Source organism: Ruditapes philippinarum, unplaced genomic scaffold, assembly GCF_026571515.1.
Source record: "Ruditapes philippinarum isolate M1 unplaced genomic scaffold, ASM2657151v2 ctg2676_1_1_1_1, whole genome shotgun sequence".
Taxonomy (NCBI): domain Eukaryota; kingdom Metazoa; phylum Mollusca; class Bivalvia; order Venerida; family Veneridae; genus Ruditapes; species Ruditapes philippinarum.
In genome coordinates, this window is record NW_026852214.1 from 2,276 (window position 1) to 146,454 (window position 144,179).

The 144,179-nt window shown below is 33.1% G+C and overlaps 4 protein-coding genes across 11 annotated transcripts; 2 read left to right on the plus strand and 2 right to left on the minus strand.

Moving 5' to 3' along the window:
• Window positions 1–3,244: 3,244 nt before the first annotated feature.
• Window positions 3,245–50,681, minus strand: LOC132752699 (neprilysin-like). 5 transcript variants are annotated; one of them, XM_060743078.1, is made up of 23 exons: window positions 50,521–50,681; window positions 34,329–34,468; window positions 29,978–30,010; window positions 27,851–27,883; window positions 26,858–27,019; window positions 26,033–26,116; window positions 25,169–25,386; window positions 24,375–24,554; window positions 23,868–23,954; window positions 23,384–23,517; window positions 22,424–22,517; window positions 22,007–22,135; window positions 20,730–20,828; window positions 19,302–19,379; window positions 18,663–18,766; window positions 18,274–18,332; window positions 16,812–16,863; window positions 16,349–16,416; window positions 14,873–15,006; window positions 14,325–14,390; window positions 13,466–13,570; window positions 12,735–12,811; window positions 3,245–3,517 (listed from the first exon to the last, which is right to left on the minus strand). In XM_060743078.1, exons 1-23 carry the CDS (start codon window positions 50,550–50,552, stop codon window positions 3,418–3,420), a joined length of 2,268 nt encoding a protein of 755 aa, XP_060599061.1. In that variant the 5' UTR covers window positions 50,553–50,681; the 3' UTR covers window positions 3,245–3,417. The 5 variants fall into 5 exon arrangements, with proteins under 5 accessions (XP_060599061.1, XP_060599054.1, XP_060599049.1 ...); XM_060743071.1 differs by lacking the exons at window positions 12,735–12,811; window positions 50,521–50,681 and adding exons at window positions 6,791–6,867; window positions 38,849–39,348; XM_060743066.1 differs by lacking the exon at window positions 50,521–50,681 and adding an exon at window positions 38,849–39,340.
• Window positions 50,682–63,250: 12,569 nt separating this feature from the next.
• LOC132752734 (uncharacterized) lies at window positions 63,251–68,832 on the plus strand. Its single transcript, XM_060743104.1, has 2 exons — window positions 63,251–63,833; window positions 66,099–68,832. The coding sequence occupies exons 1-2, from the start codon at window positions 63,370–63,372 to the stop codon at window positions 66,346–66,348; spliced, it is 714 nt and encodes a 237-aa protein (XP_060599087.1). The 5' UTR covers window positions 63,251–63,369; the 3' UTR covers window positions 66,349–68,832.
• Window positions 68,833–78,996: 10,164 nt separating this feature from the next.
• LOC132752744 (uncharacterized) lies at window positions 78,997–83,351 on the plus strand. Its single transcript, XM_060743116.1, has 2 exons — window positions 78,997–79,623; window positions 82,828–83,351. The coding sequence occupies exons 1-2, from the start codon at window positions 79,046–79,048 to the stop codon at window positions 83,060–83,062; spliced, it is 813 nt and encodes a 270-aa protein (XP_060599099.1). The 5' UTR covers window positions 78,997–79,045; the 3' UTR covers window positions 83,063–83,351.
• Window positions 83,352–92,532: 9,181 nt separating this feature from the next.
• LOC132752751 (uncharacterized) lies at window positions 92,533–138,952 on the minus strand. Of its 4 annotated transcripts, XM_060743137.1 has the most exons (4): window positions 138,847–138,952; window positions 137,517–137,634; window positions 124,624–124,904; window positions 92,533–101,994 (listed from the first exon to the last, which is right to left on the minus strand). In XM_060743137.1, the coding sequence occupies exon 4, from the start codon at window positions 101,729–101,731 to the stop codon at window positions 98,810–98,812; it is 2,922 nt and encodes a 973-aa protein (XP_060599120.1). In that variant the 5' UTR covers window positions 101,732–101,994; window positions 124,624–124,904; window positions 137,517–137,634; window positions 138,847–138,952; the 3' UTR covers window positions 92,533–98,809. The 4 variants fall into 4 exon arrangements, with proteins under 4 accessions (XP_060599120.1, XP_060599110.1, XP_060599135.1 ...); XM_060743127.1 differs by lacking the exons at window positions 124,624–124,904; window positions 137,517–137,634; window positions 138,847–138,952 and adding an exon at window positions 122,579–123,229; XM_060743152.1 differs by lacking the exons at window positions 124,624–124,904; window positions 137,517–137,634; window positions 138,847–138,952 and adding an exon at window positions 111,177–111,472.
• Window positions 138,953–144,179: the final 5,227 nt, after the last annotated feature.

A 144,179-nucleotide genomic window follows, 5' to 3' on the forward strand; every position in this document is an offset into this window, starting at 1 on the left:
CAAGTTGTGTGTGTGGTGACGGGACACCGTAAAACAGCGTTTCCGGTAGCTTTGTATTCACTTGTGACTTAAAAAAAGGAGGTTGCTACAAAACTAATACCAAACTTCGGCAAAATTTTGCATAAATCTAAACGTATGACTGACACTTTGTTTAGCAAATAATCGTACTACAGAAAAATTATAACATAAATACAGTGGCACAAAGGTGACATGTGTGTGTGTGTTTTTATTTATCTCGTGCGCACGAGATACTATATCGTGGCTACGAGTTACTAAAATAGAGAGTAAAGAATCCCTAAAGAAAGCCCAACACGGCAAAATTGAAAATGTTGCAGGCTCGGTTTGATTGAGCCTGTTCATGGACGGTACTGTCAAGTGCAAACTACCGTCCACGACCCCTAGCACCGGCTTAAGCAGCATTCAACATTTAAAATGAACTGCCAACTGGTAAAATTTAGAATTTTAAAACATCCGCAGATGTGTCGATAGTTAATAGATACGACTTTATTATCTCGTGCCCACAACTTAGTAACTCGTAGCCACGACATAGTATCTCGTGCCCACGACTTAACTATCTCGTGACAACGGCATAGTAACTCGTGGCCACGACATAGTGTCTCGTTCGCACGACTTAACTACCTCGTTTCCACAACTTAGTAACTCGTGGCAACGACTTAGTAACTCATGGCCACGACATAGTATCTCTTGCAAACGAGATAAATAAAACACACACATGTCACTTTTGTGCCACGGTACATAAAAGACATAAGGCGGTTTCTGAAGAGTTGTGCATCTTGCATATTCATTTATTTTCAGCTAGAATTTGAGTGGTTGTTGCTCTCAGATTGTACTAAATTGTATTTTGAGCAAGAAATGCACAGTTACTTTTTCAATTGCTGTCATATATCCTTGGTAACTGCATAGCAGTAAGTTTTTCGCATGTGCATAAAATCATTAGTTGTATGGATATGTGTTTTACGGCCTCTCGAATGTAAAAGTTGCTCATATACCGGCCTTTAGAGGCTTATAACAAACAATACATGAGCCGCGTCATGACAAAACCAAAATAATGAGTTTGCGACCAGCATGGATCCAGACTAGCCTGCGCATCAGCGCAGTCTGATCAGGATCCATGCTGTTCGCTATCAGTTTCTCTACTTGTTATAGGGTCTGTAAGCGAACACCATGGATCCTGATCAGACTGCGCGGATGCGCAGGCTGGTTTGGATCCATGCTGGTCGCAAACCCACTATGTTGGTTTTGTCGTGACGCGGCTCACATCATTTACGGATGCTATTTTTACCAATGTAACAGCTGTTTTACTATGACATATACTGGGAATTGGCCTTTCGTGTCAGTTTTTAGCATCGCATACACTAGTCCAGCATTATTAAATGTATTATAAGCTTAATATATTCACCCAATTTTAATAAAAGAAATATTGTTTACTTTTTTTGTTAAATAATATCGTGTACAATACTCATAATTTAACTTATACAATTCTTGCTATACTGTAAGTATGTCATTAACATCATCATCCTGATATATTTATTGTTGTTTTTGTTTTTTTGTTTTTTTTTGCAAATGTATTTATTATCAAAAATATATACCATTGTTATGTTTCGGGAATCCTAGGCCAAGTGATTAAGATGTTGAATTCTAACCACTTGCCACTCACCGCTGTTGGTTCGTCTTTGCATTATTTCGTGTGCGGAAGCTATCAAGCTAGCTTACAGAATGTCGTTGGTTCTTCTCAGGTGCCCGTTCTCGCCTAAATTAATTCACTGAAGGGCAACTAAGGTCTTCATCCACCTGCTGGAAAGTTGCCATATGACCACTACTGTGTTTTTGCAATCCAGCTCACTCTAAGCCGCCAATATTGATACTTGCTGAGCCGATAAACATGTAGAATAATTAGACTTTAAAACTGACAATAAATAGTCTCCTTCGAATGAATTAAATTGATAGGTATTATAAAAAAGAAGATATCGAAGGGGATTCTAACGATAAATCTAATATGGAATCTATATGAATTCAATATTCTGTATTTCACGTGTCTTGAAAAAAAGAGGATATTAACACATATCAGGTTAGTTTATATTAATTTATTTTAGTCTGATTGTGTTGAAAGCTATAAGCTTATTGAAACACTTTTGAATCCGTTCATGAAACCAACCAGAGTAAAGTTTCGTGCTCATGGAAACAAAGGCTTGTCCCGGACGTGGTTTGAAGCCTCGCGGTCAGCTATCCTTTGATTACTTGACCGACGCGTTAACCATTTGGCCACGCCGCCAATCTATATAACATATCCGCAACTTTTAATAACATATCGGATCGGCTTTGCTTCTGGGTGTCCTGCTTGGGTGTTTCCGGGGGCGGCGTCCTGTGAACGTTGCCTTTGCCTTGTTGATCTTTATTCTTGTTATTTTTTGCTTTTTTACTCTGGCCATTTTACGCAAATTTCATTAAATTTGTTGATATATCTTGGGTGGTCGGTCTACCTTCCCGACTCTCCTTGATAACTACTACAGTAGTAATTATCCATCATGTCTTCGTTAGTAACCAAGGACTAATCCCATATGATTTCTGAGTCAGAGTTGAGCCAACGCAATGTATGATATTAATTGTCACGGGGTAATTACGACTCGCCCAATGTTCAAATCAGAGCGACCCTTTGCATTACACATCCGTTGATCACGTATTTAGTTAAGCGGTAAGCATCAGAACTGATAAAACACAACTTCATTTAAGCAGCTGACATACCTTTACATACAAAGGCGATAAGTAAAGTCTTCTTAGGACTATGTACAATGACAAGCTTGAAAGGGACACTGTCGCTTGACTATGGTGGCTGTTTTATGCCATGTCGTGAACACATTGTTATATTTTCATGATTTTGTGATTTTCTCACGTAGGGTGAAAGCAAGAAATAACGACAAAGTGATCATTTTGTCGTATTCTAGTGTTTTTTTTTTTTGTTTTTTTGTTTTTTTTTTGTTTTTCTAATGGCGCAACACGAAGCGAAAATAGGGCGTGACACAAATCAGCCACCATAACAGACAATAAATCTCATGAATGGGCGATACACACATTACAGCATGATATACAGGAAGACACGCCATGACGCACCTTGGTATATATAGACAAACAGATAATTTCAGAAGCATAAGACATTCTGCTTTGTCGTGTATACTCAAATCGTTTTGAGAAATAGACGATAGGGGTAAAGAAAGTGAAAAAACAATTCTTTATCAAAAATTTATCTTACAAGTTATTTACAGCGCAAAAAATATATCAATATAAAGGTTTTTTATTTATAATTCTATCATCAGGGTCCATAGCCCACGGAATAGTTCAAAGCTATCGCAGGCGATTAAAGCAAAAACAAACGTTGCCACTCCTCAACGTATCACGTGACTACCAAACGGCGCACTTCTTTGCCGGGTTCATGTACGACCCAACAGGACAGTTCCATGCCTTTGAGAATTCGTCAAAGTTTTGCATCGGTCCGTATACTCTATAAAAAAGAAACAATGAAATTAAAAAAATTTAAAGTTTACACATTCAAAACAATTTTGCACGAATTAGTAAAAAATGTACATAACTAATAACGTATAACTATCATTTGTTTAAGTTTACTTTGAATACAGTGTAATGCAAGTATGCCTTACAAAACATATTATGTAACAAAAAGTTTCGATAATGATGTTTAGATGATGATTTCGATTCCTACAGATATTTTACTTAAAATAAAAGCAACAGCAACAATAATAATAAAGGAAGAATAATTTTACTTTAAGTTCATCGGATAGTAGGTATTCTTAATTTTTGCATAACATACATGTATAATGTTATCAAACGAATCAAAAGTGTTTGATTATCATGGTCAGTTTGTTTGGAATATTATATAACAGAGAGAATAAGTTCTGAAAGAAAGATACCGTATAATAGATCATGCTGCTAAAAAACCACAACCTTAAATTATCATAAGAATATAAATTATAGTACATGTATGAGTTAATTGCACATTTTTCCAACCTATATTTTATTATATATTTTAAATATTTTGTTATAATATTTCTTCTATATGTACACATTAAAGGCTTATACAGTTACATACTTAAGACTTTGATATTTTCTATAAAATATTGTTGCCACAAAACCAGAATAAACACATGGACCCGACTTGTCAATCGAATGACGGTGATTATAGTGATTGTTCAAAACACATCAACAACATAACATAGAATGAAAAAAATATGTATAATAAATGTAATGAACAAAAAACTCCATAAAAGGTCCAAAACGAATAATGCAGGCTTTGGCTCGGTTTGAAAGGCCATGCTACCGTCAACCCACCCACCCCCCTAACACACACACACACACACCAGAACTGGCAAAGAAAACACTAAAATAAACATTGAAACACTTACATGAAATATTGGTAGTAAAATGATCTTTTGGTTTAATTTCATATCTGTTTATAAAGGGCGTAGCCGGGAAATGTAACAACACTATCAATTATTAACAATTTTATAATAAGTTAGATAATTTCACATTTCGCTTTGTAAGACATACTGACCCTCGGTGGCAATGTGACCTTCACGAGACAATAATCAAAGCACAGAAGGCGCTGAATTTGTTTGGGTCTCAGAATGTTAGAAAGGTGCAGGTTGTGAGATTACATGTTTAGTGCCACCAATGCTTTCCAGCGTTTTAATTGTAGTAAATTGGCTATTAGACTAATTGCAACACTGATATTCAATCCAATGTTTATTTGACTTTAACAATTTAAAAAAATGAGTAACCTTTACTGGGATTTGAACTCCAGACCTCTCGCTTCCTAAGCGAGCCCGAAAACCCTTCAGCCACGGTGAATTTATATGTGAACGGCCTGAAGAAAACCATATTATTCTAAATTAGGGCTTGTAACGACTTTAACTGTTGTTTAACACAGATGTAAATAATCCTGGAGCTTACTATAAGCATGTATATTTATAAAGAATCAAACGGCTGCAAGTTCTGTGGTATTTTCTGATCTTTGCAATCGTACTGTATATCTGTATGCATTTTCCTGTATAAGTTTATTTTTATGTATTATAATTCCTTTTGTAAGGCACCAGAGTTTGATACATCCGTAATTCTGCATAACTAGAGTTGCATCAAAAAATCATTTATGTCCTTTTTTTACGACAGCCACACTTTATCTTTGTATATCATGGCTACTTCCTTAACAAAAACACTTAAAAAAAGAATTTAACAAAAAAAAAAGTTTTCTCGACTTGGATACGAACTCGAGACCTCTCACTCACGAGGCGAGCGCGTTACCCTTGTACCACGGAAAAATTATACACAGAGTGTCTGAATAATATCAAATCATTCTAAATTTGGAACTTCCATTGCAGTTCGGGTTTGTAATCCTTATTAATTTCGAGGTATTTTGTTTAGGCTAAACCTGTTGTTTATAATTGAAGTAGATATTTTAGCAAAAATCCTCTTGCCCAAACGGTCCGGCATGTAGAATCTATATATTCCACTACTCGGTTTGTGTAGTATTCGGTAATCAACATGGCTAAAAATAGTATTTTCATTGATAAAATCATATTCATCCGCGTAATTTGTGATTGTGCATTTATTGACAATTCTATAAGCCAACGCTATTGTTTAACTTTAAATGCGTTGTAATTTGTTGGATACTTGTAACAAAATAAAATATTTCTTTCTTTTAAATCGCTAGTTTTTAGCTGTTTTGAGAACTACTTGTTGTTAGGTTTGTAGTAAACTTCTGTGTCAGAGATTGAATGTCCGCTTTGTATTTAGTTATTTTCGATCAGAAAATACAATAAAACAATATTAGAAATCTTTGACCATTCGGGAATTACTTTGCTTGAAAATTGATGCGCCTGTCTTTGACCATCTTTACGCAGTGATCTCCCCTGAATTTTTCGGCTTTAGTGTACATACAAAAGGGAAGTAACCGCTCCAAAAAATTGGACTACTTTCGGCATTTGCAATTAGCAACATTAGACTCTGAACTTTCGCTACCATTATTTGTTTGGTCTGACGACCCAAACAAATAAAAACAACACAAAAGCAAAAAAGAACAAAAAAGCCAATATTAGTTAATGTATTGATAAGGTTATAATAAGGCTAGGAAATCGCTATGGTATGCTCTAAGCATAACGCTGACACTTATTTTAAATGATTTAACCCATTTTCGCTTTTAGTTTATATTTCAAGCAGCATATATTTGCATTAGGTGATTGTAATAAAAGCTTAGTTACATAATTATACAAATAAAGTGTTCTTACCAATTTCTTGTTACGTGTATACATGTATTCTCTTATGGCCGAAAACAAGACTTATTGGACATATAATAGGTTACCTAGGTTACCCGTACCCTATACAAAATTGACCAAACATGTACATTATGATACTTACATATCACTTTCAATGATGCACGCGCATGCTATAAATCAAGCACACTCATGCACTATATTTAAGCCGCGTCACGACAAAACCAATATAGTGCGTTTGCGACCAGCATGGATCCAGACCAGCCTGCGTATCCGCGCAGTCTGATCAGGATCCATGCTGTTCGCTATCAGTTTCTCTACTTGCTATAGTGTTTGTAAGCGAACAGCATGGATCCTGATCAGACTGCGCGGATGCGCAGGCTGGTCTGGACCCATGTTGGTCGCAAACCTATTATGTTGGTTTTGTCGTGACGCGGCTCAAATATCCTTAAATACTTCTTGTTTAAGCACATGCTACCCCCGTCAACTTGTACCTGTATTTTGTTATACTATGTCTTGATGTATAAATAGACAATATTTTATCTTCATTTCTAGATTCATCACACCAAATCTGTAAATTCAATATTTTTTTCAAAAAGAATTATCTTATTTTGTTTTGTAGGTCATTTGCTCATTAAATACGAATGACTTTAAAGTGAATTGGTCTATAATGGAAGATCTGTAGAACCGTAAATGATTATGTTGATAGCATTTAGTAAATCCCACAGACCCTTGGGTGTGGAGCTCAAAACACCTTTAAAATCCAAATAAATATATATTTGACAATCCCAGCACATGCACTTATCAAAAATAATAATAATAATAATTAATGTTTTGAAAACGAAAAAAGAATCATATTTCAACGTTTATAATACACATGTACTACACAAGATAAAAATGTTCGCCGGAAAAATCTGCACACCTACTGTCAAAATCACCATATATTTTATTCCATTTTCAATATTTTCATTGACATAGAAGATATTTTTCTCACAATAAACAACACAACAGGCGAAATAACCATCAAAATTATCGCCGTTTTACTCCATTTACAAAATCTTTCGACCTATTCAAACGTGGCCTTTTCAAATGCGCCGCGCTTTGAATATGGGAACCAACATACATATGTATTACCATACAAAGCTCGGCGCATTAGGATACAGCAAAGCTGGGAGCCATATTTGAATTTGTCGTAAGATTTTGTATGGATTTTAAGGTGTTTTGAATCCACACCCCAAGTATCTGTGAATAAACCAGAGCTACATATGTAGCTTTAGGTGGCGCGATAGCTCAGTTGGTTAGACCACCGACTGTCACTCCTGAGGTTCCGGGTTCGATCCTGGGTAACTTTCAGTGTTTTCCACCTACCTAGAGGTTAACTGGTAAGAAACCCAGGTAATCCCCGCATGTATCAGTGCTATACACTGGGCATGTAAAAGAACTAAGGGATCTTTTCAATAAGAGCTAGGGACTTGTTCCCGGACTACCTTGTATCTCATAGCTGTCTCTAGAGTCTGCTTAGGTAAGGACCCTACTGGAAATAAGTGCTTGCACTTTCGTAGGTTATCCTTGACCGCCCGGTCTAAAGAAAATCAATCAATCATTAAATAAAATATGTAATCATATTCTTTCCGTCTGCTTGAAACCCAAGAATTATATAGTTAACAATTTTAACAGTATTGTAAATCTCATAAAAAATGTTCATAAGTTTTGATATTAAAATGAAAACCCCGCAGTAATACTAAAGTTTATATACGAGTTTTAACATGAAAATGAAAACTAGTATAATTAGCTCCTGTATGCACAATGGTAAAATCAATTGTAACCATGTGGATCACAGCAAATATGAGATATTCTTGTGCAAACAAACTTTTACCGTTTTAGTTTCACGGTGTATTTGCCCTGCCGTTTACAAAAAAGTAATCATCTCATAAAAAATATTGAATTTGTATGAAAAGATCTGTAATACAATGCGGAGTTATGCCCGTTTAATTCGGACTGCTACTTGAAAATGTTTGTTGATTTTGTATTGACACGATATATAACGTTTACATTAACCTGTCGTACCATTATGATAATTTTAATAGGTTGTTCAAGTTCTTCAATTATACACTTTATTACATTTTGCATTTTCATTGAAAATAAAGAAGAATAAAAGAGGACAAAGAAACGTGAATGCGGGTAGCTTAGTGGTTAGAGAGTTCAGGTTATGAACGTGGCTTTTTTTTAGTTCAATCTGCAATTGTGCACATTTCCATGATACATTTTTATATTGTGTCATGTAACTTTTCATTTTTTTTTCTTTTATGGCGTTTGCACAATTTAAAGTTAAACTTATGACGGTTAAGCAAAATTGAATGTATTTGATTTTTAATTGTCATTGAACAGATTAAATAGTATTATCAATTTTATACTGTTGGAAACCCTGAATTCTATTCAACACATTTTTAACAATTTTAGTCATTTGTATAATATATTTTTCTTCCATTGGTCATTTATCGCCCTAATCTGCAGGACTGTATTGTCTTATACTAAACATGTTAAATGCGAATGTGAGTACAACTACATGTTTTCAAATAACATTGTGTGAATGAAATTCACAGGCAACTAAATCCAGTACTTTGTAAAAAAAAAATAAAAAAGAACTTAAAACAAAAAATAAAAAAATAAAATAAAAAATACCTTTACCAGGATTCGAACCAGGGTCTCCACACTATTAGAGCGGACACTCTACCCCTACACTAGTATGCTAAACTCATTACAAATGAGTGATTGATTAGGTGGTTAAAGATTTAGGCGATAAGTAGTATGACTTTATACGGATGGCCCAAAGGCGGAGTTTCTCATGCAAATAGAAATCGTACACCGACATCGCCACAATGAGGTTGTAAAATTTTGGGGTTATAAAACTCATTTTGCTTGCTTAGACACCAAAATAAGAACGGGAGTCGATATGAAACATACAGTCGAGACTGCCTTAGCGACCCCCTGGTTTAAACGACTCCCTGTCTTATCCGACCTTGTTTCAGTACTCCCAACGTATTTTCCTATATAAATGGTCTGAATTAAACGACTCCCTGTCATATGTGACAAGCGACCTTAATTGTCTGGTCCCAATGCAATGTTTTGTCTGATTTAAACGACTTTCACACCTTTTTATTATCCGTTAATCAGAAAAAGAATACATATTTTAACACCCAGAGGGCCAAAATAATTAAGTCCAATTATAATCCAGCACTGTAGCAAACAAAGTCTACACACATCTATCTCAATTACACAATTAGCGTGTATATACCGGTAGATACATGCAGGTACCAAGTGACGTAGCGTCTGTTCATGGAAAGCATGATGTAATCGATGTGTGTGTGTAATGTACAAAATGGCCTGAGTACTTGTGTTAGATTTTTTTTTAATTATAGAGTGCCCACGGAAGATTTTTTAGGCAGCATTTTTTTAATTTACCTTTCTATGGCTGCATAATTAATACGGAAAAAATATTGATACCGAACCAGAAAAAGCTTTGGATATGGACAATTGTTTAAAGATCCTGTAACACAATTTTTTCATGGTTTTATTTCATAAATATGATGCTCAAATTAAGATTTGTCAATATTGTAATTTCAAATAAGCATTATTTATAAAGATATCACCCAATTTAACATTTCATGTAAATAAAGGCCATTAAAGGGAGGTAATTAGAACTTTATTTTCTATTAATTCTAAGTCAAATTTTCCAATAAGAAATCAATGCATGTAATTTATTCATTAAATATAATGTGAACAAATATTTGCAGTACACATTTTACATATTCTTTGATGTTTGAAAATTGTTTTATTTGCATAATTATATCCATATATATTTTTTGGCAAGATCCGTAAACACAGTAACAATATCAATCACAAAACATACAGGATCTGTAAGTCACATTGGTATATAGACAGATAGATGATATTTAAATTTAATTTTCTTTGAGACTGTATTTAGAGACTCCCTGTCATATGCGACCTTTTTCTGAAGATCCCTTGGAAAGTCACATATGACAGTCTCGACTGTATTTGATTAACGAAATGTAGCTATTTCCTTTTTCATGAAATTTATTTATGCAGCTTTAAGGTTTAATATGACATATCATTATAGAACAAATAATAAAGTGTTCTAGAGCAAAATAGCATCCTTCATCATAAAAAAAATATTCATACTAAATCGCTTTAAAACTTCATCATAAAATTTCATCAGAATATTCAAATGATCACTTCTATTGTTTTAAATAATTGAAATACTTATGAAAAATGTCCTCATTGTAGACCAATCCACTTTAAAAATAATTTACATGTGTCCGTATATACCACATTTTGTGTACTTATAATGATCTATACGTCTAGTATAGGCAGTGAAGGCAAAATATCCTTCTTATAAAGATCATAGCTTTAAGAGCATATCTGTGTCACAACGTCGCTTAAAGTCGCGACGTTGCGACTTGTAACGGCGTCACACATATCCTGCCGGTTACATTCAATGTAACCCCATCAGAACAGTTGTTTGAAGAGGAGTCACATCTTTACAAAAATATAAATGTATAAGTTCTTCCCAAAGAAATATTTCAAGATAAATTTCACATGTCTTAAGCAACATTCTTTACCAAAACTAAAAGCTTTGTCTTTCAAAACATTTTGAAAGTTTTGTTTGTACTGTACACCATACACTTTGACCGTACATGTACACATAGCCTTTAAGATAGATATGTTAACTAAGAAAAGGATAGCGAGTGGGTCAAAGTGTTTGGAATACTATTATGAACTAACTAAAATGCACCCTTTTTGTGTTTTCATCTTTCGTTTTGAAAGAAATCTTTCATCTTAATTTTTATGTAAAATATCAACCAAATTGATATCTCAATAAAGAGATGTCTGCAAATGTACATGATTCTAAATATAATATTATACATCACGTAACGACGAATATGTGATTTTAAACAATAATTATTGGCAAGATGGTTTGATATATTAATCAATGACAAACACACAAAGGTGACGTCACACGTTATCAGATAAAACAGTCGTCTAATGTGAGTGATGATTATTTAAAAAATCTTTGATTTTCTTTTTGTCATGTCAGTCTTTTGCCTTCATAACCAATAAAATCAATGACTTAAAAATAACAAAATACGAAACTAAAGAATACAAGAATAACATGCAATAGTAAAATATTTAAATCACTGACTATACAAATGTGCGAATATATCACGTGAAAGAGATCGTCATAGAACAAGAAAGAATTCATTACATATCACGAGTAAAGAAATCCTAGTCAACTACGAAATTATTATATCACGTGAAGGTGTACATTATGTCACCAGATTAAGAGATAATTAGCATCTTTATCATATAAATAATAAAGCAATGATATCATGAGAAAAATATCTTTAATTCTTGTGAAAAAACTTTAGTAAACTAAGGTAAGCCTTAGGGGAAAGGAATAAAATAATTGTGCAATATTTGTGCTTTGTGTCTGAAAAAAAGAAGAAAAAGAAGAAAAATGTCAAAATGCACTAGCAATTTAGCGCGATGTATTTTAAATATACAGTAAAACCCTCAATGAAGACCACCATCAGGACAGGATCAAAGCAGTCTTAATTGCGGGATGGTCTCAATTGTGGATATTATTATCATTGCTTACAAACAATTTGAATTTGAATATAAGGTTGTGCCCGTATACAAAGAATGCGACTTGGATATGGCGAACTAATACGTGCGAAGGTATTGACATATAAGTTGTTGAATTGTTGGTAACTCCTCGTGTTATTACAATATAGACAGATAAAAGTTGTATTAAATAAAGCTACACCAACTAAGGGAAACAGATACACAAAAGGAAGTAAAAGAAAATAGGTAAAAGAAAATGGAAATTTTGTTCCTCCTTTACTTCATAAGCATTAAGTTCGACCATGTATACGAGAGTGTATGCTATTTCAGCAAAAACAAAATGTAACTAGTATATCATTTTGTTTGCGTGTCAGAAAATAATCAATAATTTACATCCATATACTTTAAAAATAAATATATATTTAAAAAGTTTTTGAAATTTCCTAAATCTTTCCCAAAATATGTACTATGGGATTTAGGTTTTCAAAGTAATGCGCGCAGTACGTACGATTTGTTAACCCTTGCACGGTTGAAACCGGAAGTGTTGAAACAAGCTCTGCTAGGCCAGCCTGAACGTTTGTGTAATCTGCGTAGGTCACGACTACAATGTTAACAAACTTAATATTTTCATATTGATACCTCCAAATTGATAATGGATATTTCCAAATGTGAGAAGCTGGAAAAGTCCATTTATGAAATTCAAAGGCGGTTGATTCAACAAAGTAAAGGAGGAAGTTGTGAACAAGAGTATTAAAGGGAGGTAACACAAACTGGTTTTCTACAACACATGATTACCTGAACATATCTATACTATGGGGATCGGTCAATATTCGCTCAATTTTCGCTTGGTCTCTCATATTTTCACACCATACCTAATACAACATACATATTTAAGAGAAATATCGATGAAGAGGATTTTTTCTTACAACTTTTAAATAAAAATCGTAAATTACCGTGCAATCGTGCATGAGAATGATTTTTATACAATTTGCGCTTTGTCCGTTACAAACGGTTTTCATTAAACTCTAAAGTAAACAAAAATCCCTTGTCGACATAACGTCTATTAATTAACGTAATTATTTCTAAATCGAAAATGATTCAACTATTGGAATAAATTCTCTATTAAAAATCAAGATGATATTTTATGACTTCTATACGCAGAGCAAAAAAAATAAAATGCAAGTTTACATGTAATGTTGGCCTAAACGGACTGTTTATTTATTTCTCAGCCAAATTCGAGTTAAAAGCTTTATTTAAAACGTTTTTTTTTTTCTTCTTCTTCAAGTGAGCATTTTATCTAAAAAAATGTGTAAAAGCGTTATTAGGTCAAACATAAATCAAATGAAACACAATTCAAGAAAGAAATTCTGTCCCTTGATTTAAAATCAAACAAACTAGTGGAATACCTTTAATACAATTATTTGGATCATAGAAATCCTTTCAATTGACGAAAACCAGATTTTAATTATTATAAAAACTGTAAAACTTACTAAAAAGTAGATTCAACAACAAATTAAAATTTTTACCTGTGCTGCATTTAAGAAGTAAAGTTGACTAGATGTATAGTTCATTCCAGGTAACATATCCTCTTCTTTTCCATTACGACTTGCTTTAATCCACTCACGATATGCCTGTAGGCAAACAAAACATATATGTACTATGTTAAGTTAGTATTGTGACGTCAAACTATCTTAGTGTAACGTAACGTCATACTATTTTAGTGGTATCACGTTTTACTATATTAGTGACATGACGTCATATTGTCTTAGTGTTATGAAATTGATATATCTTAGTGTTATGACGTCATGAATTCTATCTTAGTGTTATGACCTCACACTATTTTTAGCTATATATAACGCAGAAACGAATGAGTTTCTACTTCATTAGAAAGGGAATCATGGATTTTATAATATTTTAAAAAATTTAGAGCATGTAAGATGATTGTTACCAGCAGAAAGCAGCGCTAAAACATGTGAAATAATTTGTAGAAAAATATAAACAGAATAGAATTTTGACTTACTTACGAAATACATATAATAAGTCACTATTATTGTCATACAGCAGAAGAAAAAGATGATTCAGGTAATTGGCAAAATTTTGAAAACTAAAGTTCACCAAAAATAAATTTAAGAGTTTTGGAAATAAAATAAAGCTTTTTCTGTGGCATAATGGGCCTTTAAACGTATGGTTAAAAATATATACTTAAAGACATCCTTAGTCCCTAGTGGCAACTGAACCTATCCTTTCAGGGTCTTGGTCTGCGCTAGCTAGAAGCTTTACAGTCCGTAGCTATTTTTAAATCTACCCAATAATTATGAATGGTTTAGTCCGAATTGAGAGATGGACTTGCCCATTTAAGGCGTGGTTAAGGATTTTTATATTTACATAGTAGCTTTCTTTGATTCCTCCATTATCAGCGATATTTTCACCTTGTGTGTTGACGCCGTTCAACTATAAACAAAATTATCAAAATTAGTAAAAATATTATTCCGGTAAATTCTGTATACAGATCAAAGTACATGTAGTTGGTTTTATTTTACATAGTAAACGAAATTAAACATCTTAAGTATTTTAGTATTTCTTAAAGTGTCAGTATTCATTTTTGTCAGCATTAATTCATTAACGACATTTTAAAAACCTGATATCCATTTTTGAAAAGTAAATCATTAAAAAGATAAATTGAGCCGCGCCATGACAAACACAACAAAGTGCGTTTGCGACGCGCATGAATTCAAACCAGTCTGCGCATCCCCGTAGTCTGATCAGGATCCATGCTGTTCGCTATCAGTTTCTCTACTTGCAATAGGTATTGTAAGCGTACAGCATGGATCCTGATCTGGATCCATGCTGGTCGCAAACACACTATGTTAGTTTTGTCATGGCGCGGCGCAGTTATCTTTTTTATCTAAGTAAATTTAGCATAATATATTTACAGTCATTCCTCCGGTTCCTGGAACTGTAAAGTTACTATACTGGTCAATGATGCACTGAGCACGTTCTTTAAATTTTGCAGCATCCGTGTCTGACCACCAACTATGCAAATTACCAGTTTTGTCATAGAGTCGACCTACAATGGCATTAATATAAATAATAACTATAGAACCACAATCATCATCATCATCAATATCATCATCAATGTCATCATTATCACCATCATCATAGACATTATCATTATTTTTGTCAATATTATCATCATCATAATCGTTATCATCATCATTACAACATTTTCGTCATTATTATCATCATAAATATAATCATTATCATCATCATTATCACATTATTATCATCATTTTAATCATTATCAACATAATCATCATCATAAATATCATCATCATCATAAACAATATCATTATCTATGTCAAAAGTATCGGCATCATCATTATTAACATAATCATCATTGTATACATAATCATCATCATAAACATAATCATCATCATTGTCATCCTTAATGATCTATATGTGTTCATACAATGCCACTAAATGTTCTAAATGTGCTCCTACAATGCTTCGAAATGTTCTAAATGTGCTCCTACAATGCTTCGAAATGTTCTAAATGTGCTCCTACAATGCTTCGAAATGTTCTAAATGTGCTCCTACAATGCTTCGAAATGTTCTAAATGTGCACAGACAATTCTTCTAAATGTTCTGAAAGTGTTCTTCAAAACGTTATGCGCTCCTACAATGCTTTTAAATGTTATAAATGTGCTCCTACAATACTTATAAATATTCTCAAGGTTCTCCTTCCTTGCTTCTTAATGTTCTTAAAGTGTTCCTACAATGCTTCGTAATGCTCTAAAAGTGTTCTTACAATGCTTCTAAATGTTAAAAATGTGCTCCTACAATGCTTCGACATATTCTTAATGTGCATCAACAATGCTTCGACATATTCTAAATGTGGTCCTACAATGCTTCGACATATTCAAAATGTGGTCCTACAATGCTTTGACATATTCTTAATGAGCTCCAACAATGCTTCGACATATTCTAAATGTGGTCCTACAATGCTTTGACATATTCTAAATGTGGTCCTACAATGCTTCGACATATTCTAAATGTGCTCCAACAATGCTTCGACATATTCTAAATGTTGTCCTACAATGCTTCGACACATTCTAAATGTGGTCCTACAATGCTTCGACATATTCTAAATGTGGTCCTACAATGCTTCGACATATTCTTAATGAGCTCCAACAATACTTCGACATATTCTAAATGTGGTCTTACAATGCTTCGACATATTCTAAATGTGGTCCTACAATGCTTCGACATATTCTAAATATGCTCCACAAATGCTTCGACATATTCTAAATGTGGTCCTACAATGCTTCGACATATTCTAAATGTGGTCCTACAATGCATGGAAATGTTCTTAATGTGCTCCTACAATGCTTTATCTCTAATAAACATACCTTGATCATCAAAACCATGTGTTATTTCATGACCTATGACATATCCGATGCCGCCATAATTGAGATACCTGTATAAAATGTTGAACGATAATAATCATGACGTAATATTATTGCATCGTATCAATCGTAACAACTCGGCTTTCTCCGGCAGCTTCGTAGGAAAAACTTATTGAAGTCGGCCGAGGTGCTCCGATTAACAATGTATTTCTATCTTAATTATTATAAATATAAATAACAACTGAAAGTTATAAAATATTTTGACAAATGTAAGACAGAAGACAAAAGCATTTTTAAAGATTCAATTGCAAGTATTTTAAGGAGCAAAACTAAAGTTGAAAAAAAAATTAAATAGACAAGGCGGCTGTTATTATTATTATTATTATCATTATTATTATTATAATTGTTATTATTATAATAATTATTATTATTTCTTTTATTATTACTATTATTATGAAAGACTTACGCTGGCTGGTCGTGGGAATAAAACGGTGGCTGAAGAATTGCGGCGGGGAACGCTGAAAAGAATCAGTTCTAATTGTAGATAAAAATGACATTGTATAGGAGTACATCTTCTTTATTAAAAGTATTCATTAAAATAAGTATTATATACTCAACGTAAAGTCAAATTTAGCAAAAAAAATGGGGTTTAAGGTTAAGGGTCTTTGGTTTATACAGAATTTATTTTAGTTCGATTGTGCTTGAAGCTATAAGCTTATAGACACAGTTTCGAATCCGTTCCTGAGCCAACCAGTACTTAGCAATGAGTGTAAAGTTTCTTGCTTAAGGAAACAACGACTTGCCCCTGACGGGGTTTGTAGCAATCATTTGATTACGCAATCATTTAATTACTAGTCCGACGCGTTAACCATTCGGCCATGCCGCCACTTCTATATGGGGTCTTTTAAGTAGAACCGAGCCAAGGTAGACTTTAAGTAGAACCGAGCCATGTTAAATTGTAGCGAGAAGGATTTACATAGCGAGTTTCCAGACCATTCTATTTGAAAAAAAAACAGGTTTATTATACTCAAGAGTCAAGAACAAATTATACGAACATGTTTGTATAGTTTTATCTTGATAAACATTGGTACGTTTTAATGGCGATTAGCTGATGAATGTAACCGCTGCAATACTATTCATTCATTCGTGTTTGTGTGAGAATTAATAGTACAAATGTATCCACAACATTTTCAACGTCCTGTTGCGGTTTTCAAGGGAAACCGACGCTACTCCGAATGACCGGTTTTAAAGAAAAACCGATGCTACCTCAACGTGCATATTTTTCATTCGTACATCATAAAAGTATTTATTTATATCAATTTATGTAAAGGTATATCAGACCACAAAAAGACACAAAGAGTACAGACCACGGACATGTCCCCATCATGCTCAAGAAAAGTTAATTTTGAAGCAAAATTAGGTGATAAATTACCTCTGTGCTATAACCATACAGTATTTGCCAAATTTGAATAATGTTTAGTCAAATCAAGTATATATACTGCGACTAAAGAGAATTAGAACATATTAACCCCTGAGTAATCTGATACAGTAATGGAATGGTAGGAAGCCATTATAAGGGCCAGCAGAGGGCGCTGTCGTTCAGACCGTCTGTTCGAACACATCTAACCTTTCTCTTCGTCGCCACCACTTCTAAGGGCAATTATTTTCGGCATCACTCAGAACATCGGCAGCTGATCTTAGCAAGTATACATAGACTCTTTGTATTTATTCCGCTCTAAGTCTTGTTTATGTTCTGCTCCACTGCGACGTACATGTTACGAGGGTGTGACAGTATACAATTGGAGGTTTTTATAATGATAATGATATATCTAAATCAATCTTCTACGCAGTGATCTCCCCTTATCAGTACAAACTGCCAAGGTAGGTTGGGGAGTTTGTATCTAATTAAGTAAAAACACAATACGTACTGATCTGGTTGGTTTCCGGGTTGTAATAGGCGTTCACAGTTGCGGGAGACATGTCCCAACTGAAAAACAAGTAAACATATTTAGGGTAAATATGTCAAGAACAGAAAAGACAAAAAAGATACCATTTGACACGCAAACCAGATAAAGGTTGAATAAACATTTTGTAATTTAATTTAGCTGAATGCAAATGAAATTTGAAAAGCAATCCATTAACAGAAATTCTGTCCTATATATTGAGAAAAGAGATCTTTATGTTTATACAGTAGAGACGATTTTTAGATTAGTAAACATGACATTCTAAATGATGTATGTAAAGAAAGAAACTCTGAGAATAGATAATGGAATATATCTTTTGATGTGATTGATATTTTTAAGCTTTTTTCTCTTACTCATTTTTGTCTACGTCTTTTCTGAGATCATAAAGACGTTTAATGACGGCAGCTTCGGAGGCGCTGATAAGAGTCCGTAACGGATCGTCCGTGTATACGGTCACCTGTTCAAGATATTAAATCTTCAGTAAACACTCGTGTTAAAAAAATTCGTATTAATGTACACGTTACATGTATACATGTATAATACCATCAGGAATGTTTCGTGAATAATACTGAAAGAATGATCAGTATAATTTATCATATTGTCAACGTCTCCAGATTCCTGCTAATTTTGATGAACATTTTTGAAACGAACTAAAAAGTAAAATATTGTAAGTGAACAAACACATTGCGTTAGTAACGTAGTAGAAACGTAGTATTACAGTAGTAGAAAAATGGTGAAAATACTGAAAAATCGGAAAATAATCGCACATAACATGGAAATTATTACTTTTATCTTGTATCTGTTAACTTTACTTAAAAGCTCAGTTTATTTTTTCTAACTTTGATTTTCTTGAAAAATAGAATGGCTCATCTGGAGGAATGCAGCTTTAACACAATAAAAATACACTACAAATCTCTCGCAAGTAAAACTAATTCCAGTTGCACATGCTTTCGTCTACAAAATTATATAAGATCAAGAAGAAATACACTTACATTTTCATACATAGCATTCAAGGCGCTATCGTTATACACTACATCTGAATAGCCTATTCTAGGCTCGATAAAATCTGCCTGAAATTACAGAAAAAGTGAATCAAAATGTTAACCTGAAAGCAACACACCAATGCAATTATTATTATTGTCGTCCGGTTAGCTCAATAGGAAGAGCCTTGGACTGTAAACTGGGCAATCCGGGTTCGATTCCCGGACGGTACGGGTCACTTTCGTTGTGATTGATCATGAAATTCTTTCTACGGTTATTTACACTTTACCTACAGAAGTAGTGAAGGCAACTAGTACTGGTAAACTGCTTAACAGCCTGTCCAGGAACGATGCTGTGGCTGAACTGTGCTCTGGTGAACTATATGTGGCTTACTGCCGTGATCCAGAGTGAGCCCTACCAACAATCATTTTAGCTTTACAATAGAGGGTAAAATGGACATTTTCGCGTATTGAATTATAATACAGAAGCGTCATGAAGAAACCCATTTCAGGTTTATGCAAACAATCTAAATCAGATCTTATATTGAGATTCTTCAATGTTTCGATAATTGTCTTGTATATAATTGTGTAAGTGTTCATAATCTACGTAAATACCGCATCAGATATAATTGTATAAAGCCAAATATGTTTGTTTTCAGAAACCTAGTAAATTGGTTTCAATTCTTCTAGGAATATTATAAATATAACAAATGTCACTTACGGGTAATATTGCAAACCGAGCATACATTTCAATCACAGGCGCTAGTGACATAATCAAATATTTTACATAATCGGCCTATATATGTATATTAAGATATTTTTTGTGAAACTTTTACTTACTTCTTTGCTATTTTAGAGATTTTAATGAAATAAAAAGCGTAATATTTTCAAATTGCGACCAAAAAGAGAAAACCGTGATCTGGTCGCTTCTTGCAACAGTGTTCTTGTTTGTTCAGCATGGCGTTTTTTCTGTTGTTTTATTTTCTGTTATATCTTATTATAGTATATAGCCCATATAGAACATAAAAATTTTGTTTCAAGCATCTCTAATTTCAATAATAGTAAAACATTTTAATATAGTAATAAAAAGTTTACGCGAGCAGAGCTGCCAGGGGAGAGAACTAGAACATATTACGTTTTCTTAAGTCTATATAGATCACTCGCTCCTGGGGAATATTACAAAAAATATTCACCGCGTCACGACAAAACCAACATAGTGCGTTTGCGACCAGCATGGATCCAGACCAGCCTGCGCATCCGCGCAGTCTGATCAGGATCCATGCTATTCGTTATCAGTTTCTCTACTTGTTATAGGGTTTGTAAGCGAACAGCATGGATTTTTATCAGACTGCGCGGATACGCAGGCTGGTCTGGATCCATGCTGGTCACAAACACATTACGGTTTTTTTGTCGTGACGCAGCTCATATCTGACTACATACCTTTTCCTTTGCAACTTGCTTAGTGGCACTCTCCATCCATGGTAGGTCGTCAATCATTCCTTTAAATGATACCCTCAATTTACCAACCAAGTCTAAAACCTGTCAAAGATAAAAAGTTAAATAATATCATTGTTTTTATTTTTTTTTCTATTTTTTTTTAAAGATAGATGATAATTTCAGCAGTATAACGCTAAATTCTTAATGTTCAAATCGCCAAGTTCAAAACTTGAATTCATGAAGTTGAATATATGAATATAATTCGTGAATTCGTGAAGTCGAAATCGCAAATTCGTGAAGTCGAAATCGTAAATTCGTGAAATTGAAATCATGATTCAAGAACCTGAAATCAGAACTTCATGTAGATGAAATATTGAATATATGAAGTTAAGAGCGTAAAGTTCAAAACATTAATTCATGAAGTTGAATATATGAGCTTGAAATCGTGAATTCGTGAAGTCGAAATCGTGAATTTACAAAGATGAAATCGGAAATTTCTGAAGTTGAAATGTCCCAACCGGTTTTTCGTAGTCGTGACAAGTAATTCGTGAAGTTGAAATCGTGAATATGTGAAGCTGAAATCGTGAATTCACGAAGTTAAATATTTCAAATTCGTGAAGATGATATCTTGAATTCACGAATTTGAAATTGTGAATTTGTCAAGTTGAAATCGTGAATTCGTGAAGTTTTAATCGTGTATTCACGAAGTTAAAATTATGAATGAAATTTTGAATTTATGAAGTTGAAATCGTAAAGTTCAAAACTTAAATTCATGAAGTTGTATTCAAGAATTTAAAATCATGAATTCGTGAATTTGAAATCGTGAATTCACAAAGATGAAATCGGAAATACTTGCAGTTGAAATGTCCCCATCGGTCTTCTGTAGTCGTGACAAGGGTTTCATTTTTACCAATATTTTATCTTATTATTTGCATCTAATCATTGAATTGCGGGACAAGGCATTCGAAACATAGAACCATTCAGAAAGGAAATAACAAAAAAATAGAATATTAACATGAAACAAGAAGTAACATGGCTGTGTGTATTGTAAAGTTATTTATATTTCAATCACGATGTATAATTGAACAAATCAAAAATAAGGTATCTGTTCTGTTCTGTTATAGTATTAATTATATAATGTGAGAAAGAGAGAAAAAGACCCGTCCCTGAAAATCGAGACAAATCCACGATAAGTTCAATTGTGTAAACTGAAGCGCATGGTTAAAAAAATAAATATATTAATTTTTATTTTTTTTTAATTTCAAGCCAGTTTATCTTACGTCTTTCTTTGCTTCTTTCCTGAATGCATCTTCCACAAACAATCGCCCAACAACTTCCGGCATCGTATTTTTAACATTGTCACCACAAGACTGCCATCTCGGAGATTCAGTTGCAGATCCAGACAAAACCTGGAGAAAACAAGTTTATTGCATAGATGCTATACAATGCATAAGGTAGTTTAATCATTTGTATAAATGCAATGTTAGAATATATAGTATACATTTCAATGGCATAGGGCTAAAATGAATTTGTTTAAACAAATGACAATACGTGTTATAGATATTTGAATGTGTTAAGTTAAAACCGTACAATATCGTTCAACTATTTATATTATCTGGTCATTTAGGATTAGTATTGAAATATCTTAACAGGTCACGTGACTTTCTTATATATTATCTGTATACATGTACGCTTACCTTTCTGTATTTTAATTTGATATCAGTAAAAACCTTCGGAAGATAGAATGTTTTTCCTAAAACTCGCCTCGACAAAACATAGTTGACAATAACTCTGGAAAGAAAATAAGACACAAAAATACTTGTATTAATATGAAAAGATGATACATTATACATATTTTATGCACGTTAATTCATGCTTGATGACAATAGAAAGAAAAGTTAGAACGCGATATTTCAATTTGATATATTAAAGTTAAACATATTGTGTATCAAAATAATTGATAATTGTTGAAGAGTTATGCATATGCAATGTACCAATTCACCAATGTAATGCATTATTTTACAATAACATGTAATGTAAATCATCTATCTATGCATTACACATTACATGAAATTACTAAAGGAAATGTAATGTATTACATTACAATTACATTTTTGCAATACATGTTGTCTGTAAACAAAGGAGATATACAATGTACTAGAAACATTTTGCAACCTTTTTTGTGCAAGATAATAAAAATTATGTTGATACTACGATTCCTAATTTAGTGTAGGTTGAAAAAGGAGTACATACATACATGTACTTTAACCATATTATGAAGTTCCTATTCGAATATGTTTAAGGCCCATCCGCTACGCTCATTAGAGAGAGTATTGAATTAATAATCAAGGGTTCCTGGTTCGATCCCCAGACGAGGCATTATTTTCCCGTGACAACTGACCTTTATTTTGAGTCCTATGGTCATTTGTCTCTCAGAAATTATGCGGGTTTTGCAGTCGGTTAATTTGCGGAGAATTTGGTTATTACTGGCTAATTATCCACGAAAACTGGTTAGGTGGAGCGACCGCCGAAGTTTGAAAACTAATATATACAATCGTAATCATGATATCATAACGGTTTATTTTGTAAACTATAAGTGTCTTAAATCATATCGTACCAATTTAATTTGTTAAATATAAATGTCTTTAACGTTTTACCGGGATGAATATTTAGTTAGAAGATCTCCTATCTTCTCTAAGAACGGCGGGGCAATGGCAAGAACAGGTTCAGAGTCGTCAATAGATAAGCCAATAATCTGCATGGTTCCCTTGACAAGTTTCTTCCAGTCTACCTGTGATCATATAAACATTTTATAAATCTTATAACAGTCATTCCTAGCTAATTTTTGAGCTAATAATCGTAGCTTTAGTGAGAAATACGTCAAAAAGTAGCATAGTGATCCAGGCTTTCTTTTATAGATTTGTTTCAATTGTGATTCTCTTTAATCTATAGCGTTTAAGAAAATTCTCCGCATTTTCCTACTTTGTCTATGTGAAAATGGCGTTACTGTTTGAAAGACCAAACCTAAATATTCAATGTTTCTACTCAATAACTTAATGTAAAAGATAGAGCAATATTTGCAACAATCTAATCGTAACAGTTAAAAAAAATATTTGTAATCAATTGCGTTGTAACACTTACTCCAGTGAAATTATTACTCAATTCTCCGAGGGTCATTTTGTTGTAAAGTTTCTCGGGATCTCTCCTCTCTTCTTTAGGCACAGTTATCTGAATTTGGAAATCAACCATTATATTCCAGATCTTATATCAATTAATATATTCTAGGATTTCATAGAATATACAGTAAACTACTCTTATAATGATATGCAGGGGACCGCCGAATTTATTTCTATATACTAGTATCCGGATATCGTCATATCCGAATGGCAACTAGTGTGAAAACCGAGGCAACAGCATTGTAATAAGCGGTATATCGCAATAAGCGGTATATCGTTATAAGCGATATATCGTTATAAGCGGTTTACTCTACAATATGTTTACATTTATCCATGTAAAATATTTACATTATTTTTTTGAAACATTTATCTATTTACATGTAAATCATAAAGATATTTACATGTAAATCATAAAGATACTATATATTAACTCTAAAAAAATTTTTCGAGGTTATTAACTATTTGTTCTTACGTTTGCAAGTTCAATTTCCATGTCGACAATGTCCTTGGCGTCATTTGCCGCGGTGGTCTCGTCAGCTCCAAAGGCAACAGCGCTTTCTTGTATCATTGTCTGATAAGCCATCAATGTTTTGTCATCTCTCCCCTTTAAATAATAGTCTCGACTTGGCATGCCGAGATCTGGCTGATCAATCTAAATATGAATAATTAGTCTCACTTGAAAGATTAGTTAATATACATTGTTCCTCAAAATGCTATCTTTTATTTCTCAAAAACAGTTTTTGTACCATTGTATTGGGACCTTTCCGTTAAAAATGCGTCAGAGTTGAATCGTAAACATATAGATGCACAGTTCGAAAACTGGAGTACAGTTATAAGTTACCCGCACTCCAGAACATGCTCATTGATTGGCTCATTTGTTCTGAGGTTTACTCATTGTGACGACAGAGACAGGGACAGCGATAGAAAATCACATTCAGGTGCTCGTTTATTGATTACTTATTTCTGGGGTTTCTATTGTGACAACAGGGAAGTGTTTTTACTTTTGCCTATGATACAAAAGAAGATGAATATCAACACATCGGCAATCTGATTTATACTCGGGAGCTACGCCCTCTCGTACAAAGATAACCTCGTGTTTTGATGCTTTTTCTATTACTTTATAAGGCACAGACTTTCTTTGTATTGATACCATTCTTTACTGTTTTGTTAATTAAGAATAAGTTATAAATAAGAATCTTTGTAAATTAGGAATAAGTTATTAACAATTATTCTCTAAATTACATTTTATATATAAAACATACTCACATAAAGTATATGCTTCGTGGGGTGTTTGTCGTCCTGTGTTACACCTACATCAATCAGAGGTAAGTAATTAGTTCCCTTCCTAGAGTAAATGAGTAGATCTTCTATGTTATAGTCGCTAGAATTCCAGTTTCCTCCAGGGTTTGATCCGAGAACTGGCCAACCACCGAACCCATCCATGTACTTTTGAATGTATGTCAAGCCAAGCTCTTCAATTTTATCTTGAAAACAAAATAATTACGACCTGAAAACAGCTAAAGTACTGAGCTGTGCATTAGTAGGCTAGCAAGAACACTGTAAGATACAGTAAACTCTGCTTATAACGATATCGCTTATAACAAAATACCGCTTATAACGAAATACCGCTTATAACGATAAACCGCTTATAACATTGCTGTTGCCGCGGTTTCAAATTGGTTGCCTGTCGGATATTGCGATATAAATTCGGCGGTCCTCCGAATATCGTTTTAAACGGAGTTTACTGTAATTCAAAGTAAAAAGTCAGTATTATTCTTAACTCGCAACCATATATCATGTATTTGTGAGATTAATTTCTATATTTAGTAGTTGGTACAGACGAAAGTACACTGAACGTAATCAGAACAACTGGAACGTCTTCGGTGTTTTTTTTTACCCATACGTACATTGAAAATGGAATAAAATTCTTTGGTTTTTTAGTAAAATTTTAAATATCATCAATTAATTTTTTGAAAAATATATATTTTGTCCTCTACATTTAAATCTCAATGTATGCAACTAGCTCAAATTCAACAACACATCATTTCAAAACTTGCAAACATGCCGGAAAACCTAATGCCATAAAGTGGATTTGTTTCAAGGAAAATGTTTGTTCGGGATATTAATTACCTTCATTTATACAGGCTTTGTAGTAATTTCTTGACTTCTTTATAGCTTCTGCATCATCTGCCTTATTTGAAGCCTCTAAAACAGCTGCAAGAACAATAAAGCATGACTTAAATTATTAACAGATACAAGTATGCTGTGTTGCCAACACAGATAGTCGACAACTTGTAAATAACAAACTTTAATTATTACATATATATGAACTAGAATCAATGGCTTGCTTTCTTAATTTAATTTCCTTTTCGTTTTTATTTCATTTTTATCTTTATCATCATAAATTTTATTGTAAATTTAATATTGTTGGTGATGATAATGATGATGATGATTGCGATGATGAAAAGGAGGAAGCGGATGATAGAAAGGAGAAAACGAAAAATATAGAATGAGAAAATGTGGAAATTGATTGCGGGGGGAAAATAAGCCGGTATAATAAGAGAAGGTAAACAGACGGTGACGAATGAACGGGAGGAATATAGATAATCAACATGGCTTAAAAAAAGATAATCGGCAAAATATAACAATAAACAATGAAGTAAACTAACCCCGTCATCAATGATACTTTTAAAAAAGAACGGAGAAAAATTGAACATGTTCTAGAAAGAATTATATCTTGATTTAGAACTATCTGAAAACATATGTTTTATAAGGTGTGGTGTGACAGAGGTGATTATGCTCTAGTCATTTGAAATGGATTTGGCAGTGTGGGGACAGTTTGAATGTAACCCTCGGCTTAATATCTCTGCTATTCCCAAGTTCCCTTCAGGGGTTTGGTAGAGAAGTCTTATAAATGAAATTACAAACATATGCAAAAGTACAGGAAATACGTACATTTTGATATCACAGATACGTCATCCCTGAGTTTTGTAAATGTCCCGAATGAACTTTTGTCTTCTGGAATCACGTGCTGTCGTACCCACGTGCCACAGGCGAAATTGTAAAAGTCGTCACATGGGTTTACATTCATGTCCATTGCGCTCATGACACGTGCAGCTGAAACATGCAATTATTTAAAACTATTGTGTTTATGTATAGGTTAGAGTGCATAGTGGGTGTTCTTCGTGAATAAGAAAGCTAAAAAGGAGCGGAGCTTGCGAAGCGACTGTAGCTTTCTTATTTACGAAGAACATCCAATATGCACTCTAACCGGCTTAGTGCTCCGCCCACTTGCGTTTTATAATATAAAACGTCCAGTTTATATAAAATCTGTTCTATTAAGATTTGTAACCTGAAAATTTGAAAAATCCTCGTCGGTGATTGGCTTAAAAAAATTGGCGAGCACTAAATATTTTTTTTTATTTTTTATATAAAAAGAACCGATTTATAATAACGTTACCACTTAAAACATAAAAATACCAATCCATAAGAAAATGAAACTTGTAAATTTGAACGTTATTAGAGTGTGTGCTTTCATCTATATATTTTCAACGTTGTAAACTATATATCATTTACTAGCAGCATGCCTCCAGAATCATGCAATTTTTTTTATGAAAATTTTGAAATTGAAATATTATGAAGTGAGCCAAAAGTAATTTACACATTGCAAATGGCTCTTACTATCCACCTAAATTACCAAAAAGAGGTTATAATTGCCAAAAATAGCCCTTGCTGCGTAAGTCACGCAGTAGAAATTATGCTGTCAATACTGCATAAGCAGTCATAAATCGTATATACTATGTAAATCATAACATGATCCGAGAATCTTTTTATATTTCTCAAACTCTTGGTACATTTTTTCTCAAGTTTGATTTTCTTGAAATATTTTGGCTAACCTGGGGCCATGCAGCTTTAATCGTCTGTCTTAAAAATGAAAATGTCAATTACCTGCAATGACACATCCCGGAGTGAGGCACACACCTGAAAGAAGAGTATGACCTATAGTCGAAATACATATATTACCAATTTATTCCGTGAATATTTTTTTTACTCGGTAAGTGTTGCTTTTTTGGAGATAAAGGGTACTTTCTCGTGTATTTTAAAGGCTCCGACTTTACTGATACAGACGTTGGAATTATATTGTACATGTATGTGATGTCGCATTATTGTGTTTTCGGGGCGTATTTTTAAGTTTTCAACAATGTTGCCCATCCATCACGAAAATCGAAAAGAAAACATTTTAAATGCCGTGGTTCGCCCTTTATTTGCTGTTAATTATCGTTATTGTCATAATTATATTGTTAATGCCGTTTTGTCACTTATAATGATGTTCTGTATGATAAATCATTATATTTATCATTTACATATAAATGTATCATCGTTTTTTACGGATAACTATTACCGATATTATATCATCATCCATTATCGACAGAGCTACTATATTGTATCGTCGCCGTTAACATTAAAATGACGTCGCTTGATATCGCTTATATATCGCTGTCGATAAAAGAATAAATGGTTAAAAAATAATTAAGCTCATTTAGTCTAAGCTATGGTTTATCATATCGTTTCCTTGACGACAAAGATTATCAATAAAAACTCATGCACAAAAAGGTAGGTCATTGCGTCCATATATAAATTGTTTGCAAAATTATGTCTATCTAAGTGTCTCAATTAAATTTGCTGATATCTTAATTTCGTAATGCCTACTGATAGGGAATACGGGTCACTATACAGGAAGTAACTATATCTGTGCTAACATTCAGCCGTTCCTACAAACTTTATGGCTAAGGCTAACATATAGATAATGATAGCAACCATTAAGATGTTTACATAGCACTTATCCCAACTACTTCTGTGCATTTGAGGGATCAATTTTGAGTCAGAAATTGTCGTAAAGATATCATGCATGTTTTTCTTATATTTTTTTCAGTTCTGCTGATCTAAATATTTCTGATAATAAATTTTGTCAACGTTTCATTCTTTTTTGAGGGAGTGATTTTTAGTTAACGTTTCAACTGCATATATGACTGTCCTTTCGATCCTTTTGGTAAAGCAAAAATACTTTATGTCCCCTATTTACGACTTCATAATAACGCTTTAGTAGTTAATGTTTTCATTTGCTTTGTAGCATAAGTTAAGTTCTAGGACCTAGGGATGCCATATCGTGTAATGTATGTCAACCATAATATCGTGTTTGCCAACCATCATACCGTGTATGTCTAGAATGTCTAGTATAGAATGCATGTTTACCATCATAATATTATCGTGTACGTCATTCATAATATCGTGTACGTCAATCATCATATCGCGTACGTCAACCAGCATAACCTTCATATCGTGTACGTCATTCATTATAATACTGCACGTTTGTAACGTCAGTTTTCATTGAATAATCGTGTCGTTTATATAGTTTTATATACACGGCTGCTGTCGATTCATGAAGAAATCTTACTCTTTTCTCTAAAAGTGATGCTTGCTGTATTATAAATTCGTTATAAAGAGTGTTGACAGGTTATATGGCCGTATATAAACGGCTATTTGTAAATATAACCCGAGCCTTCATATCGTGTACGTCATTCATTATATCGTGTTTGCCAACCATCATATCGTGTATGTCAATCATCATAGAGTGCATGTTTACCATCATATCGTGTAAGTCATTCATTATATCGTGTATGTCAACCATCATATCGTGTATGTCTTCCATCATAGAGTTTATGTTTACCATCATGTCGTGTACGTCATTTATTATATCGTGTAAGTCATTCATTATACCGTGCTATTTGTCTGTTTCATCTTCAACTTGCTTGAGTATATTAAAAATGGAAATAGAAACAAAATTAAAATGAATTTGATTTTTGAGTGTGGTGAACAAAATCTTAGAAATATGCCTGTAACACAAGTGATGGATTTCCAACTTTTACAGGGGATAAATACAGCGATCCTTTCTTAACTTCTATTACACAATGGTTCTTACCAAATTTTGCTGACATAAGCAGGATTTTTTTTAAAGATATATCATTTTTTATCAAAAAATGAAAGAAAGAAAAGATTAAAATTGGGCTGACTTACCATCTGCACTTTGTGTGTTTGGACCTTTCGGATCTGAAAAAGTTAATTAATACCATTAAGTGAAATAATAGATTGTAGCATGTGTGTACACGGCGATATGTGTGTGTCACTTAACCATTACCCTGGTGATCCAGTATAAATCCAGACCAGCGTTTATATCCATGCAGTCTGACACGCCTCTGTACCGTTCACTTCGATTAAGAATCTCGTATGGTGGCTGATTTGTGCCATTCGTGTTTTCACTCCGCACCCCTGGTGGGGTCGCGGGGCGAAAACACAAATGGCACAAATCAGCCACCATAATCTCGTTCAGTGTCATAAAATAAAAGATCTACCAACGAAAAAAACCAAGTTATGCTGCAACTTTGAGTGACAACTTAGTACATAATTAAACTCATTCAAATGATGAAAATAGTCAAGAAATTACTTGACCTAAGCACTTACTGTCAAACAAAAGAAATCCATGGCATAATGCAAATGACAAGATCAAAATTATATAATTGATCATGTTTAAAATGGGCACCTTCTGGTCAGCTAGAGTACCAGATTCGAAAGTGAGCTTTAAGTCAAGGGCGATATAATGTCATAGTGCTTTATCATTGTATATTTCAGAACGTTAGAATACCTAAATACTCTAGCAACAGAGATATGTACATAATCAAATCATACACGTATGCACAAAATCCTTCTATTAGCGCTTAGTGCTAATAAGTAACTTTTCTTATTTATCATCCTTACTTTAGTTCTAATCAATGACATGTATGTTTATTTTCTGATTTTGTACATCATTCTTTCACAGGATGTGTTATTTGGCAGGCGTCTTCTAGCAATAGTCTGAACAAGGCAGTCTGGAGGACAGTTAAATCTCCTTCCGCACTGAACATGAATGTGTACTTCTTCACCTTTTACCAACAATGACCTTGATGTTGTGCCATGCATATCATAAGCACATAGTCTAACGATGGTGATTATTTGTGCCAAGTTATTTAAAATCTTCCATAAAGTCAAAAAGTTATGGAGAACATTTAACCTTGACCTTGGGTGTTGTGATCTGCAGATTGTGTCAAGGCGGGGATCATTTGTGCAAAGTAATTTTAAAACCTTTAAATTGTCAATAAGTTATAGAGCTGACATGAATAGGTGTTTTACATTGGACCTTTAAGTTTGACCCTGACCTTCAGGGTTGTGACTTGATAATTGTGCTCTGCCAATGGTGTCATAATGGTAATCATTTCTTACAAGTCATCATAAAAACATTGCAGCGGTTTAAATGTTTCGGACGGACACGAAATGTAGACTTTCTAACATTTGACATGTAAGTGTGACCTTGGAGGTAGTAATTCAATTATTGCCCTTTGCACATGTTTTTATAATTGTGATCAGTTGTGCCAAGTTATTTTTTAAAAAAAATCAGCGGTTTAAAAGTGATAGAGCGGACACAAAATGTACACTTTTTATTATGAAATGAAGACTTTTTAACATTTGACCTTTAAGTGTGACCTTGACCTTGGGGGTAGCAACCCAATTTTTGCGCTCTGCACATCATGTCATTATGGTGATCACTCGTGCCAAGTAATTTAAAAAAAAATCAGCGGTAAAAAAGTTATGGAGCGGACAGAATATGTAGACTTTTTATTATGAAATGAAGATTTTTTAACATTTGACATTAAAGTGTGACCTTGACCTTGGGGTAGTAACCAAATGTTTGCGCTCTGCACATCTTCTCATTATGGTGATCACTTGTACCAAGTTATTTCAAATTTGTTTTTAGTTTTAAGTGATACCTTGACCTTGGGGATAGCAACCCAATTTTTGCGCTCTGCACATTGTCTCATTATGGTGATGACTTGTGCCAAGTTATATTTTAAAAAATCATCGGAAAAAATATGGAGCAGAAACGAAATGTAGACTTTTTATTATGAAATGAAGACTTTTTAACATTTGACCTTTAAGTGTGACCTTGACCTTGAGGGTAGCAAACCAATTTTTGCGCTGTGCACATTGTCTCATTATGGTGATCACTTGTGCCAAGTTATATTTAAAATTTCAGCGGTTAAAAAGTTATTGAGCGGCCACGAAATGAAAACTTTTTATTATGATATGAAGATTTTTTAACATTTCACTTTTAAGTGTGACCTTGACCTTGGGGATATCAACCCAATTTTTGCGCTCTGAACATCGTATCATTATGATGATCACTTGTGCCAAGTTATATTTAAAAATTTCAGCGGTTAAAAAGTTATAGTGCGGCCACGAAATGTAGACTTTTTATTATGAAATGAAGATTTTTTAACATTTGACCTGCAAGTGTGACCTTGACCTTGGGGATATCAACCCAATTTGTGCGCTCTGCACATCGTATCATTATGATGATCACTTGTGCCAAGTTATATTTAAAAATTTCAGCGGTTAAAAAGTTATAGTGCGGCCACGAAATGTAGACTTTTTATTATGAATTGAAGATTTTTTAACATTTGACCTGTAAGTGTGACATTGACCTTGGGGATATCAACCAGATTTTTGCGCTCTGCACATCGTATCATTATGGTGATCACTTGTGTCAAGTTATTTCAAAAAAAATTCAGCGGTTTAAAAGTTATGGAGCGGACACGAAAGTGTTACGGACGGACGGGCGTACGGACTGACAGACGGAGGTCATTCCTAAAATCCGCTTTCCGCGTATGAAGATGTTACGATTTCTAATAAAGTGAATAAAAGCAGTGTAAAATATGAAAAATAATGTACTTTAAATTTGTAATAATTCCAGCTTTCCAACATCAAAAGATAAAAACAACACAACTCACTTCCGTCTAAGATGAAGCCATTGCATACTGCTAACAGTGTTACAAGCAGTACTAATCGTAACATCTTTCAGGTGTAAGAATGGAATGACAAGACATGTGCGCGACAGTGACATATAAAGGTTGATAATCAGATCAACGACTGATAAAGACTCGCCAATTTTTTGTCTGATTTCTTAGAGGTCTAGCAACACTAAATTATACAAGTATAAATGCAATGTGCATTTCAACAGAATAAGAAAACGTGAATATTATTGGGTTGTGAGTTACAACCTTGTCGGCATCTGACGATAACTATTTATTATTATACTTTTTTTCTTTTTTTAAGGAGCGAAAATAAGTGATTACTGTCCCTTTCCAATGTCATTAATTATTATCTACCTGTGTTTATCAACGCAAACCTATTTGAGCCGCGTCACGACAAAACCAACATAATGGGTTTGCGACCAGCATGGATCCAGACCAGCCTGCGCATCCGCGCAGTCTGATCAGGATCCATGCTGTTCGCTTACAAACTCTATAACAAGTGGAGAAACTGATAGCGAACAACATGGATCCTGATCAGACTGCGCGGATGCGCAGGCTGGTCTGGATCCATGCTGGTCGCAAACCCATTATGTTGGTTTTGTCGTGACGCGGCTCATTTGTGTTTAAAGCATAACGGATCAAACTGTGTTCAACTCATAACAGGTTTTACTGGTTTTAAACTAATGCTCATCAAATCATGTTTGAATCAATGTAGATTTGACACTGTTTCTGTCATTTCTTAGTTTAAAGGCTCAGCCTATCTCTGAAATGCTTTTATTTATATTACTCAAAAGCTTTTTTTAATTTTGATGTACTTTCATAGTATCCAAAATGCAACTTTTTAGCCAATTACCGGAACCATCTTTTTCATCTTTTGCTTTTTGGCAATAACTGCATTTATTGGGAATTAATATTTTGTATAGAAGTCAAAATACTATTTTGTTTACATTTTGCTACTTTTATGAGAAATCATTTCACATTAATCGCTACGTTTTTAGGTAAAAAAGCATCCAACATTTCTCTAAAACCATTATTTAAACATAATTAAATTCATATTTGCCTTTTCTGAAGAAGTAAAAAGTTATTTATTTATGAGGCATACTGACTATAAAACTCACCAGGACAATCAGATGCAATAATGATGTAAACATTTTGTATTCTCGACAGGTTTTAAGGTATGTATACATCGTCACTGTATCAGTGATATTGCGACTTTCCAGCTTAATGGATGGAGAAAGATCTTCATGCATTATTTCAGTCACGGAAAGGAACCTGATTAGAACCATCCACTGGACGTTTTCTTCAAATAAAGTAGGCAATTTCCCTTGTGGGATTCGAACCCGATGCGGGGAAGGACAATCGTCATAACAACCGTTTACATAAAGTCAAAGAACGTCATAAACTAACAGAGTAATAAACAGAAGAATATCTATTTATAGGTTGGTGGAGGTAAGCAAGGGCGAGCAAGAATGGTATCGCACGTGTTTGCACGTGATTCAAAAAATGTCTAAAAACCCACTTACTTGTGTCGCTATGTTTGATTAAAATGACGATGACTGCGAGAGCTAGGGCGATCGTTGATGCAATAAAGAAGGCAAGCAAGATGGTTTTAACTCTTCCTTTACATAACTTGTATTTCCTACTGGTGGCCAACTGCTCGGTGCTGCAAATAAATAAAAGTTAACTCTTCCTGAATAGTAAGGCAGTAAAATTATGGTGAAAAAACTTCAAAATCGGTCAGCAATCGCACATAACATGAAATTATTAATATCTATTAATAATTATTAATATATATTTACTACATGTACATGTATTTTTTCCTAGCTAGAATAGGTATTCGTGCACATATGGATAGACAACAATATCTTCTAATGAACCGTCAAAGCTGGTGTTTGCTTTTATAGATTATCAGTATTCTGGTCATAGTTCTGAAATGAAGTACATTTTAGGATTTTTGTTGTTGTTGTTATAGCTGCTGGTGCTGTCGATAAATTTGTTTTTGCTTCAGTTGTTGTTGTTGCTGTTGTTGTTATTATGACTGACTAATAAGTGATAACTGTTTAAAATTTACATTGCTGTTCTTGGGCCGACGAAGGGAGTTGAAACGGTCATAATATAAGAACTACTAAAGAAAAATGTAGTATGCAAAGAATTATGGTTAACTTTCGTCCTAATCCTCAATAATTACGCAAAACAAACACACAAAATAAATCATCGCAAAATAAGAATGTTGATCGAATATTTAATCTAAAAAACATCGATTAACTCAATATTCACGGTGTCATGCACATCATACTATAAGCTATGGTGGGGATAGGCCTGTATTGGTAACTATATGGAAGATCTGTAGTTCGGATTCAATTTACATCAGTGGTAGGTTAAGAAGTTAAGAACATATACAGTTAAAAATGCGCATTATCTTTTACATATTTTTCTGCACAAAAATACTTAACATGTACATGTATGATATGTTTGAATCATAACTCTTTAAACCATGTAAGTGTTACTTGTGATGGTAATAATAACGCGCCTTTAAAACTTATATCGGTGTTGTACGGTGTACCGTTTGTGCCATTGTTTCTTATTCGTATCGGCGACCTATATCGAACCCAGACCGCCGAAAGCGACGGAGCGACGAAATACCAAAGCGACGGTACGATATGAAAACGGAAAATTAATACCGTGTCCTCTTACCATCTCGTCGCTCTATTTCATCGTTTTACCGCATCGTCACTTCGGCGCATCGTGCATCATTCCGTTGTGTCAACGCGTTATCGTCTTGTTGCTTTGGAGCCTCGTCATATCGATTCGTTGCCTCATTTCGCGCCGGCATATGGACTTATCGGGTCTTCGAATTATCGAGTCGACACTTCGGTGGATCGCCTCTTCGCTTCGGCACATCGGATGGTCGTGTCAACGCTTTACCGTTTCAACGCTTTAACGCATCGTCGTGTCGCTTTCGCGCTTCGATCGTCTCGTCGCTTTCGTGGTGTCGTCTTGTAGCTGCAGCGTATAGTTTCGTCGAGACTTCCCGTTAGACTTGTGTATAGTCCCAAATATCATAATCAAAGCACAGATGGCGCTAAATTTGTTTGGGTCTCAGAATGTCAGAAAGGTGAAGGTTGTGAAATTATAAACCAATTTGTTTTTGTAAAGTGCCACCAATGCTTTCCAGTGTTTGAACTGTAGTAAATTGGCTATAAGACTAATTGCAACACTGATAGTCAATTTAATGTTTATTTGACTTAAATTGTTTTTAAAAAAATGAGTTGCCTCAACTGAGATTTGAACTCCAGATCTCTCGATTCATTAGCGAGCGTGCAAACCCCTCGGCCAAGGTGGATATGTATATTATAGGCCGGAAGAAAACCATATTATTCTAAATTAGGATTTGTAACTCTTATTATTTCGACGCTAACACAGATGTAAATAATCATGGAGCTTACTATAAGCATGTATATCTATTGTTTGGTTTTATTAACCTGTCAATTCCATACTAATTACACGGTCAATGCACACAATATATTAATCTTCGAAAGATTTTCGGTAATTTCCGTGAGATGTACTCGGTGAGATTTGATTAAATATAATTTGTGCCTATGGAGCAATTGTACTGTGCGGTATAGCGAAATAGGGTAAGCTACAGGTTTATGATTTCTAAGTGTCCTACGTGTTGTGAGATCGAGACCGCGTACCTCCAATGTTTTTAGGGTTTTTTTTTATCTTCTCCTTATAACTATATTCAATATTATCGGAACTATAATTGCTTGCTATGTTGTTTGTTTTGATTTAATATATTAAGCAATTAAACTCCTTTTAAATAACATCTTTTCATAATTAAAATTTATAATGAATTCGGATTAAAATTAGAAAATGTCGTTTCAATGGCGTTAAACACAAAACAAATTGAGACAATATTTCTTAGTTGATTCATATATGTGTAGACAATATTGGAAGCACTCGGCCATTCTCATGAAAGTATACTGCAAAAATAAAAAAAGAGTTGGCCTTAAAACAACGGCAAACAAAAGTAGGGATCGAACTTCAGGCCCCCAGTTTATTAGACAATTACTCTACCGTCTGTGCTATCGCAGATTTGACAGGCATATGCATTAAGCTGGTGTGACTTTTCAAAATATTTATTTTTTACTCCATATTAATTCTCGTAAACTACACGGACAGAACCGAAGTGAAATCGAATATTTAAATGAGTGCTATAATGTATTCAAAATTGACAGGTCAATAAAATCAGACTATATAAAGAATGAAACAATATTAGAAAGCTTCGGCCATTCGGAAACTACTTTGCTTGAAAATACACGCGCCTGCCATTTGACAATCTTTACGCATTGATCTCCCCTGAATTTTCGGCGTTAGTGTACATATAAAGGGAAGTAACCGCTTCAAAAAAAGTGGACTACTTTAGGCATTTGCAATTAACAGCATTCGACTCTGAAATTTTGTTACCATTATTTGTTTGGTCTGACGACCCAAACAAATAAAAATAGATGTTGATCTGATTATCACGCTGTTTAGTTGCGTTAATTTTTCTTCATATCGACGACTTTTGGTACACTCAAAACGCTGGAGCGAGGCGACTAAACGATACGCCGATGCATCATGGGTGTAAGGATTACATTAAGTCTGAATGCATTTTCAATCAAACTATTATAGTAAAGAAATAAAGAGGAGTAAAACATATTCATATCTTAAATGAAGTGTACATTTACGGGTTTGCGCGTATCTTAAGATAATATCCGATTTCAGTACAAAAAACAATAGTACGTTAAAGCTGCAGGCCTGTAGATTAGCTAAAATATTTTTTCAAGAAAATCAAACTTGAGAAAAAGTATTGAGATTTTAAGAAAAGTAAAAAGATTCAAGATAAAAGATATAATGTCCATGTTATGTACGTTAATGACCGATTTTGCAGTATTTTTACCATATTTTTACTGCGTTAGTAAGGGCAATTTTTTGCCTATTTTGACTCCTTTTTGGTAATTTACATTGGTTGTAAGTGCTGTTTGCAATGTGAACATTAATTTCTGTGTTAACTTATCAGAATTTTACTTTTTAATACAGTTTCAAAATTTTCATGAATGTAGGGGCGTCCTGCTTTAATCAATTGTGTCAGAAAATCTATATTAGTACTGTATACTAGGTGTCTCTAAGTAGGGCATGTATATATATCATATTTATTCATTGTGTATACGTATGTATATACACATTAATAGTAACCTTAAGTTTGTTATTGTCACAAATACGTACATTTTGACCGTGGATTCCTGAAACAACCCGTCACTGACAAAAAAATATGACACTATAATATACGATTTCTTTTTCAGTGTTACCGGATATATTGTTAAAGGCGGTTTTATAGGTTTTTTTCTAAATTTAATGTCGCTTGTAATGTATGCTTGAAATTCGTTTGAAAAAAAATCACGTGTACACATCCTCGATCCGACCAGTACTGCTGACGTTAAGGAAAGGCGTGACCGTGACTACTGTGGTGCTCGAATCGACACGACAGGCAGACACCTTATCCACCTAGCTATTCGAGCCCTAGTACAGTTTAGTTCAGTTTTTCGGTTCTTAAAGCCGATGGTCAACAGTTTCACGTTCACGTAACAGTAATAGGGATAGTATCTATAAGCAACTTCTCATAAGAAATTTACAAACAAAAACAGATCTAGAGGTGCATATATTGATGTCTCGGTTCCCTGGTTTCTAAACTTTGTTTGACCTTTAAATTTTTACATTCATGACATTCCTATATTTAATTGTCGTAAATTTTGTAGCAATAAAAATACATAATTTTTTACGACGCATCAACCGGCTTGTCTTATAACACCTTTTAAATCATTCACTTTTTACTCTCTTTTTAAACTAAAATAAATACTATGTGAACTAAACAATATGTACTTGCAGCAAAAATGAATTTATTAGGTTGATAAATACCTATTAATAGTAGCGTATCGATCGAACTTTGAACTGTTAAATAGTCGATGTTAAGGTTAATTTATAAATAGAAATTCCTACTTACACAACAAAGCATTCCAAATCGTCCATTTCACTACAATGTCCTTGTTTATTTTTACGTAACCTCGTATTGGAAGCGTCATTCCGTCTCAATCTCATTTACGTATTTTATCATGTCTTTTTTTTAAAACTATATAAACTAACACAATTCACAATTGAACTGTTTGAAGTAGAACGCTTTAAACTTGTTCTAAATTTAAAACACGGATAAGCCTCGGGGGTTATTCATGAAAATCAATGTTCGTTGCAATACACTGTACAAAATATTGTTCGTAAATTATCGATTTTAACAGAGTTCTAGAACCGATATTTCAAAATATATACATGTATAATATATCCTTCAGGATCAGATAGCGAAAATATCTTAACCGAAATTTGCAGGAGAACTAAACGAAAGACCGCGTGCTGTGATCCTGCGAATTTATGCACCTTAATGATTTTTCTGTTTTATATTAATTTCTAGACATACTATGTTTCATGTTCAAGCGTTTAATCTTTCAGTTCATCACTCATTTCTAACTCCGATCCTATTGGGAAAGTAATGAACGATTTCCAATAACATAGGCCAGGAGAAATGAAACAATGAACAAGCGCCGAGAATTATTGATTATGCAAGGGAAAAAAGCTGTTAATTGAAACAAATTGCTGATGTAAATGATGTTAATATGATGCTATGTAAATATTGGAATTCTGAGCACTGCATATTTATCCTTCAAATCAACACGGATGTTTATTTTTTACATGGAATATATAGATCTATTTATGTAAATCGTAAAATATGTAGATGCCTTAATCTCGGTTACGTTTTACGGCTCTATTATAAGAACGTTACCGTAACGTCACTTTAACTATATATATTATAATAGAGATTATAGCATAAATCGGCTAATTTTCCCTCTTTTGCCCATGTTATAACGGGACCAAGCCCATGTATTAACATAGCCACGCGCTCCTGTTATATCCCGGTTTTACCTATGCGAAATACATACAGGCCCAGTAAACACACAAAAAATGACGATTTGGCCTGTATGCCAAAAAGTCATGCGCTTGATATATTGAAATTATTGATTCGAAGGCCTTTTGCAATCGCATAACGGGGAGCAGCATTCAAGTAACTATGCCGGAAATACGGCGTATAGACATCGCCGCTAATCTTGGTTGTCGCCCTTTCTAAAAAACGGACATTTGTCAATGTAAACAAATATATGTCATTCACTAAATGACAAATATTTGTTTACAATGACAACTGTTAGATTATAAAAATAAAATCAAGCACTAAACATTATTCTCTGAAAGAAATATAAAGAGCATTTATTAATATAAGCACCAATAAAACAACATTTTCTCATATTCATTTTGTGTAACTGTATCTTGTTCTGTAAGTTAATCGGAGGGTTATGATGAATCATTAGGATTCAGTTTAACCTCCCTCCGATTAACTTACAAATGAATATGAGAAAATGTTGTTAAATATTGATGCATATATTAATAAATGGCGACATAATGCTATTTGTATTTCTTTGATAGAATAATGTTCAGTGCCTGGTTTTATTTTAATAAACTTGTCATGGTTGTGTGCTTGAAAAAAAAGAGAAAAAAAGCAAGAAGTATCTTTAAAAAAAGATACTCGGCCGAACTAAAACATGTTTATTTGCATATCGTATCTTAGAAAACATGGAAAAAGAATCATAAAAATTACGATGTTGAGCCTAGCACTGAATTTTACGTTAAATTTTTGAAATATTAAAATTATGTGCTTATTTTGGCAAATGCAACTTTAGTATTCTAATAGAAACATAATCTTAAGTCTGAAGTTAATCCTTTAAAAGTAAGGCAAAGAACAAAACAACAATCGGAACAACTCGTCACCGAACTTGACGGAGATTGCCGAGTTGTTACGATTGACAAAACAATTTATTTCGTACTCATTTTTTTCGTCTCAGTTCATTTTTACCGTCATGTAGTTCTTTTTTTCCCCTATTATTGTGAATGTCTTTTAGGCTCAAAGAAAAGCATTTAAGTTATTGAAGTTGGTTCCAATCGAAATTTTATAAAGTTTTATAAATGATAACGTTTTGTTGATACGAAATACCCGAATCAACAGATTTGCAACACCTTTGGAAATAACGAAAGAAACCATAAATCCGAAAAAAGAACCAAAAGAGAGCCTTCTTATCTAAAATACTTTGGCAAACATTTATTATAAACAAGCCATTTAATCGTAAGCGGTTAAATAGATACTTCATAAATATGTAAAATACATGAACATTATAAACTTTGTATATATAACTGATAATACCAGATAAGTTCGTTATTTTTATTCGCATGAGTAAACGGTAAAGTGGACAAAGTTGAAAACTAATGTTTGACAAAATCTATAACTCGATCGTTAAAACAGCGTAAAATCATCTGTATGATACATGACAATATAGACCTTATAATGTGTAAGAGAAGGCATGGTTAAACAGAACTTAAGTATCTGAAATTTAAAGATGTACTTAGGTCATCCTTGAGTAAAATATTTTAATCCCAGAAATTTATTGAAACCAAAGAAATATTTATTGAATATGTCTTATTTGAATAAAATAATTAATAAACTATGTATGAGAAGCTGCGTTCCCTATTACGGGTAAGGGTTTGAAGGGAGGTAACTGTTGCGCTCAGAAAAGAAGTTGATTTGAGTGACCTCTCCTGAAAACATTGCAAATGACGTAAGGGTTCAAAAGGGAGGTACCTGTTGCGCTCAAAAATAATTGATTAGAGTGACCTTCCCTGATTACATTGCAAATGGCGTAAGCGTTCAAATGGAGGTAACTGTTGCGCTTAAAAAAAGAGTCGATTAGAGTGACCTCCCCTTATGACATTGCAAATGGCGTAAGGGTTCAAAGGGAGGTGACAGTTGCGCTAAAAAAATTCGATTAGAGTGATCGCCCCTGTAACATTGCTAATGGCGTAAGCGTTCAAAGAGAGATAACTGCTGCGCTTAAAAAAGAGTCAATTAGAATGACCTCCCCTGAAGACATTGCAAATGGCGTAAGGGTTTAAAGGGAGGTAACTGTTGCACCAAAAAAAGAGTCGATTAGAGTGACCTCCCCTGATGAAATTGCAAATGGTGAACGGGTTCAAAGGGAGGTAACTGTTGCACTCTAAAATAGTTTATTTGAGTGACCTCCCCTGATAACAGCACAAATGGCATAAGGGTTCAAAGGTAGGTAACTGTTGCACTGAAAAAAAGAGTTGATTCGAGTGACCTCCCCTGATAACATTGCAAATAGCGTTTATGTTCAAAATAGAGGTTACTAAGAGTCGGTAAGATTGGCCTCCCTGTAAATGACGTAAGGGTTCAAAAGAGAGGTTACTGTTGCGTTTTAAAAAAGAGTCAGTTAAAATGACCACCCTGATAACATTGTAAATGGCGTTAGTGTTCAAAAGGGAGGTTACTGTTGCTCTAAAATAGTTGGTTAGAGTGACATTATTAATATTTCGTAATCATAGTGTGTTTAAATTGTTCGATTTTTAAAATGTTAAATTAAATTTAAAAAAAATCACTAGAAATGTAGTAAGTGTCTTTATAAAGAGTGAAACAAAAATGAAATAAAAAAAAGAAACATAAAATAGAAGTAGAAATTTATAAGATCCAAATACATGTATATTTAAATGATCATACAAAAGACAGACAAGGTGTAAAAAGGGAGAAAAACAACAACAACATCATCATAGTACAGTCATTCCAGAAAAATATGTTGTTTTCCGAATTGAAAAATGAGTGAAAATCGATGATCACGAAAACAGGAGAAAACACTATTTTCATGACATAAAATGTGTTTACAGAGATGTTTGGAAATTTTACTCACCAAATACAACATACTTTAAAGTTGTGTTGATTTGAAAAAATATGCTACTTTTTCAAAGTAACGGAAGTTAAACTGCACAACCAGAAGATTTATGACGCATTTTCATGTTCAAGACTTTACTTATAAGATATAACGACTAAAAGCAAGTTTAAGAGCTCTTAGGTATTCAACTCACCTATTGTAGCTAGAAAACATGAAATGAAAATGAATTTAATAGAGGAATATTTCAAGCAAACAACTTCAATTTGATGTTTATTTTTTTCAATGGAAAACATTTGGTAAATTAACAATAAAATAAACTTCAATAACATTTATATTGTAGTCATCTTTGTTACCATATACAAACGCAACCATAAATGCAATGTTTGCTATTCTCATGCATATGGAAACTTAGTAAAGAAAAACATAATTTGCAGTAACGGAAGTTAACATTGTTTTGAACTTTGAACTATTAATTATAAAACATACATGTATGGTATATCAACTTTGTTTCCTACATTTTACAAATATAGATAAACATTATTTTCACCAAATTAAACCCTAAAACAACAACAAGCAACACAATTAAACAAATTCATCAAATTTCTACATTTCTACATACACCATATTTATATTCTCGTAGCATATATGCCTCACGTTTTTCTATTCCACAGGTATTCAAATTAAAGTATTTGCAACTAGTGTTTCACTTTCAGAAATTGAAATATACTGTTTTATGGGTTTTTTTTTTCAAATCATTTCTTACATTATTTCGCTTTAAATGCATTATTCAAATTATACTGTTAATGCACAATGCACTACTTAAGAATATTTTTTTTACTATTTAGGTGTGCGTACATGTACGTTTCTTAAACAAATCATCAATGAGCTCAACAACTGAGTTGTTTACTTCATACAACCTTTTAGTTTTCCCAGACGGCTGTGGATCTGGAACAACTGACAAAATATTTCGAACAGGTAGCCAGATCTCATCTTTTATGCTTGGCCATTTAAACCGATTTGTAACTTTACCAGCCTGTTGCATAAAGTTTATCTCTACCTCATCATCTTCAATGGCAGTAACTAATCCAACATACCATTTAGTATCATAAATCGCAGATACAAATGTTCCAACTTTAGGAACAACAATATGTTGCTCTCTAACGATACTAGATTCATCTTCTAGTTCCTGTTCTTTATTTGGTGCTTTCAAATCAAAATATCTCCAGCCCTCACATTTATTGTTTACGGTACTATTGATGCAGTTTTGACAATTACACGAAGTATCACGAACAGCAATGCGTGTGCGATTTATCGGAGCTACGGCATGAACTCTCATGGTACCAGGTACTACTTTCAAACCAGTTGTTTTACTCTGAATTTGCTGATGTGCTGTTTCATAATTGTCTTGTGTGACATAATAATAAATAACCTCACTAGTGATCTCAGTGGATTTTGCCCAAGCGAAAAAGTCATCTGCGCCTTGAATGACGGCCTTGCCTTGACGCACAGACATGTCAGCGGCTCTTTTTACGCTTCCGCCTAGGCCATCGCACGGGCCTTTGCCATGTCCTGCTTCTAGATAATCCCAAGTAGCTGACACGCCAAATTCGTCAGCATGGTCGCACACAAGCTGAAAAATTGCCTTGTTTCGGTATTGTGATGTAGGGGAATCAGTAAGATAATGGATTTGTGTCAGGCCAGAATAATGTTCTTTAATCATCGGAACCAGTTGCTGAATCATTGCATATACCATTGACGAGTTGCGTGAAAGGACTTCGGAAACACCAACTATACTTTTGTGAGATTTATTATGCTTGCTTGGAAAATAGATAACCGACGTGTGCAGCGTTACCTGGTCTGAGGTCCAGTATGCAGATTGTACTTCTTCCAAGGCACTACATGTAAAATTTTCCGCAAAATCCATCCACGCCAAAACATGTCCCTCTGGAAGGTTATTCCTAAGCTTTCTCATTTCAGCATACTGAGTCTTAACCCTCTGTACATGATAATAGAAATCATTTGCGTTTTTCATGAATTCACAAATAAAAGCATCCTTTTTAACTTGTGTTTGTATTTGTTTCCATCTCTGTTTTCCCTTATCTTCTACTTTCTTCCATTCCGTGTAAGTTATTGTTTCAACATTTAGGTTTTGTAGGTTTTCTTTTAGTTTTTCTTGATCTGTAGCTATAAATGTGTCAGGATTCTTGCTTATCCCTGGTAAAAGTGGTTTAAGTGCTCTAAGTTTTAAAGCCATGTTTTGGTGTCGAGAACACAAACAAGTGGTACGGTTACAGAAGTTAGCTAGCAAAACATGCTTTGGTCTCATCTGGCAAAATTTACTCTTTGAGATTTTAGTACCGGGATTTTCAAGCATAAATTTAGCGTAGAGATTGTGAAGATAACATGGCAGAGCGAAGAGTTCAAACATAAAAGTGAAAATTATTAAAAGTTACTGTGACGTTGATTTACCAACTGAGCTTCTTGATACACATTTTTTTATAGAATTAAACTATATATAGCTGTTGACATTTTCAATCTCAATATGCAGACTTTACCTGTATTGAACTTTCCCCAAGTACCGTTAAGACCAAATTATCATCTTATATAATTATATATAACAAAGTTTATATTGTAAAGTCATGTTATTTAAACCATTTTGTGTCTTAAAATGGTAACAAAAGCCCACGTGGGTGTAAAAGTATAAGGATCTTACACCAGCTGCCGGTACAGACCAGAATATCTAGCTTCGAGGGTAACTGTTTACGGTGGTAATGAGCTATATATTCCAGTATGTTACGACAGCTGGTGTTTGATTCTTTTTCTTGCAAATTAAAAATTAATCATATATCGAAAAGAAATTACGAAAAGAATATTTTCCTTTAGCACTTTTTTTCTTATAGAAGCGTATGAATTTACAACTTCATTCACAAGGGCAAAATGTCGTCATTCTAAGAACGCAATTCATTCATACAAGGTGCGTGGGAATGACGTCATTTAAAACACGCGACTTGTCTTACATGGGGATGTAAGACAGGTTTTTCTAGCACCGTTGTAAACAGTAGATAATCCTGTCTGATAATTATGCAAAAATGTATTGTAAGAAGCAACACTAAAACCATAAATTATATAAACCCCATTTAAAACTGCCCTTTCAAAAGTACATTTGATCAAGATTGTGTAAGCATACCCTTATAATTAAATTTTTCATGGAAGAACAAAAACCGATACTATATCGAATTTCGTTCATAGTCATTCAAAGTCTCGAACAATTTGATTTGTGTTATCAATAACAGCAAAAGTAGCAGTTTCCTCCACTAACATTACATAGGGGAAATACTCATCAAACATCGACAGAAAAATATACATGAAACTACATGTACCATATTTGAGTATTTCAATGCGCATTTTATCACGTACATAAATGGTTTCATAGCAGTTCCCGGCCCAAAATCGTACTTTTTAACAAATAAAATAAAAACCTGTCTACCGAAGAGTGCAAACTTTGACAGAACAAAGTTAGGTACCTGTCCATCATTACCATATTTTAATGTTGCTCTTTTATTTCACATTTTAATGGAATAAAGGCCTGAGATGTAACACCTTTGCTCACAGTAATTCAACATTTCATAGCAGTTTTTCGGACCTCTTTTATTTTTAATATAATTCAGTACTAATAAGCAATGTTAAGCTGGGTTTTTCAAATAGATATAACTTCCCAAACTTTTCCGTGTCGTCTGCAAATATATTGTTTAAAAGTAGTGATTTACCTATAATGGGATTTCAGTTATTGTGCATGGGCATTCCAAGTAGAATTCCCCAGGTGTTCCCTGTAAGTGTCGCAAGTTCTCTAATGTAACTTAAAACAACAGACAAAACTTTGAAACATATTAATCGCTGTACTGTTATAACTACTGTATTTGTTTCTCTGATTGATGCAGTAACAAAGATGCTTAACTGAGAAAAAATAGACTGTATGACTGAATGAAAATGATAAAGGGCCAGAATACTGCTAGGAGCCGGAAACTGCTAGGAAACCAGTACATATAAATCATTTTTTCAGTCTATGAAATCTGCGTGAAACATTAAAATACTACGAAAAAGAAACGGGGTAAGAAATAATATCTCTTGAATTGAAATTCACTCAAAACTAACATTATATATCCTATTTTTTGGCGCAAAGGATGAACTTACTACATTTCATAATGATTTACAATCTCATTGAGTATAAAAAACAAAACGCCAAAACGTGCCGTGATTTAGCGCAAGAAACACACTGGCAATAACAAAAGTTATCATAAGAACTCTGTGACATCTTTAGATTTATCACAAGAACTCCGGGACATTTGAAAAATCGGGTATAAATCTGTTAGCCGGTGCTTTATGTTTGCAATTTTGCAATATAATTAGGTAATTATGTTTGGCAAGGATGAAGACCAGATATAAACCGGTCAAAACTTGTGAATTGGAAAGAAATTTGGAAATTTTACTGAAAACTACCAGATTTGAAGCAAGAGGCGATGAAAAGTGGCCTGTGAATTAGTTTTTGACACATAATACAAGATGTAAGACAAGCTTAATCATTAAAGTTTAATTTAGCACCTAAAACTCATTTTTGAACGATGAAAATAACCATTTTTGACGAGTGTTTTTGTAGTATATACAGATGTTTTCCGACGAACTCCGTGGCAGTTATCACAAGAACTCCTGAACAAGTTATCGATAAGAACTCCATCCGTCGTGTAACACTTCCTCCCCCGTGAGTTTGTAATGCTTTCACGTCCAAAAATTCTAACATCGGCCAATATCGTAGCGAATCGGTTATTTTCTGAACGTTATTTTTCAAAATCTTAGACATAATGTTATTTACAATAAACTCATCCTGTTTCGCTATATGCTAAATTCCGGTTATAAACGGTTGGTATACCAAAATAACGTTCCGGAAATGACCGATTTATTACGGTATTTGCCGATGTTAGATTTTTTTTTTTTTGGCGGGAAAGCATTGCCCAGAAGAACTACCTTAAAACCACTTGGTGTATCTATATTTTTGTCTGTTTTCCCCTCGTAAACGTTATTCTAGCCTAATTAATCAAGCGTGAATGACACATGTAACTTTACTGTCAAACCGTTAAATTTAAGACGTGACCCTTCAAAACACATAATTTTTTATATCTCAATTTTTCTTTGACAAGACACCGCCTGTTCAGAAAATAGCTCGATGTCTCTTTGATGAGTCTGATAATTGTTTTGGACTAATTGTATACGTTGGACTCCTACTTTACCTGGTGAACATCTTAAAAGAACTATTTTTCATTTTCTTGGAACTGTTCATTATTAATTTTTAAAATTGACACCCAGTAAATTGAGATTAAAGGGATGATTAAAATTTATGAACTTGGTAGTCACCCGGACACAAGTGTGTACATTAGCTGTTGTATATTTTTTTACCGCAACATATGAGCCGCGTCACGACAAAACCAACATAAAGGGTTTGCGACCAGCATGGATCCAGACCAGCCTGCGCATCCGCGCAGTCTGATCAGGATCCATGCTGCTCGCTTACAGACCCTATAACAAGTAAAGAAACTGCTAGCGAACAGCATGGATCCTGATCAGACTGCGCGGATGCACAGGCTGGTCTGGATCCATGCTGGTCGCAAACCCATTATGTTGGTTTTGTAATGACGTGGCTCATATAATCGTTTGATTCATCCTTATGATATCTTTAGAGTGATAAACATCATAGTTGACTTATTTCATATAATAGAAAACGGATATGAAAGCCGCCATATATATTAATCAGGGTTTTAAAATAATGACGTCACGACTATCACACGAATATTTTTTTCTTGGCGACTTTGGGCTATTTACGGTATTACCCGAAATAGGCCGAGATTTACCGATTCATTAAGAAAATTAAATTCTTATACAAGTATGTACCATAAAAAGTTTTTCGTGAAAATTGAAATAACGGGGCCATATAATTATTAAAACATTTAGTAAGAGCAAATAAAAACTGTATGACAGAAGAAGATTGATCATGCATTCGTGACATTAATTAATGTATCGTAACTCTTACGTTTTTCCTTGCATGTTGTGATATGATCTACATGATATCATATAGAACTTCACTGTCTTATTAAAATGTATTGTACATTTACTTTTATATACTAAATATCAAAGGGGTTGAACGTACGAAAGACCGGTGGGGACAATTCAACTTCATGAATTCCCTATTTCATCTTTGTGAATTCACAATTTTAACTTCGTGAATTCCCGATTTCATGAATCCACGTTACGTTATCAACATACAGAATTCATGAATTCACCATTTCAACTTCATGAACTCACGATTTCAGCTTCAAGAACTCAGGATTTCAACTTCGTGTAGTTGAACCCAAGATTCAAGATGTTGAAATGTCACGACCGGTCTTTCAAATGAACGAGTTTACACTCTACAGCAAAAGGTTGACATACTCGTAAGTCGAACACACCCTCATGCTATGTCTTTATCATAAAAATAAAGTTGAAATATTGCATAAAGTTATAATATACACAAAAGGCTTGCTACTAATGCCTCTTTTCCCGCCCCTCGCCATCTCCCCCACTCCCCCAGTAAAACATAATTTTAAAACAAAATAAAAATAAATAAATAAATATCAATCAATCAATAATGTTTCAAAATTATTGACAGATAAGAGATCAAACAATGATTATCAATTATTTAAATCTAAGATTTTGATTTTCTTGATAAATAAATAAATGAATAAATAAATAAATAAATAAATAAAATAAATTAAAATAAATAAATAAATAAATATTTTTTCTTATAACTGTAATAAATTTATTTTATACAAAGATATATTATGAATCTTACCCTTTGACATGCAGAAGTTTTGTAATGGAGTTGGCCTGCTTATTATTTTGAACAATTCATTTTTCAAAGTTTACTGTAGGAATACATGTAACAATAATAGTAACAATAATAATGAAACAAAAACAACAACAACAACAACAACAAAACAGGCAAAACAATTAGTATCAACAAAATAGAGCCAGGACACTTTACACATATGTGCAGGCTGCATTGGCTCTATACCAGATGATAATGATAGTCACTTCCGGTTCGAGATAACGATGATGACATATTTAGAATAGCGTATATTTGGATCAGACGCTAAAACTGCGATGATCCACCGGTAATGTTATTTTTTGTCGCGATCAGTAAGATTGATTAAAGGTTGTAACACACTATAGAGGGGAAAGAAAAATGTCTCATCACATATTATTGCCTTAATAATAATAATAATAATAATAATAATAATAATAATAATAATAATAATAATAATAATAATAATAATAATAATAATAATAAAGATGATAATAATAATAATAAGAAGAAGAAGAATAAAAACAATAATAATATTAAAAAGAAGAAGAAGAATGATGATGATGACTTTATGTAACGAGAGAACCCATTTGAACCACATATAAAAGGGGAAATGTAGAAATGTAACCGAAATTCTTGACCAATTGTTTCCATAAAAAAACAATGGAAACTTTTATTAAAATATGTTCTACTTTATTTAACGAAAATAAATGCAAATATGATTCACTGCCACAACAATATACGTATAAAATTCTTATGTATAAATATGCAATAAAAAAAATAAAATCAGAGACTTTTATTATAGATATATATAGCTGCATGATAAAATTCAACATTGTAATCAAGAAATACACGATAAAGATGGCGTTGCATGAAATCATTAATTTCGCAAGATAGATTTTTACAAGATCAAAGATAGTTTAAATTTTCAATTACAAAATAAGCTTTTACCTGTCAGCCACTTTAAAATCTCTAAATCTCATAACGATGCAATAAATACATGAATAAGCATGTATTTAAGTATATATAGTGTTTATTTAAGTGCACAAAAGTGTTCCGCCTCATGAAACAATGAATATATAGTGTCACATCTGGTAAAGATGAATACATTATGAAGTAAACAAAAGTATATAAACTCACATTTAGTGATACGTAGATTATATCATAATAAATGAGCATAAGCTTTGAGGCTACACTGTTTAGTGTTTTCATAGTTTTTTACCACCATGTGACATTGTACACAAAACCTGGGACTAGGTTTTGTACCAAACAAAAACATAGTATCGACGTAAAGTAAACTTTAAAACCAACTTTTAATTCTTCATATTTATAGAAATACATTTTTTCTAAAAGATTTATGTACTTTTTATTTATTATTTATTCAAAGTTGCAAAGTTGCCACCGGAATCATGCCATATGCTTCTGAGCAACAGGAGCATCAATAGTACCCTGGTACCTCCAGTTTATCAAGGGAGGTCACTTACAAGGAGGGATAAAAAACACTAACACATATCATCCGTTTAAAATGTACCATGAAAAATAAATAATCTAACTAAAAGAGATACGACGAGTAAGAAACCACGGACAATTATCATGGGTAGGCAATAATATTGGTACAGGTCATTGATTGAATAGTTTGGGTGTCCGTGGCCGAGTGGTGAAGGTCGTTGACTTTCAACCACTTTCCCAACCGCTTTGGATCCGAATCTCGTTGGGGACTTTTGAATGAATGTGAGAAACCTATCCACACACCGTATTACCGGCGGCAGTGATGGCAGATCACTGCAGTGATGGCAGATATCTGAAAATTACCGATCGATACAGGTAGGTTATTAATTTGGTTGGTTTAATTATATTACACAAATACGGCCCATTTCATTGCTATAAAAGTATTGTCCATTGAATGGAGATACTGTAAGGTAATTTTGGACTCGTTTTTTCCTGTTTTAATACTATTTTGAGCAGGTTAAAAGTAACAGCCTCGGAAAAATCCTTGAAAATGTCTGTTTTCTGTTCAAAATATCTCAAGTTTAAAGTAAATGGCAGGATTTCCTGTTATCAATATAGACGTTCATCCATTGGGGTCACGCAAGCCAAATATCTACCCCGTGAGTCTTTTCTTGAAAGATTTACAGACGCTCAATCTTGTCTGGTCGAAGAAAAAATGCTGCCGTTGTAGGCAGATACATATTATAAATGCGGCCGTCGATGGCAGAAATACCAAGAAAGTGGCTAACATTCTGACAGAAAATCAAGTTCAATCTTTTATCAATTCCTGTTTTCTTTGCGTCCTTTTAGTCAAAATTGACACGTGAAACTATCATTTCTAATACATGTATTTTCTCAAGATAGAAAAGTTATTAATGCGGTATGTGCATCGAAAAAAGCTTTTTAGCAACATGCAGTTACAATACAAAAAGTGATGATTTAGTACGACAAAATTGCACTATAAATAGAGAAATTAACATGAAAAACTTCATTTTTTATATTCATGCATGTGTGCTTGATCTGTTGTGTCTGTCAGTTACATGCATACAATACTATATGTATCTTAAGTTTAGCAGCGCACTCCCTTTTTAAGAAATAACGCCAATTGCATATTAATTACAGCAAGTAACTTCTGTAAGTGGATATTCATTTGCTAGCATATGACATTATTTTCTCGAGGTAATAATGTTCATCGCTTTATGACAAATAAAGGCTGAAATTAACTTAATCGGCGCAGATTATAAGTTATTAAATTGATGTAATAAAGGGGAGACTATTATTTTTCCAACATAGTCACTTTAAAGGAACAAATGATAATAAATGCAACATATATGTTTAACTTATTTTATTTATGGTTGGCATAAAATTTCCGTCATGACTGGTCATTAAGTAACATAAAGTTAAATAGAGTTTGAACCTTTATATAAAATAGAATATTATAAAATAGGTTTTGCTTCGTCATCGATTGCAAAAACCTGTAATTTTTATGTTAGATTTTCGCCATATCGACGGCTGAATAAGAGCATTAAATATTCTAGACAATCTGTTATAGAATAATATTAACAATTACATGTATATCAATTATAATATTATATGACTAATACTCATATCCTAACAGTCGGAAGTGACATTTTATATATTGCTTATATATGCTTATATGTTTATAATATGTTTATTCAGATATAATCAATTAAAATTATGTTTCGAAAAAGAGACAATGTGCTGACAAATGCCAAATATGATAAACACTTGATATCCGAAGCTTATAAAATATGTTTTATAAATATTATCAATAAAAATTAGTTAAATTTTGAAAAGACTGATACAGCCATTTGTATATATAAATACATTTATCAAGCATATCACGATCAAAACTGCCATAGAATGTCTAGGACATTCCAAACCAGAACAATTACTCAACAGGTTTGATCGTATATTCGTCTTAGGAATACTGGCCGCCTACGTAAAACCCCTTTTTTAAGAGGAACCGTAGCATCCGTTGGCATGCACGGAGGAAACCTCCTCAGACTATTCCTCGGAATATAGAACAACGGACCTGCTCAGATATGCCAGTAAACATATAAAATACAAAATACATACAGCTCAATAAAGAGAAACGTTCTTTATAAGAAAAATTATAATTTTAAATAAATAGTAGTGTGATATATAATGTAAGTAAACTTGCTTGAAACCATGTATAACAATGTAATGACATGATAATAACCATTATATCAATATTTTTTTAAAGACAATATGTGTTTTATTTACACATGGGTTAAGTTAATTAACAGTGTTTTGTTTTGTACCGACATCGGTTACAGGTTATCTAATGACTATTCTACAAATATCCGAAAGTCAGTTGCATCCCACAGGTGTTCGAAATGTTTATGGTTATGTACAGGCCAGTTAAATGTAAATTTTGAACCGACGTCGGATTCAAATGATAAGGGTCTGGCAGTCGACGTTGGTAAATTTCCGGATGTCGCAAAACAAATATTGACTGTTGAAATGATAATTCCAGCCATGACGAAGAAGGGCTAAGTATCGCGGGCCGGCGGTCATAATTACCTGAAAACAGAAAAAAAAGAGACAACAGCAAAGCAAATGGGAAGGGCGGGTGGGTATTTTTCCGTGTTAGTTCACGGCAGCTTCTGGAGCTCGGAGACTGGATCGAAAAGGAATTTGCAGAAGCGTGCTCGGTTTATATACCCAGTCTACTAAGCATGCGCGAACGAGATTGAATGACTTGTTAGGAGGAGGAGCCAAATATACAGGTCATTGCAAAAATACTGTGACGTATAGTGTCAAAATAAAGAGTTTAAACTCAAGCGCTTAAACTGAATATTAACCTTGCAACTGGCATCAGTGTATCATAAAACAATGTATGTTAATGTAAAATGGAAAGATACTATTATTGACAGTTCAAATATTTTCCTATATTATCAAGTTCTTGAAAAACACGGCAACGTGGATTCATTTCTTTAAATTTTCACGTTTTAATAGCGTTTTAGTTTGCCTTTGAATTACATTTACTATGCTAAACTATTAACAACAGTTCTAACATCACGTGCTCCCATTTAACTATATATTTTTCATTCATTTTAGTTGTAACCATGACAACTTATAAAGATGAACCTTTCGATGATTCAGACGAGGCAATGGCTCCATTAGATGGCTCGTTTCTTGATGTATCTTTAATAGTGAGATATTTGACTGTGACATTTGTTGAGGTTGCAAGACCAAAGTCTTACTGAAAAGACATCTAAGAAAACATTCCAGCGAGGAAACATTTGAATGCACAAGATGTACACAGTATTGGAGCCATTGCCTCGTCTGAATCATCGAAAGGTTCATCTTTATAAGTTGTCATGGTTACAACTAAAATGAATGAAAAAATATATAGTTAAATGGGAGCACGTGATGTTAGAACTGTTGTTAATAGTTTAGCATAGTAAATGTAATTCAAAGGCAAACTAAAACGCTATTACAAACATGAAAATTTAAAGAAATGAATCCACGTTGACGTGTTTTTCAAGAACTTGATAATATAGGAAAATATTTGAACTGTCAATAATATTATCTTTCCATTTTACATTAACATACATTGTTTTATGATACACTGATGCCAGTTGCAAGGTTAATAGTCTCCCCTTTATTACATAAATTTAATAACTTATAATCTGCGCCGATTAAGTTAATTTCAGCCTTTATTTGTCATAAAACGATGAACATTATTACCTCGAGAAAATAATGTCATATGCTAGCAAATGAATATCCACTTACAGAAGTTACTTGCTGTAATATGCTATTGGCGTTATTTCTAAAAAGGGAGTGCGCTGCTAAACTTAAGATACATATAGTATTGTATGCATGTAACTGACAGACACAACATATCAAGCACACATGCATGAATATAGAAAAATGAAGTTTTTCATGTTAATTTCTCTATTTATAGTGCAATTTTATCGTACTGAATCATCACTTTTTGTATTGTAACTGCATGTTGCTAAAAAGCTTTTTTCGTTGCACATACCGCATTAATAACTTTTCTATCTTGAGAAAATATTAGAAATGATAGTTTCACGTGTCAATTTTGACTAAAAGGACGCAAAGAAAAGAGGAATTGATAAAAGATTGAACTTGATTTTCTGTCAGAATGTTAGCCACTGTCATGGTATTTCTGCCATCGACGGCAGCATTTATAATATGTATCTGCCTACAACAGCAGCATTTTTTCTTCGACCGGACAAGATTGAGCGTCTGTAAAACTTTCAAGAAAAGACTCACGGGGTAGATATTTGGCTTGCGTGACCCCAATGGATGAACGTCTATATTGATAACAGGAAATCCTGCCATTTTCTTAAAACTTGAGATATTTTGAACAGAAAACAGACATTTTCACGGATTTTTCCGAGGCTGTCACTTTTAATCTGCTCAAAATAGTCTTAAAACAGGAAAAAACGAGTCCAAAATTACCTTACAGTATCTCCATTCAATGGACAATACTTTTATAGCAATGAAATGGGCCGTATTTGTGTAATATAATTAAACCAACCAATTTTATAACCTACCTGTATCGATCGGTAATTTTCAGATATCTGCCATCACTGCAGTGATCTGCCATCACTGCCTGCCGCCGGTAATACGGTGTGATCCAGCTAACTTAAGAGTCGTCTGTGTTTCTACTCAAGTGCCCATCCGTGCCTGAAATAATGCACGGAAGGGCACCTGAAGTCTTCCTCCACCAGTAGCCATATGACCTATACAGTGTCTGTGCAACGTAAAACCAAATCAAACAAAAGTATAGTTTCGGTTTGTTGCCATCTATGAGTTTTGATTTGTTTTCTTTCTTTGGTGGGAGGGGTATTTATTTGTTTTGTCTGTTTTTCCTGTTTACATTGGTTTACTAGTAATAACGTATACAATGTACGTTGTATAGACTAAAACTACATACATAGTTTATAGTATCGGTAATATATTTTTGATAGAATTGTTCGATTTTGTATTGAAAAGTATTTTGAATGTGTTGAAGTATATTTCGGTAATATAGCGAGTCCTGGGGGTTGTACCCTGGGGGTAGATCGAGCTTCGTCCTACGCCGATAACCTGTGCATGGTTATATATTGTAACACTAAAAGTCAAACTTATTGTCACATTGATAGATGTCATTTCAAGCACTCATTCCAGGACGGTTTAAGATCGAAATAAATTTGCTTAAAGTTACAGTTTGAATGTCGGGTTACACTGCTTGTAAATCAACATATGACAGAATTGTCTGGAATTTATGGCTGATATAAATGGTGCTATATATACGAATATAAATCGCTTGCTGTGTTACACTTGCTTTTTGGAAATACATGCTAATGCGGATATACATGTTGGTAAGACAGACATGAGATTTGAATGAATGGGTATATTCACGGTTTTGACGTATAGCCACGTTACTAACGAATATACGCGGTGCAGACGGATTTTCCTGTTTGAACGGATATTGCGGTGTAGACCAATGACTGTTTTAATGAAATATTAGATGTTAACGCAAGTGCCAGGCGTTCACGGAAATGCTCGGTGTAAACGGAAATGTTTGGTGTAAACGTACGTGCTCTGTGATAAAGGAAGTGCTCGCAAAAAAAAAAAAAACGAAAAAGCTCGGTGTTCACGATGGTGTTCGGTGTCAATGAAGTTCTCAGTGTTGACGTAAAAGCTGTGTTAACGGAAGTGCATACTATTAACCAAAGTGCTTGGTGTTAACGGCAGTGCTCGGTGTTAACGAAATGCTCGGTGTTAAACGAAAGTGTTTGGTGTTAACGAGTTCTCGCTGTTTACGGAAGTGTTCAGTGTTAACGAAAGTGGTCAGTGTAAACGAAAGTGCTCATTATTAACGGAAGTGCTCAGAACTAAAGGCGTATGCTAAGGTTCATATAGCCAGTTGCTGTGTTGATGGATTTACACGGTGTTAACGGATATGCTAGGTGTTAACGAATATTGTTGAGGCAAGAAATTTGAGGATATACACGGTGTCAAGTGTAATCTGTCTCCTAATTTTGGTTTTTACATACATGAAGGACATAAAACTTATAATCGTGGCCTTTTGATTGAATTAATTAACCCTCTTGTTGTTAATGAAACCTAACTATGTTACCGTGATGTCGCATATATATCCGGATTTGTGGTTACATATATTTATCAATTTGAATTATTAGTTATCTAATATGTAATTTCAGTAATGTGAATGACCGTCATGATTATGTTTAAAGTTATATTATGTAACAAGTTAAAGAAGAGTATTCGCTACGGTTTTAAACTAAGATGATGCATATAACAATATTTTTTTATGTGTTGCATATCATAGTTTGTAACGTATATTGTCATGAATATAGTAGTAGTTACTATAATAATAATAATAACAATCATCATCATCATTATTGTTATTATTATTATTATTATCGAGGTCCTTTTCCACGAGTAAAGCTTGAAAGTTGTCATACGACATACTGCGTTAGTGTGACGTAAAACTCAATATATATTATTATCATTATTAAATTAATCAAAATACATATATTATTATTATCATTATCAGCAGCAGCGCAGCAGCAGCAGGAGCAATGTCACATCATCTTTATCAGAATCATCACTCTCATCATTATTATTTAAACTTAAAAAGTTTACATAATCAACTTTGAACTCTGCAACCCCTGAATAGCACATTTATGCAATATAAAAAAGGTATTTACAAAAGGCATTCCTTTGTAAAATGAATTTCAAGGTTCAATCTTCCCATTTGAAATAACATATTTTATAGTTAGCATGCATGCGAAGTTTGATGTTAATAACTTTGATAGTGTCTGAGAAAATAGACTTAAACCTTAACAAGGCTTGAACCTTTTGGGCAAAAACTGAAGACACATAGCGTTCTCTGCCTTTTTGAAAAGACGCTCTTTTTATGGTAGTAAACATGCATACAGAGTTTTAAATGAATATAGATCATTTTAGAAAAAGACCATAACAAAAAGTAAACCAACCCCGACGTTGACACTCACGTCAACGAAAGGGTCGTGACAATAGGTACATTTTTTGTACACATTTTGTCTTCGAAAAGTGGAGCTTAAAATCTACTTTAAATAGTAATTTTTGTTCCAAGTCAATTTATTCATTGGGATGGGTACTTTGATCAAGATTTCTAATTTTACTTCTTCCAAACACAATTCATTTTATTTCCGCTAACTTGTTTGACTGTATATTTTTCTATTGTCTATGTATATGTAATGTAAAATAACAAGTAAAGAAACAGTTAACTACTGATGAAATTGTAATGTTAACCATACATTGTAGTACTCTTAACTATATGCACGGATAGTAATTGTCCGTCCTCTATGGTAGAAATCTTTCTTGTTATCTTGTGTTTAATTAAACCCCAAGAATGACGTAATAAAAAGCGATAAATTAAATGCAACTTCTTAACATGAAGAGAGTTTCCCTACGTAAGATTTCAATCAGGGCACTGCAACCAATAATTTATAGCATCGTAGTATACGCCCGAACCATTACATTTATCAGTTAGTTACTTTGTCATATTTTCGTCTGTCGCCCCGCAAAGTGAAAATACGACATGGCACAAATCAGCCACCATGCATAATGTGTTTTCCTATATAGTCTATATAAACATAGTCACCACCAGGGTGGGACCAATTTGGACTCTAGAGGCATAAATTAGAGGACCACAAGACGATATGACATGTCAACTATCCAAGCTTCTGGCATTCTAGTTTTATTGACAAAACTGTATTGCAATAGAAATAAATGAAAAAAAAATATCTTTAATTTAAACATGTTAACTAATAAACAAATATGTCTCATGTAAAATCAAAATGTGCCAACATTTTAATGTAAGAAAAGTATGTGTCCAATGTAAATAAATTGGTCTGACATCATAATGCGTTTATACTATGCAGTAAGATAAACAGCTGGTAAATTTAAGATACAAACTATTACTTAGACCAGCAAGCAAAATGAAATGAGCTGACATATCCCACTGTTTGATATTGATATACTGGTATATCATTCATCTCTCACTGAATAGTAACACAATGATATTAAAGGCACACTATGCCTCAGAAATGAATAAATATTTACTTTAGAGAGGTCAAATATTTAATTCAGTTTTATAACGTTAAATGAATGATTTGCGATGTTTGTTAAGTGACTAAAATAGCGCTAAATGCAAAATAATGTCATAAAAGCAACAAAATGTCAATAAAAAAGTATTTTGACTTCCATACAAAATATAACAAATCACTTACTATTAAAAAATACCAAAAATAAAAAAACAATTGAGGTATAAAATGAAAGCGTTTGTGTATGGAGTGCGTTCATTGCCAAAATTCCAGACATGTTCGACCGTCCCTTGTATTTGTGTTTTTGACAAACTGAAATTGATCTCTGTCATTATGAAAATAAACCATATTATTTGCAGTGCACAGATACTGTCAAAAATGCTAGGTATACACGTTTGCATGTTCAAAAGTAGTTTACAACAGGAACACTTTACATGTCTGGAATTTTGGCAACGAACGCCCTCCATATTTGCGAGGCATAATGGGCATTTCAAAACAATTGAAAGTAAATCAATTATAATAATTGTTGATATTAAGTCATATTTATCAATACAGTTGGTGATTTACTAGTCTTGTCATAATCTATTAAATGTCACATCACCAAACCTTACTACTCTAGGCCTAAACATTTTCTTCTTGTTATTGGGAGGAGGGGGTGTGGTCAATCTGACGTGTATTTGACCTTTTGACATTGAAATACAAATGTACATATATATATATTGGTCATCTACAACACATTACAAACCTTAATATTACATTGTATCATTGTATGGCCAAACGTTTTTTATTCATGGCTTAGCAAGGTAAGGTCCATTGACAGATGAGACAGACATGCAGTTTTAATTAAAAGCAATATGTTCCTACTTAAATAATTCAAGTGTGTTATGGCTGCTGTGCATTTCATTTCTGAGTGTTATGAATTACTGTGATTGTGAATGTTCAAGATATTGATATGGATAAAAAAAGGGTATTTTCCATATGAAAAGGAAAATAAACAAGATGTAACAGATGTGCTTTGTCATTATTAGGAACTTGGCAGTATGCCAAGGATGAGAACAATATTTTGTAGCTTTCAAAAATTTTCTTTCAAGTTAAGACATGGGGAAATTATTGCATTCAGGATAAATACATGTACAGTAATGCCCCTTGTCTAACAACTGCCCCATAAGTTATGATAATCTAGAATTCTAAGTCTTATTGAGGGACACCTTTGACCATTTTGAAGCAATTCTATTTAATAATGTAGTTTTGAAGAAAAAAATTAAAAAGGGGCATAACTAAAAAGTTAAGCTATCAGAAAAATGCCCCTTGTCAAACAAGAGCCCGGTTTGAGCCGGGTGATGCTCCCAGAATAGGTTTTGGACACAGGAAAGTACACCTCTTGTAGTTTCAGAGTTATGTCCCTGGAAAAAGTTCAAAGTGCAACAATTCCAAAATTAAGCAGAGCAGAGTTACTGTTCTTTGCACTGCAATTCTAATCAATGTGATCTATCAACCTACAAAGTTTCTTGATGATAACTCTTATGATTTGCGAGTTATGTCCCAGACAACTTCAAAAAGTAAAAATAAACAAAAGGCAATAACTCCAGAATTAGGCAAGGCAGAGTTATGATTCTTGCGCACTGCACATCTACCAGTTGAGATATATCTACCTACAATGTTTAATGTTGATATCTCTTATAGTTTTAAAGCTATGTCCTGGACAAGATTTTTCTAAAAGGGGAAATAATTAAAAAATGAGGCTTAACATCTACCCATTAAGATCTATTCACCTACAAAGTTTCATGTTGATATCTCATATAGTTTTAGAGTTATGCCCCGGACAAGATTTTCTTTAAGGGGAGATAATTCAAAAACCAGACAAAATAGAGTTATGGTTCTTTGACACTGCACTCCCCCTCAATGCCCTCTACCACTGTATGAAGTTTCAACAAATTATCTCCAAGGGTTTTCAAGTTACTGTATGTTCTGGACAAGACAATGGACGGACAGACGGACGAACAGACAGACGGACAAGGCGCCGACTATATGCTCCCCCGAAATTTTTCGGGTTAGACTAGCATGTCAAGATTAATGTTGATATAACCTTTGAAAGGGCTGGAGTAATATGCACAGTCATATAAGATTTAGCACGACAACAACTACAACAAGTACAGGAAAACAGACAACCCAGCCATTGTAATAACTTGACTTGTTATCTGATACAGAAAAATTTGTAAATTAAAAAGATGGCGAGTTTTATAAAGATTATATTAAATGAATCGTGTTTTAATAACTAGTTTTACCAAGATTTTTATTAAGATGAAATTATTGGTCATTTTCTTTTAATAACTTTTCATGGCAGTTATATTTTTTTAATAAAATTTAAATTGTACTGTCAGATCTCTGCCAAGCCCCCAGGCAGTAGATTAACAACTGGATGGCAGCAATTAATGTTCTGATAAGGGAGTACACTACGGCCAATAAAGTTTGAAACTAACAAAAATATATTCCAGCCCAGCTGGTAAACATATCTTTGGGCCGAGCTGGGGGGGTGGGGGCTGCAGCCCTGAAGCCCGGGCCTGAATCCGCCACTGACTGACCTCTTTAGTATCTATTTAAGTGGATTCAATGATGGATTTATTTTTTGTACAATAAAAAGGCAGTATTTTAATATCACTTTACTTTGGAAACTCGTCTATTATTCAATTATTCAGATGAGTAAATTGATCAAGTGTTTGAAATTATTCTTATCAACAGTCGAGCATACATTGATAAGTATGCTGTTATTTTGTGAATGCTTAATACTAAACACCAGGAGAATTCTATTTGAAATACCCTGCAAACACTAACCTGTAAAACCATCCAAAAGGTACCATAAACAGCACTAGAAAGTCAAGGAAATAACACCATTTTCAACCTCATATATCAAAATTTTCTCAGTCTATGGGAGGGGACACCAAAATATGGTCCGCCCCGTCCAAACATACTGTCCGCCTTGTACGGTCTGCCTAGCCTCACGGTCCGCCCTATCCGTAATTCCATTCATTATGCTACTGACAATCCATGCATTTGTATGTTGAGCAGATTGTACCAAGAATGGGTTCTGCTTGTGTTCGTAAGTGCAGATTATGAGCAAGTGTTCAAAGTAAGTAAAAGACAGTTTTACTCAAATATCGCTTAAGAAAACCATTTATATGCACCGTATTTTATGCACATTTACATACCAGGGGTTGTAATTTTGTCACAATTTCCATTCATTCATTATTTATTATTTTCATAGAGAATGATGCGGTTGTGCTGCGTAAAAAATTAGACTTAACGCCGTGTGAACACCTGATATTTCTAAAATCAAAATTTCACCATTTTGTTGAATTATGCGAAGATAAGGCCCTTCGCGACTTTTCGCAATTTAGATTATTCGAGGGTTGTAATAGAATGCGAAATGGACTCCATTTCGCGAAATGAACTTACCGCCTACGAAATGGACATTTGTTTGTTTAACCATGATGAGTAATATTATTTTTATTAATTTATGTCAAACATATGACATAAAACTACAGATTGAACCAATTAAAATTACTATTTTCCTATTTTATAGTCATATTTCTGAAAATAATCTGGCCTCTACGAAATGGAGTTTTCGGCCACGAAATGGAGTTTTCGCTTACGGAATGGACATTTGCTTTACAAATTATTGTGTAACTGACATGTCACAAAGGGTATCTTTTCTATTCACTAACGTTTATTCTGGGACGACAAAAATATTTTTGTCCCAGGTTAAACATATGATATAATATAAAACAGAATATTTCTATTTGAAAGACCATGTATAAAACACTGAACTATGTGGCATTATTATACGATTTATATTTTCAAATGTACAAGCATAAATAATGAAAAAAATATAAACAAAATTGTTTAAATAATAATTTTATGTCATATATCACTTGTTCATTATTAAAAATGTTATTAAATAGTACACTTAAACCAAAATTAAAGAGACAAATGTCCATTTCGTAGTCGAAAAATTCATTTCGCGAAATGGCGTCCATTTCGCATTTTATTACTACCGATTATTCGATTAATAATTAGAACTCGAATTTATTGAATTTGCGCACGTTAATCAAGCTCGCCAAATTGCAGTTAAAAGAAAGAAGAAACATGTGTTATATTTCATAGAATATCAGTTTATTCCGTTGCTGCAAAAATAAAAAAAATGTATTCTTTGGTCAAGTTACCACTTGTTATTTCGCGCTGCTGTCTAGCGAAATCTGTGAACATTAGTAAAATCTTATACCCCACCATACAAAAACGATACTTCGCAGACAATTATCCCGGCACTGATGTTGTACCTTTGTGTTCACCGTACTTTCACCTAAAAATGTTTGTATATACTTTTAAAGACATCACTGTAAATTTTCACATTACAAAAAAGTTTCGTTACGGAGCAATGGATGCTTTCCTGTACATATCGGAGTGCTTGAATAACAAAGATTATCACAAACTTTCTGAAGTTATGGTACCAGAATTAATACAAAAATTAAATAATGGGGAGAGAATTGTATCAAGAACTACAAAGGCTGATGTCTTCCATGTCAAACACATTTGGTTTATGACATTATGTGATGTACGTGTGACTGAAGATTTATATGTGATTGAAAACAGGGAAAAGAAAATAAAGTGAGTCACTGAGTGCTTTCTTCACCTAGATAGTTGTCCAAATAATTAACAGTGATAAAGGTCATTTTGCAATCTCCTGGATTAGACCCCAATGCATATTTCAGATCCTAGAAGTTTCAGCCCCCTATTTGCCCTTTTTAAAAAATAAAATAAAAATTTGTCTACAAATGAGAACAAAACTTTGAAAGATCAAAGTTTGGTACCTGACCAGCATTCCCATGCAGGGCCAGCTTTTTTTTCACTTTTGGGGCAAGGGGGTTGGTGACCTTTGGAGGGGGAAAAATGCAATAGGAGGGGAAATTTTATTTGTTTATTTATTTTATATTGTTTTCTTTCCAGTAGAAAAGGGAGGCAACTCCTGTAACACAAGGTTAAAATATGTCGCTTTTTCTTTACATACGGATAAAAAATATTGATGCATTGCATGTTAAACTTGTTGTGACGCTGGGAGTACGAGGGTTGTTCAAAAAGTAATAGGACTGCAGCTCTACTGATCACATTTTTTCATCTATGTACACGAGTTTCCAAAAATCGAATATCGGAATTTGTCCTCTATATACAGTGAAAAAATCATTACAATATGTTTAAAAACAACAATTCTGTACAACTTACAAATGACAAGGGGTACGCAACCCGGCGCACGCTAATTGTTAAATAAATGACGTTCATGACGTCGCAAAATAAATAAAAATGCAAACAGCGTCATTCTTTCTGAAATTATTCTCCACAATGTTCTAGGTGCTTGAATCATGTAACTATAACCAGAACTCATCTGTGGAGATGTAGCGAAAAAAAGCAATCACATTTTCATTTCTTTATTCAAAACATGCCCGGTGGCCGGTAACTTTCGGTTTGATCTCGTGATTTTGAGTATTCTGGAAGCTAAAAGGGCATGGACATGTAATGTAAATGACAAAGTGATTTATATTATTTATTTACACATGCCATCTTACATTCTTAAAACAATATGATAATGTACAGTAAATTAAAAATGCTTATTAATTGAAAAATATTCTCTTCTTCTGAGCACAGGCTATCATTTATTAAACGAATTCGAGAAAAATTGATACCAATAATTACCGCGTATCATTATCAAATTTATTCAATGATTACACACACACATATATATATCTAATAAAACAAAATAGTGTTTAAAACAAATTTCCCCTATTCAATAATTTTCTTAGAACTGAAACAGTATACCCGATGCAAACATCAAACATGCCGGACAGTTCGCGGGCTGTATATCGCCGATACTTTTGTAGCGCTGTTGCAATTAACGTCTCTAACGTCATTCAATTTTCCGCTTTCTCCCTAGCCCTTTCGTGTCTGTGATCTCATATTCAACGTCTTTGAACTGCTTTCTACAGCTGAAAACGAGTGTCCTAATTGCCTAATTATTGTTCTGTGAAAATTCAATCTTTTCATACGTAGTTGAAGGAGTAGGGCCTATCTGTTGGCAAAATTTAATGATAGTACACATTTTAAGTTTTTAAACGAACGTCATTTTTCTGCATTTAACGCGATTATCACTGCTGTTCAAAACGTTATAGTTTAGCGATTTCTGGTTTGAATGACATCAAATTTGAACAACATGACACTTTAATATGATACAATGTGTTGGTGAAATATTAGGGGGAGAAGACAACATATTACGAATAAACTGAAAGTACAAATTAGCGTCAAAATATTTTTGACGCGCTGCGCCGGGTGCGTGTTACCATGGTTATTTAATACCACAGGGAACACGCGTTTAGCGCAATAATTCAATAAACTTATGCTGAAGTTGTAGAAAACAATTAACTATTGCCGTGGATATAAAAATATTTAAAATCTAATGGAATATGGAGATATAAGACTCTTAGTCCTATTACTTTTTGAACAACCCTCGTAACTCCCCTTACCTACCCGAGAACAATTTGTAAACAACCTGGCTTAGCTGTAAGTCTTACAGGCATAAAATAAAACATTTTTCGGTAGTTTAATAGTTGTAAAAAAAAATGATATTCATTGCAGGCAAATTCGGGCTGCTGTATAGGCGGAAATTTCAGCTTTGAGGGGGGAAAATATACTATATTGAGGGGGGAACGTGGCCGAATTAGTGAAAACTAGTTTGGGCCAGTGTAAATTTTAAGAAAATTTAGTTAAATATATATATAGTAGAATAAATTCAAAACTGGAATTCCGGCCAGTAAATTCAAAATCTTTAATTAAATGACTGGAATTGCAATTTTATTCATGTTTTTTTTTTTTTTTTTTTTTCAGTACAATGTGTGTTCTTATACGATTTGTCTACTTAACCAAGGATTTACCAAGTAAAAATTTTGCAAAAAATTTAATGTACTTTATGGACAAAAAGAGGAAGAGTCACACATACAACTGCTACATGCAGTTCTATCGGACTTACGGGGAAAATGTAAAAGACTCCCAGTGGTTTGTTGGAGGCATGTTCTATTTCACACCACTTGAGAGACTGACCCTCTTTAGATGGATGAAAAATAAGTTTAATATGTAGTGCTTTTAAATATGATTGAAAAGACATCGAATTTCAAAATTTACTGCAGTTTTGTTAGATTGAAGCAACTTGTCTTCTAGTGACATCTTGACTGCCAACAAACAGGAGAAATGGTAATTACAGTGTTACAAATGTGAATAATTTTTCAAGACTTTTTATTTCTGTGCACATCTCACTTGATTCATCTTTTGCTAACACCAGTGCTGGAATTTGTCATTTTTCACCTTGGAGATGTAACATAGCCTTTAGATTATTAGGCTCACAGGTAATCGGATAAAGGAAACAAGTTTGGACCTGTTATATATAGAATCAGAAAGTACAGTCTGTCCCAGTGTACCAATAGCTAATGTTTGATTACTTATAGATACTTTCTCATCAGAAGTCACCAGTTTATTTGATGTACAGTGCCTTTGTTAGGCAAAAATATGTTTCGTTTGAGATTTTTGTACCAGTACCTATAATAATAAGTTGACAATGTTATGAGCTTTGGCAGGTTTTTTTTTTTTTTTTTTTCAATCAATCTACTTTGTATATTATTGACATTAACTGATTTGTCAAGCCTACAATTTGGAAACAAAATCAAAGTCAAAGGGATTTCAATAATCAAAATTGATGTAACAACTGTATAGCGTTATGTCAGTGCAATAACGGAGTAATTCCTTCTGAATTTAATAAGATTTAATCAGTTATTGCATCAAGGTGATGATAGTGGAGCCTGGTCCGACTGCCTAGAAGTGCAGACTGGCCGGTGCAAGATCCGGTGGCACTGTGCAATAAAAGAAAAATTAATGACCTAAATTAAGGTAGATATGTAGTATGTTATTGATGAAAAATTTTGAAATATTACTACAAAGATAGATTTTCTTTTAATACAAGTAAGGAAATCATACAAGTAAAGAAATCATACAAGTAATGTACATATTTTTGTTTTTGAAATTTTCAATACCTGTTAAAAATGATTTGTGTTTCATTTGATTTGTATTTTATTTGTTCATTTCATTTATATCTTTCGAAAACAATATAATTGATTAAATACAATTTTTTAGCTTGATTAAATACAATTTTTTAGCTTGACTATTCAAGGAATGAGTAGGACTGACCTTATACTCACCCATGCATCAGTTAAAGTTTTGCAATGCAACATCATATCTCATCAACCACTAATGAAATTTGATTGTAACTTCACACACATATTTGAAGGCATAATGGGAGACCCATAACTGATCTAGCTTAGATTTTGACAGAATTATGGCACTTTTTGAACTGTGAAAATGATTGATTAAAGTTTTGCATGCATGCCCAGGTTGACCCATAGTTTTTATGGACAAGTGAAAGTTTTCTGTTATGAATATTATAAGGACAAAGCAGACAAGTAAGTCAAAATCTGATTTCCCCGGCCCTTAGTAATTTTAATTGACAAATTGTTAAGTGTCGAGATTGAAAGAATTAGACATGGGCATGTAAGATATTTTACATAAGTGTAATTGTTAAAACATGCATTAATACACTTGTTACTATATATAGTAACAAAATTGCCCATGATTTAAACTAATTATGAGTGTCATGTGACCTATTATGAGTTTGCGGCCCGGGGCCGAGAACTAGTTATGAGCCCGCAGAACTAATGCACGTGCACAAACCGAAACAATGACGTCAGATTTTACGTCAACAGTTAACTGTAAAAGTGAAAGTAGGTTTTTAGCACGAAACGCTTGATTTTATTATGAGAGCTTTTAAAAGCGTATTTCGTACAAACACAGTTTTTTAACAATTGAAATTTAAAGAAATAATACCACAAATTCATTCCGAGAAAAAATGAAAATAATACTTGCTTCTAGATTCTAGTGTACTTTGTATACATAAAAAGTAAACAACTCTGTAGAAGTAACTGTACAGTAGATGTAGATCTACAGACGGGAATTTCAACGAAAGAAATATCAAAGTAATTTTTTTTTTGAAAAATGCTACTAGATCTCATTAGATCTACCAAGTGTATTAAAGACATTAATACACGTCATAGTTGTGCCAGAAGGTGATAATCGGCCCTGAAATGAATAATGCCCTCGGGCTGAAACCCTCGGGGGCCATTATTCATTTTGCGGGCCGATTATCACCTTCCGGCCCTACTCTGCCGTGTATTAATCTCTTAATAATTAATTTGGGAATAGAAATTTTATTCATATTTGTATACCATAACTTTGTATCTTCCTTGTATGAAAACATGTAAACAAGAATTTGACAAAAGTTTAACAAAAAAAGGTAATTGGAAAAGGATGGAGATGAAAAATTATTATCATACACATATATTGTAGACACATTTTTGATACTGTACAAACTTTAATGGAATTTTTGTCAATGTTTTTGTCCTGTACTTGGTACAGTATTTTTAAGGGACCATTATTAAGATGGTAATCTACTGTTTCGAATAATTGCTATTACTTTTTCAGTTAGAATTCAGAGTTTTATTAAATATGATAGAAAGTGGTTGAAAATTGGTGTTTTTTGTAATTGTCCTTATGTGTTGAAATATAAAGGATTTCAATAAATGATATTTTTAAGCCATTTATTGGAAGTACCAATGTACATGACTGTACATATTTAGGTCTGTCCTACTAAACCTGACTTAAATGGTGTCCACGTTCATGTCCAGATTTTGGTTAAAGTTTTTGTGAAGCAAAGTATTATTCACTATTAATGATATTTTTTTCATCATATTCGGGAAGGTTCATAATTTTAGCACCAATATTTCAATGATTATTCACCCTTGAACTTAAAATTTAATAAATGTTATTTTAATGCCATGGCAGTATCTGTAAAGCTTCTTCAAAACTAGAAGGGCTATCGCTTAGATTTTGGTATGAAATATTGCCTAGTCAACCTCTTCAAAGATTGTTCAAATATCAACACATTCAGGGTCAAAATTGATCTTGTCATAGATTTTATGTACATGTATAGTAAATTTTAAAATTAAAATTTTGAATTTAAAAAATATTCTGCTCCATAACCACAGGGGCTATATCTTAGATATTTGGCATGAAACATTGTCTTGTGTACATCTACCAAGATTGTGCAAATAATAAGACTGGTGTCAAAATTGGTCCTGCACCGAGATGGGTTTATCCTAATTAGATTTTTAGATTTCTATAAAATAAAAAAATAGGGCAGTGATGGCCCTTTATTGCTAACCTGACTGAAGCATAAATAATTATATGTTTGCTATGGAAAGTCAATGGTTACTATGGAAGTCATTGGTTGCTATAGAATATTGATGGTTGCTATGGAAAGTCAATGGTTACTATGGAAAGTTAATGATTGCAATGGAAGTCGGTGTTTGCTACGGAAAGTCATTGGTTGTTATGACATTAGTCACTTGTTACTATGGAAAGTCAGTCGTTGCTATTGAACGTCATCAGTTGCTATGGAAAATCAATGGTTGCTATGGAAGTCACTGGTTGCTATTGAAACTCAATGATTGCTTTGGAAAGTCACTGTATGCTATGGATGTTAATGGTTGCTAGGGAAAAGTTGTTGTTTGCTCGGGAAGTCTCTGGTTGAAAGTAAACAGTTGCTATGAAAAGTCAGTGATTGCTGTGGTAGCCACAGGAGGCTATTGCACTGGTTGCTATGGAAGTCAATGGTTGCTATAGACAATCAATGGTTGCTTTAGACGATCAATGGTTGGTATATCGGTACATGTAAGGAACATCCTTGACCCAACCTACACAACAAAAGTGTAACAGGGGTATACTGGAATCAGCTTGTCCGTCCGACCTTCCGTCGGTTTTCCTTGTCCGCCCAATTACTTAAGATTCCCACAGTCTTCATATTTAGTAATAAGATTGTTCATGGTTAGTAGGTGATCCCTATTGATTTTGAGGTCACCAGGTAAAGGTCACAAGGGCCTTGACTAAAAAAGCTTGTCCGCCCAATAACGTAAGAATCCTTTGACCCGCAGTCTTTATATTTAACATTGAGGTTAGTCATGACCATTAAATGACCCCTTTTGATTTTGAGGTCAAAGGTCAAGGTCATGGGCCTTGACTAAAAAAAAGGCTTGTCCGCCCAATAACATATGAATCCTTTGACACACAATCTTCATATTTGGCATGGAGGTTAGTCATGAACATGAGATGACACCTATAGATTTTGAGGTCTCTAGTTCAAAGGTCAAGGTCAGAAGAGCCTTGACTAAAGAAAGCTTGTCTGCTTAATAACTTAAGATTGAATTGACCAGTCTTCATATTTGGTATTTAGATTGGTCATGATAAGTAGATGACCCCTATTAATTTTGAGATCACAAGGTCAAAGTCACAGGCACCTTTTCTTTGAAAAGTTTGTACGCTCAATTACTTTATAATGCTTTGGTCAACAGTCTTATTAGAAGACCCCTATTGATTTTGAGGTCGCTGGGTCGAAGGTCATGGTCAGAAGAGCCTTGACTAAAAAAAAACCTTGTCCACCCAATAACTTAAGATCTTCATATTTGGGATTGAGGTTGGTTATGACAAGTAGATGACCCCTATTGATTTTGAGGTCAAAGGTCAACGGGGCTTGACTTCAAAAAGCTTGTCCGCCCAATAACCAAAGAATCCTTTGACCCACAATCTGCATATTTGGCATGGAAGTTAGTCATGACCATAAGATGACCCCTATTGATTTTGAGGTCACTGAGTCAAAGGTAAAGGTCACAGGGGCCTTGACGTCTAAAAGCTTGTCCACCTAATAACCTAAGAATCCTTTGATACACAATCTTCTTATTTGGCATGGAGTTTGATCATGGTGACCCCTGCTGATTTTGAGGTCAAAGGTCACAGGGGCCTTTTCTTTGAAAAGCTTGTCCGCTCAATTACTTTATAATGCTTTGGTCAACAGTCTTCATATTTGACATGGAGGTTAGTCATGACTATTAGAAGACCCCTATTGATTTTGAGGTCGGAAGAGCCTTGACTAAAAAAACTTGTCCACCCAATAAAGGTCAAGGTCACAGGGGCCTTAAGTTCAAAAAGCTTCATCGCTCAATTGCTTAACTAAAAAAATTATAAATAAATGTTACAAAACAACAATTTTTCACCAAAATTAGGTGAAAGACCACATGAAAAAACTAGTTTTTCATAATTTTTTGTTAACCCTTTACCTCATATATACGCGAAACAACGCACTTTCGACTCTCCCCCCCCCCCCTTTTTTTAGGCCTAAAATAGTGGAAAAAAAATGTCCTATTTGGGCCCAAAACATATGTTTTCATTTGAGAAATGTTGCTAAAACATGCAAAAGAAAATTTTGGACTTGTGAGAGGCTAAAAATGACCCCAGGTCGATCATAAGGTAACGTGTAACCAACGCTGAAGAGCCTTTGACTCTATCTCAATCCCTTGAGAAGTTGCAGCACTTTGAAATAAATTTTTATGGAAAAAATCGAGGCAAAATAGTGATTTTTGGCAATTTTGAGATGTCCCCTCGTTGCCATGGTAACAGGAATTTAAGACTGAGCATGTCGTTACAAAGGCAATGGTCCAGTCAACATTTGTGCCAAGTTTGATTAGTATTGAAGCATTTTTCATAGTTTCATAGCAGTTTGAACTTGTAACAGGAGGCTTATCAGTGAATAATTAGTTAATGACCCGTATTTATTTATAGGTCCCAGTGGCCAAGGTCAAGGTCACACATAGTGGTCAAATGTGTATTCGGATCATTTAATCATCATTTATCAAGGAATTGAAAAACAGGATGGTCATTTTCATGACAGCTGATGTGATACATGTGATTTAGATTAATATATGCAAGGTCAAGGTCAATAAAGATGATATTCAAGGTCACTAAAAATGATAAAATATAGAAATTTTGTCCAGAGCATATCTCCTCCACACATGTTGGGATTCGAATGAAACTTCATAAAAATGTTCACCATGTGCATTAACCAGGTCTCTAGGTTAAAGGTTATGGTCACTGATGTCATTGAAAAATGTTTGTTTGGAGCCGAACTTCTACATTCATCGGGGGATTTTAATGTAACTTGGCATAAGTGTTCACGATTGTGAGGCCTATTTTGCACATTATCCAGGTCCCTGCTTCCAAAGTCAACATCACGAAGAGAGGTCAATGTTTTTGTACAGGGAGCATTTAGCAGTCCTCATTTATTGATGGATTGTAACACAAATGATAACTATCATGACTATCCAAGTGTGACAAATGCAATTTGGTTACAAGGTCACTAGAGACAAAAATATCCAGATATTGCCCAGAGCATGTCTCCTATATGCATATCTATAATGCCCACATCTCTGTCAAAAGATTTTGTGACGGGCGTATTTTGCGACAATGTTGCCCTTGTTTTTTTCTCATTTTTTGCAATTTATGCGAATTGTAAGCATAGGCACTTGGTTTCGAGATAAAAAGCCTTTTGATTGAATGTAACGATTTTTAACGTAGATGTCTCGATGCTAAATTTGTCATTTTTCCGATATTACTGTGTTTTTAGTAATATCGGCAAAATTACGAATTTAGAATCGAGACATCTACGTTATTGAGTTCTACAAACCCTTCAAAAGGCTTTTTATCCCGAAACCAAGTGCCTATGATTGTAAGTGACGTTTGCCATGTGTAAATTAATAAGTTATTGCCTTTTTCACTTCACAATATTTGAATATATGAATAAATTATACTTGTTCAAAAAATACATGAATCTGGAGGCAATTGCAGCTTAAATATCTAAATATATTGAATATTTTTCAACCTCAGCAACTAATAAGAATGATTTTCCCCCCAGTATAAGTACATGATTAATTCATATTAATTAAGTGGTCCACGCGATAGAGCAAATATTGACTCAAGTGGGCATGAGGAACACTCTGGGTGTGATTATTACTAATTTAAGTCTATATAGACCAAATGATGCCACGTGAGGAAGGCCAAACTTGCTTTCTGCACACCGTCTTATTATTTCTAAACATGTCTGCCATGTAGTTCCAAATTCCTTCCATTGGTTCAAAATATACAAAGCTGCCAGCTAGACGGATTCATAAGCAGGTTGGTATCAATATCGGCCGGATTTTTTTTCGGGCATATTAAAAACTAACATTAATATCATCATAATTATTAACTTCTCTACACATTAATAATGTTGTACAGCAGGTTCGTTATGGCTGTCGGTGCAATCAACTTGTTTTTTGAAAGAGTTATACATGTACCTGTAAATTTTCTGCGAAATTTTGTTGTTTTTCTTCAAGGATTTATCATAAAAGCACAATTTTGTCAGCACCTTTAAAATTGTCTAAATGAAGGCATTTTACTTCCAATTCATTAACAAGAAAATAGAGAAAATAACAAAACAAATATGTTACTGCAAAATGAAAAATCACAAAATGACTGTAAATATCGTAACACAATGAAAAGTCTCTAAATCCAATTGATTCTGTAGAATAACCAGTTCTAATACTTTTGTGTCATCCCATGACCGTAACAAAGTGTAAACACCTGTCTTGTGGTTATGACGTATTGAAGGCTTGGGGAATATTTCTTCATTCCTGAATAATGGCTTCCTCGAGTTCAAGCCACTCCTGCATTCCAAATCACCAGATCTAAACATCACACTTGTCGGCTGAATTGAACAGGCGTTTGAGAAAGTGACCAAAATTAAGCTCCTCGCAATTTGCTGGAACACGAGTAAGCCCTTATTTAGGAATAGAGAACTGTGGGGCAGAGGTGTTTACTTTGTTATAGCCAATTGGGAGGACATACAAAGTGTTAGAACTGGTACACATACATATTTAATGGGATTCAGAGACTGTTCATTGTGTTACGATTTTTACAGTCATTTTGTTATTTTTCATTTTACGGTAACCTATTTGTTTTTCTATTTGTTCTATTTTCTTATTCATGAATTGTAAATAAAATTCCAAGTAGTAAGTATGATATATTGAATTTTGTAAAGTCCAAATTTGAACAAAATCCGTTCACAAATAACCTATTTATACAGAAAAATGTCAGTGTCGGGTTATAAGTGCCTCTGAGTGTATTGTTGGTCTTAGTCGTGTGTCTGCAAAGGATAAACAGGTCATATATAGGCTATCTTCCAATGTAATCTTTCAAAAAAGATATCACCAATTAATACCCACATAATTCTAACATTAAAACTGACAATAAATTGGTTTACTATAAAACATGGCACGATAAAGGCATACCTTATATAGAACACATTTATGATTATAGGGAAAAAGACTTTTATAAATATTATGATTTTAAGAACATTTACGGAATAAAAATTGCTGATTATTTATGCTTATAAATGAATAAAATTAAACGAATTATTAACAAATAAATCATCACCATACCAGTTCTTCAGGAGAACAAAATTTACTCAACATTCCATTTCTTTAGAAAAAGCACAAAAATTACCGACCCATTTATATTTGCAATCACGCGCCAAAAAAATCTCCGTTGCGTATTTCAGTCACTCCCTTTCGCGATTTATTTTTTTCTCTCTCTCTTTCTTTTTGAAAGAAGAAATACCTGCATCTGGATCGATTTTTTTTTTGTAATTTACACCTGAAGATACAAGATACAAGAAAATTTATTTTACGATGAAGAAAGTTTCCGGTGGTGCGCTACGGTCACTTCCTGTTTCTTCTCTTCACGAAAGTTATTTTCTCTCCAAAAATCACCATTTTGGAATTAATCTCAATATTGCAATTGGTTTATGAATATCTAATGTACATATTTACCAGGTTTGATGGTCCATTATACATGTAAAGAGCTTTTTCAGACTTTTTCATTGTTGTCCATTGATACTCAAAATGTCCGCCATTTTGAATTTCTCCCATAATGCCTAGCGTTTTTGTAAACATCCTGTGTGAATCTGCAGGCCTACATCCAGTAAGTTAGTCATGTTTAAACACTTTATTTACCCTTTTTCAATTGCATCTGTCCTTCTGTTTTATAAAATTACCAGATTACCATGCCATTCAGTGGATCTACCCACCAATATGCCCTTGCTTGTGCAGGATAGGCCTGCCATCAGTCTATCTATGCAGTTCTCCACTTGCATGAAGATACACATGGGGAAAGCGAAAGGCCCTGTTTGTCGTAACAGGCTTGTTCTTCTATATCTTTGCTCCCTATTGTTGTCAGACATTGAACCTAACCCTGGTCCTAGGAAGCTCAAATTTCCATGTGTTATTTGTAGTAAAGCTTGTAAATGGGTGGGCAAACCTAGTGTTTGCTGCGACACATGCGACTGCTGGTATCACCAAGAATGCATGGGTATGCCCGATGCGGTCTACAAAGCCCTTGCCAACTACACATGGGAATGCGTCCAGTGTGGGCTGCCAAACTTCTCAACTGGCTTATTCAACACAACACTCTTTGACACTACAAATAGTTTCGCCAACCTTAGCGATACCTCAAACATTGACAGTGAGATCAGCTTTAGCTGCCCCAATGCTACTTCATCGCCGCATCGCAGACTCCATAGCTCCACTTCAGGTAACCAACCAGAGAAACGGTATGACCTGCCACTCAGAGTGCTGAACATTAACTGCCAGTCTATCAAAGGCCCAGGAAAGAAGGCTCAGCTCGAGAATATGATTGCCTCAACAGAAGCCGATATCATTATTGGCACTGAATCCTGGCTGGACAGCAGCATTAATTCCTCTGAAGTCTTCCCATCACACTTGAAGTCATACAGACGTGACCGCCAAGATGGAACACAGGGAGGAGGGGTTTTCTTACTTGTTTCTGACATTTATACAAGTGATGAGCCAGCAGAGCTGAACCCACCAGGTGATTGTGAGGTGGTATGGTGCAAAATCAAGGTAAAAGGAGTCCAAGACCTGTATGTTGGTGCTTTCCACAAGCCTCCATCCAAGACAACCCCTGAATACCTTGACATGCTTGACACCTGCCTTTCGCGGATACCCAGGGGTGCGCACTTATGGTTGGGCGGCGACTTTAACCTTGGAGATATAGACTGGGTCAATGAGTGTCCACAGCTACATGCCACACCCATGAAGCAATGCCAGCAACTCTTAGACATCATGAAAGATGCCTCCCTTGTTCAGATAGTTGATAAACCTACAAGAACAACCGAATATACGGAATCCTGTCTTGACCTCTTCTTCACCAATAACCAGTCTCTCATCAACCGTTGCGAAGTCCTTCCAGGCATAGCCGACCATGACGCAGTGTTCATAGAGTCAAGCCTCCGTCCCATGAGAGTTCGTAAACCTCCAAGGAATGTCCTTCAATACAGAAAAGCTGACTTTGAAAGCTTCAAGGCTGAACTGACAACATACTTACCACAGTTCACTGAAGAGACAGCCAACAGCTCTGCTGACCATTCTTGGAAGATCTTTGAGAATAAGTTGAAGTCGTTAGTCACCAGGTACATTCCCTCCAAAACCATCTCGGGTAACAAAATACACAAACCATGGATCACAAAGACAGTAAAGACTCTCCATCGAAAAAGAAACAAACTACTATCCAAGTTCAAATCAACTGGTTCCCTCAAGGATAGGCGGCGATACCATCAGGCCAAAAGAGAAACTCAAAAGAAAGAACGTCAAGAATATTGGCTATACATAGAAGACCTAATCGATGCCGATGATCCAGCCTCAGAACAACCATCAAAACAAAAGAAGTTCTGGAATTACATCAAATCTTTAAGAAGGGACAACTGTGGGGTTTCACCACTGAAAGACAAGGGCAAGTTACATGCTGAATCGATTGACAAAGCCAATATCCTAAACAAACAATACCAATCCGTTTTCACTAGGGAGGACAAATCCAGCATCCCAAATCCTGAGGCCGAACCATCCCCCACCATGCCTGACATAGAGATTACCAACAAGGGAGTGCTTACACTACTCAGGAAGCTCAACCCAAAGAAGGCAGCAGGCCCAGACATGATCTCTGCGCGCATCCTTAAGGAGATGGCTGAACAGTGTTCATCATACCTGGTCGTCATCTACAAAAAGTGCCTCTCTTCTGGCAGCATACCTGAGGTGTGGATAACAGCCAACGTGTCAGCCATATTTAAGAAAGGGGAGCGCTTCAAAGCCAGCAACTATCGACCGGTATCCCTCACCTGCATAGCCTGCAAGATGCTGGAGCACATCATCGTTACCAACATAATGAATCATCTTGATAGTCACAAGATACTCACCGACAGCCAGCATGGATTTAGAAGAAGGCGGAGCTGCGAAACCCAGCTACTAACGCTGACAGACGAGCTCATCAAGTCCATGGACAGGCGTAAACAACATGACCTCGCTGTACTGGACTTCAGCAAAGCCTTCGACCGCGTCCCACACAGTCGCTTGCTTGTCAAGCTCCATCATTATGGCATCAGAAACCATACCCTGAAGTGGATTGAGGCATTTCTCACAGGCCGCACTCAGCGCGTAGTCGTTGATGGAGCAACGTCCGACCCAGCACCCGTTATCAGCGGAGTCCCCCAGGGAAGTGTGCTCGGACCCATACTCTTCCTGGTCTTCATCAATGACCTGCCACTTCATGTCACGTCCAAAGCCAGACTCTTTGCTGACGACTGTGTGGTATACCGGGAAATCAACACTGAAGAGGACTGCCACGTTTTGCAGGATGACCTGAAGAAGTTGGCATTGTGGGAGAAACGCTGGGGCATGAGTTTTCACCCAGAGAAATGCAGTATAATCAGGGTCCACAGGAAGAGGAACCCCATCATATACCCGTACTCCTTGAAGGGCCACACACTCGAGATAGACTCGATAACCAAGTACCTCGGAGTCCATATGTCTGGAAACCTCTCCTGGAATCAACATGTTGACAAGATCGTAAAGAAGGGCAACAGCACACTCGGCTTCCTTCGACGCAACCTGCGCATCAGCAATGAACAGGTCAAGAGCACAGCCTACATGTCACTCGTGCGACCAGGCCTTGAATATTGCTCCACCATCTGGAACCCTTATACCAAGGACCTTACACGCAAGCTCGAGATGGTCCAGAGGAGAGCTGCAAGATATGTGACGAACCGTTACCACAACACAAGCAGCGTATCCTCAATGATCCAACACTTGGAGTGGGAGACATTAGAGTCACGACGGACCAAAGCCCAGCTGACCATGATGTTCAAGATCACCAATGACCTTGTGGACATACCAGTCAGTGATTATCTCACCCCTGCCCCGAGCCGCACTAGAAGTGACCACTCCAAGAAGTTCCATCTACCATCAACATCTACATCGTACTACAAGAACTCCTTCTTCCCTCGTACAGCCACGATATGGAACAGCTTACCTGCCTCCGTTGCAGAGGCCCCTGACTTGGTATCCTTCAAGCAGGGGCTATCAGCCCTCACATTCTAATTCGCCTTAGGGGCCCAGCTACAAGTACCCACTAGTGATATCCAAGGCTGTGCCGGCAGCGGCCACCGTAACCGGAGAGGTTTGGGTTGAAGAGGCGAAATATAGCTGGCCATACTTTTTGTCTATATCTCTATCTTTGTACTATCCAACCTCTTCTTACTTTCTATCATTTCTTGTATATTTCTTTTTCTTGACCTAGCACCACCCGTCGCGTCATAATCAAGTGTGATTGCGCCGACGTACAATGTAGATGTAGATGTAGACGTCGGATACACCTGGCAGTTACACTGATTATTTTTTTTATTCGATTAAGATTGGGAACATTAGTCTCATTAATCGGTTTCAATCAAGCTGGCCAAAATGTCCGGCCAAATAACAAAATCATTACAAAATACGTTACATAATGTAGTGTATCGTTCTTATTTGAACGTGCCAGCTTTGAATATTTCAGCGAATAGGGCAGCTAACAAAAATTTTCATCACCGGATACCTCAAAATGTCTCACGATATTGCCAAGTATTTTATTCGGGCATTTATAAGGGAAGAGCGCTATACCCCACCCACATTTTAACGAAGAGAAGCTATTCAACAGTAGGAAAAGACGAGAATGAGAAGGGAGATCCATGGAAAACTATGTGTCCTCTTAATTTAACAGCTTGGTACTCTGTAAAATTTCTATTTATCATGGCGATGCATGACAATTCAATAAAATATCATTTAGGACGTGATTTTATTCTTGGTAGTATGGAAGCTTTTAAGTATGTGTCTGATTGTTTAAATAGAAAGGATTACGAAGGACTATCAGATGTTATGACAATAGAATTGCATGAAAGATTACAGAAAGAAGATATGAAGTTACCACCACTTGACACCCCTGATGTTGGTCTCATTTCCTTGTACAACATCAAATGGAAAATGGATAAAGAGACAAAGATTAAGTAAGTATTCTGCGGCTTTTCTTAATCACGCAACATTGATGGCCCATTCAGTCAAATTTTGTATATAAGAACTTTGTACAAAACAGTATAAATACACCAAAATTTATTGATACAGTGATACTGTAATCAAATATTTTGATGTGCCAAAGCTAATTTTGAGATATGTTCTAGGTCAGAATCTCGCAATATCCCTCATTGAGAGGATGATTTCGAGACGTTTCGGCCCCAAGACGTATCGGCCCCAAACTACCCAAGACGTTTCGGCCCCGGACGTTTCGGCCCTTTACCAAATCGGCCCCAGAATATGTACTGTATTTTAAACCGATATATTAAAAGCATTTCAATGATTAAATGAATCAATTAGTATATATATTTAATCATTTTGTATAAAAACTAGATAATAATAGTAGTAGGGGAAAAGTAATCAATACTTGTAAACAGAACAGAACATAAACTTAATTTGAAAAAATATAATTCACAAACAAACAATTACTTACAGCATATATAGATAATATTTTATTAATACAAACAGAACAGAACATAAACTTTATTTAAAAAAATATAATACACAAACAAACAATTATTTACAACATATATAGATAATATTTTATTAATACAAACAGAACAGAACATAAACTTTATTTGAAAAAATATAATACACAAACAAACAATTATATATGGTTTGTTTTATAAATTAAGTAACCTGCCTTTATTGTTTGTTACACCTTTAAAAACATTAACGTACATCTAAATGGTTCAAGAGATCAAAAGATAATAAATAATTATTTAAAGAATTACAGTGTCATAATTGTTTAATTGTTATTAAATTAATTGTTGTTAATCAATCAAGCAATATACTATAGTGGGGCCGAAATGTCTCGCGGAAAAGGGCCGAAACGTCCAGGGGCCGATTTTTCGACTGGGGCCGATTTGGTTTGGGGCCGAAACGTCCTGTTTCCGAGAGGATATATTTCCCATACACTAAATACTAAAATAGCACAGTATTTCAATGCATAGTAAATAAATGGACAGGACTTGCTGACACTGTATTCTGCTCAAATCAATATAAATATGAAATTAGGTGCTGCCTATGAAACGAAAGCTACTCTGATTTCAGTGGGTTTTTTTCACTTTCGGGGGGAGAGGGTCCATGCCCTTTGAAGGGGGAAAATTGCAATAGGAGGGGGAATTTTATTGGTTTATTTATTTTATATTGTTTTCTTTCCGGTAGAATAGGGGAGCAACTTTTTGAACACAAGTTTAAGATATGTCACATTTTCCTAATATATGGATTTTAGATATCGACGCGTCGCCTGTTAAACTTATTGGGACGCGGGGAGTAGCCCCCCTTACCTACCTGAGAACGATTTATAAACAACCTAGCTTAACAGTAAGTCTTACAGGCATAAAATAAAACATTTTTCAGCAGTTAGTTGCAAAAAAAGAATGATATTCATTGCAGGCAGATTCGGGCTGCCGTATAGGGGGAAATTTCAGCTTTGAGGGGGGAAAAAACTTTACAATTTTGAGGGGGGTAATGGGGCCGAATTTCGCCAAATATTTGGGTGAAAAAAAACCACTGGATTAAATTATAAGCAAAACATAATTATATACATGTACAGTGCAGTCCATAGATTCTGTTATGTCATACTGGCTCTTGAAAAATACATTTTGGCAAAATATTTGTCCATTCAGAAATACAGTACATGTAAATGACTGTAAAGTAAATAAATACCAGTCTGCGAAATAACTTTTTTAGATCATAGGCCATTTCGTCCTTTAACTAAGGCGAAAGTTTAGGCCTGGACAGATTCCTTTATTGTGCAAAATAAAGACAATACTTTATGTTTTATCACATCAACAAAGGTTCAATTTAAGCACAAAGGCAGGGAAAATCAGTCAGCCACTTTTCAATAAAATTCTCTAATTCTGTTCTTATATATTCAACATTAAATTTAACAGGGTGTCCGTTTGACCCTTGAAATGACTTTTTGACCCTTCAAATTTCCAAAAGGCCTGATTTGACCCTCAGGATTTTAAAGGAAGTGTCAAATTTTGTTAAAATCATAGAAATTTGATCTTGTAGTCCGTAAAACTTAGTCAAAATGACCCTCCGGATTTCATGGCTAGTGAACACAATGGGCTGCAACCCCCCAGCTCAGCCAAAAGATACGTTCAAGAGCTAGGATGGAATATATTATTATACATGTGTCAGTTTCATGCAATAGTGATCATACTGTACTCCCTTATCAAAACATATAATGCTGTCATCCAGTTGTTAGGCACCTGCCTAGGTGCTGCAAAGATCTTTATCTAATGACTTGCAGTCAATGAATTTAAGATTTTGAATTTACTAGCCCGAATTCCAGTTTTGAATTTATTCTACTATATATTTACCTAAATTTTCTTAAAATTTTCACTGGCCGGAACTATTTTTCACTGGCCATAGGCCACTGGGCCAGTGCTAAATTCATGACTGGACTTGAACATAAAAAAGGCAAATTTTATTGGCCTATTACCTTCACAAATGTCTCAGAGTCACTAATACTATAGTAATAGTGGCGAATAGTAGGTGTGTTACACAGTACAATATATAACAGTGTTTTTTTTTCCTCTACTTTGGGAATGGTGCCGGTACCAGACTGATTGGGAAAAAATGCGTTATTTTGACTTCTATTGGGAATATTTTTTAATACATTTTTTCAGCTACAAATAAGATTAATTATCATGAATAAAGATAGCTAACAGCTTCCACTGTCAAGGTAGAACTATGAAGTGGTGATTTATATGAATATGTTGGATTTAAATGATTTCAGATAAATTTCTTGGCCTTGTGGAAATTTTGAACAGCCATTTTGGGAATTTAAACATTGGAAATTGGGAATTTTAAAGTCTATTTTCTATTGGGAACAGTACCGTTTTAGGGTAGTAGTTATATAAAGAAAAAAAAACACTGTATAATGAGGAAAGAATGAAGTTGTTTATTATTGTGACATGTACATAGCCAATAACAAATAATGAGCATATGTGTGTATGATTATAGTACACGGCCCATTGGGCCTATAACTCACCAATTTACTGTGTCACAGACACCCCTCACACACCACCACATTCATATACATTTTTGCGCATCTTTCAGTAATATATTTTTATTACAGAAAACCATTGACATTTACAAAAGATTTTGATTTTTTTATATTTCAGGACATTAGAAGTTTTTGTAAGATACAGCTTTCTAACCAAGCCAATAACGAAAGGGCCATTTTTGGCCCAAGCAAGAGAGGCTACCTCAAAAGGAACTATAGGAGGAGCTGAACTGCACTTTGCACACTATAACTTCTTTAAGAATTATGGAGACACTATGAAAGATACACCATGGCTTCTGAAAGACTTGAGCTATTTTCCTGCAAGTCAAAGATTTTCAGTTACTTCTAGATAATAGTTTCGTTTTTGAAACAATGATTTGCAGTGGTCCTGAATATTGTTCCAAGTTCTTTGTACAGTTAATGGCTGGAACAAATTTGTGTATTTTTTGCTCATTTGAGCAATAGAAGACTGACAGTATTTTTATCCACCTTTTAAATTATACAGGTGAGCGATATTGACCCTTTTGGGTCTCTTGTGAGATATAAGAAAGAATACACTTAACTTTTTGTTTCTCCTTCTGTATTGATAGAATATATTAAATGCTTTGTATATATAAGTTAATAAATAAAAACTGTAGAATATGTTGCACTTTTAATTCAGTTGCTGACATTTGCTGAGCAGTAGGATTTTGGGGTTAGGTTATGTCCTTCTGTAGTAAATCTTTCAAAAACTATCTCCTCTCAAATCACATAGTAGATTTTAACCGAACTTCATGGGAACAATCCTTTGTATATGCCTGAAAGAATTTGCAGTATATTGAAAGTTATGCACCTATCTGTCTGTCTGTCCGGAAAGAATTTCGGCGTATATTGTACATTATGCACCTAGTTGTCTGTCTGTCCGTCTGTCTGTCTTTTAGCAGGTTTTCTTGTCCGGTCTGTATTTTTTGAACCGGTGAAAGGAAATTGAAACTGCCTCGTGGAAATGGTACCCATAATGAGACGCTGTGCTGAGCGCATGTTTGACCTTTCTAAGGTCAAGGTCACACGTAGTCATTTTGTTTCAGTATCAGATTTTGTGTCTGCTCTGTATCTTTTGAACCAATAGCAAGAAATAAAAATAATTGGCAGTAATTTTACTTCTGTAAATAAGGTGCGCAGAACACAAGTTCGGACTTCCTACAACCAAAGTTGGCCCCGCCCCGGGGATTAATTGATTTATATACTGGTAGACTTATATAGGAGTTTTCTTGTTCAGTCTGTATTTTTTTGAATCCGTGGAAGGAAACTGAAACTACTTGGCAGAAATGTTAACCATAATTAGACGATGTGCAGAGGGCAGGTTTGACCTTTCTCAGGTCAAGGTCACACTTAGTCATTTTGTATCAATTTCCAAGTTTTGTGTCTGCTCTGTTGATAAGAAATTAAAACTTTTTGGCAGGAATATTACTTATATTAAGACGATGTGCAGAACACAAGTTCGGACTTCCAAAGATCAAAATTGGCATAAGCAGGGACACGAGGATTCTTTCATGTCAGGAAGCCATCCAGCTACCTCACGGAACGTCGGTCGGTAGTTCTACTCAGGTCCCCGTCCGTGCCTGAAATAATGCATGGAACGCCATCTTGCCTCTTCCCACAGGAGGGGTTAAAATTGGCCCCTGGGTTTTCTTATAATGAAAATCATAAAAGGTATTAAAGCATCTCTGAAATTACAAAGGCGAGCTTAGATACATGTATTTGGTATTATCTGTTTGACCAAGGTTGGCCAAATTATAGCCCTTGTCCTCGTCCAGATTTCATGGCTTTTCCTTATACAGTTATGTAAACAAATGAAAAAAAAAATCACGATGTACTAGTATTTGGCTTGAAAAAGTGTCATGTACAAAGTTTATTATATTTATAGCATTTGAGTCATATTTGCCCTCGCTCCAGTGGACATAGATTTTTCGTTTTGTAATACATGACGTATAGTAAACTCCCCTGAATCCACAAAGGCTTAAGCTTAGATATTAAGCATAAAGCATTGGCTAGTAGACATTACCAGATCTGTTCATATTGTAATATTTAGGTCAAAATCGGCCTGTTTTTCCATTCATGTATGTAGTAAAAACTTTAAAAGACTTTAAAAGAACAATCTTCTCTGAACTCGCAAATGCTAGATCTTAATTATTTGGCATGAAACACTACCTTATATCTAGAAAGATGCAACCATGTTTGTTTATATCCCGATTAGCAGCTTGGGACAGCAATAGCATCGGTGAGTTCCATTAACAACCTTTGACTTTCCTTAGCAACCTGTGATTTCCGTAGCAACCATTGACTTTCGTTGGTAAACATATTGACTTCTTGAGAAACCATTGACTTCCCTTAGCAACCTATGACCTTCATAGCAACTTTCCATTAGATCTACAATCGGGGACTAATCAACCATGATCATTATAAAAAAACAATGATAAATGCAAATATTATAAACATATTGAAATCAAAAAGACTGGCTACAAATTGTTAGATCATTTCCCGCATCATTCTTTCTAGCATTATACAAATGTGAAAAAGACTTGTACTAGTATATAGATATTTTATTAAAGGGGGACAAGAGTGTTGCCTCTTATATTCAAAGATTTAGTCAAAGTTATTCCTCTTTACATGATAAAGATTGGTTTATACTGCATGACTTATCTCCCTTCGCTAATAAACTACTTTCTTAAAATGTACAACAGACCCACCCAAGTTACAAGTGTTTGTTTACTGATAAAAGAAGATGCCAAGTGAATACACACATTTCAGTTTTGACAAGCGATTTATATCTTATGCTTTATATAGTAAACATCCTATCTATTCATGGTTGGTGCTGTGAAATAACCTTGCCAGAGTAAACTATACGTACATAGTCAAAATATGGATCGCCACGTGCATAAAGACTGCGGTGGAAAGAATACAAACTGTTGCTACATGTATATATATATATTTTTTTTAATTAGTTTTATTTGATTGTTCTCACATGCATATTATGTATGCTTGAAATGTGCAAGGAGAGGCATTGGAAGTTTTTTTTTCTCCACTAGTAAAACTCAAAAGTCACCATACGCTCCTTACATTGTACATGTGATTAAATAACCTGAACTAAATTTTATACATTCCACTGGTCCTGCTTGTATTTAATGTAAATATTATATATTTATTTATTTCCTCCAATTGCGTCACCTGCATTGAATCAATTGCAGGACAGGGCCCATCGAATTAAAAGACCACGTGAATGTTGCGGTATCCGGACAATTCCCCTCCCGGACGATTCCCCTCCCAGTAAATTTGAATGTTTTTTCACAACCCGGACATTTCCCCTCCCGTTATTTTTCTACGGCGGACAATTCCCCTCCCGTTCTTTTATCAACCCGGACAATTCCCCTTCCGTTCTTTTAACAACCCGGACAATTCCCCTCCCGCTGTTGTCAGAGCGGACAATTTCCCTCCTGTGGCTATTGAATATATATATTATATAATATTGTTTATTTGAAAGGTATATACATTTTTGCAGCGGCAAAACAATAAAAGAACAATTGATAAGAACAAAAAAAAAACAATTAAGCTGTAGATTCTTGCAAAGAATATATTATGCACATGTTATAGTAAATTGGACTGTCATCTTAGAAAATCATATTCACCATATTGAATCAGTACATGAAGTCCTAACACAAAATATCAGTGATCATTTTGATTTTATATATGATTGAACACATTTGTAGGAATATTCTCCTTCATTTTTAATTGGTTTTGCAATCAAGGACACATTTAACTAAGGGCGGCAATGCTTAAAGATTTTTTATTGACAGTTTGTTTATCTTAAGCAGCGGCGGCAATGATTAAAGGCGGTATAATGTCACTTCTGTGAAATAATGATTGTTAAAAGTTCCGATCTTTAACAGTTTATTGTTAAGAGTAAAAACTGTCATCTTTAATAAGAATGGTTATAGTTTTTTGTATACGGAATGTGAAAAAACGGGAGGGGAATTGTCCGCTCTGCTAAAAAATGGGAGGGGAATTGTCCGCTCTGCTAAATTAACGGGAGGGGAAAAGTCCGCCCTATTAAAATAACGGGAGGGGAAATGTCCGAGTTGTGAAAATAATATGGAAGGGGAATCGTCCGGGAGGGGGATTGTCCGGGATTCGAATGTTGCTCCTATGATTGAGTACCTATATTAGTTAAATATTTTGACGTGTATATATCCTAACTGAAGAAAATGACTGTGTTTTCACATTTCACGAGTAGTACTGAGCATGAAACTGTTATCAATGACTTGAGCGATCTGTAAGATATTTGATTAAAACTTGCAACGTAAATTATGTCAATTACACATGTATAATAATTAATAACCGGCCCAAATATATGAGGTATTGTAGAGTTAGGGCCCTTAAACGACTTGGATCCTTAAGTTAACTAAAAATTTAATGCAGTAACATAGGCCTGCATTTGCCTGAAACGAATATAAACGGAACATTCATGGTACACGATATTTCGGCCAAAGTCGATGCTCCAGTATTTGAGGACGTGAGTAAACTAGGGGACTTACTCGATGATATGTAAATAGTCTGAAATACGGACGACTTATATTACAGAGCTCAGTCCGAGAATGAATACGTTACTGGTGCCGAGCACATCAGTTTTGGCCCTGTACCTGCTAAATTTGCTGTACCTGCTAAATTTGTAAATGGCTTAGCCCTGCTGTGAATCTATAGAGAACAGCCCATTCAAACTATAACAGACTGAACTCGCGGTATGCTAGTGACACAGCCTTACCACATCCGGTTCCAGCGGTTTAAGGATTTTTAAAAATATCATACGGCAAAGTTTGTACAAGTAATATGAGTTCATGTACAACATCTATCTTATGTTCGATGAATAGCAATATCGGTTTGGTCTCAATTAAAAGGAACCTTACTTTGAGTGTGTTCAATACACAAATTGCGGTCTCTGTCGCATAGGTCGCCTGGTATTCCATACGGAACGGCCAAGACACCAAACACCTCCACCCTGATCACCCATATTCTACCGAAGTAATACAAAAAGGCCGCAAAATGGCGATTGATCTTACGCATTATCTTCAAAATATTATGACACAAATTATACTTTGACTTAACCTGTTAACAATCTGACAGTAGAATTCTACATTGTTACAGTAACTTGCATGGCTAGTTACGGTCACGTTTTGCAACTTAAATAAACTGACATTTTAAGTCACAAGGCAACCACGAGCAATGTTGAACTGAATAAATTTATGTAGTGATTCTTTTCAATACATATCTTTTATTTTTATATCCGAAAAAAGTGTATTAAATTCTACGACAAATATTTTCCCGCCAAAAAGTATAATTATACATGTATATAATTATAATACATTTTGAAATTATATTTAAGAAAAGCTATATATTTTCGCCGGGAGGAAGGCAACCTACTAAGGCCAGAGTAATGTTAATTAACCATAGGTTGAGAACAACATTGTCATAGCGTGGTCCATTTGGATGAACAATTTACAGCAATTTTGTTTTAAGCCCGCGAAATGGTTGGTACGTTGGTCTGAAATCTTTTCCCATTTGTACTGATTATAAAAATGATAAAATACGCCGATGTCAGCGTACATCATTTCCCGAGGCTGCCAAATTATTAACAACTTGAGAATTATGAATGTGAAACAAGATACAAGCTTTGTATATTGCATGTAGTCCATTTAAGTAGTTCCAATCGGGTGTAAAATCAATTAATCTTGTGAAAAGTACATTGAATTTCACAAATCATTATATATACATCATGACAAAAAGGATGAGAACCTTGTCGCCACTCTAATAGAGGACAGAATTTTTTTACTGTACCCCAGCTTGTAGGTATGAGATAGGTCAATACACAATATAACTTTCAATTTCTTATTTTTGTTCGTTATATGTGGCCACAGAGCTATGTTAAAATTATGTGATATAAGTCTCTGTTGTAACATTGGAGGGTAAGAATTTCAGAACAAAAATTAGAATTTTACTAGTAAATATTAATAAACCGGTTCTTTAAAACATGTCACTTTAATATTTGCATTGGCCGATTTTTAAACTTGTAAAAATGAAACAATATAAAAGAGGTAATTAAGGACCATGGAAAATAATTCAGGGAACTGTCTTTATATAACATTTATAATTTAAATTCTAATACAAATTATTAAATGACATGCGCAACCCCATGCTCAAGGGCCGTGATAGTGTTGTTAGAACTTCGGTCTGTCATTTGTGTGTACACTTACTTGATGTGGATTGTGAAATAATATATTTTGTGTACCCAAATACAATAAAATGTAATTAAAATTAAAGTTTCAATCATAGAATTACCTTTATAAATGGAGAACGAAAACTTATTCAAATATAAAGTTTCGCAATATGCTTAAATCTGCAATGATTGACTGCTTTAGTCATGTAATAACTGGCATATAGTCATGTAAAGAAGATCATATTGACCCATGTAAAGCAACTAAGGGCGATAATTATATGTACTCATGTAACAACGGACATTTAGCCATGTAAAGGCGATCATATATAGCTATTTAAGGACTGGCAATATGTCATGAACAGAAGGTAATTCAGTCTTACTGGACGTAGCAAGCTCAAACCTGTGAATGATAAGCCCGTGATCATTTGGGGAAGGTGTTATTTGTTTTAATTATTTAATGGGGAAAGCACAAGCTTTTTGTGTCTGGAAGTAATTGTAATCTATAAAACATTCTATTTCTCTGGCTGTGTTCACATAATTGTCCTCAGTTTGCAAGTAATATCAACTTACTAACACTTTTGTTTATCCTTTTGTAAACCGCCGTAACCACCCATCAAACCTGCAGTTCCGTCCAGTCTGACTATATGCTCTGTACCGACGATTGACTTACTTTAAAATTGATATACCCAAATTGAATGAATTGATAAAGGGCAATTTAGAAAATGGAAGCTGGACAAGTGCATTTATAAAAATCAGCAAATCAAGATTTACATGCCGTAAATTTATGTTTTAAAACGTAACATATGAATAAATACAATGTTAATTTGATCGAGGATATACATGTTTATAGAATGAAAATTTTTAGTCGAGCGGATCGCTGTGGACATGTAACTTATAAAGGGTAGATAAATTTTTTATCAAGCAAAACTGCATGAATGGCAAGTGTACACCGAGAACATCTCTAAAGCATTGCCAGTACGGGTTCTATCGCATATCACCATGCATGCCCCCAAAGATGTATTTCGGCGGCGTGACCGAGTGATTAACGCGTCGGACTAGTAATCTAAGGATTGCTGACCGCATGGGTTCAAACCCAGTCAGGAGCAAGCCATTGTTTCCATACTGGTTGTCTTTGCAATAAGCTCAGGTGTGTGCCATGTATATGGACGAATTACACATTTGACGTTGTACTTACCATGCATATTCATACATTAAAATATAGCTTACAAAAGATCGGTGGTTCTATACTATAATAATAACAATGAAATATACATAATGTTGAATGGATTTAAAATACATCCTGCAAGTTAAACACGAATAATTTCTTTGTTTAACTGTATATGCACGCATTTGTGCTATACGCAAGGCTGCGAGAACAACAAGAAAGATCCAAATGATATACAATTGGTAATTGTTTCTATTTTTCTACTTTCATATTAAGATTTTCAACTAACTTAAGGTGCTAGTACATGTACATATAGTGGAAAATCAGTCTGTTCATCCATGACAAACTGCAAACTATTTAACTGCGCAAGGGATACAAATATCTTTATTAACTAGAGTCACAAAAACGCCCACTGTCCAATTATACTGATTAATTTAATACCTTAGGGCTGATCCGTGTTCATTTTTCAATCATAAGCGGCACCTGTGCAGAACCACCAACCTTCCATTTTTCTAGCATGCCTTCCATTTTCCTCGCATGAATTTTTCTAAATCCTTTGTGGGATGTGGACCTACAGTGGTGAGGGGGGTGGTCAATAAGCGACTTTAACCACTAGTCAATTGAGGCCCTGACTTCAAGAACGAGATTGACATTTTTTTGTTGTCTACACAATCTTGAACTATAGAACAATATATTTTACAAAACACCATGGAAAATGTTCAGTGCACACAGGCGTTGCAATATTAGGATAAAAATAACAATAAACATCGTCTTTACAGATTATAACAGAGCCGCGTCACGACAAAACCAACATACATGTAGTGTGTTTGCGACCAGCATGGATCCAGACCAGCCTGCGTGTCCGCGCAGTCTGATCAGGATCCATGCTGTTCGCTTACCAACTCAATTACAAGTAGGGAAACTGATAGCGAACAGCATGGATCCTGATCAGACTGCGCGGATGCGCAGGCTGGTCTGGATCCATGCTGGTCGCAAACCCATTATGTTGGTTTTGTTGTGACGCGGCTCAACATATTTTAATGCTCAGACCCATGTTTTCAAATACAACAAAGATGAAAAATGGTGTTTTAAAGAAATGAATGAAAGTTGTTAACATGCCTACTATACACCCTGCATCAAACAGATCAAAGAAAGGTGTTGTATTAACAACATATAAAACATGCTTACATACTTAGAACTTTCAGATGATTCATTTATATATATTCTATATTTAACAACTGAAGAAATGTTAAAAACATAACTATTCTGTTTTTATGAAGTTATAATGTTTTTGAAATATTTTTTTTTTTAAATTTCATACAAGATATAAAGTATATTTCCCGCTGTATATCATTTATCCTAAGCACTCAATGTTTTTATTGAACTACATAATATATTTGAGGATTTGTCTTAAAATTTCATGATGAAAATCACATATCTGGCAATTCAAAATGTTTTTTTTTTTATTTCCATGTTTAACACATGACTGTTTGATCATCACAGAGATTTATATACAAGATCGACCTATGACAAATTTATCGAAATAGTTGATCTTATTCTCCTTTTTACCGTTTCACTTGTGATTTTTTTTTACTTAATTAACTGTAAATACTTTTTAAGTCATTTATCTACCTTTTTTCTGGCATTTTTGTTGCAAATTCAAAATAGTCAGGTAACCGGAAAAAGAAAGTCTTGGACAGTCACGCACAACGTGAAGTCTCGATATTTAAAAATGGGATAGCGGAAATGTCAGGTGTCAAATGTATCTCTGTGATATTCACCACTGACATACAAGTCCATGTCCATTCGAAAAAGAATTTTTTTTAAACTAATACAAATACGAATTCAATATGTAATTTATCCTAACTAGGAATTGACCCGTTGAAGTTTTTTTTAGGTAAGATCATCACAAGAAGATATCGGGAGCATAATTAAAACATCCTTTATTGACTTCAATTAGAATCATAATTATACCGACAGTTCATGTTTTAAAATAACATTTCTTAGCTGTTGTCTTTGTTTCAATAATGTGAGACAACAAAAAAAACTACATTTTTTGCAATGTAAAATTTTTAGCACTTTCTTGTCATGTTAAATACATATCACATTGAGCTTGAACAGTAGGCAAATATTTCATTGGTCAATCTCGAGAACTTGTTCTAGACTTGTTATTTTATTTCCTGTAGAAATGTTTAAAACATGAATCAAGTTAATCACACAAAAAAGCGTCTGCAGAGGTTGGAAAGGGACTTTGCCCATATCTTAAGAAAGTCAAAGTTTTTTCAAAGCCACAGCTAATGGCTGACCAAAATGAAAGTTTTAATCTTGGTATTTAACTGAAGTGAAATCAAACTTAAAAACAAATTTAAGAATTCAGCAGTCACATTTATTATTATTTTTTTTCATAACCGGAAATAAATAATTTGATAAGATAAAGAGTCAATATTGCAGGAAAAAAAAGATTATCTTTTTTTAATAAGCAAAACATCTACTAGATGTCATTTAATATAAAGTAGTCAGGTATTAAATAAAGTATTAAAATGCAAGTACTAATGCAATACCTGTGAAAATTTAACATGAAGTCTATAAAAGTTCACACTCTTGCAAAAGAATGAACTTAAAATAAATAACAATGAGAAATAAAAATAAAAAGAACATTTAAGTATAAAAGTATGGTTTTATGTACAACAATGAATTCTTATACAATAAAATAACAAAATATTTAACAAACATACTTTATGACCATAGTTGATTTTCATTATAAAAAGCTAAATGCAATGGTTTTGTTTATCTATAAACTATCAAATAACAGATATAATTTGACCAGATACTAATATATGTCATTTAAATGCATAATCTGACTAAAGTTCAAATCCCCTTATGTTTACATTTAGTACATGTAAACATATGATCTGAAATTTAGTCAAATTGTTAAATGCATTGTTTTATTTCAATATCAACACAGGTGTGTCATAATTAATGTATATACAAACAAATGATTTCTTTTATGTATATATACAGTTGTATGTATATAATTATACATTGTATATATTAAAAACTAACAATCCAAAGTGTACTGTCTAACTATTTAAAATCAAGGAAATACTTTGAAATAATTATAGCAAGTTTCACAATTCTGTACATTTTATTTAATCATGAAACAAGAATGCTTCCAGTGCTCAGTTAAATTATACTCTTGCAACATATGTACATGTATACAGTATTTCCCCAGTTGTTTTGGAGTTTTTTGGCACATGATTCATTTGCAAACTTTACAATAATCCTACTTAAAACTGACCATTCTACTGTGCTGTCAATATGACAAATTAGTCGAAAATGCAAAAAAATACACATGACTTTGAATACTAACAAGGCCTTTAAGTGTTATTCGTAAAATGAGAAAAATGTGACAAAAGCGACAGAAGGTCCACTTTTGCTTTCATCAATACAATACACCAAAGAACTTGAAAACAATACTGGCTTCAATAATAAAATTCCTAATTTCTCAACAATATTTTATAATTAGCCGAATAATTGCATACAAAAATGCGCGAGGAATAAAAAAAACAGTGAAGCCGGTCACTGATTCATAATCTTTGTACACCATACTTATTTCTCATTTCCTTACAATGCTGGCAATTACCGGTATAATAAACATACTCATTTACAATACAAAGTGTGACAGGTTGAATAATTAGTCCAATTAAATCAGTACTTGTTTAGGTAATTAGTCATCAGCAAGAAAACAAGTGGATTTTTGTCTCTAATTTAAATTGTTGACTCGCTTATTGACAAGATAGAATTAGCAAGCACATTGCATTAACATTATTATATACATGACTGTCGAAAACTTTTCACTTATTTTCCTTTTTTGGGTTGATGCGTTTTAAGTAATACCTTTAAAGTTCCCTGTTTAATATAGTGCCTAATACGGAAACCAGCATGCACTTTCCTGTCAGACAGAGACACTTGAGTAGGTTTTGAACTGTTAAAAATACAAATGGTAAGCAACACTAGTCTTATATTTATGTCTATATTAGACAATTTGTTCTCAAATATTTGTAACAACTCGGCAATTCACCATATGCTATGTGAAGGGGACATTAGATCTTGTATCTATAAAAGGTTCCCCCACACATTATAAGTACATTATAACTGAAGGTAACATCCCTTCGCCACTATGCCAGCCAATATAATTAGTGAAATTTGACCACTTCCTTATATTTGGCTACTTACAGTTTAAAGCACAGATCAAAATGCTTCACTGTTAAGCAGCACGCCTCCAGATTCATGCTAATTTTCATGAAAATTTTGAAAATGTATTTAAAAGTAAAATATTGTGAAGTGAACAAAGAAAGTAATTTACACATTGCAAACAACACTTACAATCCACATAAATTACCAAAAAAAAGGTGAAAATATACATAAATACCTCTTCCGGCATTAGTAACACAGTAGAATTATAGCTATTGATACTGCAAAATCAGACATTAATCGCACAAATAAATTAAATATTGAATCTTTTTACTTTTCTTAAGATCTTAACACATTTTTCCAAAGATTGAATTTCTTGAAATATTTTGGCTCATTTGGAGATGTGCAGCTTTAACTACCAACGGATCCAAATCGAAAGCTGGACAAGTCCGTTCATTACAAGAAATTTAGTTTTGTAACGTTTAAGAAACAAAGGCAAATCTTTATTATGACAGCCCAATCCAGTCTTCTTTAGAAAATAAACAAAAGAAGAAAGGACAGTGAGTCTTAAACTGCATTTAACTAACAATTTCCTTATTAATTAAGCATTGGATTGAATTGCCAAGTGTTATTTTGTTTTACAAATTCTAAACTTAAAAGTTTGAATTTACCGAAAATGCTTACACTATTTGCTTTGAATCTCAGTCTCATAACATTGTCTTCAATTGTTTTAAGGTAAATGCTAACAGAAAACAATCTAAGTTACTGTGAGAAATCTAAATCATCTGTCTACAGCTTCAGTTATGACAGAAGAATCAATTCAACTACCTATTCATTACTCCACTTTGTAATTCTGCTTCTTTGAATTGCCAGCAATGTAATGATATGCCATATATCCTACTAACAATAGCAAAATTGATATTGTAACATACTTTTCATACCAGTGTGTACTCATATTTCAAATAATTTTTCTATATTTTTTTTCCTTTAGAAAGCACCTGGTTGAAATTTCAATAAAATGCAATGTGGTCTTAAATACCTTAATGTATTCGATCCCGATGAAATGAAAAATCATTAAAAGTTTCAGTTTTCATACATTAAAAAAATGTATATATTTATATATTATACTGGTATAGATGTACTAAATATTTGATGGTATAGATGTACTAAATGTTTGATGCCAAATTAAAGTATAACGATGGATTTTAAATTTTTTTACGACACAGTAGCGTATAATCAATGTACGTACAAAGATCCGTTCATCATACAGGTTGATATATTACGGAGTTTATAGCCTCGTGTAAGGATTGATGATGACAAATGACATGTTTAGATTCCTGAGGTCAACATGCTAAATAAATATGTCAAAAATTTGCATGTATACATTAAATGAAAAAGACAAAAACAGCAATAAATATAAGTAAGATATGGTTAAACAAACGAAAGAGAATAAATTCTTAAAAAAATGCACGAAAAGAAAACCAAAGATAGATATTTTATTTAAGTTTGATAAATTTAACCATAATTCCCTGGCATTAACCTATTTGTTGCTTAATTATGTTAAAAAATAGTAACCTTAACAATTTTTTGTCGCAAAAATATTAACATCTACAAATTCTTTAAGACAGTCAAATTTATTTAAAACTTTAAAGAAGAAACAAAAAAAGAAAAGAATCGATACAAAACTTTCTTTATGGAAAAGAAATTGCTACAAGCCAAATTTTTTCAAATAAAAAAAAACAAAACAAAAATGATACGTCTTAAATAGTTGCTCATTAAATGATATAAATTTTTGTTCAGTTGCCATTTTTTCTCATTGTTTAATTAAAGATATATGTATGTACATATTTTGATAAAAGAATGTTTAATTGTTTTATTTGCCCCAAGGAAGCTCGGTGATTCATAATTGTACATTCATTAGGAAATATTTCTTTGATGTTTTTATAATGACAGAATATTAAATAAAATCGACTTCAATTTAATATCAACACTTTGCGAGTTAATCATGTGGAAATTGTGTATCGAAAGTATATAATTATTCACTATTTCTCAAAAAAAAAAAAAGAAGAAAAAAATATTTGGTTTTTACTGTAATCTGACCTCCCTTGACCATACATCGCCTGTTCTAAAATAAATGGGGTTAAACAAGGACCACATATCATAATCAAATCATTTATAACAGTAATCCAGACTATTAACTTAAGTTATTTCCAAGCAAACATCAAAACTAAAAAAGTATGTATTAACATTTTTTGAAACTAACTCAATAGCCATTACTGTAACCCTTCGATACAAGTAAAACATTAAAGCAGCACACCTCCAGGAAAGTAAACTTAACTACAACTTCAAAAAATTCTAAATTAAGAAAAAACAAATTCAAAGCTTTAGAAATATATCAATTATTCACATTTCAGTTTAACCTTTCAATATATTATTTCATAAATTTAACTATTTTCATCTCCAAAATTCTACCCATTTTATAATAGAAGGAGTAATAAAAATGTCTACTGATCTTAACAAGTTATTAACTTATCTATATAAATTTTTAATAGTACAATTGCCTATATAAAGACAAGGTTCAGTTACTTAATATGCATGTTTGACAAGATATTTTAATCATAACAAATACATGTATTGTGTTTTCATAGAAATTAAAATAGACACAAATTTAAAATCTGAAGGCATGCTGCTTTTCAGTAAATCATGGCATTGTAACACTGGAGCCACATTGGCATGTGAAGAATTAAATTTGCTTATTTCCTCATTTTATTTTGACATTTAGAATTCAAAACAATTATTAAATTCAGCTCTATAAGTATAAGGTCAAAGCCCTGACTAACTCTGTTATTCTTAAAGGGCACAGGCTTGAATATTAAACATTTTACAATAAGGTGAAACCTCAAATTAGAAATTATAATGAGCATAAATTTCTCAATAATTAGTCTAACATTGCAATTAAAACTGGTATTTTAATGTGAATTGATGAAACGTTTCCTCCTAATTCTGTCTTGTTTAACATGATCCAATGATGTCTTTGTCACTTTTATCAATTTCTAATATTTGCCAATTAAAGGTACTTGTTCAAAGTTGGTTAGAGTTTATTTTCTCAACAATTTCAATCTTATTCTACAGATAAAATGCTGTAGAAAAATATACTAAATGACACTGGAAATAATATCTGTAGCAAAATGTAAATTAAAGTAAGTCAATATGAATTTTATACCAATTGAAATGATCTTTTTGCTGAAGCAATTCAAAAGCATAACTGACAGTGAACTATATTAAGCAAAAAATAAATAAAAAAAATTGTGGAACTTTTGTAGCTTAACCTTGAACTTGTCCTTACTATAGAATCTGGTCAGACAGCACAGAGGTACAGGTTAATCTGGCCCTATACTAAAAATAGTAACTTTACTCAATACTGTATATCACTATTTTGCCGCCATAAGTCTGCATTAAAGGGACTCCACTGATTTTTTTATCACATGACAGAACTGGAAACAAGATTTGTTTACCATTCGACGTAGGTCTAATCCAATAAATTGTGTACACATTTTCAGATCATTCCCCGACTCCATTTTTCTAGAATGATAATTTTTATTGAGCAAAAGGATCCAAAAATGAAAAGCATTGTCAATTTTCACAAAGAATTTAACTTTCAATTCTATTCCTAGTATAATTCTTTATCATCCTTTGCGAATTTCTTAACTTCAGTTGTTTCACTTGATCTTTGTAAAAAAATTAAATTTTATATTTTTAGGCATTTTGACCTCAGTGTAGCCCCTTTAAGTTCATTAAAAAAGAAATTGGTCACTAATTTTGTAGCTATTGTCTGATATCATTATATTTCAAGATTAGATAGTTCCTTTAATTGTTGGTAATTTATAATGTTTAATATGTAAATCAGGGAATAAAATCTAATAATTATTTCCATGCCATGTGAGACCAGTAAATAATTATGTTGACTACAACAAAATGTAGCTAAAAACCGAATTGCAAAATAAAGCTTAAACACCTGTGACCCAGAAAATTGTAAAAATCATTTAATTAAATTGATAGGAGAAAATACTAGCTGAGTCAAAGGTATGTTACTAAAATTTATGCACATAAATCTTATTTATTGACATATAATTTAAGAAATATCCAAATTTTCTGTAAGGTAAGCAGAATTAAATGAAAGAAAATATGACATTTAGATACATAGTTTTGTTAAACCAAATCTTGGACATACTGACAAAGAAAGAATATCATATAAGTAACAAACCATATTAAATATAAGTAGAAAATCAAACAAACTTTTCCTAAAATATTTTTAGAAAAAGGACTTTAAAACTTTGCAGTTGTTTGAATTTCAATAAACAGATTCTATTTAAATTTTCAGAAATCCACTTTTTTCATTTGAAAATATTTTACTGTGAAAACATGCTCAGAGAAAGAAAATTATAATGAATACAGTTAAGTTAAATAATGACAATATAAGTATTATGTAAGTTATTAAACAAGCGTTGATAATTTAGAATCTCCGCCACTGCTTCCACTATCTAGTCTAGTTCGAGACCCACTATGTCTTGGATTCGATGAGTTTGAATGAAAAGAAAGGTTGCCATCAGTGTTTGTTTCCTTTTTCGGCACTTGTCTTGCTTCGTTCATCACAGCTGCATTTTTACGCGAAATTACTGCCATACGCGATTCAACTGAGTTTTTAATCTGTTGACTACGCATTGTTGCGCTGGTCGATTGAGCACGAGGTCGCATGTCACTCGAGCCAGACTGGTTTTCATTTACCTGATGGCGATATGACAGTGGCATTGCATGAAAACTATGTCTCTGCGTCCCAGGACTATTTATAGAATCGAAAGATTGATCATGTGTTTGAAAAAGCTTTTTTATATCCCGAGAACTTGCAAATACTGGCCTTTTTCGTAAGCTTTCCAGTGACACATACTGTCCTTTCTTCAGTTTTTCTTCATATTCAATTTGCGCTAAACAATACTGAGGCAAATCACCCATATTCATGTACTCTGCCTCTTGTTCATATTCAAAGGAACTACTTTTTTGTTCAATCACAGGAGTAGGTTCAACCGTCACAGGTATCACATTCTTTTGTTTGCTCTTATTACTTTTAGATTCCTTACCATCTTCACTATGCTTCTTACTTGATGGTTTAAACATATTCGGTAAAATTTGTAAGAACTTATTCTTAGATCCACTTGATTCTTTTTCCTTTTCTTTCCCTGATTTTTGACTCTTCAAAGTGGAGGATTTGGTGGTACTGCCATTTTTCTCTTTTGAATCTCTCAATATTCCCTGAATGTTTGATCCCTGACTTGAACCTGGATTCTGACCCTGGGCAATGGCCGGCTCAGATCCATAGTTTTGAGGTCTATAATAATTGTCTTGCCCATACATTGTATTAATTTTCTTTTCCTGAAAGTAGTTCACTTTAGAATCAGTTCTACTGTATTTTTCTACCTGTTGGTCAAACCCGTAATAATTGCGATAATTTAAGTCCATATCGCTCCATTTTTCCAAAAAGTCATCACTTAAAGCTTCTAGTGGTGATTTTGGAGAATTAAGTGTCTGTGCCAAATTTTCATTTCCTTCAACCACTTCATTCACTGGTTGAAAGCTTGATAAGCTAGTACTTCTACTGCTCCTGTTCAATGAATAAAACCCTTCATCCCCACTAGGACTCACATAAATTTTACCACTTCCACTTGCGGTGCGATACCTTGGATCTCCACTTCCTCCACGAAGAACGAAAGGTCCGCTATTTAAACTGTCTGTAGCACTAATTTCACTGTCCTCCTCCCAATTGTTCCCACCCCTTTGTTCTGGATATCTGTCATTATTTCCAGTTTGAGACATAAAAACATCATCATTAGTTCTGTCGGCAACATCATTAGCGTTTCTACCTACAGAACCCATTAAATGATGATTTGAATTATAATGCGGTGGTACACGAGGGGCAGTAGTATTAATCTCATTTGTTTGCGGTGTCTGTGGTAACACTCTTTCTCGCCTTCTTTCAGAGCTTACGTTACCACTTTTATCACTGTCCATCACATATAACTGCCGATTCACCCTTCTTAAGTCATTTGGTGAAACATTTATAAACGGTGGTTCAGAATTGGCATTATGCCCTGTATGGGAATCATACGAATTTGGTAAGTTTCCATTCCTTAGCACTGATTTATCACTCGGTTTAGAATTTCTACGTCCAACAATGTTCATACCATGACTGTTTTTATCCCTATCAATTACCCCCCTCTGAGAGTTTGCTGACCCTTCTTCCTCGATTATAGTTAATTCCCTTAACTGATCTTGAACAGTGTTATCTGATGCCTCAATCATTCTCTGTTTTCTTTTTACAGCCCAGTTTTCTCTTACTGAATTTGGTTTTATTGCACCATTTGGTAAAATCACTTTTTTATTACCTCCATTATAAGAGTTCTCAAAGTCATTTGAACCGAAGCTTGATGAAAACGGAGAAGAAACTGTACCTGAACTTGAATTAGTCCCATAGCCATCGTCAGGGCTGTCATTTGGGCTGCCGTGATTACTGTTTGTTTTACTGTCAGCACTTTCTGGTGAAGATACGGTATTATTATGATCAGTCCGAATATGGAGAGGTATAACTTTACTATAAATAACTTCCTCTTTTTCATTTCTAGGACCGTTTGCTAGATCACTTTCCATACCTTTAGAGTCTGCAAAATGTATATGAAGATTTTTCTTTCCTTGTATACTAGCTTTGGACTTGTTTGTGTCCAGACATTCTGTTTTAGTTTTTATTGAAGTGAATTTTTTAAGACTATGATCTATTCGCTCTTTGTTCTTCATCTCCTCTTCAGTTGTCATCATAATCATGGTGTCTGCTGAGGAATCACTATGATCACTTGTGGAGTCAATACAGTCCAAAGGGTCAAAGTTTCGAAACATTTCCTCCGTTGTTTGTGGGGTAATGTATTTCATTGGTGGGGACAAAACACCTTTCGGACCAGTCTGTTCATAATCTGTTTCTTTTTGCCAAAGTTTATCATGACTAGTAACATTTATTCGTGTTAAAGGTTTTGGTTCCGTGGTTTTAAACTCACTAGGAGTTTGAGGTAACTGACGTTTCTTTTCTCTCAGCGGTAAGCCATTTTCTATAGGTTTTGGTAGTATTTTACCATTTTCATTTTTTAAATGAAAAGATACCCCATTTTCTTTTTGTTTAGGAACTCTGTTGGGTCTAGGTGGGGGCGGGCGAGGGGGTGGTGACGAATTGTCCACATCTGCAAATCGTGTCTGCTTTTGTCGTAGTGAACTTCTTTGACCAGTATCGTTTGCAGACATTTTTCGAAATCTTTCTTGCTCATTACCGAAGTAAACGGGCCTGGCGTAGAATGTATTTGGATTTGCGGAAGCCATCATTATTATTTTAATTCCATAGTATCAAATAATATACAAAGATCACTTGATAACTTGAATGATATACTCCAATGTATAGATTTGCGAAAATTCAAGTATTCCAAAAAGATTTAAACTCCAATAATTATATTCAGATTCAAACTTCTGTCATAATCTTAATTCAATCCATGGAATATGTAAATTTCTGCTGTCAGGGTTTCCTAACTTCCTACGTTGCCATTGTAACAGTACATCTGTAGTCATGGTTACCAGTTCTATTCATGGACCTGGAAATATAAAAGAAGATACATATTAAATACTAAAATTTTGAACTCTTTTTCAAATTTTCAATGGTCACATGTCATGGAGGGTATTATAAATTGTATAATGAAAATAAATTTACTAAGTCATAATTATAGTCATCTTCATTTTAGTGATTATTTATTAAACTTTCCAAACTTTTCATAATACTGTTCTTGTAGCCAACTGTTTCCCAGCTGGTATGAATCTATATCAACATCATAGGAAATTCATAGTCCCGGCTAGCAATTACATTTAGGTTTTTTTTGTTTTTTTGTTTTTTTTTCCTTCAGATTTTATCCCATTATAATGTTTCAAATTGACTTTTACATTTATCATCAAATAAACAGTAATGTTTCTCATAGTCAAATAAACAATCTGCACATAAAATCTATAAAAAAAACTTAAAAATGTTTTACATATGCATCACCAACCAGGGCCACATCAGCTTATGCTAAATATTTTAAACAGCTAGGGCCAATAAAGTTTGCCTTGTGGTATTCGATTATTTAAATGTTTTGTATTTTTGTGTCGTCAACAGTGGGGAAGAATTTCCTCATGAAATTAACCCTTCCTAATTGGGTCCACATTTCATTCTTTATTTATTTCATATTCAACATGCCTGCCATATATATGTATTTATTATAATAATGTCCTTTGATTAAATATTTATAATCGAAATTCCTTTCGCTACTTTCAAGTAATTTAATAATAATATGTGATTGTACCTAAGGGCCTAAACTTGATGAATCAGACAGAATGTAAAAAGGGAAATTAACAATAAAAATGGCATATAATTTCAGTTGAAATGAATGGTAGATGACTAAACTAAAAGCAACTTTACTTACAAAAAAAATTCTGTTGTTTTGTTAGACTTTTTTCATTTCTATAATACAATTTTATATTATATATACAGGTTTTATACAACATGTATGTAAAATATTATGTGTTATATAATATATAATGTGTTAAAAATATAGAAAAAATGAAGTTCTTAAAATTAAAATTACTTTCATAATACTATGTATAAAGATTAGACAGGTAATATGGTCCTATATAAATGGTTGATTGCATAAAAGTGGCTGGGGTTATATTGCAAACAACCATTTATAATATAAGGTCATATAACTTGTGAAGAATCTTTATAATGAATTTATAATACAAGTTTCCATTTTTAGAATTAAGGAAGAAAAAAATCGTCATAAATTGAGAGTAGCAGTGTATTTAAAAAAGTATATGAACATCATGATTTTCCAATGAAAAAGGACTTTACAAACAATGTATATTCATTACTGTGTATCATAATTGAGCTGCTTCGCGACAAAACCCAACATAATGGGTTTGTGACCAGCATGGATCCAGACCAGCCTGCGCATCCGCGCAGTCTGACCAGGATACATGCTGTTCGCTATCAGTTTCTCTACTTGTAATAGGGTTGGTAAGCAAACAGCATGGATCCTGATCAGACTGCGCTGATGCCCAGGCTGGTCTGGATCCATGCTGGTCGCAAACCCATCATGTTGGTTTTGTCATGACACGGCTCAATTATGTAACATATGCTTCATGTAAATTTAACTTATTCATTTTTTTACATAAAAGATCTTTCATATGTACAAAATTTTATAATTGTACTATAAAAGTTAATAATGTTCCTCATAAACAGAGTGTGAACAAGCAAGAAACTTGTCACACCTGCTTTATTATTTAACACAAATTTGAGAAATGTTTAGCATAACTTTCAACAATATCATTTCATGACAGTTTTCTGCTGATATGTCAAAACACACCTCATTCATACATTATGCCTTGCATAAAATCTGACTTGATAGCAAAAAGACAAACTAAAACTGTTTTATTTAGGCTATCTCAATGATTTTGGAAAGACATGTATCCATGTCTTAGTTTTAAAACTTCTTTATGTGTTCCACCTTTGATATTATAACACCAGAACTGTACATTCCATTTTTCAAATGTTTATAAGCATAGATCTCTATGATATAACACTATAATAATCATTAAAAGTCACATGTACATGTATATAAACTACATTAACCTGTTACTGGAGGGACAAGATTGGAGGGGAAAACAATGAGGGGACAAGATTAGAGGGACAAGACTGAGGAACAAGATTGGAGGGACAAGACTGAGGAACAAGATTTTAGAGGGCCAAGACTCTGGGAACAAAATTGGAGGAACAAGTCTTGAGGGACAATAATTTTGGGACATGATTGGGGGACAAGACAAAAGGGACAAAATTTAGAGGACAAAATTTGAAAAACAAGATCCAGGGGACAAATTCATGTGTGTGTGTGGGGGGGGGGGGGGGGGGAGAGAGACTGGATGGACAAGTTGAAGTGACAAAATTGAGGGGGCAATAGTCTAGGAACAACATTACAAGATTCAATAGCGAATATTGGAGGAACAAGACTGAAGGGTCAAGTTTTAAACATTTTTTAGACATAGTATAGTCAAGACAGCTACATATAAAATTGGTGTCAAATGATTAAAGACCTCTCAGAGCACATCTTTTTCATAAAGTGTAATCAGCTAATTTAGAAGTTTCTGTAAGCTACACTTTCCACTTTCAGTTTTTAACTTGTGAAGATCTTACTTCATTTCCTCTATCTATACTTGATCAAAACAAAAGATATTCCGCCACTGCAACTAAATTAACTGCATGCAACAAAAAAAACTACCACTGCTAGTAAATTACATAACAACATGCGACAGAAATATTATCACCTGCAATTTTCATCCCAACATAATCTGATATGGTTCATGTTACACAATACTCCTGGTATTAGATTCTTTGAAATACTTTACAATGCACAATGAAAATCTCATATTTAAAACAGCATGTAGCCTTATTAAGACAAATCAATAATCTACAAACAAAGAGCTATAAGCCTTGCTTATGTTTCATTCTTTCAAGGTATTTTCATATCAATTTTCATTTTACCTCAAATTGATCTTTTCAAAACTATATATGCCTCTTTGAATCAAGAGTTATACAAGTCATTGATGTAGTTGAATGAATTAACACTTATGTAAATGAAAGTTCTGTTTCAACATCATATTAGTCATAATGTAAATTTTAATGTTAATCATAAACTAAATTATAATAATAATTATTAGACAAAGTACATATGCAGCAATAAAATATCTTCTTTTTATGGTAATCAAATAACAACTTCTTTTGTAATGCGATTTTTATAATAATTAATGTAAGTAAGATAAATAAACTGATTTTTCTATAAAATACATTGTCTGGGTTTTTTTTTTGTTTTTTTTGTTGTTCAGTTATATTTTGCTAAACACTGTAAAGGTTATATGGCAACTCTCCAGCTTTACTTGTGGAGGAAGACCTGAGATTGAGCGTGTCACTTAAAAAATTAGCTGAAATTTAAGTCTCATCACAGAAAAAATATTCCATTCAAAACAACATCCATCTAAAAATTTGCCACTTACAATAGTGAGATAATATAAGCCAAACGTAGACAAAACAAGCATTACATATATTGAACACGTAAATTCTAAAAAATAAATACAGATTGAGAACGAACATCTTCTTAATGAGATATATTTCATATCTAATCACAACAAATTATTAAACATCATCCATTTAATAAACAATATTACTACTGTACAAACTCTTATTCCATAAGATATATTCTATATTCAATCCAGTATAACTTATTGCATAGTCCTTCATATCAGAATGATAAAACATCATTCATTTCATATAAAATACCACTGCTTACTATGAGATATATTCTATATTCAATCCAGTATAACTTATTCCATATTCCTTCATATAACATCATTCATTTCATATAAAATACTACTGATTCCTATGAGATATATTTCATATCCAATCCTGTATGATATATTCCACAATCCCTCTGTCAGATCAGATATTATCCATTTTCTTCACAACACACAAGATATATTTCCATAATCAACAAAAACAAAATCAAATTTTCATTGATATTTCAAATAATTATACATATAAAATACAACAAGAACCTTCCCCCTTAAAAATATTCCACAATCCCTCAAGTATCATCCTTATAATATTAACATTACAATATAAAATAACAATTTTGCACCTTGACAAAAATACAGCCTACCTTTAACTTTAAAATCTACGATCATTCCAATACAAAAACGGGAAAAAAAATCTCAACGTAAAAAGATCAATGGTTTATTAATCGTCCAGTTATACTGGTTATTATTCACGTAAATTTTTGATATCACAATTTGATCTTAAATTAAAATTTGGCAAGACTCCGCGAACCCAATGACGCCAGGTTTTTATACGGAAAAAACACTCATTACAAAGGGTAATGAGAAAATAATTTTCATATTTTACGACTGAAACGAGAAGTGATCTTATAAAAAAAGGAAAACATGTAAAAAAAGTTCAATTTAAAAAAATTCTTAACTGTTTTGATAAATGAATATTACATTTACGACCATCGCTGGATAAAAGGGCGATCCTTTTGTGACAAAAGATCGGGATTGCGCTCAAAAGATCGGAGTTATTTGCGAGGATTTGAGATTGTCCGTCATGTTTTTGTCTTCCATTATAAAGGAAGAATGTGGTCCAGATTTTACTGTATGATAAATCGCTTAATGATTTAACAGTAAATAAACTGACCTTACAAACATAATGATCAGTGAAAACATTGTGTGCCCATTTTTGTTAATGAATGGACATAAAGCTTTTTCACCCTTTTTTCTCTCAAAAATTCAAAATGTTATCTCTCTGGTCAAAGGAAATTTTGTCAGCTATTGATGTATTGCTTTCTAAAATAAGAGACTTAAAATAGAGTGATATCTTCATTTAAAGAGCCTGAAATCTATAACCCTATTCTGATATGCTTGAAAATTATGAAGAAAAATCAACATCATTAAGGATTTGAAAAGAGTACTGAAAGAATTTTTAAACATTTATGTTGTCATAATGAAATCTATATCCAACTAAGTTATACTAGGTCTTGTGCCACTATGTGAATTTCAGAAATGATTTTCTATGCTGATCTTAACAATACACTCCCCCCACACCCCAAACCCCTCCCCCACACCCAGTCTATCCATTCTGTACAAAAAGGTGGCTGCCTGATCAATACTAAAAATTTTAGTGGTGCTCATTTTAAACCTTATGCACATGCCTCTAGTATACAGCAAGACTAGCCTGCACAACACCTTCCCTTAAATTCTCTTCATAACTCAGGAGTAGAACTTTGATGTTGTAATTAATAGGGAGAGTTGTTAAATTATAATACATATAATATTATGATATTGCACAATACAATCAACCAGTATAATTTAAATTTCTCTCTTGTGAAAATACCCATTGGTTTTTCATATGTAAAACACAGACAAAAAGAAACCATCATTACAGGCATGAAATTATTATAATTTCTTACATCGTAGATACATGTACATTAAAATTGTATTTATATTAACCCAACATTTGGAAAAAAAAGATTGACACCACTATGCTGTAAACTTGCATCACTGAATTGCATTGAGTGTGTTTGTGTTTTCCATTAATTTAGATAATTTTTTTTAAGATAACTTTACTTAAGACACCTTGAGGTGTACAGCATTTGCATAATTATTAAAGAGTAACCTTAAAAATCTCCACTTAAGTTTAGCTCTAAATGTGTACAAGAGGCTTTTAGCGTTACAATAAAGCTCTTTTATTTTGTGTCTCTTAAATGGAGCAATACTGCACTCTGTGTGTGAAAATTTAAACAAGCAAATCATCATTATACATCCTTAATACATCCTTAATCAACCCAGTATAACACATTAAATTTACTGTCAGATCTATTAAATTAGCTTTATATTATTTGCTTTATAATATTGTCGAAAAACTGGCTGTTATTCAAGGTCTATCAAACTTCATTAGAAATTTTGCACAGCGATATCTGTTGTTTGTCCCAAAGTTTGTAAAAGTTTCTCGTCATTTTCCCACACATTATCACAAACTGTTACCCGTCACTTCACACCTGGTTTTTTTTTAATTCTTCTCTTCCTACCTTTTACAATTCAATTCAATTATATACAAGATTTACATTTGAGCCATGTTATGACAAAACCAACATAGTGCGTTTGCGACCAGCATGGATCCAGACCAGCCTGCGCATCTGCGCAGTCTGATCAGGATCCATGCTGTTCGCTATCAGTTTCTTTACTTGTAATAGGGTTGGTAAGCGAACAGCATGGATCCTGATCAGACTGCGCGGATGCACAGGCTGGTCTGGATCCATGCTGGTCGCAAACCCATTATGTTGGTTTTGTCATGACGCGGCTCATTTATAAAATCTAGTATTGTACAGTTGTCAGGAGTGAGAACAGACTGTGTAACATATTGCAAATTTTAATAAAGTTTATATCAGGATTTGTTCATATATATCATATATCAAATTATCACCAGTCGAAATCTTTAATGAAATAAAGGTGTATAAGAGAAGTATTAAAGGTTATAAATCTATATCTAATGAAATTATTTTCTATTTTTTAATTTATAAATGGTAACATGATGGTGTTTTTGATAACCGTATGGTCAAGTCTGGTAAGAATATCCCTGTCATTTCAAAACACCTGAATACTAGTACACTAAAACAGAATAAAATATTCCTGGACAAAATATTATACCACTTAATTTTTAGGAGGATTTATAATCATTTAATTAGCATTATGACATTTATCTATGTGCCATTTGCTTTTGAAGGAAAAATATACAAATTTATTTTACCCATGAAATATGGTGATAATTATCAGTCAAATATATTTCATATTTGTTAAAGCAGCATGCCTCCAGATTCATGCTAATTTTCATGAAAATTTGAAATGTATTTAAGAGTATAATATTGTAAAGTTACCAAAAGAATGCAATTTACACATTATCACTGGCACTAATATACATAAACCTTTTTTTCATAAGCTACATATTACAGACACAATCATGTACAATATAGCTTTATACACTTTAATTGCTGAATATTGTATTTAAAATGCCTTGTTTTCACTTGTCATCATATTTTAAATACATGTTCACAATGTGTACATGGAGATTCAATCAGGAATACTGCTCATTACAATTACAAGAACAAGAATTACTAATGAATTACTAATTAATCAAATTACTAATTACTTTAATTACTAATTACTTCAAAGACCTAAAAAATGATAGCATTTTATTGCAATATGAGGCTAGCATTGTTGCAATTAAGCTTTCATTTGAGTGATTGTTATAGAATTCAAAACTGTTCTAAAATATGCATGGATTCAATCAATTTGTTAAAACAGCATATGAAATTTTAATTTCATTTTAAAACCTGGGGAAAAAACGAAGAAATTCTGACTATTGATTATTTTAACTCTAATTACAAGTTTGTTTAATTATACATAAATTGTGAAGGAATTGGTTTCTACAGTTAAACAAGTGTTAAATGTCAGTGAAAGCATTTAAGGATGTGGAAGGAACTAGTTAATAATAAAATCACTCAGGATGCCAATTAGAACAATACAAATTTTCATGAAACTATGGCAACCTAAATTAAGTCTTAACCAAAACATAAACTTGAAATTGTGAAATGTATTTGCCCTGCTTTGAATTTGGAACAGTCCATTTAAAATTTTAGGGGTTTTCTCATCAAAATACAAATATTGAGCTACCAACTGTATAGAGCCTGGTCAGTCTGCAAGGAAGTGCAGACCGGCCTGGCCCTAATTAATGGTGGCAGTTTGGTTTCAGGTGTTAAGTAAAAGATAAAATTAAGCCTAGATACATTGCCACCTTAGTGCAGAAACGGATTAACTCCTTTTATAATTCAAAAGAGAGTTATCCCATTACACTAAGGTGAAGATAGATTTATAATTATTGACTGACCAAAAATGAAAGAAATTGACAGTTTTTAAACTATTATTACATGTATAAGTTTCAATGTCGTTTAACACAGTTTTAAAACACAAAAATTGCATAGGATGGCCTATGTTCCTATTCTTCTTTTTTTGCAGTAAAATTACTCTATAACATATTAGCCGCGTCACGCCAAAACCAATGTAATGCGTTTGCTATCAGCATGGATCCAGACCAGCCTGCGCAGCCACGCAGTCTGATCAGGATCCATGCTGTTAGCTTACAAACCCTATTACAAGTTAGAGAAACTAATAGTGAACAGCATGGATTCTGATCAGACTGTGCAGATGCGCAGGCTGGTCTGGATCCATGCTGGTCGCAAACACATAACGTTGGTTTTGTCGTGACGCGGCTCATTATTATAATGTATGTAAGTAAAGTAGTATAATTATACTGACCACAGAAATCCTACAATCCAGCTAATCTGGCTGTATTTATAACAAGTTCAGTTTTAAATGAGTGACAGTCTGACAGACTGATTTATGAACATGCATAAGATTTCAATGTATAAAAAAATCCCCCTAAATGTCAACAATCCATGTACATTTCACTGGAAGTACCGGTACTTTATAACAGAATTAACCCTTAAAGGGTTTACTTTTAAGTTTTGATCCATTAACACATTAAATTTAAGTAATTTATTTCTTTCTAATCTGTAAACAAAATGTAAATACAGAAAAATGCTCAAACCCATATAATATCGCCATTTTAGTGTAGTTACTTTTATATAATTTAATAGGAGTTAACATGTTACTGCACTAAGATAACATAATTGTTCATTTCACTGGCAAAAAAAATCAGAATATTTTTAAATTACAAATACTTGAGCTGCCTTGAATCTAAACTCAAATTGGACAAATCAACAACCACCTTTTTGTTAAGTCAGAACTGTTCATTACCTAAACGACAAAACATTTTGAAAATAATCTTGAATCCAAACAAGGAAATATTTTACCTAAAAATATTGCACAATATTTACGAGATAAAATCCACAAGTATGTCCTTTTCTTAAATATCCATCCCAGTTTAAGGTAAACAAATTAACACTTTGGTATTTTCGCTACATCAAATCCGATTATGAAAAATCATTTGATAATCAATCAATGGCCGACATGGAAATACACAATTCCGGCATTAAATATCAGTAATATTCAATTAACGTCCAATAAACATCAATACGGCTATTCCGAAAATCCACATGTTACCTATTCAAATTGAAACATTAAACTTTACCAATGTTATGGGGCTTACATTCCACGAATAGTTCAAAACGCAGTAGCCGATTTTAGACGACTATTTCAGTATTATCGTACAATAAACATCGAGCTAGCTAGTAGATACAAACAATCGCGTAAACAGATAACCGATGACAGATATCCCAGTCAGGACGCTGTTTTATTATGTAACAAGACTATATTTGTACTGATCAATAAATTGCAAGCAACTATAGACAATTCATGAATCAATGTTAAAAGGGTTTCGATTTCAACGTCTCTAACGATATAAGAGCCATTGTCTAACTACTCATCTTCCTAAAGTTATCCATTTAAAAATTGCTGATTCTCTTACTTATTTACTTAATAATAATCCAAAGTTTGAAACCTTGTTTTAATGAATAGATTGATATTTTTCAACATTGATAGACAGAAAAAGTCATTGAATAGTCCTATGTGACAGGACAAATTTTTAACTGAATAAGATGGAAATAAGTAAAATTAGATGGACATAAGATAAATTAGATGGAATTAAGTAAAATTAGTACTAGTCAAATTAGATGAAAAGTCAAACTAGATGAAATTATTTAAGTCAAATTACGTAAGATGGAAATAAGTCAAATAACATGGAAATTATTAAAGTAAACTTCGATGGAAATAAGTCAAATAAGATGGAAATAAGTCAAATTAGATGAAAATAAGCCAAATTAGATGGAAATTATTGAAGTCAAATTAGATGGAAATAAGTCTGGGTATGAGACCTGATATTAAGAATAAGTCATATCAGATGGAAAGAAATAATAATCAATTTATCTAATTTGATTTTATTATAGCATTACTTAAATAACATTATACTAATAGACACATTAGGTCCTTATGTAAATTAACATTTTATATCTTATCTCAAATATGTACAACAATGATCTGATCTACAACATATTTACATTATCTAATCTTAAACATAATCATAAAATACTATCTAAAAGATCTTTTTAATTGTTATTGCATACTGTACTTTATCTCCGTACATCACATGAATTCATTATGAGCCGCGTCACAACAAAACCAACATAATAGGTTTGCGACCAGCATGGATCAAGACCAGTCTGCGCATCCCCGCAGTCTGATCAGGATCCATGCTGTTCACTATCTGTTTCTCTACTTGTAATAGGGTTTTTAAGCGAACAGCATGGATCCTGATCAGACTGCGCGGATGCGCAGGCTGGTCTGGATCCATGCTGGTCGCAAACCCATTATGTTGGTTTTGTCGTGACGCTGCTCAAATGATGAATATAGATGTTCAATATAAAAATATGTTTATTCAAGTTCTTTGGTCGAGATAATTTGCAATAAAATTATAAAACATTCATTTAGAAGTCAATGTTACGTATGTATTTTGCATTATTAACAATAAATACAGCAACTATTTTAAAGCTGCATGCCTCCAGATGAGCCAAAAAATATTTCTAGAAAATCAAACTTGAGAAAAATATACTAAGACTTTAAGAAAAGTAAAATGATTCAAAAGATTCAAGTGATAATTTAAATGTTATGTGCAATTCATGACTAATTTTACAGTTTTTATCACCTCGATATATTTAATGCATCAGACTAACACAGTAAGAAATATTTTTGCATATTTTGATCTTTTATTTGGTAATTTAGGTGGATTGCAAGTACATGTACCATTTTGCATTGTGTAAATTACTTTCTTTGTTCACATCACAATATTTTACTTAAAATGCATGATTCCAAATTTTCATGAAAATTAGCATGAATCTGGAAGCATGCCCCTTTAACGAGACTTATAACAGATTATTAATGTAGAGGCACTGCTGCTAAATTTCATAAATTGACTTGTCTAACTGACCATTATCATTTTTTGGAAATATCTAGAAGATGAAAATTTTATGGTGGTGTCAGCCAACAGTATCAAGCCTGGTCAGACTGCATGGATGTTCAGGCTGGCCTGATGGTATATGGATTGCTAGGACTACCACTATATACCGATGGCAAAGACTTACCACATTTAAGTTTTCCTGCAGGGCATGGGTTAAAGACTTGCAGCCTTTTTAACTCCCTTGTAAAATCCTAAATCACCCCTACAGATTTTTAAGTGCCAAACAAATTTAAAAAAAAAAAAAAACGGGGAAAAAAAAATTAATGTACATGTAGATCTACATGGAGGCCATTTAAATTTGTAATTTTGCAAATAATAACCGATCACCTTAACATGACCTTTTTTTCTTATCGAAAAATGTGTTCTTGATGTACAGAATAAATTACGGAATAAATTACGAATCGAGATAAAGATCATGCAAGATACGAATAAAATTAGGTCAATTTCAACGAAAAAAAAGCAACGTTCCATATGTATGAATGTTTTACAGGTTTTTACATATGACTCATTCCCATCTCATTATACCTTTATATCATGTTGTGTGTAAATTTGTTTCGAAAGATTTAAAACGCTTGTTATAGCATTATATTAGCTATATTTAGAGGTCATATGCCTTAAATGTACAAGTTTAACATTTCATCGCCTAAGAGTAAAACAACCGATATAAGTGTTATTTATAATAAAGATAACAATAAATTTATGGTCGTTTAGTGCTGACATGATATTTCTTCACTCTTCCTATTTTAACTTTTATTTGTTTTCTTTAATTTCCTTGTCAACTCTGCCCTCTTTTAGTCTGGGGTCCTCCTGGGCTCCTCAATACTACTGGTTATAGTGGCTGGGTCGTGTGGGGGTTGCGTTCATTGAACGCCACCTTTCCTTGTTGATCTTATTTATCATATATTTTGCAAAATGGACTTGCCCATCAGTGACAAATTTGGAAAAGACCACTGAGAATGTGAAGGGTTTTAACATGTCAAAATTAAATATTAGTTTAAAGTTTATATGACTTTATTTTAGGTCAATTATGTTAGAAGCTATAAGATTATTGAAACACTCTAGAATTAATTATTCCTGGAACTAACCAGTACTAAGCAATGAATGTAGTTTCTTGCTCAAGGAAACAACAGTTTGCCCCAGCCAGGTTTGAACCCACGCGGTCAGCATTTCTTAGATTTAACTAGTCTGATGTGTTAACAGCACAGCATTGCCGTCACTCTAAAGTATTCAATTGTATATGTACAATGTATATGAAATGGATATATGAAGTAAAATGTCAAAAGTGTAATACATCTTTAAAAGTGAAAAATCCCCAACAATATCTAACCACATAATTTTGTTATTGTTTCTTTAGTTCTATCAATTTCTTTATTTTTCATTTTTCAGGAGACATCAGAGTCTATTCTGAAAGCTTAAAAGTCCACCACACCTTATATTATATAGCTTGAAGACAGGAATTAGGACATCATATTTTCTAAGCCATCACTCAGCCATCACATCTGGGATATAGGAAAAATTAGTGTCATTACACACATCTCTTGAACATGAAAAAGGGTTAAAATTTGCCTTGTTTAGAATATAGTGACTTTATAAAATAACAAAAAGCTTTAACTTTGACAGATTACATAAAATTAAAAGCTTCAATTATTTCTATGGAATGGCAAAAATCTTGCATTTCATCTACATTATAACCTATTCCACTTCCTTTAATTTTATCGGTATTTATTTGAAATTTAAACCTCGAGAAATATTTTAAATATGGCCTAAGTCAACCCCCACTGCTCTTGACCCCATTCAAATTACACATTTATCCCTTTTTATTCAGCTTTTATCCCCTTTATCCGAACAACAAAACCTGTAATAATCCCGTTTTTTACACACCTTTCTTTCAAACCGCCAGGCAACACTTACTTTTTTAGTTGCTAATAGAATAAAAACTCTTACGTTAAACAATTCAGGGCAAGTATTCTTTGATGTTAAAACTCTTTTGTCGTTTACAATGCACTCGGCAGTTTGGACAATTTCGTACTTCCAATGGAAGTCTACTTAAAGTAATGAAAGTGTCATTTATTCACCCCCCTCTGAACCATGGGTCTTTTAAATACAAGATACTTGTCCTACATCGCAAAAATCTTTAAAATATTTAAATCAAGAAGATTCTGAATCATTAAGGAATTTGTCGCATTCACCTCCTTTTAAGTAAATGACAATTACATCTTCCACATGATTTGAAAAGTTCAAATGTATTTGTCTATACAAGTACTTTCTAAGAGAGCATGAAACATAGTTGTGTAGCGCCGTTACTGATCTTTACGGTTTTTAAAGATTAAAAACTTTCACAATGAAGTTTTATTTTTCTCTCAATGACATGATATTCCTGTCATTTGTAACCCTTACCACACTAAATGTCTTAAATGGACTTGTCCATCTTTCAGTCTGGACAAAACCATTTATAATTTAAAGGGAAAATTTCAAAACATTTACGGACTGAATAGTGAACAGTGCAGACAGACCATGATCACATGGCACAGAATGATTTCCCGGTTGATTTTGGTCTGCACTGGCTATATATGGAAAGGATATAATGCTGCTTAGCAGACTAACAGTAAGTGCTAGAGGTCTTGTCTAAATAGCACAGAGTCTATGTAACTTTCAAATTTACATATTTTCTAGTAAAAAAAGTACCTGTACCGGGTAAGTGACAAAAAACCTGTTTATTGTACTTCAAATCATATAATTCCTTAATTGACATATTTCCCAAAGTATTTTTCATTTAAAAAGCTTTTTTTTTCTTCTTTAAATCACTCCAATGAGGAAGAAAAACTCAAAAACATAAAATTTGGGAACTTAAAACAGAAAGATATGCAAAACATCATTAAGAAATATACTAGTCAGAAAGTAAATTGAAAATTATATTCTGTGACATTTTGCAATGCTTTTTACTTTCCAGTCATTTTTCACAATTAGAATAATTATTCTGGAAATATGGAGTGTCAGCGATTGATCTGAAATTTTGCAAACAAGTTATTGGTCTATCCTTAAATCAAATGGAACATTAATCTCGAAAAATTATTTCCACCCTAATATGTCTAAAACGTCAGTTGAATCTCTTCAAAATTCACATCATGATAATGATATGCCAGCTAAAGCAATAAGCTATTATGTCATATTGAATATTTAGTAACAATCATTTTTTTATAATCTGTACGAGATTGTTATTAAAACTAAAGGCTACCTTTTTCTGTTTTTTTACAAGAAAACATCCTATGAAACATTGCACCATCAAGTAATCCTTTTCCTTTAAGCATTATAACAAAACTATAAGCAGAATAATAAAAAGCACACGTTTAAATCTCCCTATATACTTAAAATCCAAAGGCTAACATTTTATATATTGTAAAAATAATCATGAACTATGGTAGAATGTAATTTTTTCACCTTATATCCATAAAATAAAATTCCTTCTACTTATTTTGTTTAATCACATCAATCCATAATGAAAATTACTTCAAAAACACTACTACACCATTCTTTACTTATATATAAAAAAAGACAAAATTAAACAAAAAAAGACGAAAGAAAAAATTTCATTATAGTATTATATTGCCATATGGCACAATTTCGCACCCATAATTTTTAGTTTTGCTCCAAAGGTAGGCTTGACAGATTAATCCCTAGATAATCCTTTTAAATTTGGCATTCCAACCTGGATTAATCTTAATATCTACAAATACATATATACAATACATTTTATACTGCTTAACAAAAACTAGGCTGCTTCGAAGATATCCAAATATCCGCTTTATTTTCCCCCGATAAACTTTATAGACAGATTACGAGGTTTTATATATTTTTACATCTGTTTTCTTTTTTGCTATTTGACGGATTGTTAAAAAATTTGGAATTTGTTTTTTTTCTTTTCAGACATTTAAAATGTAACAACTAAAAACACACAAAATTTTGTTAGATACTGAAAAACTGTAGTATTGCGTAAAACAATGGATATTTCATACAATTCAAGAGCAAGAAATGTGCATACAATTCAAGAGCAAGAAGAAATGTGCATTATTTCAGGCAGAAACGGGCACCTGAGTAGAACCAGCTAGTCAAATTATTTACATATAAAAATATAATAAATTTTCAACTTCCTTTCTTTCTGAATGAATGCAATTATAAATGTTTAAAAATGTAGAAACAATATGAATGAATAAACAACAAAATGTCCGTTAATCAGCTGACATCAGTACCCATCAATACAAAACTAGAACTGCCACTATCTTGGCGTGAATACCCCCGCATACCACTTTGTCAGAATCAACAGTGGCCATTTAGAGCGCAAGGACAACCTCCCTGCCAAATCTGAGGTTACTAGCCAGTGCATTGCTAAGTTATGTATTCTACATGCTTCAAATGTGAAAATGTCAAAATCAATACATTGCAGACAGGACATTCTTTAGCAATTGAGAAGAAAAGCTTTTTTTTTTGTCAAGGTCCCTGTGACCTTGAACTTTGACCCAGTGACCTCAAAATCAATAGGGGTCACCTTATAGTCATGATCAACATCCATGCCAAATTTGAAGACTGTGGGTCAAAGGAATCTTAAGTTAATGGGTGGACAAACTTTTTGAAGTCAAAGTCCCTATGACCTTGACCTTTGATCCAGTGACCTCAAAATCAAAAGGGGTCATCTACTAATCATGACTAACCTCCATTCCAAATATGAAGACTGTGGGTCATAGGAATCTTAAGTTATTGGGCGGACAAGCTTTTTGAAGTCAAGGCCCCTGTGACCTTGACCTTTGACCTGGTGACCACAAAATCAATAGGGGTCATCTACTAATCATGACTAACCTCCATTCCAAATATGAAGACTGTGGGTCATAGGAATCTTAAGTTATAGGGCGGACAAGCTTTTTGAAGTCAAGACCCCTGTGACCTTGACCTTTGACCTGGTGACCTCAAAGTCAATAGGGGTCATCTACTAATCACGACTAACCTCCATGCCTAATATGACGACTGTGGGTCAAAGGAATCTTAAGTTATTGGGCGGACAAACTTTTTGAAGTCAAGGCCCCTGTGACCTTGACCTTTGACCTGGTGACCTCAAAATCAATAGGGGTCATCTACTAATCATGACTAACCTCCATGCCAAATATGACGACTGTGGGTCAAAGGAATCTTAAGTTATTGGGCGGACAAGCTTTTTGAAGTCAAGACCCCTGTGACCTTGACCTTTGACCTGGTGACCTCAAAGTCAATAGGGGTCATCTACTAATCATGACTAACCTCCATGCCAAATATGACGACTGTGGGTCAAAGGAATCTTAAGTTATTGGGCGGACAAGCTTTTTGAAGTCAAGGCCCCTGTGACCTTGACCTTTGACCTGGTGACCTCAAAATCAATAGGGGTCATCTACTAATCATGACTAACCTCCATGCCAAATATGACGACTGTGGGTCAAAGGAATCTTAAGTTATTGGGCGGACAAGCTTTTTGAAGTCAAGGCCCCTGTGACCTTGACCTTTGACCTGGTGACCTCAAAATCAATAGGGGTCATCTACTAATCATGACTAACCTCCATGCCAAATATGACGACTGTGGGTCAAAGGAATCTTAAGTTATTGGGCGGACAAGCTTTTTGAAGTCAAGGCCCCTGTGACCTTGACCTTTGACCTGGTGACCTCAAAATCAATAGGGGTCATCTACTAATCATGACTAACCTCCATGCCAAATATGACGACTGTAGGTCAAAGGAATCTTAAGTTATTGGGCGGACAAGCTTTTTGAAGTCAAGGCCCCTGTGACCTTGACCTTTGACCTAGTGACCTCAAAATCAATAGGGGTCATCTACTAATCATGACTAACCTCCATGCCAAATATGAAGACTAAGGGTCAAAGGAATCTTAAGTTATTGGGCGGACAAGAAAAAACCGACGGACGGCCGGACGGCCGGACGGACGGACAGCCGGACGGACGGACGGACGGACAAGCTGATTCCAGTATACCCCCCTTACAACTTTGTTGTGCGGGGGTATAATTACAAAATTTAAAAAAAAGCAATTTTTGGATAAAAAAAGGAAAGCTGAAAAAGAGACCAAAAAAATCAGCACACTGTACAAAAAAGTCATATTCTATCCAAATTCAATATGCCTATTTACTTTTATAATACATATTTACATTATATCTACTTTCGACATATGTTGACACTCGGCATTTGACAAGACCCCTTCAATATTCCGATCAGTGTATTAATCCAATCGAAAAAAGGTTTTATCCAAACCATAAACACTTTAATGAATATAGACAAAATTTTATCGATAAATTATTAAGAACATCAAAAAATAAGATACAAAATTTCAAAGGTTTAAACTGTTGTATATTCAAAATTGGCAAATTACAATCAGTTGTATGGTAAATGACCTTTGAAGGATTTAAAGTTTATATATATATATAAGGCATTTGATTCATACACTAATATTGAAATTTGAAAATAATTTTAAATTAATAATGTATTTTCAAAAGTACATAGTTACATGTAATTCAGTTGAATATTTATAGGTTAAATTTTTCAGAATTTTACGTGTCTAGGGTTTTTTTTTGGAAGGGGTGCAGTTTATATATTGATTGTAAAAATTCATGATGAAATATTGAACTGTATCACTGAATCTTTTAATACTGAACCCTCCTAGCATAGGTAACTTAAACTCAGCATATAATAAATATTTCACTCAGTTTAAAAAAAACTTTTACTAGGCTTAGATAATCTTTAACTCAACTTGAGGGACCCTCAACACAGTTTAGAGAAGCTTTAGCTAAGATAAGAAAACCTTTCACTTTACTAAAAGAATCTTTAACTAAGACAAGAGAACCTTTCACTCAGCTAGAAGAACCTTTAACATTCTTTAATTTTGCACAGGGAACCTTTAATTCAGCATAGAGAACCTTTAATTCAACATAAAGCACCTATAACTCAGCATATAGAACCATTAATTCAACTTAAAAAAACATAAATTCAGCATAAAGAACATTTACCTGATCAACAAAAGGAACCTTTAATTCAATATAGAAAAACATAGAAACAGCAAAGGAAACCTTTAACTCAGCACAGTGAACCTCAACCTTAGCATAATAAAGAACCTTTTATTCAGCAAAGAAAACCTTTAACAAGCAAACATAAACCTTTGTGTCTTTTGTCAAATGTTGAAGTGTTTTAATTCAAAATTAACAAAATCATAAAAAAAAAATATTATGATGACAACAAAATTTTAAACTATCAAACTGTGATGTACATTATTCATAACAGCACCTTATAGTGTCAGCATAGAATGTTGAATATATTGTTCATATACTCATAAGCAAAAGTAAGTTTCATGGAAAATTTGATTAAAAAAATATGTATAATATTATACTGAACACTGTCCTCGGAACTTATCATATGATCAAATTCAAAACCTTCCATCTTAAAGGATGAATTTTGAAAATCTTTTGTAATATTAAGCTATAATACTCTTTCTTCATAATTAAAAATTGATATTCAATTTTTTTATTAAAAAATATATTTTATTATCCTTGAAGCATTTTTAAAAAAAAAAAGCACAAGTATCCATGATTGCTTTCCAACACTTAATCAGGAAGTTTGCTTAAAAGTTTATTTACAGTATAAATAAATAAATCATGAACTTTAATGAAAAAGTAATCAATATGTAAATTTTCGTAACATTAATATTTTGATATTGCGAAACACTTTGTAACAAGAGCAAAATTGTTGAAAACAAGCGACCAATAAAATAGTCAATACCAAAAACAACAAATCCAAAAAAACAATATAGTGACTATTTTTTAACTACTCGTCAATTACACTACTTCTATAAATATTGTAAAACAATTTTATGTGATATAAAAACCCAACTTTTTCAAGAAGCAATAAGAAAAGCTTTAATCAAATCACATCATAGTTATATATTCTAAATCACATCATAGTTATATATTCTAAATCACATCATAGCTATTATTCTAAATCACATCATAGTTATATATTCTGTATTAGTATTATGGTAACATTTAAGGATTCAAAACAATGAATGGTTGATGATTTAACAGAATCAATGTACGTGTAAGTTTGTCATTGTAACAGAATGAATATCAATATATCAAAGGACTGTTTGAACAGTATTAAGAACCAACATATGACACCAGTGCTGGTTAGTTCCAGGAAGTGGTCTTGAAAGTCATTTTAAATAAGTTTTTACTGGTTAGTTCCAGAAAGTGGACTTGAAAATAATTTTAAATAAGTTGCTATAACTAAAGTTTCAAAATCTAGCTTATAAATAAATATGTTTATGGCCTTAAATAAAATTTGTTTCCCCCTTCCCTACCATCCCAACTTTGCCCCTTAAGCAAAAGATTTATTCAGGTTCTTAGGGATGAAAGAATTGTACAGTATGGTACATTTTATTAATAAATTGTTGCATAATATTATGTCAGTTGTGAATATTGTAATGCATGTACATATATATACTAGTGCACTTAATAAATTAATTTTAATAGTTTATTATACATATAATTATGCAGATTATTTATTATTATGCAAATATAAAAAAAAAAATGTCCTACCTACCAAATCCTAATTTTAATGGGTAGGGAAGGGGAAACAAACATAATTTTATTTTTGGCCTAAAGGGACTACTGTAAATATTTTTCCAAGATTTTTGTACCATTTGATGTAGGTCTGAACAAATTATTTGTGTACAAATTTTCAGATCATTCCCTCTCCCTTTTTTTCCAGAATAATCATTTTTTTGTACAAAAATAATAATGACCGAAAATGAAAAGAGTTGTAACCCTTTTCAGTCATATTGGGATTAGAATTGCAATAACAAACAATTTTCAATTTAATTCTTAGTATATTTCTTTATTATCCATGCAGATTTTTCCATTTTAAGAGGTTGACTTGGATCTATGTACAAAATTAAAATTTTTTGTTTTTAGGTTTTTTGACCTGGGTGAAGCTCCCTTTAAACTAAACTAATAATTTCTAATGTACAATTGTGAAAAAAAAGATATACCTTATTGTAAGTTTTTAAAATCATTTGAAATGAATTGTAACACGTTTACTTTGGTAAATCAACTTACTATTTATTAGCCTAGTTCTACAGTTAACATTAACCAAATTACATTGGTCAAACTTCAATATTCTTGACCAATTTCATTTTGTAAATCTTACTTACAAACAATGACCTATACATAATATGACAAAATTTTTATCTATAAAATCTTAGCCAAAAAATCTAGTCATTTCTTCTTTCAACATAACAACAAAAATTTCTTATAACTTCACTGTTTGAAATTACTTTAAATGATCACATATGACAACTTCAAATACCCCAAACAATTTCAACTTTAATTTGTTCACATTTAATTTTTTTGTATTCAAATAAAATGTTTAGCTGATAACAAAACAAATCAATACCAGTTATTGATTACACAAATAAAACTATAAAATACTTAAAAATATAAATACCAAAAATGCTTAGAGGTAAAGTCCATCTGTATATACACTGGTACGTAATAAAAAAATCCACTTTTTACGATAAATATATAAATTCCTCACAAGTTTTAAATATTCACAGGCAATTACACCAATTCACCACTTGCTATAACTTCTAAATCCACTACGAATATCGTCACTACGTTACACTATTTTACTATTCTAAATATATTTTTGTAACAGCTAAAAAATTTGTTTAGTTTTGTATTTTCATAAACATTTAAGAAAACCGACGAAATTAAGTCAACTTATGATGTCACATCAATAACAAACTGGGTTAATTTCCATTTTTTGGTAACAACAACGTAAATATATCCTGGTTAAACGACAATCCCTCAAAAAAAAAAATCCAACAACGCGACACGTTAAAGTCGTCAGTTCATCCTTTACGAAAAAACTATTACAAAAGAATACAGTACCGGCAACCATAATACATACCTACGGGGCGATTATAATACCTTTACATACAAAACTATCGGAGAGGTAAAAATATTTTACCACTACTGTAAGCTTGATTTAAGTCGTAACTTAACAATCCATATATAGACCTTAATATTCCGTTGCAAGGTAAAATATCTGACCGACACAACATTAATGCATTTAAATTTGTGCTGATTTTGAGATCTATAAATTTTACCTTAGTGTATACATGGTACAGGGAGATTAAGAGTTATGGTATAGAATTTATTTTAAATACTAAAATGCAATAGTACCCCGGAAGATAAACAATATTAGAATGCTTGATTATTGGATGCTGTTACCCGTGACCACACCCCCACTTATTTACGTACCATTATTTACAAGTTGTAGTTTTAGAAATAAATATGTAAAAAGCTGTGGATGTGGTGACAGCAACATCTTCTAGGGTATGCTAAGCTATAATAACTAGATGTGTTCAAATTAAGCCCTTTAAAGTTTAAATAACTAGATGCATAAGTCCAAGTCCCTTAAATTAAAATTTCATTGATAAAATTTCAGAATAGGGCAAGTCTTTTTAAGGCACATTGTCCCTTAGAAACAATTAAGTTTTTCCATCTTTGAAAAGGACAAACATGATTTTAATAATATTAGATAACAGTTTTACAGCATGTTAGTTGCTTATTAACTAAAGAAGTAGTGCTGACTGTAAACTTTTTGTCAAAAAAAGTATCAAAATGTAAATAAAGGAGTATTTTGACTTCCAACCAAAATAGTAAATTAATATAATCATACAAATTACCAAAAAGAAACAGAAGCAAAATATGGTACAGGTATTTGGACAATGAGTAACTTTTCTCAACTATAGCAGGACACCAAAAGTAAAAATGTTTGTGAAATTAAAAATAAAAGCATTTCTGGGGCATAATGGGCCTTGAATATACAATTTTGACAATATCAAAGCTTAACATTTATGCACTTTAAAACAGTTACAATTTAAAAAGCCAAATAAAAATCATTAATATAGTTTCCTGTATTAAAGCACAGTCTTATTTGTTCCACCAAATGGAATAAACTATTAGCCTTTGAATAAACTCTACAGCAAGTGTTTTGAAAAATAATTTACATTGGCCAGATATTGCTTCCAAAATTTGTTCATGCAAGTAATTGGCCTCTCCAGCCAACACCTTCATATCTTGTTTTTCCTTTTTCTAAAATTCAGAATTTCCGGGGTTTGTTTTGTTGATGCAACAGGAAAGATGATTTTGGCTCACCTCGGGTGCTACAAATTTAAAACAACACCAGGGGTCAAAACCACCTCACCTATTCTTAGAGAGATGCATATTCTCCAGTAATTTGAACCCATTTAGTTGCCTCTTATGATCGCCCAGGGATAAGCAGTGGCTGCAATTTTGGTTTCAAGGGGTTTCTGCAGTAAGAGCATTATTGAGCATGAATATAAAACTTTATAAGCCTGAATTCAAGAAGAAAAACCTGCCTGATAATAATTATGATAGAACCATGCATGTTTTATACATGTATTATTTCTACTACTAAGAATCATTGCTTTAACAAAAACCCTCTTGTCTTTCTGTTTATACCTTCTTCAATCTCATCATTTAGATGACCCTGTTTCTTCCTTACAACCAAATCACCAAGACATCTTTGCAATCAAATACTGTATCTGTCAAATTATCGAACAATGCTGGCTAAAGCTGTAAACTGTTGCTTTTCTGTCAAAGTTGAAAAATAGCTTCACTATACAGTTGATGTTTGTTTTCTGTTTTCCAACAGTGACTATGAATGACTGGCTAACACTCCTGCCAAAGTCCAGTGTTATTCAAATGTCACGAACGAACTGCTTTAGAAATGACACTTCACCCTGAAATTCAGAGAAAGATATAAATTATAAGTGCCGAAATTTCATTCTGCCCATTCTGCTATTTTCTTATATATGTTAAAAATCCAAAGAAGTGTTAAGCGCATGTAATCTTTTAAAATTACCAGTAAGTGATAATTTACTAAATTCATTTCATATTAAAATTTTCATACTTTATTATCAACTGCCACAGAAGAAAATCACACTTTTTCCAAGTTATTTTCATTTTAAGCATTTTGTAGATTGCACAATGTAAAACTGCAATTTATATTTCATTTGGGATTTTTAACATCCTTTTTCATCATGCAAATATCAAGAATTAAATCTTTCTCTATTATTTTCACAGGTGTTTGACACATTGATTGGTCACTTCTCCTTTTACCCACTCTACCCATTCTACAACCCTCCTACCTCTCCAAAACAATGTAAATTACCTCTGTATTTTTTCATTTGGAATATGTTTTAATATTTCATATATGCTTTTTAATCGATTTCCTTCATTACCCGCAAAAAAAAATAAAACATGATACATATGGTATATATTTAAATATATTTATCTTTATAAATCATGATTGAATGATAATAGTATTCATGAATAAATGAATGATTAGTATTGGTTCATGAATGATCAGTATTTGTTCATAAATGTATTTTGTACATGATTCAAAGTTGTCAATCGCTATAAGCTGTATACCTATATATAATTATAGGTTTATAATTTGTACTTTCTAGATCCCTAGTGGTAACCATGAGGATTTTTGGCTACATTTATTTCTATTCAAGGCCATCATGATTTCCATTCCCAAAAAATAAAATGTTCTACAAAAACTCTTTAAGTGAATTTAAATGGGAATTATAATAAACTTATAAAGACCAATCAACCCCCTTCGGCTTTGAACCACTAAATGTCAATGTAAACTTTTTAACTGTTTTTCAACTGTGGTTATTATGGAATATTTTGGAAGCTCTGCTAATCTTTTAAGGTTTGGTCAAAACATTTCCCTATGCAGTATACATTATATAAGTATAAGCCTATTTAAGGTAGAAATTACCCTCATGTATTGACATAAAGTATTTACTTTATTTATCTTACAATTGAGAACACTAAATTTGAACTGCAAATAAACATAGGGCTGTTTGAGAAATTTTCATTCAAGTTTCAAGACAATGTACATGTGGTGGGTGTGTATATATTTTTAACACTTGTACACTATAATCTAATTATAGCGATTCTGTTAATCCACTGACATCATATGTGACAAAAAAAGTCTTTGACTTTGAAATTATCATAAGAATTCTCTGCCAGCAGTATTAAGCCAAGACAACATTAGACTGCATGACCATATTAATTTACCTTTAGCACCTTTTCAAAACATACATCATGTCACTACAAAATACCTTCAAGTAACAAAGTCCAATTTCAGAAGTAAATAATGTCTGTATTTGAACAATAAGTAAACAAATTTAAAGTGCTGTAAGCAATTTGTTTGTTTAGTTTTACAGTGCATCAATACAGTTTAGGTCATATGGCACCATTGCAAAGCAGGAAAGTTTTATGACTTTGGCTAACCTTGGGTGTAACAAACTTCAAATCAACACCCTGGGTCAAAACCAACTCACCTGCTAGAGCTAAGACATGCATTATATAGACTCAAATAATCAAAACCCATGTAATCACTTTAAATTCTTACAATCATGCAGGGATAAACAATGGCTGCAATTCTGATGTCTCAACCATCAGCCACAAGGGGCTTAAAGAATGGTACAAGCTATACTGTTAGGTGTATCTTGTATAAACCAATGTTCTTCAAATTGAGGGACCAACATCTTCTTATGATGATTACATGATCATCATAAAAGATAAAACTCTGTACTTGCTAATAAAAAGATTTAAGTCTCTGATAAAAGGAAAAACATCTTTTGAGCTGACTTTCTTGTTTTTAAATTTATATTAACCTTCAAAAAGCACCATATAGATAAAATCAAAGTTGTATGTTGTCTTTTTTTATTTGCAAATTTGGTAATGCAATTCATCAAATTTATAAAAAGAAAATGTTGGGACTCTAAGAAGAGGTTTCCAAGCATTGGCTGTTACCTAGAGTTGGTCTTTAAATTATGATGACATTTTTTTATTACCATTTAAAACAGGTTTAACTTTTTGACCAATCACAATATAAAGGCAACTGCTTTGTTTATACTGTTATTGCAATATAAAATTCTTTATTGGTTTTTCCTTCTCTTTCAATAATTTTTTCTAATTCATTTTCAAAAGTAAAAAAAAATAAAAAATTACAGACTACATTGAAATATAAGAACTGTCATTTTTTTAAAATATTTGATGGTAATATTGTTATTTTTAAACATTACTTAGTGCAATTGAAAGCTTTCTTATTTAAAAAAAACCTGAGCTGATTTATCGTTCGATTAATGTTAAGAAATAACTACACAATAACATCTAGAGCGCCTACAATACCTTTGTATTATATTTATGTGAATCGTAAAGCCTTCAGCATTCAAAACAAAGAGGGGCATTGTGGGATTTACGCATATCTTGTAGTCAGTCATCTGTTACAAGAGTCCTGTCTACACCATCTATCGTAACTTTCTACCTCCCGAGCATTGTGAGGCGACCCAGTTCTTGAAATTAGATCGCCTTTAATACCGTACAGATCATATTTCCAAACAAAGTCTACGGCAGTAACTTGAGAGAACTTAATTACACAATAATTGTTGATTATAATCGTACATAATAAATACCGTTTATTTTGTTTAACATTACAGTTTATTTCACCTCTTCGGTCCCTCATCAAATTAGGTTATCTCTCATGAAATCCATAATTTATATTCGTATAAAATCACCTAAGGCATACGATTGTAGCACGCAGATCTTCTTTTTCGTGAAAATTGATCGAAAATTATGTTCACCATCGAGACACTGGGAGAAATCACCACGACAGGTCGTTCAACAGAATACCAAATCTCCGCTAAAGGTTACCCACGTTAGCATATTAAAAAATTTGCAAATTTAAAAATGTAAAGTGGCCCACTTGACAAGGGTTTTCCATTGATGGTATAAGAAGATAACAAATTTAGCCGACACTTATACAACAATTTAACAATTTGTTCAAATATAAAATATTCCCACAGCATTATAGTGAAATGGCATTAAAAACCTTGACATTCAAACTTTAAAATTTATTTGTTAAAACGAAATATATGGGTATAATTACTAAAAACAGTAAATTGAAACTGTGTGTACAATTGTATATTACACAAAAATATTGTGTCATTATTTAAAGTTAATGATGTAAGACATTTCATTTTTCAGAATTTATAATCTGTTTTAATGTTGCAGCTAAAAAATAAAATTTGCAACTACTTTTATAAAAGGGTAATTTTTCTAAATATATAAATTAGTCGACCCAACTAGGCATAAACTATTAACTTAGTCAGTTTGAACTTCATGTGACTATATTATAGGTTATACCATGTGACTATATTATAGGTTATACAAACATGATTTTGTAATTTTTACGATATGAATGTTTGATTATTTCTATATGATGCTATGATGCATTCAATTCCTGATTTATTATAATATACATTACAACTTTAATTATATTCCCTACTTTTTTATAGAATATTTTTACATAAAAAATTACAGTCCAGAACTTATCTGAAATGGTTGGTAAATATCCGATATCTGGGGCCATATATAAAACCATGGTCTATAATTCAAATATTTGAAAAATTCTAACTATTTTTTTTTTGTGTTGTGTTTAAAGTGTCGTACCAACATATGGTGACAATCCCGCTTTTCTGATGAAAGAAGACCTCAGGACTGACCCTCTATTATTTCAGACACAAACAGGCACCTGCAGAGTATAAACTATAACTACCCACGTTCTGTAAGCTAGCTGGATAGTTTCCTGACATAAAAGAATCCATGGAAAGATTCTAACCCACAGCAATGAGGGGCAAGTGGTTTAAAGTCAACAAACTTAAGGCATACCATTTTACCTTAACCACTCTGCCACAGACATCCCCAAAATCATGGTTAAACCAACCACAATATCCAAAATGCAAACAATGCAAATAACAATTTAAAAAAATCTCTCAAATATAAAAAACTGTAGATAAATTAGAATTAAGACATCAATTAATTTGTATGTCAGTGTAACAGTAATATGAACAAAATACGTCTTCTGTGGTACATTTGTTCAAACATATAGACTTTAAAAAGTTATGACTCATACAAATACGAGAAAAAGCTAAATCAACAAATAACTGAAAAGAATCTAGTGAAGCCTAACAATTGAAAGGAGTGTTTAAAATATTTTATCTTTTTTTTACAACCTGGACGTAATGGGCTGTATTAAAATAGTTTTTGTAGTAAAAATCGTACAAGAAAAATTAAATCTAAATGATCGATCAAACATCGTAAAAAATTTGAAGTACTGGTATGTAGATCACTTCCCCCTGCTGTTTTAAATGTTACGTTATGAAATAACAAGTACTGTTAAGGTAAAAAAAAAAAATATTGCATTTAACCATCCCATGTATAAATGAATACAAGTCCAAATGTATTATTGTTACTTTTATTTGGATTGACTCATAATATAAGTTCTTTTGTATATCTCTTATGTTTAGCTATTATATCTGTATCACATTTTATACAGTGGGCATTCAAAATCATTTACAGCCCAACGTAACTATGTGTTCCAGTTTTTGGAAAATTTCAAGTTTTATTTAATAATTGGTAACCAATTATAATATAAGCATGTTTGCAAAAAAAGATAAATAAAAGAGGTAAATAACAAAACAGTCTTCCAAGAAATATATTTTTTCTTGGTGACCTCTGATTCTGGCTTTTTTATCACCCATATTTGACTATATTTAAAAAAAATAATTATGTAATCAAAAATATATAAATAATTCTTTAAAGACCTTAACTTTCTTTAACCTTTACCTTTCTGGATCTGAAATTGATTAGCATTTGTCAACAATGAATAAGAGCTGTGCCAGACTGTGTAATCTCTCAACAGGCTCTGTACAATGATACCTACTTTAAAGACCACATTCAAATAAATACCACAATGTGAACAAAGACCACCCTTTGACAAATCTTCATTAATAGAAAATACAACAAACTCCAAAACAAGACAACTTGCCTATAATGGCCATGTCTGGTCTTCTCTTATGGATGGCCTGTTTTCACAGGTTTGACTATAGTATACTATTGTCTGACTTTAACTTTTTATCTATCAAGGTCAATACTAAATATAGAAAGTTAGTGTTGTCCATTTAAGAAATACAGCATGTTGATGTTTTAAATTCATCAGGTCACATTAATGCCATGGCTGCAGATATTGCTTATACATATTCCTTTGTTTTTTGTTTTCTTACAGATGATCTATCATATAGCAAATTTAAGATTTTCAAAATCTGAATAAATCTGTTTAGGGCGAAACTAGAAAAGTTTTCATAACATATTTACGAGTGTTAAGCTCCTGTGATGGTTCCGAAATCAAATGTTTGAAACTTGTGGATTTTAATTTACGACTGACGCAAACTTTTCAAACTCGCAAAATATTTCAAACGTTCGGTGTATCAACTTTCTGTCAACAAAACATTGAAGAATGTCGGAATGTAAAAGATGCTAAATGAAAATCCCCGATAGTTGGAGAAGTATACAACCTATTGGAATGCACGTTAGTTCAAATGTTGACATTAACAAGTCAAACAGTCAATCGTAATCGTCAAGTGATTAACTACTATTCTCAACAAGGCCTCGGTAAATACCGACCCTCATCTTAAAGGGACAATAATCATCGCCAAACAACACTAGACGAAGGCTTGTTGACCGCATATAAAAAGCTGAATTTACAATCAAGTGTTAGGGGATTTCTTGAACATTGTATAAGAGCCTTGAATAAATTATCGCTGCAACCGATATGAAAAAGTCTGAAATAGTCGCCCTGAAAAATAGGAACAGCCATTTTAATTTTAAGGGCCACAAGGCATGGCTTAATACAGTAAGACAACAATTTCAACATGTTGGAAAAAAATGAAATTCAGCAGTGATATTTATTACAAACAAATATTTCAATAGTCCACTGACATCCATACGATATCATGTTGTAAAATGTTATTAATATTTGTATGTCCCATTAATGTAGAGCAACTTCATAGTTTTGGGTTAAAATTATCAAACTCAAATGATAAAGGCAGAAACAAATTATACATTACATTATAAAGAAGATAATTCCAAAGAATTAAAAACTTCATCAATTACAGGTTGCCATTTAGTAAAAGTATTTTTATCATAATAGTCTTTTTGGTGAGTAGACATTACATAATTATAATGTTTCATTGGTTATGGAATAACGATTTCTTGTTTAAATGTTGAGTACAGAAAGGGCAGCATATGTACATGTATATATTATTTTCATAAATTGATAATTTTAATCCAGAAGTCGACGGGGGAATGCACTTCCATTTACAATAGATTAGTCAAATTGTTTTGCTTGTTTTTTTTTAAATTTATATACCCTCCAATTACCTGGAAAAACCCACAGGTGGCAGTATCAGTGTTTGGACACCCCACCACTATCTGCCCCTGGACCCCTACTACAACCCTGAAAAAAAAAATTCAACACTCTAAGGCTTACTATAAGGTACCAAATACAAAACCACCGATGAAATTATATAAAAAAAAATTTTTCCACTATCAAAATTATAGTTATATAAACTATAACTATAATTTTGATAGTGGAAAATTTTTTTTTTTATATAATTTTATCGGTGGTTTTGTATTTGGTACCTTATAGTAAGCCTTAGAGTGTTGAATTATTTTTTTCAGGGTTGTAGTAGGGGTTCAGGGGCAGATAGGGGTGGGGTGTCCAAACACTGATACTGCCACCTGTGGAAAAACCCAAAAATATTCTTAATTACCTACTCCGTAGTAAACAGTATTAATTTAAGGTAGAACCTACTACATTTTGGTTGGCAAGCTTATTGACATGAAAGCATTGTACACCATAAACATAACTTCTGAGTCACGGTAATAGTAAGTATCTTAAAGTCAACATTATTTAACCATATCTATGATAGGCCCATTTCCCCTACAGTTATGTAATAACTGTATCAAATACACATAATCATTAACCATCCACACATTGTTAACTTTATGAATTTCAGTAAATCATAATTTATTACAATAGAATCACTATGAGTTTAGACTCTAAGCGTCTCTGGACACTAATCAGATAGCAAAATTAATAGAGCAGGAAACGGCAATGGCTTAATATAAAGTGGTGGTTGTGCTGCGGCTCTAAAATTATTATATCAGCCCTTAACCAAGTGGAACTGACTGAGATTACCAATATATACAGCCAGCCTTTTATATTCATACAAGCTAGGCTCTATACTGTTGGTGTTTCAATTTTTGTAATTTCATTTTTAAATCCCTTTAAATTTAACTGGACTGTTCCAAATTCAAAGTAGGGCAAATTCATAACACAATTTCAGTGGGTTAAGGGTTAAGTGTCGGCAAGCATTTTAATTATTAAGATTACTATAAAAACTGCAGGGGAGCAAAAAAAGGGAATACAATTTCAAATTATTTACAAATATCTCCTTTTGATCTATTCTTTTAAAATGGTTTACTTTTATGTAATTGTACTTTCAGATATTTGTAAATTTTAGTAGTATTTTTTTATGTAACTGTAATTATCTATCAAATTTAAACCTCTTTTGCAGAGAATAGGTGTAATAATAAATGTATAATTATGATATCATATTTTCGTGAAAAATGCAGTATCATTAAATAGAAAATACTATAGAAAATTTATCAAATCCCCCTATAACAAGTACTATAAAACCACCATTAAGATATTATAATTCAACCTCAGTAAAATAAAAATAATCTTGAAGAAGGGTGATCCCTTGAAAGCATTAAAAACAACAAATTACTGGATGAAAATTGCAGACTTGGCCTGATTGAGTCTGTACATGAGGGATTATGAAAAAGTGCAACATTCCAAACGCCCTATAATAGCACTGGCTTGAGTGAGCAGAACCGATGGTAAATGTGGTTTTTCCCAGCTAATCCAGCATATTTTCCATAATTATATTTACCGTGGATTTCCTAGGAAAATCCACATTTACCAAGTTCTTGATAACATCTATTGTTACCTTGGTTCAGTACTTACTATTTTGAGAATATAGCTGCAATGCTAGTTGGACATACCTCTTCTATTTGGCAAAATGCTCATTAAAGCCCCATACTGTCATACATTTTTTGCTGTGGTGGGGTGGGGGGATGGGGTGTGTTTGAATGTGGGGTTGTGTCACACCAACACACAGTATAGGTCATAAGGTGCCTTGCAAGCTTTACTGGTGGAGGAAGACCAAAGGTGCCCCTCTGGGGCACAAACAGTCACACTGTCTTTAATGTGAGTTGATGGGATGGGGGCCACATGGGACTTACAAAGCAGACATCTCCATAATACACATTTCACCAAAGGAGCATTTGAAAAAGGTGACTAGCTTCTATTTTAAGACTTATTTAAAGTGTATACATGTATATGTTTAAACTGTTTGTACTTTTATAGCCTCATAAATAAACAAAGATAGTACTATATTTCTCTGTTATACAGCCAAACCCTCCTACTACATTTTGAGACCACTTAAACTGTTGTACACAAACAAAACATAGCAAGACACACCCAGAGCCAATCCCTTCTTATTAAAAATAAATTTAAGTTACCCTGCTAAATTTGTATAAAGGATTTTCCTTGCATTAGATTTTCTACATTTGATGATGATTAGAAGTTGAACTGACCAATAGTAAAATAATATCAGTTCTACAAATCTGAATATGCCATCACTACAAGAGCCAGGTCGGTCTGTATATTAGTACAACCTCACCTGCAGGCACTATTATATTGTTGTTTGACTTGAATTTTTTTTCTTGATATCCCCAAAAATTGAATATGGACAGTTCCTGAAATAGAAGCTGGAGCCCGAGTCCATACAACCTTAGGGTGATAATAAGCACCTGTGTATGAGTGTATGAAACTGTAAGGCTATTATACTGGTGGCATTATATTATAACCTTAGTAAAGTTAAAGTTATGTATGAGGACTATCCCACTTATGCCAAAGCCTAAATAATGTCCAGTACAAATTTTGTTATGCAGTTAAACCAAATAAGCTAAATATGGCTTAAAATTTAATCATGTTCATTTTTATATAATGTTCAATTTATCAAGTGGTTTTGATAAAAATAATTTTATATGTGCATTATATCTATAATTTAGAGATATAATATTTCACGATAATATCAAGGTCAAGCAGAACGTCTTTTAACTAGGGTAAATTAATACAAGAATCATATATTGAATTCCAAGTTTCCATTTTCTCAAACAGTTATATACAAAGGCTATTCAGGAAAAAGCAAGGAGGACCTCATAGCATTATAGTGACCAATCATCAGCCTTTAAACAAACAAAATCTACATTTCAGACTAGCCCTTTGCAAAATGAATCAATTGATTTCACATTGCCCTCTCCCTTAAGGCTTTATCCAAAAAAAACAAAAAACTTGAAGATCAACACATTCGCAATAAGTGCAATAATCACAAAACGCAGCACCCTTAATTCCAAGTCACAGCCTACCCACAGGGGCACAACAAATAAAACCTATGTTATCACATTTGTAAGACACTTCAACTTTTGATGTACACTTTAAACAATATTCAAGTGAATGTACGTTCAATTAAATAAAATCTCTCTTCACATCAAGGGGTTGGTAAATGAAATTCAATATAAAGATGTTTTTTGAGCTACCTTTTATTTGCATTGACAATTGAAAATGCAAATATAGACTTTAAACTGTTCCAGTTCTTAACATTTTGCAGTACACCAAGGTATTGTGGTGCAAATTGCACACATTTTGAACTGAAGTTGATTTGGGATTTTTTTTCATAATTATCATGTTTAGTAGTTTTCAGCAACTCTTACACTGACATTAACGTCAGATGGTGAATTTCCAGCCTTACTGATGGAGGAATACTCTACACCTCATCTCAGGCACCGGTTCACCACCGGTTCACCAGGCATGCACTATTTCTGGAACCTGGTTTGTAAACCACAGACTGGAATTATAGCTTCCTAACATGAATAATTTCATCTTCCAAGACAGAGTTATTTAACTGTAAAGACTGCTTATGATGACAGAATATATGCACAACCCCTGTGCAGACCCAGATCAATTGTAATCTTTTAATCTTAGACCCTTGTGGAGACCAAGATCAATTGCTATCTTTGACCATCTTGGGGTCTTCATCATTGGTCTTCATGACTAATATGATGAAATTGGTATAGTTATAGATGAAGAAAAGATATAGCACACAGGACTGGTTATCTGCCTGACCAATGATATATGGCAGATACAATAAGATACAGGTAATGAACCCAAAGACAAATAATTAGATCTATTATCTTACAGTACAAATAGCAGTAAAAGTCTTGAGGGGGGAAATTATGAAACATAAACATTAGACAACATCTACTTGAAGAGCAGAACAATGTAATTTATAGAACAGAACCCCACAGAATCAGTGATTATATACCCATTACCGGCTGCCAGAACCAAAAGTGATAATGTGATTAGCATTTAAATTGCCACTAGTATCATTTAAAGAGCCCAGCAATCATGCATGCCCATTTGTACATTTGTACTTTATATATATAGAGTTGGTACTTCAATTTTTGTATCCTAATGTTGAAATCCCTTAGACTTTGAACTGACTATTCCAAATTTACAGCTTATAGCCAATCCATTACACAAATTCAGAAGAGCTTGAAAATTAAAAGCAAATTAATCATATTTAATTGCTTCTTCTTTCCTTTCTATATAAAACATATACAATGTCACAGGCAAACATAAGACAAAACTTTAACAAATAAATTTTACTGCAGTATTTAAAGGGATGCTGTATTTGTTTATACAAAGCAAAAGGGTTGGGCCACAAGTTTTGACAACATTAAAGAGATGCATGGCCTCATCCACTTTACATAGAGAATGAATCAAAAGATCTATTAAAGGACTTACATAAATAAGAAGATGTGAAGTGCAAATCAAGTTTTGCATTTAGGAAAGATCATAAAATTGTAATGCAGATTAACTATCAATGATCACCAATGACCAAAATTCAGCTATTTCTATAATTACCTTAACAGTTTGGATAAAATCCTTGATATTTAACAATGATAAAAATCCAGTGCTATTCCTTAACACACAGTGTTTTAAGGGGTGTAATAATAGATAATCCAGATTTTTTTCACAAATTGCACGCATACACACAAAAATTATGCACAAATAATGGTCAGAACTGCATAAAATGTAATAAAACACGCTGTAACATGCTGGTCAGTAGGACACAATTGACAAGCGCGGTGACATATGGTGGGGGTAGCTCCGGGGGACTTGATTACCCTACTAAATGTAACACTTTAGTCTAGCCAACGTTCCTTCAGGGTACCTGCACCGTGTAACACAAGTATGTAATTACGTAATCATGTCATCTCCCCATTTTATCATTACATAATCTGCCAGATAACTACTAATTAGTCTTACATGTATTGGAATAAGGTCATTCATGATGGCTATTAATAGATGCATGTACTGATATTGACGGCTCAAAAAACTTTAAGCAAAGCATGGTCTTATAGTAATAAGGACAAGTGAAATATAATGATCGATATATTGATGAGCATTTGATTGAATGAATACATGAATAGATAAAAGAAAGAAAGAAAGAAAGAAAGAAAGAAAGAAAGAAAGAAAGAAAGAAAGGAAGAAAGAAAGAAAGAAAGAAAGAAAGAAAGAAAGAAAGAAAGAAAGAAAGAAAGAAAGAAAGAATGAATGAATGAATGAATAATTGAATGAATGAATGAATAATTGAATGAATGAATGAATGAATGAATGAATAATTGAATGAATGAATCATTGAAATAAATGAATGAATAATTGAATGAAATAAAATGAATGAATGAAATAAAATGAAATGAAATAAATGAATGAAATGAAATGATATAAAATGAATGAATGAAATGAAATAAAATGAATGGATGAATGTATGACCTTGTTGAAAGAAGAAATTTGTTAACTTGATAAGCATTCAAATGAATGAATGAATGAATGAATGAATGACCTTGTTGTAAAATGTTCATAAAAAACAGTTCAAAGTAAAATTTTATCTCAAAGACTTATAGAATTTTGTTCTCCTGTACCAGTGAGTAACAGTTGATTGATATACCATCTCATTACTAATATATACCTATATTTTTTATTCTGTGGGTTTTTACTTCACACAAGCAATTTTAACGTAATATGGCTACTTTCCAGCTATACTGGTGAAGTAGGACTTCAGGTTTCCCTCTGGTATTATTTAACTAAGTAGAACCACCGATGTTCCTAAAGCCAGCTGGATAGCTTATGAATTATTAAACATCAGCTTGAAAAAAACTTTATACTCCCACACAAGGATATCGGTTGAAGGTGGTAAAGTATTTCAAAGTAAATTGATAAATTATTTGTTCAAACACACCTTTCTTTCAGAAATGTTGCGAATGTTGTGATCTTTACAATGAAAAAGGTCTCCTCTGTTTGTTTCTTTTTTGGTACAACGAATCGTTACGATCAGCCGCCCACTACAAATATAACATCTGAAAAATAATACGAACATGCGAATATAGATATATTTAGAGAACAGACTGATCGTAACTATGATGGAATATGACCAAATATAGTAATAATCTTCATTGTTTGATTATTACGAATAAAAAAATTTTGTAACTTCATACCTACGGTTATTGTGGGTGTCGCACCATAAAGAAGTACAAAATTTGTTTTAAAAAAGAATTAAATGTAAATTAAAATAATTTACTTATTATATTGACTATTCAAATACCGAATGCTGGCAAGCAATCAACCTTTTGATACACTTTACATACGTTTTTAATATCAACTTTAAATGTACAAAATACCACAAATATTTAAACAGTTACAAAAATTTGTTTTCCGTCCCATTAATCCTAATATTACAAACAAAGCTGAAAATAAAACAAAAATGAAAAAAATTAATAGGACCTAAATTAGTTGATCATAGATTGTGAATATTTAGTAATGACTAAACATTCAATGTTGTTTTTTCCCTCTGCATTCCAAATCAAACCATCATTACAAATATAGTGATTCATTTGTTTATCACTTGATTTTAATATTTATTTTATTGATTTGTAATTTGTAAAAAAAAAAGAGCAATTATCAACCACTTTTTATCTAAAAATGTACTTCTGTATATTATATACACTTAATGTTTATTCCTCTGATGGTAGTACCTTTGACTACAATATCGCAAAAAGTTACGACCCCTTTTTCAACTTAAGCCCGAAACAGATATTTCACCAAACAGATATTTCACCAATCAAAGAATTTTCCATTACTCATACACAATTTTTTTTGCAGAGTATCAATTTAACGTCCCATCAATGAAACCAGCATGACCCCTGACCCTCCACCACAATAGCTCCTCCTCTTCGACCAAATCACCAAATCGGTACTTCAGTGGCGTAATCAAGCCCCCTTGAGGTTAAGGCTATCAATAAATACTATGATTATGTTACAATAAAAGGGTGTCAAAAGATAATTTAAGTATGGTATCATATTGAGAAGATGTTGAAATCAGTACTTCCTGTGATACAAAGCAGACTGGTTTGTCATAGATGCACATTTTATCTTCTTCTTGAACCAGTCTGTCTAGTGTTAATCTTTGATTTTTTAAATGACTAGATAATGTGACATTCCTTTAAAATTTAATAATAACTGTGAAAATGGCTTGCTAATGGCACAAGTAAAAAGTCAGGCCTGCAATATACCTGCATGCAGATGAAGCACATTCTATGATGTTGGTCACTTATTAGAATTCAGGATTTTGGCATCAAAATCCCTCTAGTAGATACTGAATAGCTATACTTTCACAACAAATCCTGCAGTATATTATATAAATATAGCATGTTATGGGTTAAAAACAATCTCCAGAAAGTCTTTTAGCACATCATTGAGTGTAATTTTGTTAGAAATTTTACTAAAACTATGGGATGTGGGCCTCGAACCACTTGCTCTTCACTGCTGTTGGTTTGAATCCTGCCAGGGACTTTGATTCTTTCATGTGAGCAAGCTATCCTGCAAGCTTGCAGAACAGGAGTGGTTGTTAACTATGGTGAAATAATGCATAATGGACCCCCCCCAGGTCTTCCTCCACCAGTAAAGCTGGAAAGTTGCAAAATGACATATACAGTCATAATTAGTGTAAGGTCAAACCCTACTGAAAATTAAACCAGACTGCTTTGAGCAGTTCCAACATTCAAGTACTGTACATGCAGTTATTCTATAAGTTGATAATGCAAACTGATAAAAATTTGTGAAATGAGAATCACAAAATTGAATAAATTAGCCTAATATTGTTATATTCTATGTTTCCTTACATTTAACTGTTTCTTACCTCTTAAATTCCAATTCTCAGGTTACAACACATACACACTTATAATGCTTCTTTTGTTCTCAATTCAACCCACATTCTGAAAATAGAAGAGAATAAACTGTTTGTTAATGTTTAATGTAATATTTACCATGAAGAATCATTATCAAAAATAAATTATTCTATAAAAATCGACAAAGACATTTGTATAACTTTACACAACAACAGCTGTCCATAACTATTCTCAGTGCATGACAGTAAGAAAAGGGGTATAACTCTGTACATAGATAACTCAAGAGTAATGGGACCTGTGTCCATCATGTAAGATAATCATAGAGAATAAGTGTGTGAAGTTTTAACCCATTCCCTTCAGAAGATAAGGACATACCAAGCACTAAAGTGTGATTGGCCTGACAGCAAAGCCAACAAATGCTGATGCCAGGATGTCAGATTTCAAAAACGCTCCTTAATATTCTTCAAATCATCAAGCTATAAATGTCAGGAGTCTTTGAATGTAGCTAAAATAAAGGTTTTGAAAACATCTAAAGAACCGTGATTGCATGTAGATCGAATGACTGTATAGCCTCTGTGCCTTCTGCTTTGGCTTTAAAGTGTTGGTTACCACCGGCAACTTTAAAAGTTTTACATGATTTATAATCCCTACAATGAATAAAAGACTGTTACAAATATGGAAGCCAGACAAGTCCATTTAGGTTGTACAAAAGTATACCTTTGGGATTCATTTGAATTTGACTTGTATCTGTAAATAGTCGATTATCCAAAATTTGAGCACAGAATGGGCATAACAGTCATCTTTAGTCATTAAAGAAAAAAAAGATGAAATCATATCAGTATGACACTATATATTGTAAAAAATATCATTCTAACCTTGCACTAATGCAATAATTTTTGTGTGAAGGACATCTTCTGTTAAGAATACAGATATAGGTTGGAAACTCAGAAAAAAAGGATTTTCCCATCCAAAACATAATTTTATGTACAAACTAAAATTTACAGTTACAACTTTGTAAATATACTTATAGACAGTGCACAAAAAGTTGATTACACTATTGTGAATAATACAACCAAGAATGGTAAAAGTTTGTACCCCTAGATTAGATGGGAAAAAACCCCCATTTGCCAAGTTCTGGATTATATATCTACTCGAAATTTCCCATCGTAAAGTTCAAAAGGATATCGTTTTCAAATAATAAAATATCAGCTGCAAAATTTACCTATATCACTAATCAGATCCAATTGCACAAAATAAATGTGCAATACCCATGCAGGCTTACTCATCTTTTTATCAAAATTCTTCTCAATGATATTTATGGATAGTCCCAAAGCTGGACTAGGCTAATTATACAAAATGTACAAATCTAGCATGGTAAGCTTTTTAAAGATTCATATAATTAAAGATACCATAGTGTTCCTTTGAATCTATTATATTATCCCCAATAGCTGTAAAAAAACTAGGTGCTGTTTGTTTGAAAATAAGTGTCAGCACTACTGAGTGTATTGAACGGCCTTGCACAAGAAAACTGTAACTCTTTCAGCACAAAGATTGACATACAACAGTTTTCCATCAGATTATTTATATATTGTGCACAAGATATGATAGATAATTCAATGATGTAATAATTGACCAGACAATAGTCATTGTGTATACAGTCATTACACCTGTAGTTATCTATGCAAGTTATCTCACATTCCTATCTAATTTTACACTATAATTTCCTCAAAAATGAAATCCAAACAAAAGGTGGCCAAAATTTTGTACAAGAGAATCATGAATGGCCTCGCATCGCTAACCTGGGCATAAAATATTATGGACTTTGTGTACTGAAGTTCTTCTGTTATCTGCAACTGAAAACCAACAGTATGATATATCTTTGTAGTACACTTGATGATACTATGTATCATCTGTCATATTAAACTTTACCTATGAAGTATAATATTCAGTGCGTAATAATAAGTTTTGCATTTTCTCCTTCAAATACTCCGAGGTTTTTTTTCCAAGGATTTTGAGCCAAGAACCTTGGAAAATCTACACAAAGGTTGTATCATGTAATAATGAACTTGATTGCCCAATATCTGTTTTAAATAAGAAAAGTGTGAAGAATATTATAATCTGTATAGTTATATAAAAAGATTTTCAGACTCGACAGAAAATATTGTAATTTGTTTAGGTGAGCAATAAATTTTGGCCATACAAGGTTTATAATCAATCCAATTTGCCAGCTGTTTGCATTTGATAGAGCTTTAGAAATTTTCAAGTTCATTTTTTATAAATTACTATCAATTATAGTAAATATGAAGGACCTTTCAAATCTTTAACAAAAATACAAGAAAAAAATTATTTTGTGAAGCTTTGAAGTTATAAAAAAAATCTACAGAAGATAAAAATCTTAAAAATCATTAAAATGTATTATATTTTTATAGAAGAGTATTTTATTAGTACACAAGGTCTGTTACAGTGTGCGAGATCCTGGGAGCTGAGCCGGCCTGCCGGTGGAATACCTGTAACTGGGGCTGGATTGTTATTTCCATTTCAGTATTTTATTTTATGTGAAAATTCACAATGTAATTTAAAAAGCATACAATTGCCAATTCTGCAAAATTTGAGTCACAGTGTAGCTCAAATTCGCTTGTTCCATTATAACGACATAAATTTAAATTTTATTAAGTAACATCTTTAAAAGCTAATAAGTTATTTTCAATAAAAAAATCATGGTTTAATGGTAGAAAAATTCATAGATTAGAATTTTGTATTTTATATTAACACAATTTTTCCATATTAAAATATTTTAAGGGGGCCTTAAATTTCTTTCTCTCTTTTTTTTCATCATAAAGACTTTATTGTTATTAAATAAGGAAAATAATTCAAATAAAATCCTTGATAAAATGATTGAACTTTCATTTTTATGTAATTTCATTATAATTATTTTAAATTGAGGTAATTATTTATATATCAACCCTTTGATGTTATAGCAGTAAGAACAACTTGCATGTGTCACCGGTGTTCAGCTAGATTAACCCAGTAGTCATATTTGTGCAGTATTTATACCTTCATTATTACATAACGTTAGTACAAGGAATCCATACATTGCACAATAATTCTATCACTTGTTAAAATCATGAAACTTTGCATAAGAATTTGCACACTAGTCAAGGGAGAGAATTCTTCATCATGGTAAGGAACAAGGGAGATAATTCTTCTTCATGGTAAGGATCAAGGGAGATAATTCTTCATCATGGTAAGGATCAAGGGAGATAATTCTTCATCATGGTTTGGATCAAGGGAGATAATTCTTCATCATGGTTTGGATCAAGGGAGATAATTCTTCATTATTAAGATCAAGGGAGATAATTCTTTATCATTGTAAGGATCAAGGGGGAAATTCTTCATCATGGTAGTGATCAAGGGAAATAATTCATAATCCAGACTGTAACATCTTTCAAATAGTCAAACTCATACCTCTTAAATACAACATAATTATATATTTCCTACCGTCATAATATGCCTATAACCTATAATTATTCAAAACATTTTTTTTCAAAATTAGAGCATTTTTAAAATGAGATTCATGAAATTTCTGACCACAAAAAACTTAAACTAGGATGATTGACGTTTATGGTTAACATTAGTTCAATATAAGACATTTTAAAATGTCAACGCAAAGAAAAAAATACTTTTGAGATAAAGAAGAAAAACCTATTACTGAGTAACGATACAATTAACGGCAATAATTATATATTATTGTTAAATAAAAAATGCAGGTACGCTACAAATAGCCAATTTTTCTAAAGCTCTGCAAATAAAATTTTAGTTATTAAATTTATTATACACCCTTAAATATCAACATGTCATACAATTAAGAATGTAATTAAAAGTAGCATGTGAATCAAATATTCAAAATGAATTATGTAGGCCATTATAGCTACCCTATAATTAGAACAGTTGGGAATCTGTATAGGAAAAATAGGAAAAAAGTAAAACAATCTCGGATAATGGGTAGATGTCCTTAATTAAAGACATAAGGTCATGTTGTAAACTTGTCACCTTCAAAATTTTATATCTGATGTTTCTTTCTGTGTCACATTAAAAAGTGTTGTGTTAGTAGCTGTTTCACTTACTCCTAATAAGTTGACAATAATTGCTGATTTAAGCTTTTTTAATTTACAATATATCTTAATAATTCTTAATTTTGTCTTTGGACTATAGTTTCCAACTTATTTTTATTTGCACATGGTTGTGGGCTGATAATTACATTTTAATATACTGCAAAATGATATTACATGTATTATTCCATGGGGCACTTATTTTCAAATGGAAATAATTTTTTTTTATCAATCTCGGGTAACAATTAAAATGTTTTAAGGTTTAATATTTTTGTACTAAAATTGTTGATAAAACATTATATCTAGCTAAGGATTTTGTTTTTTGTTCTTTACCTACATAGGTAAAATTTAGCTTTCATGTCCTTTTAGCCGTCTGATACAATCAGAACTTATGCGGTCATTTTAATGCATAACTATGACCACAAATCTTGCTACAAGTGGACAAATTATCTCGCCACTGACCACAACAAAATGACAAATTTGTACTTCCCATGTATAAACCATCAACCTCACCTATGTGTTAAAATACTGTGACAGACGTAATATATATATATGACTGGGAGGCTCAATTCGTTGTCGTCACCCATTGTGATCAGTTTTCTGATAATC

Coding starts and splice junctions, on each gene's coding strand:
- LOC132752699 (XM_060743071.1), bottom strand. CDS start 38,943: ATGAGATTGAGACGGAATGACGCTTCCAATACGAGGTTACGTAAAAAT. Junction 26,117..26,857: donor CGTATCTGTGATATCAAAAT/GTACGTATTTCC, acceptor TTGTTCTTGCAG/CTGTTTTAGAGGCTTCAAAT. Junction 3,518..6,790: donor CATAGTATAACAAAATACAG/GTACAAGTTGAC, acceptor TCTTTTTTATAG/AGTATACGGACCGATGCAAA.
- LOC132752734 (XM_060743104.1), top strand. CDS start 63,370: ATGTATTCTTTGGTCAAGTTACCACTTGTTATTTCGCGCTGCTGTCTA. Junction 63,834..66,098: donor AACAGGGAAAAGAAAATAAA/GTGAGTCACTGA, acceptor TTTTTTTTTCAG/TACAATGTGTGTTCTTATAC.
- LOC132752744 (XM_060743116.1), top strand. CDS start 79,046: ATGTCCGGCCAAATAACAAAATCATTACAAAATACGTTACATAATGTA. Junction 79,624..82,827: donor GATAAAGAGACAAAGATTAA/GTAAGTATTCTG, acceptor TTTATATTTCAG/GACATTAGAAGTTTTTGTAA.
- LOC132752751 (XM_060743137.1), bottom strand. CDS start 101,731: ATGATGGCTTCCGCAAATCCAAATACATTCTACGCCAGGCCCGTTTAC.